Genomic DNA, 105,872 nt, shown 5'->3' with positions numbered 1-105,872 from the left:
ACCTCAAAATCATCTGTGAAACCCGTCAATATAAACATGGTGACTTTGGTCACATTTTCCATCTGAATGCTGTGTAAATTTAAATCTGATGGGAACCCTGACATCTCACTTTCTATTTTCAGGTACTAAAGGCAATATCTTGTGAAAATAGAGTCCACCCAATCATATTCTCATATTTGTTTCTTAGCAGGGTATAAAGATTTCCTTGGCAGTGATAAAATAGGCGGTGATAATGATATTGTACCCAAGTGGTTGCATTTCGCTGTTAAATAAATGGACAAAATGATTATATTCAGTCATTGAGTGCATTTATCAAGTGGAAATATTCTGTTGATTGAAATGGTTTATTGTCTAATTCATTTTCAGTTAAATTCTTTGCGGTCTTCTATTCATATCACATAATCGTAAAATTCACAATGATTAATAAACAGGCATATTTGAGTCTTAAAACATCACGATGGAAAGTACGCATCTGAATACTGGTTCTGGATTGGCTACGATGCACCTCAAACTCCTTGCTCTAATATTCCCAACTGTTAAAATGGGAGTAAGCATATTCTATCACATGTTTGGGATGAATTTAAGTTAGAAATTCTCTGGAAATTATTTATTTAACATGTTTCCAGATGACTAGCAAATGAGACAAGTTACACATCTGAACTTGTACAAGGCTGTCTTTCCCAGAAAAACTGTTTACATTATTTTTTCTTACAATTATCCTGTTCCATTGGTTTCAATTCCAGAGCATGGGTGAATAGAATAGCAGAACATTCTGGAGATAGATGGACCTTATTTTCAAACATAAACAGTGCAATGTCTTTTTTTTTTCTTTCAGTTTTTTTCTTCTCAAAATATACATCATTAATTTGTTCATTTTGACCTTTGTGGCTTATGATACTGCTATTTTTTTTTCAAATTTTATCTTTCAATTTATGTGATTATTACTACAAAATCCTTTGATATATATTCTTTAAAAATTTTAATGTTTATTTATATTTTGAGATAGGACAGAGGGAGAGCAGGGGAGGGGTAGAAAGAGAAGGAAACACAGAATCCGAGGTAGGCTCAGGCTCTCAGCTGGAGTCAGCACAGAGCTCGAAGCGAGGCTTGAACTCATGAACCATGAAATCATGACCTGAGCTGAAGTCAGACGCTTAACCAGCTGAGTCACGCAGGTGCCCCACCCTTGGATGTATTTTTAAGATATATTTCTATCAAAAAGAAATTCTGTCCATTTTTTGATGTTATAGCTGCTTATGGAGTTCCTAAAATAACTGTGAAATTAATGTCACCAGGCAGTAGATAATAAAATTGTTTCTGAACTTTTTGCATCACAAAATAATTTTTTTGTTTTCTTGATGGCATCATACTCTTTCTCATTAAGTGGAGAACGAATAAATGAAACTTAAAAAGAAGTTAAAGAGACACCTGTAATCTGGACTGAAATGTCGGTTATTGAAACACAATTAATTATTGGATTCATCATATTTAAGGGACAGATTTCAGCATGGTGACTTTTGCTTTTCCTTTGGCATGTTATAACCAAAAAGTGTTTAAGAGTAAAAAAAAAAATGCACAGTACATAAGGCCATGCTGGATTTACTCACTTACAAATGATTTATAGGCATGATGTGAAATATGCCACAGTTTTGTTATGTTGAGATATCCACACATCTGTAACGAATAAATAAGTTAAGGCTACTGTTAGAAAGAAAAGAAAAGCACGTGTCTTTATTTTCCCAGAAACGTTCTCAGACATTCTTGTGCTTCTGCAAGATATATTTCTGACATATATATTTCAGATATATTTCTGACATATAGAATAGATTCATTACGGTGAGTCTCTGAAACCCCAAAATGCTCATTTGATTCTTAGAAAAATTGAGAGTAAAAAATATATAATTAAGTTAAAATCTGACTTTTTTAATAAATTCAGATAACTTACATAATTCTCATATGTGTTTGGAGTAGCACAAAAAATACATTTCTATTTAAAAAATTCCTATTCTCTCTCTTTCTCTCCCAAACTGTTCTCCGCTTCTCTCTCTTCCCTCTCAAATCCGTGGAATACAAACAAAAATGTTTACTAAAAAGAGTCAGATACAAAATAGGAGTTAAGCAGGTAAGAATAAGTATAGTGAAAACAAAACACACAAGCAAATTTGAAAAATGTACCAATGGGTAGTATACTAAAAGTACCCATCACAAAATACATGTTGACTCATATACACAGAAGAAATGTCAACAACGTGACAATTCTAGCCTTTAATTAACTAATGTGCCTGAGATAAGATAATTGTGGGAGATTAAGAACATCACATATGGACTCTAAAACCACCTGGTGACGATGTGAACTTGGAAAAGTTACTTCTCCTCGTTAACCAAAGAATAACTAACATTGACCCAAATATTCAGGCATATCTTGTTCAACTACCTCTGTATGATGACTGCAGAGTGTTGATTGACCTGATGTGTTAAAATATCTTGAATCACCTTAAGGTGTTAATCATACGCAAAAGATGCATACAAATGAAATGTGACCTCCGAGTTTATTTAACTCCAACAAAATAAATAAGGATTATACAATCAATTTTTTTTAAATAAAAGCATTTTGGGGCACCTGGGTGACTCAGTCGGTTGGGCGTTCGACTTCAGCTCAGGTCATGATCCCCCAGTTCCTGAGTTCCAGCTCCAAGTCGGGCTCTGTGCTGTGAGCTCAGAGCCTGGAGTTTGCTTCAGATTCTGGGTCTCCTTTCTCTGCCCCTTCCTCTGTCACATTCAGTCTCTCTCTCTCTTAAAAATGAATAAACTTTAAATAAATAAATAAATAAATAAATAAATAAATAAAAGCATTTGCAGTTAATGGATCCCAAACAGAAGCAAAGCATTTCAATTTATGCATATATTTGTTACATGGTAATAATATCTTAAAATACCAAACTGCTTTTACAGCAGGTACTTCTATTAACTGAAATTTAGGAAAACTAGAACTGACTGTGTTGATGTCTCGCTATGTCACTTTGCTATGGGCCAGAGAGACAAAAATAGAGATCCTGAGTTTTTAACAAAGCACGATCCATCTGGAAGACTAAAATAAAATCAGTTTCTCTGCACTCGTGGTCAAACATAAAAAGTATACGCACGGGAACAAACACCCAGTTCAACAACAAGGAAAATTATGACGCTAGCTACTGTATATCATGACCTGGCTACTAAGAGTTAGGCATTTTGTGCACAGTATTTAATACAATCTACATAGCAACCCAGAAACTGAATAGTTCAGTGTCATTTTCTAGATGAAAAGACTGAAGCCTAACATATAACTCGACCAAGTTCATAATTTCTAAAAGATACAGGATTCAAGCCTCAATTTCTATGACTTCAGACTCTACACTATTTCTACTTGGCCATATTAAAAGTACATTATGAGATGCCATAATTCTGGAAATGTTACCATGTAGAATCAATGAGAGAGCATCTTTGCACATTGGAATTCTTTTTTTTTAAGCAAAACTATGAATAGACCATGAAAAAAAACTCCACTAAATTTGCTAGATCAGTGGGCTCAGTAGTAAAATAAAAGTTAAAATTTGTTTGCACCTGTCCATCGGAAAAAAAAAATACATTGTGATTTCAAAGTTGCATATATACATTAGCTGGTTAATAGTTAATGTTACCTCCATTTAATACTTTTCTTAAATTTTAAATATAGCCCCTCAATTCTATTGTCCCTATATTGACCATAATCCTTCATCAAGAACATTAAAGCAAATTTCTAATTTACAGCTCTATTGACCAAAATACGTGGGAAGCCCTGTCTATTTTTCCTGTTATATTCCCTGAAAGGCATGTGATCAATTGTCAATATAACTTTGAGTTAACTAATTGACTAGCATCTTCTCTCTTAAATACGAACATTGAAGCATATACTCTAGTTTCCAACTCAAAGGTCTAATTACTAAAATATTTCGTAAGTTATGAAAAACCTTTCCTCTTACCTGTAGAAATGAATTGCCATTAGGGTTCGCTGTGAATATAACGTGTTTAGGTTCCATCTCAAGGTTTAAGTTTGCCATGATGCCCCAAGAGGAAAATGCACTAAATCTTTTCTGGGACAGAGAAGTACGAAGATGATTTTTTTTTCATTGTAGACAAGTGAATAGTTCTGGATGATGAACTACATGGTGAAAATGATTACATACATGCACTTTGGCCTCTGGTTTGAAATGATCCCTCAGAGGAAAAGAAAGCTAATGAAATGGGAGATAGTCCCGGTTCTGATACTAAGTAGCTGTATGTCACTGGGTTGATGACTTAAATTCTCTAAAGTCCAATATCATCCTCCTGGAAATAAAACCCATTTGCTTCCCTCAAAATCCTATAAACATGGACATAATGAAGTGATACGAAAGCATAACCTATGGCAAACTTCATAATAATTTAATAAAGATTATTTTATTTTCAATAAATTTTAAAATGCTACTCTTCCAAGTGGTCTGAGAAATACATTCAAGCTCCTTGAGAGTTAAATAAGAAAGATAAGATGTGACTACATGAATAGGAATTATTGACAGGAGAGATGGCACAGAGTACAGAAAATGGTAATATTCTATGTAATAGAAAAATGGCAGAGATAAAGGTAAAAAAATTAGAGTTATAGGATTTTGTCTTGTATTTGAGATATTATATACTAATATAGAGTAGTGACTACATAGAGTACTCTTAGAAAAATTATGGAAAGGGGCACCTGCGTGGCTCAATCAGTTAAGTGTCTGGCTCTTGATTTTGGCTCAGGTCATGATTTCATGGTTCGTGGGTTTGAGCCCCACATCAGGTTCTGTGCTAACAGTACCTAGCCTACTTGGGATTCTCTTTCTCCCCACCGCCCCTCTCTCGCTCAAATAAATTAAAAAAAGAAAAAAGAAAAATTATGGAAACAATATGGATGCCTAGGTACCACACTCAGGGATTATAAGTTATTAGATAGGCAATATTGTTTATAAAAATGGAATTTAAAAAACGGATGATATTGGCAGGCAGCTCAACTGTGAAAAATTGATCTCTTCATTAAATGCAATCCTAAACTTATCTATAAATTTAATACAACTCCAATTTAAGCTAAACAAGTATTTTGGAAGGAATTGACATGCCAATTCTATAATATTTATCAAAAAAGAAAGAATTATGAAAATAAAAATAAAAATAATTGGGATATTCACACATGTAAAGTTAAATAATCTTAATGAACCATTGAAAAGATAGACAACTAGATAAATGGAACAGAATAGTGTTAAGAAATAGATTCGTCCATAATTGCTAAGAAAAATCTATGAAGGAGAGTAATTTTTTAATGGTGCTTAATTTGTAAAATAGCCTTATGCCACAAAAAAAGAAACGTTGACTCATTGTTTGCACCATATGTAAAACTTCTCAAAATGAATCTTACACCTTTAATATAAGTCCTATTACTATACATACCTAGAGAAAACTTGGGCATCTGTGTGATCATGGTTTAGTCACTGATTTTTAGATAAATCTCAAAACACGAGACATGAGAGGAAAAAAAAAGTGACAAATTGTATTTCATCACATTTAAAATCTTCTGCTCTGAAGAAGATATTGTTGAGGGAATAAATAAACGAACCGTAGACTTGCATAAAATATTTGCTGAACCCAATAAAGAATATATGAACAAACTCTAAAATCAAAACAAAACAAAAAAGAAAAACAACAAAAAAGTGGGCACAAATTTGAGCAAACGTTTCACCACGGAAGATACACAGATGGCAACTAAGACCATGAAAAAGGTTAACACCATTTGTGTGTTAAACTTTTTGGCTCAAATTCAAGAGCCAAACCCTTGATTTTGGCTCAGCTCAAGATCCCAGGGTTGTGGGATCGAGCCCCATGTCAGGATCTATGCTGAGCTTGGAGTCTACTTGGGTCTCTCTCTCTCTCTCTCTCTCTCTCTCTCTCTCTCTCTCTCTTCTCTCCCCATGCCTCACTTCCCTACTTGTGGGTACTCTCTCTATAATAATAATTTTGAAAGTATGAAAACAGCTAATAGAATGCACTTACCTTGTATTTTACTAAATTATTCTTGATTTATGATTTTTTTACTTCTAGTTAATTCCTTCTTCTCTTACTCATGTTTTCAAATCCTTTCAATGTTTTGCCTTCTCAATTGTAACATATTCATATACTTTATTATTTCAATAAAACTTTACTATTTTAAATTTTCTTTAACCTTATTCTAAGATACTGAATTATCGTATTAGCTTGCTTGCTCTAAAGCCTTGTTTTATTAGTGGATTTTGGTAACTTTGGAATATTGTTTACTTTTATTCCTTACAAGTTATGTGCCACAGTTGACCCTTGAACAACACAGGTTTGGACTGTGTGGGTCCACTTATACTTGGATTTCTTTTAATAAATACAGCACAGTGCCATAGAGGTATTTTCTCTTCCTTATGATTTTATTAGTAACATTTTTTCTTTCTTTAGTTCACTTTATTGTAAGGATACAACATATAACACATATAACATACGAAATATGTGTTAATGACTTCATGTTATTGATAAGACATCTGGTTAACAGTAGGCTCTTAATAGTTAAGTTTTCAAGCAGTCAAAATTACAGACTTTTGACTGGGAGGTGTGGCACCCCTAGTCATGTTGTTCCAGGGTCAACTCTATAATATTTCATTAATTATTTTATTGCCCTTTCCCCCATGTTTATATATGATGGGCATTTTGACTATCATAAAGAGGTACGTGTGTGTGTGTGTGTGTGTGTGTGTGTACGTGTGTGTGTGTATATGTGTGTGTGTGTGTGTGTGTGTGTGTATTTTTAGTGCCCTAAAATTTCTCTTTGCTCTGTCTTTTCATCTTCTCTCTCCAAACATCTGGCAACCACTCATCATTTTACTTTCTCCAGAGTTTTGCTTTTTCTACAACATCATATTGTTGGAATCATACTGGTTATGTAGCATTTCAGATTAGCTTTGCTCACTTATTAAAATATATTTGTTGCCTTCTTATCTTTTCATGACTTGATAGCTCTTTTCTTTCAGCACTGAATAATAATTTATTGTCTGCGTATAACACACTTTACGTATCCATTCATATATTGAAAGACATGTGGTTGCTTCTAGATGTAATTCTCGCAATTACAAATAAAGTTGCTACAAACATCTGTGTGCAAGCTTCTGAGTGAATGTTAAGTTCTCAGCTCCTTTGGATAAATACCAAAGAATGTGATTGCTGGATCAGAGAGTAAGAGTATGTATGGCTTTGTAATTCCTTCCTCCTTTATCTGTTATTGCTGGTCATTTATTTCCCTTATACATAAGTACTGGCTTTGTAATTCCTTCCTCCTTTATCTGTTATTGCTGGTCATTTATTTCCCTTATACATAACTACTGGCTTTGTAATTCCTTCCTCCTTTATCTGTTATTGCTGGTCATTTATTTCCCTTATACATAAGTACTGGCTTTGTAATTCCTTCCTCCTTTATCTGTTATTGCTGGTCATTTATTTCCCTTATATGTAAGTACACATAAGCATATATGTAGGTAAGATACATACATATGCATATATGATCGAGTACATTGTTCCTGTTCTATCATTTCACTACACTCACTTCTGGTTTGAATGTTTACTACGAAGTTGGATGTGATTCTTAATTGCATTCTTTTGTAGGTGAGGTGTTTTTTTTTTCTCTACCTTCTTTCAGAAGCTTTTGGGTTTTTAAAATTTGTTTTAGTTTTTAATTTTGTTTTATTTGTGATTTTCTGCAGTTTGAAAATGATATGCCAAGGTATAATTTCCATGGCATTTATCTTGCTTAGTGTCGTCTGAACTTTCTGGACCTGGATCTGCGGTCTAGTGTCTGGAATTAATTTGAGGAAATTGTCAGTCATTTTGTTTCAAATACTTCTTCCTTCCTTTTCCACAATCTTTGGATATTCTATTCTAGTTTTCTGGGTTTTTTTTGTTTGTTTGTTTGTTTGTTTTGTTTTGTTTTGTTTGGGTTCTTTTTAAGTGTTCGTTCTCTTTACTTTTCAGTTTCCAAAGTTTCTATTCAGGTATGCTCAAGTTCAGAGATTCTCTCTGCCATGTCTAATCCACCAGTCAGCCCATTAGAGGCATTCTTCACTTCAGAAGGTTTTGTCATTGTCCTTCCAACGTTTCTTTTTGTTTTCTTTCCTTAGGATTTCCATTTCTCTACTAACATTGCTCCTCTGTGCTTCCATGCTGTCTACTTGATCCATTAGAACGCTTAGCATATTACTCATTGCTGCTTTAAATGCCCCATCTGACATTTAATTCCAAAATCTCTGCCAAGTCTGGCTCGGGTACTCGTTTTGTGCCTTCAAAGTGCTCTATTTTGCCTTTTAGTTGAACTGTATTTTTTTTTTTTTTTTGGGTAGCCAGACATAATGTACTGAGTAAAAGGAACTGCTTTAAATAGACCTTTAGTAACAATGTAGTCAGGTGTGGGAGCTAGAGAAGTGTTCTTTAGTCTTAAGATTGGATCTCAGTCTTTTAGCGGGCCTGTGCCACACGATTGTAAACTTCACAACTGTTTCTTAATCATCTTCTTTCCCTTAGGTGTGTCTGGATGGCTAGAGTATCTGGAGTTGGGTATTTCCCTCCTCCCTCATTACTTAGGCTCTGATAATACCCCACCAGCCTAGGCACTGGTTAGCTAATTTCTCCTGAGGGCAGGCTTTCTTTTACTATATATATATGTGTGTGTGTGTGCGTGTGTGTGTGTGTGTGTGTGTGTTTGCGTGTGTGTATGCTTCCTGTAAAGGGAGACAGAAGGAACTATTTTGAAGGGTATATATATATATATATATATATATATACATATGTATATACGTATATATATATATGTATATACGTGTATATATATATATACATGTGTGTGTATATATATACGTATATACATATATACATATGTACATATACTTCAAAATAGTTCCTTCTGTCTCCCTTTACAGGAAGCACAGGATGTTTTCTTCAGTATTTACTGGTGGGAATATGGTCAAGCTTCTGAAGGTAAATTAAAGCAGAGGTGGGGGCACCCTCTAGATACTTCTGAAATCTTTAAGACTCAGAGTTGTTCACACTCCACCTTCAACAATTTGTCGGTTTTAGTTCAGGTTTTCTTATCTAGGTGCTGGTTCCCATGGTGTTTTCTGCTTCTGAGTTTCTGCTCAAGCAAGATTTGACTCCCTGTATTTGCCTGTTTCTGCAATCTTGGAGGCTGCTAATTGCTTTCTGTCCTCTTCTCTTTAAGGATCTGAGAAGCATATAGTGTGTTCAGTTTTTTTTTACTCATTGATAGGACAGAGTTGTGCCCTCCAAGCTCTTTACCTCTGGAGCTAGAAACCGAAGTTACCAATTTTGTTTTATTACTTGTTTCTTTTTTTCTCTTTCCCATAGTAAAGGATTTAATCAAATGTCTGGTAACATATGTTGCCTGTCCATCATTACATGTAGGTAACTAAAAGGAATTCTTTTTTTAAGTGTATTTATTTATTTTGAGAGACAGAGTGGGGGGGCAGAGAAAGAGAGAGCAAGAGAGAGAATCCCAGGCTGGCTCCACACTGTCAGCCCAGAGCCCCATGCAGGGTTTAAACTCACAAACTGTGAGATCATGACCTGAGTGGAGATCAAGAGTCAGATGCTTAACCCAGATGCCCTGAAAGTAATTCTTAATATCATGTTACATCACTTCATTCAAATTTGTTTCTGACATCATCATAGAAATACACTACACCACCTCTAAAATACTCCCAATCCCCCCTGCAACGTCCCACTTTACCTTCTTTGTTTCTATCCTTGGTGTTTATAGTCCTCGGCATTGTTTTTCTATTTCTTCCCAACTTAGTAAGCCCTCAAAACTATTTTTGAACAGGTAAATATATGAATGATCGTCAGGTCATTTTACCACCAAAGAGTTCATTTGTTCATCTTTAAAGGAAGAAATTGTTCACTAGATCTATTGTTTCCAGTCCAGTTGCTCATTGGGAACATCTGGAGAATTGATGAAAAATAAGATTCTTGATAAGCCTTCTTTGCCTATCAATGTTAAATGTCTGTATTTAGATTCTAGGCGTGTGTGTGTGTGTGTGTGTGTGTGTGTGTGTGTGTAGATACAGATATACAGATATTACCATGTCATCCAAATATGCTATAGATTAGTATTCAGGAATCACAATATCGCATGATTTCTGGAGTCTTACTGAGCTATAAGTGTCTCCGTCTTGCGTTCCACATGCTTATGGCATTTTGTATTTTTCTCATCTCTTGAATAATAACCATTTCAATGAGTTCAAATCTTTTCCTTTTCGCTTTACACATAGCACTTGATGATGTGAACGGAGTAGAACCATCATGAATGCAAGAACTCTGAATGACTGTAAGTCCATGCACTGTATCTTGCAAGAAATATAGTGTAATTTTACATTTTATAGTTTCCCATATAAACTAATTTGTCATGATATAAACAAGTGACGCTGCCGAGATGAGGAGACTGAACCTCAGAGAGGTTCTTTCCCTGAGGAATCAGAACTTTCCCTGGGAATTCCTGGGTGCACATGTGGGAACTGGAGCCATAAACCAGCTTAGTTCAGTGTGCGTGTCACAGAGACTTCAGACACTTGTAACACTCTTCAAAAGACCTCCTGCGGAACCTTAGAAGCGGGTCTCAGCAGACCTCTGTGCACAGGTAGGTTCCACCCAACGATTTACGAAGCGCTCATTCTGGGTGTGACGACCGAAGTACTTGGGGAGGTTTACCAATTCAAATCAGACTCAGGACTGAAATATCTGCTCTATTCTCTTCTCCTGAGGACTCAAATCTCTGCCCCCTGATGACCAAGTGGAAGGGACAGGGAAACGACTCAAACAATGGTCTCCAGAATCTCTATCGATAAATTGGACCGTGTGAGCATTTCTACAGAATAACCAATAGTCATTACGAGGAGTCTATTTCACCTTAGGGTAAAGAGTAATGCTTTCTGCCTTAGAGCTGGCAGAATTGAAGGCATGCCACACCACACAGGCAGCATGTGAAGTGTCTTTGAAAGGTAAGATTTCTTCCCTAGGAAATACCTACTAACTTGTTTAACATCAACAAAAATAAGTTACTCTCCTTTCTGATTTTCATATTGCCCAGGGTGACAAACCATTTGATGGAAAGATCCCCTGATGTCAACAGGCAGGTTTATGTTGCTGGTGGACCCTGATACCTCATATCGAGATGCAGTTTGTTCCCAACACAACTCAAGTTTAAATAAGTTTAAGACAAATTGTATAGCTAGAGACCAATACTGAAATCATTTCAGAAGCAATTAAACAACTTTCGCAGTATTATTTCTCGGCCAAACTGTAATATAAATGACTAGCATTAGGTACATATTTAAAGTTCCTTCACTGACGTGTTATTATTTGTTAGGCCTATAAAATACAGTAAAACCTTGGATTGTGCGTAGCTTGTCCTGTGAGTGTTCCGCAAGTCAAACAAACATTTCTAATAAATATACCTCGATAAACAATGTCTTGCAATATGAGTAGTATGTAATGCCAAACATCACATGATCACAACTGAGCCAAGGGTTCTTCTCTCTTCTCCCTCCCTCCCTCTTTCTTTCTCTCTCTCTCTCTCTCTCTCTTTCTCTCTCTCACTGTGGGATTGTGGGTGATCATCTCTCATGCTCGGAGGCTTGGTCTCAGGCCACAGTGTTTGGCAGAAATCAAGGAATTTTCAGAATGTTGGAAGGTGCCTACAACTGGCACTGGTGCATTTTTTTTTTGTCACTTTAACGTACCTATGGAAAGTCCTATGCTTTTCCATACAAGAGTAAGCTTAGGAATCCTTTGCTTCATTCTAGGCCATTGGATAAGTTCTTTGTGGAAACTGCATGAAAAGAAAAAGATTCCATTGAGTTAAGAGATAGAAGTGATTCCATTAGTGATAGTGAAAGTCATTCTACACAATAACCCTCCTCTCTCTTGTCTCCCTCACACCAGCCACGAAGGTTTACAAAGGTAAGTGCAGGTGAATTTGTTTATTTGTCTTTATAAGTTGTCTTTTGTTTATTATTTTGTATTACAGTATTGTAACCATTTTCATACGAATATTTTTGGGTTGTGGAACAAACCACCTGAGTTTCCATTACTTCTTACGGAGAAATTCGCTTTGATATACAAGTGCTTTGGATTACAAGCATGTTTTCAGAACGAATTGTGCTCTCAAGCCAAGGTTTTACTGTATTTCTTTTCAAAAACAAATTTGAAAAAATATGTGTAAAAAACTAATGTAACTAATCAGAAACAATTTTGTCAGAAACACTTCTGAAGAAACAGGAGAAAAATATTTTATTTCAGTGACATATCTCTAGAAACAAAAACCTAGCTTTGCCATTAATAATATTTCACTAGAAAAGGAAAATAATAGCTACTGATGCATGCAAATATATCTGTTTACAAGTTAATTGCATGAATTCATAGTAGACAACATATAATTAATGTTGTTAGTGGTTTCTCTTTTGCCTTTGTGAATATAAGTATACGTTTTTGAATATATTATTTCTCAAAGTGAAACATGCACTGAGCTGCAAACAAATAAATGTTTTGTATAAAGTGAATGTCGCCATTCAGTTTTCAACAATAAACTTGCCCGTGCATTTCTTTCCGGATGCGGTGGTGGGGGAAAATGATACGGGGTATCTAGTGCAACCCAATTGTTTGTATAAGCTCATCAGATATATATTTGATTTATGGAATACAGTATGTTTTTTAATTTTAAATTTTTTTAATTCTTTTGTTCAGTTAGAGACAGAGTGTGTGTGAGTGGGGGAGAAGGGCATAAGGAAAGAGAGAGAGAGAGAGGAGGACAGAGGTAGACAGAGAGAGAGAGAGAAAAAGAGAGAGAGGGAGAGAGAAATCTTAAGCAGGCTTCATACCAGGACCCTGGGATCATGACCTTAGCAGAAATCAAGAGTCAGATGCTCAAATGACTGAAACACTCAGGTGCACCTGGAATACAGTATCTTTCATTAGACAAACAACATCACAGATTTAAGAAAGAATAAGGTTGTGGGAGAACACATCCTGATTTGTTTGTTAAATAGATAGCTAGAAATCACATGTCCCAGTTGCTTGCATATGCACAATAATAATTCACTTCCTATTCCTATTTCAACTACGAATTCCTCAGTCAGGTAGAATGGATTACTAGGACACAAACAGGAAACCGCTATAGAAAATTGTTCAAAACATGCTAATAACAATAATTGCTGGCACCAATTATTTTGCATTTATTGTTATCAGTCTCTGTAGTAACCTGTGCTTGTGTATTATCTCATTACATTTACACAACGAAAGCATATAAATGCTTGATAAAAATCACAAACTAGTAATTGGTGGACTTACATCCAACCAACCACGTAACCAACAAACAAGCAAACAAGACACATAAAGCAAAACCGTAAAGCTATACAATTTGCCAATATCCTATATTGACTCCTTGAGTCTTAATTTCATTGAGCTTCAGCTGTCTCTTCAGACAAAGAAATAATTACATCCATCTTCTAGGACACTCTTGCAAAATAATGAGAGCATTATTTTGAAATGGCTAGCATAGTTCTGGGTCCAGAGCACATACACTACATACTGAATAATGTTAACAATCTTCTCCATATATTTCTCTGTACAAGTAACACAAAATGATCTAATTTGAGCAAAACGAAAGTAATATTTTTTAAAACATCAAAACAGATCTTAAATAATTGATTTGACTTAAATTTTATTTATTTTGAGAAACAAGAGCATGAACAGAGGAAGGACAGAGAGAGAGGGAGACTGAGAACTCCAAGCAGGTTCCACGTTGTCAGTGCAGAGCCTGATGAGGGGCTCGAATTCACAAACCATGAGATCCTGACTTGAGCCGAAACCGAGAGCTGGATGCTTTACCAACTGAGCCACCCAGGCAACCCAAGGCCTTAAACAATTTAAAGGATAGAGGTATAAGCTGGGAAAAGAAAGGACTGCCAGAGCACAATAATAGAGAACCATCAGAGCAGGTATGTCAGAAGGAGAGAAAGGACTAGTTTATTTGGCCAAAGAAATGTGATTTTTTTTTTTAAATTAAGTTTCAGAATGGCACTAAGAACGAAGACTACTGAGAGGTAGTCTGTCAGTGGACAGATGAAGCAGTGAGGTGTGGTAGAAACTGATAAGAGAAAAAACAGCATAGGCAAAATATTTCCTATGGAAATATTGAAATTCCCAAGGGTGATGACACGGAATGGGCTAAAGAGAAAAACCAGTGGCAGCTAATGAAAAACTAACTGAATGTTAGTGAAAGTCACTCTGGCTCATCAGCTTCTTATAGGTACCTATCTTTTATCACAGGAAATATACACAGAGCCTGTGTATATATGGAAATATATACAGGCATGAATACACACACACACACACACACACACACACATATATTCTTCCAATATTATAATCAATATATTTAATACAGTCATAAAACATTAATACATGTAATAATATAATTACATATATTCATCTAATAAGCTATATCTAACACTGAATAAAAAAATGAAAGCTTGGTAAAACAGTGTTAAGAAACTGAAATTGGTTTTCAGAGTGTTCATATTTTTCAATTTTGTGAAAGAATTGGAACAAAAAAATTAAGATCTGACACTTTTAAGTGTTTGTGACAAACACTTAACAAAAGAATCCGATTTAAATAAAACATCTTACTTTCTAGCATCTACCAGAAAAATCTATCTCATCATCTATTAATCTCCTTCCATTTTCTCCTTTAGAAGATGAAAACCACCAAATAAATGGCCCAAGGGAATCTCACCCCAGTGACTGAGTTCATTCTCACAGGAGTCTCAGACCTCCCAGAGCTCCAAATTCCACTCTTCTTTGTTTTCCTGGTGATCTATGGGTTCACTGTGGCAGGGAATCTGGGCATCATCACCCTGACCAGTGTTGACTCTCAGCTTCAAACCCCCATGTACTTCTTCCTCAGGCACTTGGCTATCATCAATCTTGGTGATTCTACTGTCATTGCCCCAAAAATGCTGGTTAACTTCTTGGCTTCAAAGAAGACCATATCCTACTATGGATGTGCAGCCCAACTGGGTGGGTTCTTAGTCTTTATTGTGGCTGAGATTTTCATGCTAGCTGTAATGGCCTACGACCGCTACGTGGCTATTTGCAACCCCCTGCTCTACGGGATGGTGGTATCTCCACAGACCTGTCTGCTGCTGGTATCCCTCACATACCTCTACAGTCTGACCACAGCACTGACCGTCACCTCCTGTGTGTTCTCTGTATCATACTGCTCTTCCAATGTAATCAATCATTTTTACTGTGATAATGTCCCTTTGTTGGCATTGTCCTGTTCTGATACCTACATTCCAGAAACAGCAGTATTTACCTTTTCAGGGACCAATTTGCTTTTCTCTATGATTATTGTTCTAATTTCCTATTTCAACATCGTCCTTGCCATTTTGAGGATACGTTCCTCAGAGGGTCGACAAAAAGCCTTTTCCACCTGTGCCTCTCACATGATGGCTGTCACTGTGTTCTACGGGACCCTTCTCTTCATGTATTTGCAACCAAGGAGCAACCACTCATTGGATACTGATAAAATGGCCTCTGTCTTCTACACCCTGGTGATACCCATGCTGAATCCCCTCATTTACAGCCTAAGGAACAAGGATGTGAAGGATGCATTGAAGAGTTTCCTAAATAAGCCATGTCAGTCTTTCAAATTCATGTAAATTTAAAATTACAGGTGTCTTCTTTTAAGGGTTTTTATTTGCTCCTGAAAAGCTAATCTCTACTAAGTGCAGAGACAATAAATAGTTAAAAATTCTATCAATATCAATGGTAAAATCTTAACCCTTTCGATTCCAACCTCAAATACGCAACTCTCCCTAATACAAAATGTATTAGTTGACCAAAGAAAGCACATTTATTTAAATAGTAAACAATAATTTCAAAATAAGCATATTTTAGAGCTCAACACAACCTGTTACTGGGTTTTTAGAATTTCTAATCAAGGAAGGGAAAGTCTGAGAGCTTGGAAGTTGATTAAGAGTCACGTTATCTTCCTCGCCAAATATATGTTTTCTTCAGCTGTTAAAAGTTTTATTTTTACTTGTTGCAGTATTTTGTTGTTCAATTTCTTAACCTTTAGAATCCATTTTTATCTTGCACTTAACATAAATTTAAATCACCTTTCAGGGAAAATAAAAACCAAACAAGAATGCTTAGATATACATGGAAATAAGACACGTGGGAAAACAGAAAAAGAAAACACAAAAGAGGATTCCACTTTTTCATTCTTCTCACATGGTGCATGTACACAAAGGAAAATGTTGATATTCATACCAGTGTGACATAAAATCAATATTTCCATGTCATAATCTCGTAACAAACACTCATGTAGAGTTCATTGTCTGTATTATTTAACCATAACAACAAACACCACATCTTTTAGCATATTTATTTAGTGTGCTTTGAAGTAAAGTGTTATTAGAACAAAAATAAAGCCAGTGTTCTCAAAGTGACACAAGTTCTCAAAGGCACCATGACCACACACACACACACACACACACACACACACACACACACAGTTAACAGTCATTATGTGTCATATCTCTGTCTGTACATGTAAAATGCTGCTAACTTACAATGGACTAAGGGAGACTGGTCAGGGCATGCAAGGGAATGCAAGGTCAGGCAATGTCTATGATTAAAGTAAATTCAGGAAATATTCAGGGAAGTCAGAAACAAGCCAAATACAGGAACCATGACACTCAGGTCCATGAGCTAATTTCTAACTTTAGTCATGAATAAAGAGCAAAGCTGAAAACATAAAGTCACCCTGTATGATGGATACTTCTGGTCTCATTTTACATAGCAGGGAACATCTTCACACTTCTGGGGGTTGCACATGGGCATTTTTGGTGGGTAGGTGGGAGCATATTCTTCTGCCTAAAACATCTATATCCATATTGGCATATTTTGGGAAGCTGGGCAATCTAAAACATTATGTCTGTCTCATTCACTATTACTCACAAAAGCTTACATACTATATACCCTTTCTGCATGCATTACCTACAAAATTTGTCCTAAACAAACTATACACAAAGCCTTCTTTGAAATAAGGAAATGACAAAGCATTTGGCTCAAAGGTTCCAAAGTGTATCTGCACATACACATGCACTCACATATCACTTGTACACATTTATCAGAAATGATGAATCAACATAATCAACCAACCAGGCAGGCACATCAGCCCAGCACCAAGCTTCTGTGGAATAAGATAGGGAAAATAATTTATATGTCAGCTTTGATCTCCAATTGATCAAACCTCATCCTGTGAGACGTTAAGTCACCTGTGCTTCCAGCTTCTCCCTACCTAACTGCTCTGCAGTTTCCATGGCACCGGTGTCCAGAGACAATAAGATCCCCCTAGTGGTGAGGGGGGAGAGAAGATGCAAGACAGTCATAAGACAAAGTCTGACCACCTATAAAGCTAGGACAAACTTCAAATGACATCACAAAGCCCCTCATTCTGCAGCTGCCACAGAGGCAGTAGACTGACCTGACTCCGTAGGAAGTGATGCTCAGGGCAGAGAGCATCTCAAGTGCATAAATCTTGGGTGGTCCACCCTGAATCTTCTCAAGACCATGAAAATAAGAAAAACCATCAAACTTTCCCAAATTCTGCAGAGCAAATGCCATTTCATAAATTCAAACCCAAAAACTTACTGAAGGACTATTTTCACAGCAGCTCATTATGCTTTGAATCACCATGATCATACACCTTAATATTTTACTTATGTCCCAAGACATATATCTAGTATTAAATATTGCCAACTATATCAATAATCTAATAGATAACAGAGATTGGTATGATTCTGAATTTTTTTCAATGCAAAAGTTATATTGAGGAATTGTAAGTCTTCCAATGGAGATTTTTTTTTAATCACTTAAGGTTTATATAAGTTTGGTTTGATCTATTAATGTCATCTGCCTGGAAGTCCAGAAGCATTCACCAGATGTAAACATGTCATAGGTCACATCTATCAACTCTCCTTCTCAAATGGCTATTTCCACAAGCCACCTCCATGGCAATGAAAAAATATTGTTAAGGAAATCATTCAAAAAAGAAGTGACTTCACTGTAAATATGGGTGGAGGGAGGCAAAAAAGAGATTTCTATGATAGCATCAGGTTTCTTTTGCTTAGAGAAACTTAGCTAAAGCCCAACAAAATAATTCTCCACTGCTTTTCTTATATCATCAGACTTAAACCTTATACTAGTTCCTTGTCTTACTCCATCTTTGTTCCGCCTTTCTTTTCTCTCTGTGTCTCAATAAAAGCTACAGATTTTTTTTTCTTCTTTCCTTCTGTGCAAGGCAGAAGTACTACTTATGAAGCTTGATATTCTTCCACAAATTATGCCCTGTGGCACTATCTAAGCTTCTGTCCAGGATTGGTTTTGACTCTTTCAATAGCTAAACAGCCATTTTTACGAACAATCATTATTTGGGTTGGAGAAATTTTATTGACAGAATAGCTTTGGTAAACTTTTACCTCAGTACACAAAATACAAGACTTTGAGTTACCTAAAATGTAAATATGAGTATATCTAGTTCTTAAAAAGCAAACGCAATGGAATATTACTTGGCCATAAAAAAGGATGAGGTTGTTCAATTTGTGCCAACACAGAGAGACCTATGTAATAGGTAGTAATAGGTAAGTACTGTAATAAGTTTGACAGAGAAAGGCAAACTCTATATGATTTCACTTACTTGTGGACTATCCAAACAAAACAAACGGACCAACAAACAGTTTCTTAAGTACAGAGAACAAACTGGTGGTTGACAGAAAGAAGGTATGTGAGGACATGAACAAAATACAGAGAGGGGATTAAGAGATACAAACTTCCCGTTATAAAATAAATAAGTCACAGATATGGAAGGTACTATATAGAGAATATATTCAATAATTTTGTAATAGTAATCAACGTTGATAATGGTGACTATCCTTATCATGGTGAGCACTGTGTAATGTATAGAATTATAGAATCAATATGTTAGACACCTGAAACTGATATAAAATTGCATGCTAATTCTATTTCAATTTAAGAAGCATCTGACTACAAAAGCAATTTTAGCTATAATTGTCAGAAGAGGTTACTAATGATTTTTTAAATATAAAGTGCCAAAAAAGTACTTTAAAATGGCTATTTCAAAGATCTAATAGTTTTTGTGAATGATAAAGGTTATGAATGTTTGCGCAATCACAAAAAGTGATCAAGACATGAACTCATGAGATTATATTACATTAATTTAAAACCTTTACGAAATATGTGGGTAAGATATTTTCATGTTAAGATATGGATGCCTAGAACATTGCATATTGATCACAGAATATATGACATTGGGGGAAAACTAATAGTTTCTTGATCTCTTTTGTAATAAATTTTCTCTCTGCTGGCTTTCTCTCTCACGATTTTTCGGCATTTTATCAGCATTGCATGGTCCACCAGAGGGAACTACAATCTCTGAAACAGAAAGGCACTGTAGGAAGCATTCAGGGCAAGTGCACAGTGGTGGAGAGATTGGCTGCAGACGGGGAGATGCTCTGTTACCACAGGTGAGTCAGGCTACAACTCGGCCACTTCTCCACTCCTAACTGCCAGGAGGCTGAGATCCCACCAGCCGGGTGCCCAGGAGGAAAAGCAAGATTTGGAGGTCATCCCCCAACCTCTGCCTCAAGATATGTGTCAGGGTTTTGTCACCTTGATAACTATTTTATTGGCATTATCACTGTTGTAGACATTCAAGTAGTAAGATTAATATTAAATTAAATTAAAATTTAATTTAATAAATTAAAATTAACACATATCTGTCTTTGTTATAATTTCTGAACTTCTTTGTTGGCATGGATTATACTTAGTGCATGTTTCTACTTCAAATCTAGACCAATATTTGGATTCCTTAAGGAAAATAATGTATTGGGGCGCCTGGGTGGTTCAGTTGGTTGAGCGGCCGACTTCAGCTCAGGTCATGATCTCTTGGTTCATGAGTGTGAGCCCTGCATCAGGCTCTGTGCTGACAGCTTGGAGCCTGAAGCCTGCTTCAGATTCTGTGTCTCCCTCTCTCTCTCTCTCTCTCTCTCTCTCTCTGCCCCTCCCCCACTTACGCTCTGTCTCTCTCTGTCTCTCAAAACTGAATAAACATTGAAAAATAATAATAAAAATAATGTATTACACCAAGAAAAACAATTTTGTCTCTAAAAAGTTACATCTGATTTTAATTATTTGTTGCAACTTTTACCATTTGTACAAGTCATACATATTCATAAATTAGATGTCCAGACTATGATGTGCTTGGATACTGATAGTGGAATATATATTAATGAAAGAAACCTTTAAGTAGAACTATCTTTATTTAAATAAATTAAATGTACCTATTTTTCCCAAGTCAGAGACACAGAAGATATATCACAGATATGTTCATTCATAGGTCAGTGGGGACCACACACACAAAGTTTTTAATTGTGGTGAGACATGTAAAAATCAAAAGTTGCGGGGCGTCTGGGTGGCGCAGTCGGTTAAGCGTCCGACTTCAGCCAGGTCACGATCTCGCGGTCCGTGAGTTCGAGCCCCGCGTCGGGCTCTGGGCTGATGGCTCAGAGCCTGGAGCCTGTTTCTGATTCTGTGTCTCCCTCTCTCTCTGCCCCTCGCCCATTCATGCTCTGTCTCTCTCTGTCCCAAAAATAAATAAAAACGTTGAAAAAAAAATTAAAAAAAAAATCAAAAGTTGGTAACTAACTACATGCCTATTACTATGGGAGCAAACCTACTGTAAATGAGGACAGAATCAGGTTATAGCAATTTTATTTAAATAGAAATCAACAAAATATTGGAATTCAGGTAATAAAATGAATATAATTCAAAAACAGGGGCGCCTGGGTGGCGCAGTCGGTTGAGCGTCCGACTTCAGCCAGGTCACGATCTCGCGGTCGGGGAGTTCGAGCCCCGCGTCAGGCTCTGGGCTGATGGCTCGGAGCCTGGAGCCTGTTTCCGATTCTGTGTCTCCCTCTCTCTCTGCCCCTCCCCCGTTCATGCTCTGTCTCTCTCTGTCCCAAAAATAAATAAACGTTGGAAAAAAAAATTAAAAAAAAAAACATATAATTGAGTGAGAACCTTAGATATCAATGAGCTATGTAATATGTTGTTCAATTTAAAGCATATGTCATATTTATTTTATAAAGCTATACTCCACTGTAAAGACATGTATTAGTTTTTGTAAAGGAGGACCTATGTGGAGAAGAGAAATACGAGTGGAGAGGGAAAATTAGTACTCAAGATATACATGGATGTGGAATTAGGGTGTCATTAACTCAATTTACTCCTTGAGGTTAGAAAAAGAAATAAATATAGGAGTTACACACATATTCATAACTTTTATTCCTTCTGAATCTTTTAAAACCCTATAGGCCATATTTAGATAATTTTGTCTTTATCCTCAGATATAAAATATGGAAGAAGTCTTTGCAGGAAATGCCGAAAATATGTACTTTGTAGGTGATTAAGACATATAAGAAATAATCTATTAAATCCAGATACCTGAGTAAATGCAATAAAAATAACAACTAATAAAAGCAGGTGAATTGTAGATGTAAACACACACACACACACACACACACACACACACACACACAAAACAAACAAACAAAAAACATTTCCTCAATAGAGAAATCAAAGTTACTCTAGATAATTGGCAAACACCAGTGACATCATTTCCTGTTCTCAGAGGCTTTGGGAATAACCAAGAAGTGCATTCAAGCTCCCAGGGGAATGTCGCGAAGGGAGGGGACACTCATAAATTCTTCTCACAGCAGTCAGGCTCATAATCGCATGGGGGAACAAGAAGCCAGTCCTCGCTTAGGGTAAGTAGATGTCACTGATTATAATGATTGCTAGATTAGCTGCAGGAATGATTTTTGATGGCTGTCTCCAATTTAAATGAAAGATATGAATATAGTCACCAATTCCAGACTCAGTAGATTCTATCAGGTATATTAATAACGTCTGTTCATAACCAGGTTTCTTTGGAGTAATGGTATATGTTTACCAGTATTATTATGTTCATTGAAGGTGATAAGGAACATCATTTTTATTTGTCATTATTCCTACATTTATGTTGAGATTCTAGACAATAAACATCCTGAAGGGGGAGTCAGCATTTTTTGCAAGCTCAGCTTAAAGTCACCCTATCTCCTTCCCTCCCTCTCTCTTTCCCTCCCTCCTCTCAGTGGGAGAGCAATGTTCTCCATTTAACCAACCCATTTATTTCATTTGAGGCTATTGGCAAAATGTTACAGAATATCGACTTGAGATTGGGTGCTTACATTTGCATAAGAGAACATCCTGGGACTCATGTCCATCCTCCTGGTCCTAGTACAGCTCTCGAGTTTCTGCTTTCATCTAATAAGAGTCAGGTGTGATGCTCAATTTCCTTGTTTCTTTTCAGGCAGTGCTTGGTTAGGGCTGGTGGGAGGAGGGCCACTTAATACTTACTCCATTGAATTTCAGAAGATTTTCCAGGGTTTGTAAAATCACAATAAAATGGATGTTGGGATGAAGAGGTTTGGCCAACTGTACGAACTACTGTGGATTAGTCCTTTCTTTGGGTATAATTTTTGAATTTTTTTTTCAACGTTTATTTATTTTTGGGACAGAGAGAGACAGCGCATAAACGGGGGAGGGGCAGAGAGAGAGGGAGACACAGAATCGGAAACAGGCTCCAGGCTCTGAGCCATCAGCCCAGAGCCCGACGCGGGGCTCCAACTCACGGACCGCGAGATCATGACCTGGCTGAAGTCGGACGCTTAACCGACTGTGCCACCCAGGCGCCCCTGGGTATAATTTTTGTAGCTTCAGGCATTAGACTTTGTCATTTGTTTGGTTGTCGCTAGTGAATGTTTGTTATTGCTTTGCTGTTGATATTTTGTTAATTTGAATAGATTTTTGGGTAAAGCAAATTTTGTGAAGTAGTTTTATCTCCCAAATTAAACTTGAATTTTTTATTTGTGGGCAACCAGAGGTTCTAGTTTTTAAGGTTATAAAAGGTTAACATTTTAAGGTTATAAAAGTTTAACATTTTCTTATAATGTTAAGTCCTTGACCTTGTAAGGATGAGCAAATATCCGATTTCTTCATCCTATATAGGGATAAACATTTTCCCTAGCTCCACTGAATAGTTCGATTTTGCATGCTTGTCCTAACATGCTACTTCAGTCATAAACTATAGTTCTATTCATTCATGGATCTTTTCCTGAAGTCCTTATTCTGTTCCACTGATGTATGCCATATTGTTTCAATAATTCCAGCTTTATAATTTTACCATTTGGTCTTTTCAAAATGTCTTGCTTATTCCATATAATTTGTATTTTCTTAATGCCTTTGAAATCATTTGCAAATTCTACAAATATCCTTAGATTTCAATTGCAAGGGCATCGATAAAATAGACTAATTTCAGCAGAACTGACATTTTGTCACTGCATTGTGCAATCTAGGAACATAGTATTTGTACTAATTTATTTAAGGCTTCTATAATGTTTCCATAAAACATTTTAATTTTTCTCCTTTTAAGAGTAGGTTCTGCCTAGTTTTTAAAAGATATCCTACAATTATGGAATTTTCTTTTTATTCTTAAGTTTTATAGCTTTTATCTATCCTAAATATTATTAATTCCTCATCTACTCATATGGTCATTTTGTTTTCTAATTCATTCTGATAATGTGGTGAATTCTAATTATAGATTTTCCAAAATTAAACCTTCCAGCCAAACATGGAATCAACACAGCTTGAACAAGTGTTTTATAATTCTTACACATTTTTAAAAGTGATACCAATAATATATTAGTATTGTTTAGGGTTTTATATCTATATAAGTGAAATTATAGGCCTGAATATATTGTGGTTTTTTAAATTATATTTTTATTTTTTAAATCAGGATTTTGTGCCTCCTACAATGAGTCACACTGTAGTCCTCATTTCTTATATATTGGAGAGTTTGAAATGATTTTTTTCCCCACAAACTTTGGAAGCACCTACCTTTAAAAACAATCTGAAGGAGAAAAGAGTTGGAAAAGTAGAGGTAGATAAAGTTCAATCCTTAAATTCAATGTGTTAGAACCAACCAGTTTATGTATTTTTATGGAAGATGAAATAAAGGGGTAAGAATTGTGTTCAAACTAAAATATAGTAAATATATTCCATTTCTGTCCATGCCAGGTCCTTTGGCTTTATCTGGATCAAATAATCATTTGTCCTGGTCCATGTACATTTAAACAGGTAAAATTTATGTACATGGAATAAATCATGCCACATCTCTTTCTCCTTGTTCCCTATCTCTTTGTCTTTCATTCATGTCCTTCATGCAATATTATTTTCCAGTCTCTAAGGCATTCGAAATAGCACTGCCTACTTTGGAGTGACATTTCTCTTTGTTGAATCACTATTTTATAGCAGTTTTCTGGATAATTGTAGGGGGTACATTAGCAAATACATTTTAATAATTTTTATTTGCTTTAATATGTGCTAGAAAACTGTAAATACAACATTAAGCCAACATCAGAGATATTAGTTCTTAGGTCAAAGCAAATGTGAGAATGACACTTAGTGTTTTTCTCATATTGAATAACTTCTAAATGCAGGTCTCACTTGGTATGCAACACAGCAAAAATCATAAACTGAAAAAAAAACACATACATGTGCTGAAATTTCACATGCACTGTTCTAGAGAAAATAAAAGTTACTTATGTATGTTACAGTGCACATGTTGGGGACTACTGCAAAATAGCTATCTTGTCTATCCTCAAAAAATCATCAACAATATTTAAAGCTCATAAAACCATAGTGAAATGATAATATGGTTTCAAAAATGAAATGAACGGTGGAATGGGAATGCCATTAGTATGCAGAGTTATAGTGAGAAAGTAAATCAAAGTCTATTCAATTAGTTAATCACGGTTTTCTCTGGAGGTTGAGACTAAGGTTGCAAGGGCAAGAAGTAGAGGGTATTCCTTTTATTATAATTCCTTCCAGTTTTTAAGCGAAAAACATTTCTAAAAAGGATATCAGGATTTCCACTCAAGATCAAACGTTTCTAATGATGCACTGTTGACAGAGTCATAAAGGGGTTGTATATATTTGATAGTTGTAGCTAGCATTTGGCACAAAAAAAAAATGGCTACTATATATCTTAGGTTATAACACTTTCTAAATTTGGTTCCAGCTTCAATGTTGGCGGTGAGTCTTGTTTCAAGTCACCTCATCTAAATTTTTTTTTAGTGTTTAATTAAGAGACAGAGACAGAGCATGAGTCGGGGAGGGGCAGACAGAGAGGGAGGCACAGAATCCAAAGCGGGCTCCGGGCTCTGAGCTGCCAGCACAGAGCCAGACATAGGGCTCAAAGCCACGAACTGTGAGATCATGACCTAAGTCGAAGTCAGACGCTGAAGTGACTAAGCCACTCAGGCGCCCCTTAAGTCACCTCATCTAAAAACTTGGATTTGTCTTACCCATAATGACTTTGGGTTCTAAAATGGGAACAGATGCTGTCTCCAGAATCTCAAGGACTCTTGTGATGTTTCTCCCACAGCATTCTTCCTTCATGGCCAGGATGAACCAACCAAATCAAACAGTGCTAACAGAATTCATCCTAATGGGAATTACAGACCGGCCTGAGCTGCAGGCTGCCGTCTTTGGACTCTTCCTCAGCATCTATGTGATCTCAGTGGTGGGCAACCTGGGCATGATCATCCTCACCAAGGTGGACTCCAGGCTACAAACACCCATGTACTTCTTCCTCAGACACCTGGCTGTCACTGATCTGGGTTATTCAACAACTGTAGGACCAAAAATGTTAGTCAATTTCATAGCTAATCAAAACACAATCCCCTATAACGGGTGTGCCACACAGCTGGCTTTCTTCATCTTGTTCATCATCAGTGAGCTTTTCATCCTGTCAGCAATGGCCTATGACCGCTATATGGCCATCTGTCATCCTCTGCTTTATATGGTTGTTATGTCACAAAAGGTGTGCTGGGTGCTGGTGGCTGTCCCCTATGTCTACAGTGCCTTTCTTTCTCTGATAATCACCATAAAGATTTTTATGTCATCCTTTTGTGACCATAATGTCATTAGACATTTTTATTGTGACAATCTTCCCTTATTAACTTTGTTGTGCTCAAGCACACGTGACATTGAGTTGATAATACTGATCTTTTCAGCATTTAATTTGGTGTCTTCTCTTCTGATAGTGCTTGTCTCCTACATCTTGATCCTGATGGCCATCCTCAGCATGAACTCTGCACAGGGCAGGCACAAGGCCTTCTCCACCTGTGGATCCCACCTGACAGTGGTCGTTGTATTATATGCAACTCTATTCTTCATGTACGTGCAACCCAAATCCAGTCATTCCTTTGATACTGATAAAATTGCCTCTGTATTTTATACTTTGATAATACCTATGCTGAATCCCATGATCTACAGTTTGAGGAACAAAGAGGTAAAAGGTGCCCTGTGTCGGATATGGAAAAACCTGCACAAACTGCCTATGTAGAGTTCACTGTGAAATACGTATATAATAAATTAGTTTATAGACTATTGTTGATTATATGCCATAGGCCTTAGAAAGGACTAATGTATAAAAGTCACGGAAAACTAGAATTGTTTTTCCCATTTGCAATGTAGAGATGTTTCAGTAATGATGATCCTTCTGATATCATTTTTGGTTTCAGTGGAGGTGACTGAAGTCCAGACTACTGTTCTCACATTCCTAAGTACTTATGTTACAATTGAAGACAACTTGTATTGTTTCTTGGGTTTGTTGTAATACATCTCCCCTTAGATATTATTATTTAAAAGGCTTTCTAATGTCTTTGCCTAAATGTTAAATAAATGCTAGTCCCCACCACAATGGCATATGGCATATAGAAGATGGCAACTATTGTTCCTGCTGGGGGAAATACACACAATAATGAATAATCAATTATATCTACCTTAATGACACTTGAACTCTATCCTCTTGTTGTGGGAAGCATCTCAGCTTTTATTAAGCGATATGTGTACCTGTATATGCTTGGGGAAAGCAGAAATAAAAGTGTATTTATTTTCGGGCGGCATAATTGTTTACATTAAAATTTCAAAACCTGTTCATGCTGAAACATTAGAAATAATAACTGAATTTTGCAAGGTTAGTGCACATTAAGTCAGCATTTTAAAGATCAGATTTGTTTTTTTGCTTTACAATAACAAAAAAAGGTAAAAGTAAAGTTTTAAACTATCAATTACACTAGAAATGAAAAGTCTATAATACTTAGGGAAAATTTAATGAGCAAGTTGCATCACATCTCTGCCACAAACTATAAAAAACATTACTGAATTATTAAAGAAGTCATAAATGTAGCATATACCATACCATTGCTGAGAAGAAATAAATGTTGCGTGGTGGTTAGTTCTCCCTAAATTATTCTATATATTTAATGTTGTAATGATCAAAACTGCAGCAGCATTTTTTAATAGTCAAGTAGATTTTAAAGATTACATGGAAATCCAAATATCTAGAATATTATAGAAGAAAGAATACAGAGGCATTCCAATAACAGATACCAATTTCCTTAATTAAGCAATATTATTTTAATGTATAAACATTAATAAACTAGATTAGTTTTAAATTATTATAGAAACTATTTTTTAATCTTCCTTTCTTCATTCTTTCATTCTTTTCCCTTCTTTATTTTAGATTTATGGAAGCTGATTATAAACTTAATTAAGAGAGGCAAAATGCCAAAAATACAAAGATAGTTTGAAGAAAGATTAAAGTTACAGGAGTTATACTACCAGATTTCATGACCTATTATAAAGCTATAGTAATTAAATTTCTTTTTTCCTAATTGGTATAGCCGCTGTGGAAATAGTGGCTCTAAAAACTTAAGAGGGTCCTCTAAAATTTAGAAATGAAAATGCCACATGATCCAAGAATGTCATTACTGGGTATTTACCCTAAGAATATAAAAGAATACAAAAACACTAATTCAGAAGGTTATATGCACGTCTATAGTCACTGCAGTAGTATTTACAGTAACCAAAATATGGAATCAGCCCAAGTAGCCACTGTTAGATGATAGAATAAAGAAGATGTGGAATTTATACACAATGGAATATTACTCAGCCTTAAAATGGATGAGATCTTGAGGCACCTGGGTGGCTCAGTTGTTTAAGCATCCGACTTTGGCTCAGGTCATGATCTCACGGTTCATGGGTTCGAGCCCCACGTTGTGCTCGATGGCACAAAGCCTGCTTGGGATTCTGGTTCATCTTCTCTCTGCCTCTCCCCCACTTGTGCTCTGTCTCTCTCTATCAAAAATAAATAAATGTAAAAAAAAAAAAAAAAAAAGGATGAGATCTTGCCATTTGTGCCAACATGGGTAGACACAGGAAGTATTATGGTAAGCGAAACAAGCCAGACCGAGAAATACAAATACCATATGATTCACTAATATACGGAATCTAAAAACAAACAATCAAATCGACAAACAAGCAAAGTTAGATGTAGACCTATCAATACGGAGAACAAATTTATGGTTGCCAGAGAGGAGGGGGATGGGGGATAGGCAAAAAGGCCGGGGTGGGGCGGGGGAGAGGAAGATACAGGCTTCCAATTATGGAATGAGTTAAGTTACAGGAATAAAAGGTACAGCATAGAAAATATAGTCAATGGTATTGACAGGTGGTAGCTACACTTGTGGCTAGCATAACATAATGGATAAACACGTTGATTCACTGTGTTTTACATCTGAGACTAACGTACATTGTTTGTCAATTACACTGCAATAAAAAAAAAAAAAAAAAAAAGGAAAGAGAACATTGTCCAGAAAACGGACCAAATGATTGATGGAATACAATAGTGACATCAGAAACAGATCTACAAATACACTGTTACCTAACTTATGATGGATGCATCACTATTTTCTCAAAGAGAAAGAAAGATCTTTTCCATAAATACTCTTAGGCAATTTGTATATTTATTTGGAGAGAAAAAAAGGATCTGGGCGCGTACCCAGTCCCTATACAGACTCAATTCTACTTGATTAAAGATCTCAATGTGAAATACAAACATCTAAAAGGAAAGAATAGTGAAACATCTTGGAGATATTGAAATATATAAAGCATTTTAAACAGACCTCATAAAACAATGGTTATCTAAGATTTAAAATGATTCATTGCACTGATTTAAGAAATTATGTTCATCACAATTAATAGTATGAGAAGGAAACTCTAACAGTGGGAAAAGATGCTTTTAAAAAAAATTTTTTTAGAGGGTGTGGAGGCGCAGAGAGAGAGAAAAGAGAAAATCCCTATCTGTCAGCACAGAGCCCAACACGAGGCTCAAACTCACAAACCATGAGGCCATGACCTGAGCCAATATCAAGAGTCAGACTCTTAACCAACTAAACCATCCAGATGCCCAAGGGAGTATTTTTTTTAACGTTTATTCACTTTTGAGAAATAGAGAGAGACAGAGAATGAGTGGGGGAGGGGCAGAGAGAGAGGGAGACACAAAATCCAAAGCAGTCTCCAGGCTCTGAACTGTCAGAGCCCCACCTGGGGCTTGAACCCATGGAGGGCGGGATCATGACCTGAGCTGAAGTCATATGCTCAACCAACTGAGCCACCCAGGCACCCCTAGATGCCTGAGGGAGAGGATACTTTTATCAGACCTACATAATCAGACAAATCGTGGACAAAGGATTTGTAAGCATAATATAAAGGTAACTGTTCCAAATCCATAAAGTAGACAAGAAATACAATATGAAGATGACAAAAGGTATTGGTGTGGACATCAAAGATGTGGGAGTAGCTGTTTTTAATTACCATTTTCAAGAAATTCTTCTCCATATCAGGGCAAAATGTTTTTATAAACTATAAATTATTAACCTTAAAAAATACATGACAGGGGTGCCTGGGTGGCTCAGTCTGTTGAGCGTCGGACTTCGGCTCAGGTCACGATCTCCCAGGGCGTGAGTTCGAGCCCCGCTGCAGGCTCTGTGCTGATAGCTCAGAGCCTGGAGCCTGCCTCAGATTCTGTGTCTTCCTCTCTCTCTCTCTTTCTCTCTCTCTCTCTCTCTCTCTTTCTCTCTCTCTCTCTCTCTGTCTCTCTGCCCCTCCCCCACACATGCTCTGTCTCTGTCTTAAAAATAAATAAAACGTTTTAAAAAATTTAAAAAAAAAAGGTAAAAAAATAGATAAAAATAATTCACAGTGTTAGCAGGCAGAAAAAGAATTATTCATGTGTGTGTGCACATGTGAGTGTGTGTGTTTAAGGGGACAGTTCATCGCAGACAGCAGACTGAAGGATTCTCCTGGGGTCCTGGTAATGTTCCAATTTTACTATCATCATAGCTGTTTGATCTGGATTCTGATTACACAGCTGTCTTGAATTTGCAAAAATGTATGATGCATGCATTTGTTAACAAGTATATTATGTTTAAATAAGTTAAAACACCACAAAAAAGGGGAAAACAAGTACTTGTAAATTTTTACTTTTACTTGTAAATTTTTTTAATGATGTAGTAAGCATCATTCAATCATCTTCATTCTGCCCCCAGAGATAAACTCATAAAAAGCCATTGTAGTAGAAGAAGATCATTAAAGGTTGCAAGAACAATGAAAACATCTTTCCTACAAATACAACGATTTGATTCCAGATCGCTGGGTTACAGTAGAAAGACTTTACCAGGAGACATTGTGGAAAGGTATCTAACATAACTTTATTTGCAGGGGAATATAAAGATGTCCTGTAGAATTAGGAGATATACCATGCCTTTGTTTGATATTTTCAAACGCTTGAGGCATAATTAGCTTGTATTCTTTGTCCTCAGGGAGAGACTCAAAGGAGTAAAGTCATCCATAAATCCTTACTGGGTTGTGCCATGAACAAATGGGAGCCCAGAGATTTTCCACCTCGCAGGTGAGCACACTAGCTGTCTCTGTGACTAACTCTGAGTCTAGTGACTCTTCAGGACCCCACCTCCCATTTACATTATTGTCCCCAAACCCCCAGCCGCTTCCATGATTTAACTATCTCTTTAACAGTTCTCTTTTGTTAACTGAAGTTTCTGGGCAAATACAAGGTTGTAAACATCTTTATTATAATTTTTGGTGAAAGCTAGACGTTTGCTAAGATGTAGCAAGGTTGTAATCATTGAATAGTGGGGGAAAAAAAAGCAATCTCTGAAAAGGGAATTGGTTAAGAAATTCACACCCAAGACCTTAAGATTTTCCTGTTTAGTTTCTTTCACTTGGACCCTTAGTAAAATGTCAAATATGATACTATTATGTGTAGTTAATTGGATATTTTCAGAATTTCTAACTCAAATCACACATTTCCATAGTGGTTTCCAATCCCTCTAAAGTAAAAGGATTGCCTCAATGTGTTTGTAACACTTGCAATTTCTCTGTTTCAAATACATCATGTGTTTCCCAAATTTATCAATGTCCTTTTCAAACCATCCCTTTTAGTTGGAAGTGAGGTGAAAGCAAACTATTAAAGCATTGATATCAGTACGTAATGCCTCCATCACCCCATAACATCTGATTAATAACAGGATTGCCCCTCTTCCTTACCTGTAAGCTTTGGAATAGTCTCTGAAATGCCATCAGATTATCCCTTAAATAACGAAAAGCACATCTCATGTAGATTGGAATTAAGATTAAAATATGTGCACATACAAATTTCAATAAAGAAGAATTCTTGCAAAATTTTAAAGCAGTAATATGTATTTTGATTACAATTACAGTGTATTTTCCACTTAATAGTTTTTTTTCTAAAACTCTATTCCCCCTTGAAAATTACTTTGATGTGTAAGTATATATATTTAAATCTATATTTTGCTGACCTTCCATGTTGAATATACTCATTGTCACCTAATTTAGTGTAAAAAGATGTATTTGGCAATAGGAGGGGGCATGGCTGGGGAATAATTTAATTCTCTCACCTCTATCCTTAGGGTAGTTTTATAGTGAAGGTCCAACGCTAATCTCATTGTGTTTTTTACATGTTTGAAGAAAAGTTGGGAGGGAAAAAAACAGATCTAAAAGGTAAGAACCAGGTTACCTTCAATAATCATACAAAGTAATGTAAATAGAACCATGTAAAATAAAGTTTAGTGTTTTACATAGAACTCTAAAGATAATTAGAAACACGTCATATCTTTTCTCATATATAAGGGGACTTGTATTTAGTAGCATGGATTTAAAAGAGAGCACACACTCTGATATTCTCATTTATTCCGTGAGATTTATGATGCTTTTATTTTTTTATTTTTTATTTTTTTTTAACTTTTTTTTCAACGTTTATTTATTTTTGGGACAGAGAGAGACAGAGCATGAACGGGGGAGGGGCAGAGAGAGAGGGAGACACAAAATCGGAAACAGGCTCCAGGCTCTGAGCCATCAGCCCAGAGCCTGACGCGGGGCTCGAACTCACGGACCGCGAGATCGTGACCTGGTTGAAGTCGGACGCTTAACCGACTGCACCACCCAGGCGCCCCTATGATGCTTTTAATATCCACCCGAAATATGTCCCTAACTGTATTGTCTCCTGAGAATGAATTTAGTGTTCCTGACCGCTAATCTGCTTTCTCTCTCTATGGATTCATCTCTTCTGGATATTTCATATAATGGAATTATATAATATAATACGCACAGATGTTTCCTTTTATACTTGGCTTCTTTTGCTTAGCACGTTTTAAAGGCTCATCCATGTTGTTGCATATAACAATACTTCTTTCCTTGTATGGCTTCCTAATTTCTTATTGTGTGGAGACCACAGAGATGCTATCCATGCATTGGTTGATGGACATTTGGGTTGTCCCCAAGTTTTGACTATCATGAACTGGTGTAACTCTTACGAATGCTGTCATCAACATTTACCTGCAAAGTTTTTGTATGAACTCTTGTGGTTGTCAGTACTTTGGGGGTACACATCTGGAAAGGAATTACTGGATCAGAATGGTAATTCTTAGCTTGATGTATGGAGTCACCGTCAAACTCCATCCATAGTGACTGTACTATTTTACCTTCCCATTAATACACAAGGATTCTTATCTCTACACCCTTGTCAACCTTTGTGATTTTTTTTCTTTTCTTATCTTTTCTTTTTTAAGCCACCTTAAGACAAGCGAAGTGGTATCTCCTTGTGGTGTGGATTTGCATTGCCCTCATGGCTAATGATGTTGAATATCTTTTCATATGCCGATGTCCATTCGCATATCTTCTGTAAGAAATGTCCTTCAACTTTTTTGCCTGTTTTTTTTTTTTTGTTTAATTTGGGTAATTTTTCATTTAGATATTGGACTGTAAGAGTCCTTTGTATATTTTATATACTAGACACTTACCAGATAGAAGATTGACAATTTTTTTCATTATATGAGTTAATTTTTCATTCCGTAATAATGTCCATTAATGCATACAACTTGTCTGTTTTTTACATTTTGATAAATCCAATTTAGGAGATTTTAACTTTGTTGTTTGTTATTTTGCTGTCGTATCTAAGAAAGCTATAAAGAGCTCAGTTAAGCTGAGAGAGGGAGAGAAAGAGAGGAAGGGAGAGAAAGAGAGAAATGAGCTGCCAGGTGCTGGAACAGACAATTACAGCCACAGGCCATAATGAAAGATTTAGGCCTTTAATCATTATTAAAATGGTCCTCTCAGTCATGTCATGAAAGTTAATGATTATTTTTGTATTTATTCCCAGTATAGGTTTCCCGAATGGCCTGCACAGACAAACACAATCTAACACTGTTGAAAGAATTCATTCTAATGGGAATCACAGGACTCCCTGAGCTGCAGTCTCCATTATTTGGACTACTCCTCACTGTTTATCTGGTCTCAGTCGTGGGTAATCTGGGTTTGATCATCCTCACCAAGATAGACTCTAGGCTACAAACACCCATGTACTTCTTCCTCAGGCACCTGGCTTTCACTGATCTTGGTTATTCAACAGCTGTGGGACCCAAAATGCTAGTAAATTATGCTGTAGATCAACATACAATCTCCTTTAATGGGTGTGCCACCCAACTCACTTTTTTCAATATTTTTATCATTAATGAAATTTTCATTCTGTCGGCAATGGCCTATGACCGCTATGTGGCCATCTGTAACCCTCTGCTCTACACAGCTGTTATGTCACAAAGATTATGTCAGGTGCTAGTGGTAATGCCTTATCTCTATAGTGTCTCTTTGTCTTTGTTGACCATCGTGAAAATTTTCCTTTCATCGTTTAGTGATTATAATGTCATCAGGCATTTCTACTGTGACAGTCTACCATTGATAGCTTTGCTCTGTTCAGGCACCGATGAAATTAGATTGATAATTCTGATCTTTTCTGCTTTTAATTTGGTGTCATCTCTTCTCACAGTCCTTGTGTCCTACATTCTAATCTCTGTTGCCATCTTCAGGATGAACTCTGCAGAAGGCAGGCACAAGGCTTTCTCCACCTGTGGATCCCATCTGGCAGTGATTGCCTTATTCTATGGCACTCTATTCTTTATGTATGTGCAGCCGAAATCTACTCATTCCTTTGATACTGATAATATGGCCGCCTTATTTTACACGTTGGTTATACCCATGTTGAATCCAATGATCTACAGCTTGAGGAACAAAGAGGTGAAAAATGCCCTACGAAGAACTTGGAGAAAGTGTGCAAACATAGACATACCTCAGATATATTGCGGGTTTGGTTCCAGTCCACCACAATGAAGCAAATTTCACAGTAAACCAAATTAAATGAATTTTTGGTTGTCCAATACATATAAAAGTTATGTTGACCCTGTATTATAGTCTGTTAAGTGTTTTTTAGCATTAAAGGTAATCATACAATGTGTATACTTATAAAAAAACACTGTATTGCTTGAAAATGCTGTCATCTGAGCCTTCAAAGTCATAATATTTTGCCTAGAGGGTCTTGCCTCCATCTTGATGACTGCTTACTGGTCAGGGTGGTGATTGCCAAAGGTTAGGGTGACTGTAGTATTTTCTGTTTTTTTTTTAATTAAAAAAATTTTAAATGTTTCTTTATTTTTATGAGAGAAACAGAGACAGAGCATGAGCGGGGAAGGAACAGAGAGAGAGAGAGAGGAGACACAGAATCCAAAACAGGCACAGAGCCTGATGCAGGGCTCAAACTCTGAATGGCGATATCATGACCTGAGCTGAGTCAGACACCCAACCAGCTGAGCCACCAGGCACCCCAACTGTGGTAATTTCCTAAAATAAGACAACAGTGAAGTGTGTTGCATTGATTGACTCTTCCTTTCATGAATAACTTCCCTGTAGCATGTGGTGCTGTTTGATAGTATTTAACCACAGTAGAACTTCTTTTCAAAATGGAATCAATCTTCTCAAACCCTGCTACTGCTCTATCGACCATGTGTATGTCATATTCTAAATCCATATTCTAAATCCACTGTTGCCAGTTCAACAACCTTACAGCATCTTCACCAGGAGTAGATTCCACTTGAAGAAATCACTTTCTTGGTTCATGCATAAGAAGCAATTCTTCATCCATTAAAGTTTTGTCATGAGATTTCAGCCATTCATTCACATCTTCAGGCTCCACTTCTGATTCTAGTTCTCTCACTATGTCTACCACATCTGCAATGAGTTCATCCACTGATGAAACAACTAACATTGTTTCAGCCTTGGACTATTGCTTGAATGGGTAGATTTCTGTGAAATTATGATTTGTGACTATATGTATGCTGAGGAAAGCATAAATAAAAGTATTATTGTTTGTAAGATTCATAATTGTATATATTAAAAATTCAAAAATATCTTCAAGCTGATACACTGAAAATAATGACTAAATTTTGCAAGGTTAGTACATATAAAGTTTCCAAATGAAAGATCAATTATTTTGCTACCCATTAGTAATAAACAGGTAAAAATAAAATTTTATTTTTTTGCCTTTTTTTAATTTATTTTTTTCAATATATGAAGTTCATTGTCAAATTGGTTTCCATACAACACCCAGTGCTCATCCCAAAATATGCCCTCCTCAATACCCATCACCCACCCTCCCCACCCTCTCATCCCCCATCAACCCTCAGTTTGTTCTCAGTTTTTAAGAGTCTCTTATGCTTTGGCTCTCTCCCACTCTAACCTCCTTTTTTTTTCCTTCCCTTTCCCCATGGGTTTCTGTTAAATTTCTCAGGATCCACCTAAGAGTGAAAACATATGGTATCTGCCTTTCTCTGTATGGCTTATTTCACTTAGCATAACACTCTCCAGTTCCATCCATGTTGCTACAAAGGGCCATATTTCATTCTTTCTCATTTCCATGTAGTACTCCATTGTGTATATAAACCACAATTTCTTTATCCATTCATCAGTTGATGGACACTTAGGCTCTTTCCATAATTTGGCTATTGTTGAGAGTGCTGCTTAAAAATAAAATTTTAAACTATCAATTACACCTGAAAAAATTTGTCTCATAGTTAGGAGAAAATCTAATAAACAATTTACATGATTTTGTGGTTAGAAATTACAAAAGCCTTGCTCAGTTATTAAAGAAAACATAGATGTAGGAGTACATCATGTCCATTGTTTGGAAGAAGTAAATGCTGTGATGAGGTCAGTTCTCCTTAAGATATCCTATAGATTTAACACAGTAACAGTACAATCCCAATAGTACTTTTAAATATTTCAGTTGATATCAAAATTTATATGGCAAGCCAAGAGATTTAAAATAGCCAGGCAATGTCCCACAAGATGAATCTAATGACAGGTACAACTTCCTTTAATAAAGCTAGATTATTTTTTAAATGTTTATTTACTTATTTTGAGAGAAAGAGATCACATGTGTGAATGGGAGAGAGGCAGAGAGAGAGAGGGAGAAAGAATCCCAAGCAGGCTCCCGGCTGTCAGTGCAGAGATGGACACAGGGCTTCTTCTCACCAGCAGAACCATGAGATTATGACCTGAGCTGAAATAAGGAGTCAGCTGTTTAACAGACTGAGCCACCCAGTCTGAGGCACCCAGTCTGAGGCACCCAGGTGCCCCAAAACCACATGTCTTGAACAAAAGGAAAATATCTTCACGACTCGGAATAAGCGAAGAAGGCCAGGGAGGTGAAGAATGAATGGATATAATATTAAATGAAAGACACCAGGCTCTCCCGAAATCACACTGGCTTATGAAAATATAAGTGAGATTGAGCTGTACTCACTTGGCACTTTATACAAGTGACCCATTCTGGTTTAGAATGTTTGATACAGTTGAGGAGTACTGCATGTAGGCAAGAATGCAAGGCTGATTTCACACACGAAAACCCATTACATAAATCACATAATTCAACATCCTTAACAGGTTTATGATGAAATTCAATGCTGATTTGTAATAAACTGCCTCGCTGAGCAGGATAGTAGAAACTGGTGTTATAAATAATATCTAAAGAAATCCTGCATGTGGGGGAATAAATCGATTGAACACAGAGGTATTGAAGGTAGTGAAAATACTTGTATGATATCATAATCATGGGTACATATTATTACATTTTAAAACCCTACAGAAAACTTGTAATATAATACTGAAACATTAAAGATTTTCCTCTGAACACTCCTAAGACAAGGAGATCCAGACTCACCGTTTATATTCAGTATATATTGGGCATTGTAGCTGGTTCACCACATTAGGAAATAAAAAATATAAAGATAGATGGGAAAGCACACACTACCATTAAAAAAAATTTTTTTGATATCTTAACTACATAGAAAAAACTATAAATAATTTATTAAAAATAGTACGTGTATTTATAAAATTTGCCGGATATGAAACAAATTACAAAAAATCAACTTTATTTCTATATCCCACCCATAATAATTAGAAAAAATTGAAAAAGAGATAATGTTTATGTATTTATTTATTTTGTATGACTTCCTTTATGTAAGGAAGCTAGAATTGTAAAATTCATAGAAGCATAAACAGTAGTTGCAACATGATGGAAGAAAAGAGAATGGGTATAGATGTTTCGTGGGTATAGAGTTTCAGTTTGGAATGATGAGAATGTTCTGGAGGTAGATAACCATGATGTTTGCAAAACAGTAGGTATGTATCTAATGACACAAATATATACTTACAAATTAAAAGCTAAAATCATTAAAATGGTACATTTTATGCTATATGTCTTTTATGACAATAAGAAGAAAGTTCAACAAAATGCTTCAATTGAGGGTTTTACTCTTTTCAAGTTCTATGAATTGGGAAACGCAGTTACTTCCCAAGTCCCTTCCCTTCAAGACCAGCGTACTTTCGGTAAGCTCAGAAATTTTATAAGTGCTAAGCTCCATTGGAAATACACATATAAGTGATTTTTAAAAAGAATTCATGCGGTGTGAGAAAAATATCTGTTATTGTTTTACGTATGGCTCAGATTAGAAGGCAAACTCTCCGTAGGAATGAGTAAAGGTTTTAAAGGCTGCCCCTTGTACATCATTGCAGACAGCAACAAATAACTATTGTGCAGATGCACAGACATGATACAAAGTAAAAGAGAAGCATGCTTTTGCATATTCCTGGATTTTTTTTTCAGCAGAAAAAATGAATAGAATTATTTAGAACTACTTACAGTTGATATAAAGACCTTGTACTTAGAAGCCTGATCTTGGAACAAATGCCAAATGAGAAAAATTGCTTGGCAGAGTGACAGTCACTCTTATACAAAATGTGTTCTGAGTACAAAGAAATATGTCATTGATCTGTGATTTTGCCAAATGTCTGTGTGATAATTTTCACAAAGAAAATATATTTGAATTATGCAGTTCTAGAAAGTAGTGGCCGAGTGTAGACTGAAACAAGTTGTCACAAAAGATGTTGAAGATGGTTGAGAAGTTTCACATTATGGAAATATATGAAAAGTATAAGTTTGGATAAGTAATTTAATGTTAAGAATAGTTCAATTCACAATGATGTGAAATAAGAGTGAATTCTTGACTTCCTTCTTGCTGATTTGGATGATTTTCTTTCTTTTTGCTATCTGATTGCTGAGGTTAGGACTTCCAACACTATGTTGAATAACAGTGGTGAGAACGGAAATCTCTTCCTGTTCCCAACCTTAAGGGGAGAGCTCTCAGTTTTTCCCCATTGAGGATGATATTAGCTGTGGGTCTTTCATATATGGCCTTTATGATCTTGAGGTATGTTCCTTCTACCTTTACTTTCTTGAGGATTTTTATCAAGAAAGAGTGCTATATTTTGTCACATGCTTTTTCTGCATCTATTGAGAGAATCATGTGGTTCTTATCTTTTCTTTTATTAATATAATGCATCATATTGATTAATTTGCAGATATTGGACCAGCCTTGCATCACAGGAAGAAATCCCACTTGATCTTCGTGAATAATTCTTTTAATGTATTGTTGGATCTGATTTGCTAGTATCTTATTGAGAAATTTTGCATCCATGTTCATTGAGGAAGTTGGTTTGTAGTTCCCCTTTTCGGTGGGATATTTGTCTGCTTTAGGGATCAAGGTAACGCTGGCCTCATGAAATGAGTTTGGAAGTTTTCCTTCCATTTCTATTTTTTGGAACAGCTTCAAAAGAATAGCTGTTAACTGTTGTTTAAATGTTTGGTAGAATTCCCCTGGAAAGCCATTCAACCCTGGACTCTTGATTTTTGATTACTGATTCAATTTCTTTACTGGTTATGGATCTGTTAAAATTTTCTTTTTTAAAAAAAATTTTAATGTTTATTTATTTTTGAGAGAGACAGAGCATGAGTTGGGGAGGGGCAGAGAGAGGGAGACACAGAATCCGAAGCAGGTTCCAGGCTCTTGAGCTGTCAGCACAGAGCCTGGCAAGGGCTCGAACTCACGGACCGTGGGATCATGACCTGAGCTGAAGCCGGATACTTAACCAACTGAGCTACCCAGGCCCCCCTGTTTAAATTTTCTATTTCTTCCTGTTTCAGTTTTGGTAGTGTATATGTTTCTGTGAATATGTCCATTTCTTCCCGATTGCCCAATTTGAGGGCATATAATTGCTCATAATATTCTCTTATTATTGTTTGCATTTAGTGGCATTGGTTGTGATCTCCTTTCATTCGTGATTTGATTTATTTTGATCCTTTGCTTTTCCTTTTTGATCAGTCTGGACAGAGGTTTTATCAATTCTGTTAATTCTTTCAAAGAACCAGCTTCTGCTTTCATTGATTGATGCTACTGTTTTTTGTGTTTTGTTTTATTGCAAACATTAACTCCTACTCTAAACTTTATTAATTTCCCTTCTTCTGCTACTTTTGGGCTTTATTTGCTGTTCTTTTTTCCAGCTCTTTCAGGTGTAAGTTTAGGTTATGTATTTGATAAATTTCTTCCTTCTTTATGAAGGCTGGTTTGCTATACACTTCCTTCTTCTGACCACCTTTGCTGCATCACAGAGGTTTTGGAATGCCGTGTTTTCATTTTCATTGGCTTCCATGTACTTTTCAACCTCCACTTTAATTTCTTGGTTAATCCATTCATTCTTTAGAAAGATGTGCTTTAATCCAAGCATTCATGGTCTTTCCAATTTTTTTCTTGTGGTTGATTTTGAGTTTCATAGTGTTGTGGTCTGAATATGCAAGGTATGATCTTGATATTTTTGTGCTTGTTGGGAGCTGAATTTTTGACCCAGTATTTGATGTATTCTGCAAATGTCCATGTGCATTTGAGAAGAATGTGTATTCTGCTGCTTTAGGCTGAAATGTTCTGAATATATCTGTTAAGTCCATCCGAACCAGTGTGTCATTCAAGGCCATTGCTTCCTTATTGATATTCTGCTTAGATAATCTCTCCATTGCTGTGAGTGGGTGGTTGAAATCTCCAACTACTATGGTATTATTATCAATGAGTTTCTTTATGTTTGTGATTAACTGACTTATATATTTGGATTCTACCACATTAGGGGCATAAATCTTTACAATTGTTAGATATTCTTTGTGGACAGACTTTAATTATGATATAATGTCCTTCTTCACCTCCTGTTACAGTCTTTATTTTAAAATCTAATTTGTCTAACATAAGTAAGGTTAGGCCAGCTTTCTTTTGGTGACCATTAGTATGATAGATGGTTCTCCACCCCCCTACTTTCAATCTGGAGGTGTGTTTAAGTCTAAAATGAGTGTCTTGTGATCAGTATATAGATGGGTCTTGTTTTCTTACCTATTCTGTTACCCTATGTCTTTTGATTGGAACATTTAGTCCATTTACATTTAGAGTGAGTACTGAAAGATATAAATTTAGTGCTATTGTGTTGCCTATAGAATTGGGTTTTCTGGTGAAGTTCTCTGGTTCTTTCCAGTCTTGGTTGCTTTTGGTCTTTTTTGTTTTGTTTTGTTTTTTCTCCACTCAAAGAATCCCCCTTAAAGTTTCTTGCAGAGCTGGTCTAGCGGTCGGTCGTGAACTCCTTTAATTTTGGTTTGTCTGGGAAACTCTTTATCTCTCCTTCTATTTGGAATGACAGACTTGCTGGATAAGGAATTCTTGGCTGCATGTTTTTCCAATTCAGCATGTTGAATATATCCTGCCACGCCTTTCCCACCTGGCAAGTTTCTGTGGATAGGTCTGCTGGGAGCCTAATATGTCTTCCCTGTTTGGTTAAGGACTTTTTTTTTTTCCCTTGATGCTTTTAACATCCTTTCCTGGTCTGTGTATTTTGTGATATGCCTTGGTGATGGTTGGTTTTTGTTAAATCTAATGGGAATTCTCTGGGCTTCTTGGATTTTGATGTCTGTGTCCTTCCCCATATTAGGAAAGCTATCCACTATGATTTGCTCACAAAAACCTTCTACCTCTTTTGTTCTTTCTTCATCTTCTGGGGCTCCCATATTGGGACTTTATTCCTTTGTAAGTCACAGAGTTCTTCTCTAAGTCTGATATTGTGATCTTTTGCCTTTGTTTCCCTTTTTTTTCTGCTTCATTGTTTTCCATATTTTTATCTTCTATATTGCTGATTGACTGCTCTATTTGGCCCATCCTTGCCATCATGGCATCCCTTTGAGACTGCATCTTGGTAATAGCATTTTTAATTTCTGCCTGACTAGGTTTGTTTCTTTTATCTCCATAGAAAGGGATTCTTTGGTGTCTTATACACTTTTTTAAGACCCAGTTAGTATTCTTATTACTGTGGCTTTAAATTCTAGTTCAGACATCTTACTTATATCTGTGTTGATTAAGTCCCTGGCTGTCATTTCTTCCTGTTCTTCCCTTTGTGGTGAATTCCTTCATTTTGTTATTCTGGAGGAAGAAAAAAACTGCCAAATTCTGTGGCTAAAGTTATACAGATTGTTGTGTTAATCCTCAGATCAACTTCCTAAGTTTTCTAAATGGATTGGTGATGATCTAGCTGTATTTCAGAGATGAGAAAAGCTCAGGGTTTCCATGCTGCTGTGCCATCTAACTCCATCAAGAGATATATTTTATAAAACCACTAACCTCCCCCATTTTATGAATAAATCTAATAAAAATTATCTAAAATTTCAGTAATATGTATAAAAATTTAACAAGGCATTTAATCAATGAAAATGAATACCAAATATGTCCATGGAATGGATTTACTACTGCTATAACGAGTCCAGTGTCTTTGGATTGATCTATAATTTCAGTATAATTCCAACATAAATTTTTTTCTTCTTCCTTCTTTCACTTCCTGCTTCCTTCTTTCCTTCTATAGAATTCTGCGTCAATACCATTTTTTAAACCATTCATTCTTTTACTTCACCCTTCCATCCTCATTCTATTCTGATATTTTTTAATTAGTAGTTTATTAGGGACAATTGTATCTATTTTGATTTCATTATATTTATGCTTGTGTGCTTTATGCTATTCTCATAGTATGTAGGAGTTTTTTGTAGCCTTACTATGAAGAAAAAATTAAAATAACATCTCAGAATCTATAAACTTATATCTCTATATACATCTATGTATTTATAAAGGTGTCTGTGTGCTTTCGCTTTGCCATTATTCTGTTTCTTCTTTAAAGTAGACATAAAGTACGTAAAGTAGACATAAAATGCATAAAGTATACATATGTCTTCTTTAAAGTAGAGGTTTCTTTTATCTAAAGGGAATATTTATAAAATTTTGTTATGTAAAATCAATTCCAGTGACCCCACTTTCTCCCAATTTTCTCAATCTCCTCATATTTTCCTAGATTCCTAAAATACAATATATGCCTAACCTGTTACAAACCACTTGGCGTATGTCAGTTATAATAAAAATGCAGCTGGGGTGGAAGAAATATTTTGGTTTCTGGTAAATACTTATTACATATTTTACAAAAGGTAGAAATAGGTTATCTTATCCTCTGCGCTGTGAGCACGAGCCTGAAGCAGGGTTTAAGCCAATGAACCATGAGATGATGACCTGAGCTGAAATAAAGGTCAGACACTAAACCAACTGAGCTACCCAGGACCCCTGATTTTCTGTTTTTAATTTGATTTTATTCCTTTTGATAGTTTTGGGATCTTACTTGTTGATCATGCTAGCCATAGTCAGGATGAGGGTAGGCACAAGGCTTTTTTTTTTTTTTTTTTTTCCAAACGCAGGTCCAAACTGAGAATGGACCCAGTGTTCTACGGGAGTCCGATATTTATGTATGTTCAACCTGAGTCTAGTCACTCCTTTGACACTGATAAAGTGGTGTACAAATTTTACACCACTGTTATCCCCCTGCTGAATCCCTCGATCCATAGCTTGAGGAAAAAGATGTAAAATATGCAGGACAAAGGATGTGGAAAAAACTATGCATACCTTTCCTTAATTTATTGTACTATGGGGTTCCTATGAATTAGATTATCAACATTAAACATCATTATGTATTCTCTCAGAAGGAAAAACAAGGATAAATGAGTCAACTTATATTTAGAGATTGACTTCTATGAACCAGCATACTTCTAAGTGAACTTGCAGAAAGAGACATTCAGTGTATAATACAAATTAATTGAAATACCTGCAAAATTCTAGTGTTTTGTTAATAAGTACATAAATATATAGTTAACCAGTAACAATGAATGGCAAAATTAAGATAAAATTTACCTGTGGCAAAGCAGATAACATGATATGATCAGGGCCAGGATTAATAGAAAAATGAAAATAAAAGGAGATTCAATTTTATAAGAAAAGTCATTTATGTGGTAAAAGTAAATAAAAAATTGACTAATGTGACTATGTAAAGTCAATTGTATTCCTATTTCATATTCATTATGAAACAAAAATATGTTTTAATTTAGAAAACACATAGTTACCTTGTTAATATTTTCAGAGCACTTAAAATTAGTAGAATCCCCAGAGTTAATTAATTTTGTGAAAGTTAGGCAATTTGCAAATATATACTAATGTGACTGCACTAAAATTAAAATGTTATAAAACAAAAGATGTCATAAAGAAATTGAAGTTATTATTTTATTGCATATAAAAGGCAAAATTTATTATCAATAATACATATAAATTAAATTACACATGTATGTACTGATCCCAGGATGAAGTAAACATAACCAATCCACTTATATAAATTTTAAAGCCACATACCTGTGATAATATTATAATTTATGTATCTAAAAATATAATAAGTTCCAGAGATTTCTTTTAAAACATTGTGCCCATGATCACCAGGACTGTGGTGTGCACTTAAATATTGGTCAAGAGTGTAGATCTTATATTAAGTTTTAAGATTTTGATCACAATAAAAAGTAAATTAAAAAATTTGGAAAGAGAGAAAGAGGTCGTATAGAGTTAAGAGCTGTTGCCTCCACATGGGGTGGAGAGAATGGAAAGGGAGACAATGGATTAGTACATATTCAAGGTATATGTAATTAAAGTATTACTTTAAAATAATGAATTATAGGGACGCCTGGTTGGCTCAGTCAGCTAAGCATCTGACTCTCTATTTTGGCTCAGGTCATGATCTCATGTTTGGTAGGTTTGAGCCCCTACGTGGGCTCTACACTGACAGCACAGAGCCTGCTTGATATTCTCTCTTTTTTTCTCTCTCTCTCTGCCCCTCCCCTGCCCATGTTCTCCTTCTCAAAATAAATAAATAAAATAAAATAAATTAAATTAAAATAAAATAAAATAATGAATCATATAAGAAAAATACTATCATTTAAGGTGAAGAATGGAACTATGGTGTCTATAATATAATTTCTTGTACATATATAAGTTTGTGTATGTATATGTATGTAGATGTGTGTATTTATGTTTCTTACAAGTACCTTGAAAGGAAATTTTATGATTCAGAATGGTCCTGTCTTAGAATTTTATCTGCTTGACCAAAGTATGTTTATATATTGTACTCACAACTTAGGAAATGGACAATACCTCTTGTGTAATAAATACTAAGTGTGATTGACAGATCAAACTATAATATAATGCATTAGTAACAATGCAACATGTAAAAGTAAACAATTTTTATATTTTACAACAATGTGGGAATGCTAAATAGATGGGGAGGTTGGCAGAGCTGATGAGGGAGTGAAAGCATCATTAACTGAGCAGGGTACAGACTCTCTGTGGTCACATGACAGACAATTGACAAATGTCATTAGAGAGGAAGCACACAGCCCTCTTGTGGGTACTTGGACTCTGTAAAGACCCTCAAAGGTTGAAATTCATTATCATGAATAACTTCAGATGTATAAAAATCTTTGTTGTTTCCTCTTTATGGTCCAGAATTTGTCTGTTACTTCAATAACTGTAGAGCCTAGAATATGCCAGGGTGAAGAAGGATCAGTGCGTCCTGCCCTAAAGTAGCGAATATTCTAGAGAATGATCTGCAATTTGCAACTGTTTCTTCACCAAAGTGAAAATCACATTAGAGTATGCCACTAAAACAAACAAACAAACAAAACAAACAAAAAACAAAAAAAACCCCAAACACCCTCATACTTTATTTCAGAATTCTAAGATGGATCTTATATTCACTCATTCACCTATTCATGATTCACTCCATCAGGGAGTAAGTCAGCAACACCTACTCTTTCCTGGGTATTATTTTAGAAGCTATTAATACAAAGGCAAATTATTTAGATATACCCTTTTCACTTAAAAGCTTACAGACTAGAAAATCCCACACAAACAGTAAAATAAAAATGTTACCAATATTTGACTACAGTATCTTACATGCATGAGGAGAGATCACAAGATTACATGAAAAATGAAGTTTCCATCAGTTATTTTTAATCAAAAACCAGCAGTAGGATCAGGTATATGATGGGGTGCCTTATAAAGTTCAATAAAACAATTGATATTCAGTCTTTGCAATGATGCACGTTTTGAATGCATGCTGTTTATCATCTGGTTTTATGGCAAATACATCAGGGTTGTTCCTGACACCAGAATGGAGGCTTTGCACTCTGTTCCATTCTGAACATTCACAGTAAAATGCAACACTAGGGCCAGAATCCTGTGCTTTCTAACTGTTGGATTTTCTCCACCCCACAGCCAACAGCCATACTTCCAACCAATATAGGGGACAATTCAAAACAAATAAACACACCAAGGGTGGAATCATTGCATGTGATTGTTAATCAGTATGATAACCCACCTGTGTTCCTAGGCTAACCCCACATTTTCACTCTGAGGGTGCAATTGTTGTGTGGAGCCTTGGGTACTTGCTCTTTCTTTCCCTGAAGAGTCACTTCACTTGGGAATTCCTGTGTTCAAGCGTGGGGACTGGAGCCATAAACGAGCTTATTTACTGTACGGGCCTTCAGGGACTTCAGACACTTGTAACACTCTTCAAAGCACCTCCTAGGGAACCTTAGAAGTGGGTCTCAGCAGATCTCTGCACACAGGTAGGTTCAGCCTAACAATTTACGTAGTGCTCACTCTGAATGTGAAGACCAAGTATCTTGGGAGCTTTACTGATTCCAATCAGACCCGGGACTGAAGTGATACCTGCTCTACTCTCTTTTCCTGAAGACTCTAATCTCTGCCTACTGATGGCCAAGTGGAAGGAACAGGGAAATGACTCAAACAATGGTATCCAGAATCTCTGTTGATAAATTGGACCGTGTGAGCATTTGTACAGAATAAACAGTAGTCATTATGAGGACTGTATTTCACCTTAGGTTACAGAGGAGTGCTTTCTGCCTTACAACTGGTAGAATTAATGTACTATAAGGAACTCTACACCACTTAGGAAACTTCTTAAGTGTCTTTGAAAGATAATTTTTTTCCCCTCTGAGAAAGACCTCCTACATTGCTTAGCATCAAGAAACACAAGTTTGTCCCCTTCATGATTTTCACATCTCCCAGGGTGACAAACCCCATGAAGGAAAGATTCCCTAATGTCAACAGGCATTACTGATGTTGTTACCGATGTTGTTACTGAGCCCTGAGAGCTCATAAGAAGACATGGTGTGTCCCTAACATGGTCCATGTTTAAATAATTTTAAGACAAATTTGTATAGTGAGAAAACAACGGAATATATTCCGAAATCACTTCAGTAGCTATTTAAAAACTAATACGGAATAATGTTTCTCAGCCCAATTTTACCATAAAGTGATGAACATCAAGTATATTTTGAAAGCTTTATTTTTTTCCCTGAGAATTTATTGTTTGGATAAAACTATAAAATATCTCTTTTCAGAAACATACTTGAAAAGAACTGTATGTAAAAATCAAAATAACTTTTATTGTGGCATGTACTTACCAAAATAAAAAGCAACCCTAGCTTTGCCATTAGTTAATATTTCAGTAGAAAATAAAATTAATAGGTAAAGGTATATGCAAATAAATCCTTTTCAAAAGCTGATTGCACAGGTTCATAGTACCCAATCTGTAATTCCTGTTGTTGATTTTTTTTTTACTTTTGTAAAATAAGGATATATTTATTGAGTATATTATATTTCAGACTGAAACATTAACTGAAATACTTTATTCAGAAAATGACTTTTTCTAAAGTGAGCCTTGCTACAATGATTTTTTAAATCATAAACTTACCTGTGAATTTCTTTTTGAATTCAATGGTAGGAGAAAAGAGATATGGGATATCTAGTGCAACAGAGTTGGATAAGCTCATCGGACATATATTTGATATATGATAAAATTAACACCACAGTATTAAAAGAGAATCCGTTTGTGGGAGAACACAACCTGATTTGTTTGTTAAATATATAGCTAGATTGCACATGTCCCAGTTGTTTGGATATGCAAGATTATAATTCATTTGCTATTCCTAATCCTATTTCAACTATGAACTCCCCAGTGAGGCTGAATGAGTTACTGGGATGCAAACATGAATCCACATCAGAAACTTGTTCAAAACAGGGATTCCTGGGTGGCTCAGTTGGTTGGACATCTAACTCTTGATTTTGACTCAGGTCATGATCTTAAGGTTCATGATTTCGAATTCTGCATCAGGCAGTTACTGATGGCATACAGCCTGCTTGGGATTCTCTCTCTCCCTCTCAGTGTCCCTCTCCCAATCGTGCTCTCTAAAAAAGAAAAAAAAAGAAAGAAGAAAGAAAGAAAGAAAGAAAGAAAGAAAGAAAGGGAAGGGAAGGAAAGGAAAAGAGAAGAGAAGAGAAGAGAAGAGAAGAGAAGAGAAGAGAAGAAAAGAAAAGAAAAGAAAAGAAAAAAGAAAAGAAAAAAAAGAAATAAAATTGTTCAAAACATGCTAATAACAATAAATGTGGTACCAATTACTTTTCATTCTTTGTTATCAGGCTCTGTACTATCTCATGTTTGTGTATTACCCCGTAGTTTCACACAACACAAGCATATAAACACTTGATAAAAATCACACAGCTAGTAATTGGTGGGCTAATATCCAACCAATGAAGTAACCAAAAAAGCAAATAAAACACGTAAAGCAAAACTCTAAAATCACAACATTAATCAACATTCTACACAGACTCTTTGCATGACTTAATCTCATTGAGCTTCAAGTATCTCATCAGACATAGAATTAATTACATCCATCTGGTAGGACACTCCTGCAGAATAATGAGATCATTATTTTGAAATGGGTAGCATAGCTCTGGGCTCAGAGCATACTACATATTGAATAATGTTAACACACCTCTCCACACATTTCTCTGTACAGGTAAAACAAAGTGATAAACGTTGAGCAAATAAAATCTATAAGTAATATTTTAAGACATCAAAACAGGTTTTAAAAAATTCAGAGGAAAGTGGTATAAGCTAGAAAAAAAGAAATGGCAGTCAGAACACAATATATTAGAGAAGCGTCTGAGCAGATAGTAGTCAGAGTGATAGAAAGGACTAGTTTATTTGGCAGAAGAAAGAAAATGTGATTAAGTTCAAAAATCAGTTTCTGAATGACACCAAGAAGGAACACTACTGAGGTGCAGTGTGTTGGTGAGTTGCAGCGTGGTGTGGTAGAAACTGATAAGGAAAATCCCAGCTGACTCAAAATTTTTCCCACAGAAATATTGACATTCCCAAGAATGATGATCAGGAATGGGCTGAAAAGAAAGCCAGTGGCAGCTAAGGAAAAAATAACTGAAAGTCACTGAAAGTGATCCTGGCTCATCAACTTTTTTTGTTTGTGTATTTATGTACTTTGAGACAGAGAGAAAGGGAGGGAGGTAGAGAGAGTGAGAGAATCCCAAACAGGCTCTGGGCTATCAGCGCAAAGCTCCATGCGGGACTCGATCTCACACACGGTAAGGTCATGACTTGAGCCGAAATCAGGAATTGGGCACTTAACCGACTGAGCCACCCAGATGCCTAACTTCTTCTATGTACCTATCTTTTATCATTGAAAACATACAAAAAAACATGTGTGTGCATGTTTAAATATTTATATGCATGCAATATGATAATTAATGTTTAAATATGCATATAAATATTCATACATATGATATAGTAGATTAATGTATACTTAGCTAAATTAAATTATATCCAACATGGAATGGGAAAAAATGAATAGCCTGGTACAACAGTTTTAACAATCTGAAATTGGTTACTGGAGAGTTTGTATTTCTGAATTTTGTTCAAACATTGCGAGAAATACAATTAAAATTTAACACTTTTGATTACTAACAAAAATGATCTAATTTAAATGAAATAGTTTACAATAAATTTTACCATCTATTAATCCACTTCCATTTTATCCATTAAAAGATGAAAGCCACCGAATACATGGCCTCAGGGAATCTCACCCCGGTGACTGATTTCATTCTCATGGGAGTCTCAGACCGCCCAGAGCTCCAGATTCCATTCTTCTTTGTTTTCCTGGTGATCTATGGGCTGACCGTGGCAGGGAACCTGGGCATCATCACCCTCACCAGTGTTGACTCTCAGCTTCAAACCCCCATGTACTTCTTCCTCAAGCACTTGGCTATCATCAATCTTGGCGATTCTACTGTCATTGCCCCGAAAATGCTGGTTAACTTCTTGGTTTCAATGAAGACCATATCCTACTATGGATGTGCAGCCCAGCTGGGTGGGTTCTTAGTCTTTATTGTGGCTGAGACTTTCATGCTAGCTGTAATGGCCTATGACCGCTACGTGGCTATTTGCTATCCCCTGCTCTACATGGTGATGGTATCTCCACAGATCTGTCTGCTGCTGGTATCCCTCACATACCTCTACAGTCTGACCACAGCACTGACTGTCACCTCCTGTGTGTTCTCTGTGTCATACTGCTCTTCTAACGTAATCAACCATTTTTACTGTGATAATGTCCCCTTGTTGGCATTGTCCTGTTCCAATACCCATATTCCAGAAACAGTAGTGTTTACCTCTGCAGGGACCAATTTGCTTTTCTCTATGATTATTGTTCTAATATCCTACTTCAACATCATCCTTGCCATTTTGAGGATACGTTCCTCAGAGGGTCGACAAAAAGCCTTTTCCACCTGTGCCTCCCACATGATGGCTGTCACTGTGTTCTACGGGACCCTTCTCTTCATGTATTTGCAACCAAGGAGCAACCACTCATTGGACACTGATAAAATGGCCTCTGTCTTCTACACCCTGGTGATACCAATGCTGAATCCCCTCATTTACAGCCTAAGGAACAAGGATGTGAAGGATGCATTGAAGAGATTCCTAAATAAACCATACCAGTCTTTCAAATTCATGTAAATAAGAATTACAATTGTCTCTATTTGAGGGTTTTCATTTTCTCCTGAAAAGCTAATGTCTGCTAAGTGCCAAGGAAGTAATAGTTTAAAACTCCATAAATTTCGATGGGAAAATCGTAACCAATATCTATTCCAACCTCAAATAACCAACTTTTCCTAATACAAATATGTATTAGTTACCAAAAAAAGTACACATATTTAAGTTGTAAACAGTGATTTCAACACATTTTATAGTGCAACATAAGTTGGCTACTGGGTTTTAATAATTTCTTTTCAAGAGAACTCAAAACTCTATGAGCTACAGACTCCATTATTTGGACCACTCCTCACTGTTTATGTGATCGCAGTAGTGAATAACATGGGTTTGATCATCCCCACCAAGATAGACTCTAGGCTATAAACACCCATGTACTTCTTCCTCAGACACCTGGCTTTCACTGATCTTGGTTATTCAACAGCTGTGGGACCCAAAATGCTGGTAAATTTTGCTGTAGATCAACATACAATCTCCTTTAATGGGTGTGCCACCCAACTCACTTTTTTCAGTATTTTTATCATTAGTGAAATTTTCATTCTGTCGGCAATGGCCTGTGACTGCTATGTGGCCATCTGTAACCCTCTGCTCTACACAGCTGTTATGTCACAAAAATTATGTCACGTGTCGGTGGCAATACCTTACCTCTATAGTGTCTCTTTGTCTTTGCTGACCATCATGAAAATGTTCCTTTCATCATTTGATGACTGTAATGTCATCAGGCATTTCCACTGGGACAGTCTACCATTGATAGCTTTGTTCTGCTCAGGCACCCATGAAAGTAGATTGATAATTCTGATCTTTTCTGCTTTTAATATGGTGTCATCTCTTCTCATAGTCCTTGTGTCCTACATTCTAATCTCTGTTGCCATCTTCAGGATGAACTCTGCAGAAGGCAGGCACAAGGCTTTCTCCACCTGTGGATCCCATCTGGCAGTGATTGCCTTATTCTGTGGCACTGTATTCTTTATGTATGTGCAGCCGAAATCTACTCATTCCTTTGATACTGATAATATGGCCTCCTTATTTTACACATTGGTTATACCCATGCTGAATCTGATGATCTACAGCTTGAGGAACATAAAGGTGAAAAATTCCCTACAAAGTACTTGGAGAAAGTGTGCAAACATAGACATACCTCAGATATATTGCGGGTTTGGTTCCAGTCCACCACAATGAAGCAAATTTCACAGTAAACCAAATTAAATGAAATTTTGGTTGTCCAATACGTGTAAAAGTTATGTTGACACTGTATTATAGTCTGTTAAGTGTTCTTTAGCATTAGAGGTAGTCATACAATGTGTATATTTTAATTAAAACAACACTATTGCTTAAAAATGCTGTCATCTGAGCATTCAGAGTAATAATATTTAGCTCACAGAGGGTCTTGCCTCCATCTTGATGGCTGCTTAGTGGTCAGGGTGGTGGTTTCCGAAGGTTAGGGTGACTGTGGTATTTTCTGTTTTTTTTTTTTTTATTAAAAAAATGTTAAATGTTTATTTATTTTTGAAAGAGAGAGAGACAGAGCACAAGCAGGGAGAGACAGAGAGAGAGGGAGACACAGAATCCAAAACAGGCTCCAGGCTCTGAGCTGTCAGCACAGAGCCTGACGCAGGGCTCGAACTCTGAACAGAAAGATCATGACCTGAGCTGAGGTTGGACGCCCAACCACCTAAGCTACCTAGGTACCCAACTGTGGTAATTTCTTAAAATAAATCAACGATGAAGTTTGTTGCATTTATTAACTCTTCCTTTCATGAATAATTTCTCTATAGCATGTGATGCTGTTTGATAGAACTTACCCACAGTGGAACTTTTTTTCAAAATGGAGTCAATCTTCTCGAACCCTGCTGCTGCTCTATCACCCATGTATATGTAATATTCTAAATCCATATTCTAAATCCACTGTTGTCAGTTCAACAACCTCACAACATCTTCACCAGGAGTAAATTCCATGTGAAGAAATCACTTTCTTGGTTCGTGCATAAGAAGCAATTCTTCATCCATTAAAGTTTTATCATGATATTTAAGCCATTCATTCACATATTTAGTCTCCACTTCTGATTCTAGTTCTCTTGCTGTTTCTACCACATCTGAAATTACTTCTTCCACTGAAGAATTGAGCTTCCAATTTGTTTAAAACATACACAGACCCATACACACACATATAATAAATATATGATGCTAAGTATAATCAAGTGAAGCAGAATAAAAGAAGGATGCCTGTGTTTTATTTAAAATTCACAGTAAGATATGCTAACAGTAAATGATGTATTATCCAATGTATACTATAACTAACATTCTGTAACCTGTACTATTGCTTGAAGGGATGGGCAGATTTCTATTAAAATATGATTAGTGAACATGTGCATGCTTAACAAAGTATAAATAAAAGCACTGTTATTTTTAAGTTGCGTAATTGTGTACAATACGAATTCAAAAGAACTTCAAGGTGAAACATTAAAAATAACAACTAAATTTTGCAAGGTTGGTATATATAAGGTCTCCATATAGGAGATCAATTTTTTTGCTAGAAACTAGCAAAAGACTTGTAAAAATGAAATTTTATACTATTAATTACACCTGAAAAGAAAATCTGTATCCAAGGAAAAATCTATAAACAATTTGCATGATTTGTTGTCAGAAACTACAAAGACATTACTGAGTTATTAAAGAAAGCATAGATGTCGGAGTATGTCATGTCCTTTGGTTGGAAGAAGTAAATGCTGTGATGAGATCAGTTCTCCCTAAATTATCCTATAGATGTAACACAGTAACAATCCAATCCCAGTTGGTATTTAAATATTTAAGTTAATATCAAAATGTATACGGAAATGCAAAAGCTTTAATAACCAGGGTAATACCCAAGAAGAAGAATTTAATGATGGGTATAAATTCCTTTAACAAAACTAGACTATTTTTTAATGTTTATATATTTGTTTTGAAAGAGAGAGATAGACAGTGAACCCATGTGCACGAGTTGGAGAGGGGCAGAGAGAGAGGATCCCAAGCAGGCTCCCTGCTGTTAGTGCAGAGGTGGACACAGGGCTTCTTCTCACCAGCAGAACCATGAGATTATGACCTGAGCTGAAATAAGGAGTCAGCTGTTTAACAGACTGAGCCACCCAGGTGCCCCAAAACCACAACGTTTCTTGAACAAAAGGAAAATATCTCCATGAGTTGGAATAAGCAAAGAAAGCCAGGGAGGTGAAAAATGAATGGACGTAATATCAGGTGAAAGACACTAGGCTCTCCCAAAATCACACTGGCATATGCAAATATAAATGAGATTGAACTGTACTCATTTGGCGCTTTATATAAGTGACCCATTTTGGTTTAGAATGCTTGATACAGTTGAGGAGTACTGCATGTAGGCAAGAATGCAAGGCTGATTTCACACGTGAAAGCCCGTTACCTAAATCCATAAATCAACATTCTTATTAGTTAAAAGAAAACAAATAGGTTTATGATAAAATTCAACAGCAACTTGTAATAAACTGACAAGCTGAGTAGAATAGAAAAAATCAGTGTTATAAATGATATCTATAAAAATCTTACATATGGGGGAATAAATAGATTGAACACAGAGGTATTGAAGTTAGCGAAAATACTTGTACAGTATTATAATCATGGACACATATTACTGCATTTAAAAACATACAGAAAACTTGTAAAATGGAAACATTGAACACTTACCTTCTGAAATTGACCCTAAGACTAAGAGGCCCGGACTCATCATATATATTAAACATGTATTGGACATTATAGCTGGTTCACCATAATAGGAAATAAAAAGTATAAAGATAGGAAACCACATACTGTCATTAAAAAAAAATTGGGGGTAAATGTTATGATTAACTACATAGAAAAAAATCTATAAATAATTTATTAAAAATAATAAGTGAATTTAGTAAATTTTCTGGATACAAAACAAATTTAGAAAAATCAACTTTATTTCTACATCCCACCCATAACAATTAGAAAATAAAATTGAAGGAGCGATAATGTTTATAAAACAAATGAAATAAATCCTTAATTTATTAAAATCTAATACAAATATATGAGTTGTCATTAATAATATGTATAAAAATTTAACTTGGAATAATCAATGAAAATTTAAACCAACTATGTCCATGGAATAGAAGACTTACTATTGTAACAATGTCCAATATCTTTAGATTGATCTATAGTTTCAATATAATTCCAACATACCTTATTTTCCTCCTCCTTCTTTCCCTTCCTGATTTCTTCCTTCTTCTGTAGAATTCTGCAATGATACATTTTTTTAAACCATTTATTCTTTTACTTTAGCCTGCCATCCTCATTTTATTCTGATGTTTTTAATCAGTAGTTTATTAGGGATATTTATATATTTTTTTATTTCATTATACTTATGCTTGTGCATGTTATAGGCTATTCTCATAGTATGTAGTTCTTTGTGGCCTTAATGTGAAGAAAAACTTAAAATATCATTACAGAATCTAAAACCTGTATCTATATATACATCTATCTATCTATAAGCTTGTCTGCGTCATTTACCTTGACAGTAGTCTGTTGAATAATATAGTAAGCATAAGACACTTTTTTTTCTTTAAAAAAATATTATCCCTTTATCCAAAGGGAATTTGTATAGAATTTTGTTATATAAAACCAATTCTAGTAACCTCACTTTCTCCCAGTTTGCTCAATCTCCTCGTATTTTTCCTAGATTCATACAATCAATATAAGTCTGATGTGTTACAAACAACTTGGTGTATGTCAGTTGTAACGAAAATGCACGTAGGGAGGAGTAAATGTTTTGGTTTTAGGTAAATTTTTATTACATATTGTATGTAAAGTAGAAACAACTTATCCAAAAGAACAGCACAGTGATGGTCCAATCTTAGTCATGGAGTTGGGACGTGGCAGGGTGAGGGGACTGGGGACAATTAGCTGGATAACATACTACTTGACTTGATAACAAACTATTCATCATCATAACCCTGAACAGAAGTTAAGCTGCACAAAAAGAATTTATATGTGCATATTTAGAGATAATCTGTTTCAGACAACTATCGCCTCTAAAAAAAAAAACACGCAAAAAACCCCACTATGTATATGATATTTGAAAGCTATTTCCAGGTACCATAAACCCATTGAACCAATTCTCATTTCATTTGTCTTTCCCAGCAGTCTTGCAAAAAAAAAAAAAAAATGATTTTGCTGATATGGAAACAGGGAGTAAGATAATTTATATCATTTGCTCAAAGTATTCCTTTGCGTATACCACCATTTTAAGTATAGCAGAGACCCCATCTACTTATGTATATTTCTTGGGATAATTCTCTAAATAAAGTCAAATAATCTCTACTATGATTTGTTAAAGTTTCCTACTTACATACTCTGTCATATGTCAGTCAAGTGTATTAATTGTTTCATCCTGTACCACGTGTAGGCGTAAGGGGTCTAACAGAACTATGCTTTACAACAGTGGTTTTAGATGTTTCCACAGATCATTGGCACTGAGGTTTTAAATTTTTTGTACATAACATATATTAATCATGTGAATGTAATTTGGTAAATGTAATTATGTAATCACCATTGTACAAACAACAAACAGAAAAATTTGATAACCACCTATACATCTATGGTTTTTACCATTTTTTAAAATGTTTAATGCCTTGGGGCGCCTGGGTGGCGCAGTCGGTTAAGCATCCGACTTCAGCCAGGTCACGATTTCGCGGTCCGTGAGTTCGAGCCCCGTGTCGGGCTCTGGGCTGATGGCTCAGAGCCTGGAGCCTGTTTCCGATTCTGTGTCTCCCTCTCTCTCTGCCCCTCCCCCGTTCATGCTCTGTCTCTCTCTGTCCCAAAAATAAATAAACGTTGAAAAAAAAATTAAAAAAATAAAATAAAATAAAATAAAATGTTTGATGCCTCTATCTATCTATCTATCTTTCTATCCACTTAATCATCTATCTACCTATCATCTATCCATCTATCTATCTGTCTATGCAGTTTTTCAGCCTTGGCCCCTTGAGTTGTTTAATTCTTTGTCAGGTAGGAGACAGCCCTAATACAGTAGGATTATTAGCAGCATCACTGGACGCTGCCCATAATATGCCAGTAGCATGCCTCCTCAAGTTATGACAACCAAAATTCCTCACAACAGTGTCAACTGTTCTTTGGAAGACAAATATCCCAGTGTAATACTGCTGAAACACTGATCTATCTCTATCTCTGGCCCAATCTTCCATTCTTCCTTACTTTCTTTCTCTCTCTCTCTCTCTCTCTCTCTCTCTCTGTGTGTCTCTTTATAACAATATAAATTATTATATATGTTTTGTTGTGGGTTGGGGGTTTATTTTAAAATATCCTGAATTTGAAATTTGGATTTATCTTATTTATATTAGTTTTCTATGCTACAACACTAACACACGGATGATATAACAAGGAAGCTGTTTATTATGCAGATTATCTATTCGGAATAGGTTTTCCGATAAACCTAGATTAAAAAAACATTGGGGTACCTGGGTGGCTCAGTCGGTTAAGCATCTGACTCTTGATTTTGGCTCAGGTCACGATCTCCCCGTCTGCGAGTTCGAGCCCCAGGTCGGGCTCTGTGCTGACAGCTCAGGGCCTGGAGCCTGCTTAGGATTCTGTGTCTCCCTCTCTCTCTGCATCTCCCCCACTCAAATTTTGTTTCTCTCTGTCTCTCAAAATTAATAATTAATAAAAACATTAAAAAAAAACACAAACAGTGCTGAACAAATTCATTCTCATGGGAATCACAAACCATCCTGAGCCGCAGCCTCCATTGTTTGGGCTCTTCCTCATCTACCCAGTCTCAGTGATGGGCAATCGGGTATGATCATCCTCACAACGATGGACTCTAGGCTGTAAACACTCATGTACTTCTTCCTCAAACACTTGGCTCTCATTGATCTGAGTTATTCAACAATTTTAGGACCAAAAGTGTTAATAAGTTTTATCATGGAAGCAAACACAATCTCTGATTATTTATGCACCACACTGGTAGCTTTCTACAGTATCCTCATTGTTAGTGAAATTTTCATTCTATTGGCTACGCCCTATGGTAGCTACATGGCCATGTGGCCATCTGTAACCCTCTGCCCTATCCAGTCCTCATGTCACAAAGGGTGTGTCAGGTCCTGGTGACCATCCCCTATCTCTACAGCACATTTGTTTCTCTTCTATTTACTATAAACATTTTTAGTTTATCCTTTTGCGACTATAGTATCATCAATCATTTCTACTGTGACAGTCCTTTCTTGTTATCTTTCCTCGCTCAAATAGGCATGATTGAGTTGATGATTTTGATTTTGTCAGTTCTTATTTATTTTTATTTTTTTAAATGTCTACTTAATTATTTTAAGAGAAAGAGCAAGCAAGGGAGGGGCGGAGAGAGGGAGAGAGAGAATCCCAAGCAGGCTCTGTGTGAACAACCTGATGCAGGGCTTGATCCCATGAACTGTGAGATCATGACGGCGAGATACCTTGGACCGTGAAATCAAGAGTTGATGCCTAAGCGACTGAGCCACCCCGGCACCTTGACTTTCTCCATTTTTAATTTGATTTTAGTCCTTTTGATAGTTCTCGCATCTTACCTGTTGAGTCTGCTACACATGGTCAGGACGGACTCAGCTGTGGGCAGGCACAAGACTTTTTGCACCTGTGGGTCCCACCTGACAGTGGGCACGGAGTCTTATGGGACTTTAATATTTATGTATGTGGAACCTAAGCCCAGTCATTCCTTTGACACTGATAAAGTGGCGCATATATTTTACACCTTCGTTATCCCCATGCTGAATCCCTTGATCTATAGCTTGAGGAACAAAGATGTAAACTATGCAGGACAAAGGATGTGGAAAAAAACTATGCATACCTTCCCTTAATTTATTGCACTGTGTGGTTCCTATGAATAAGATTATAAACATTAAACATTGTTATGTGTTCCTTCAGAGGGAAAAGCAAGGATAAATGAGTCAACGTATATTTAGAGATTGACCTCTATGTATAAGTCATACTTCTAAGTGCACTTGCAGGAAAAGACATTCAGTATACAATATAAATTAAATACCTTCGAAATTTCAGTGTTTTGTTAATAAGTACATAAGTATATAGTTAACCAATAACAAGCTACGTATGAATGACAAAGTGCAGATAAAATTTACCTGTGGCAAAGCAGATAATGTGATATGATCAGGGCCAAGATTAATAGAAAAATGAAGGGGTATAAAAGAAGACTCAATTTAATAAGAAAAGGCATTTTTGTGATAAAAGTAAATAAAATGACTGTGACTATGTAAAGTCAATTGTATTCCTATTTAATATTTATTATGAACAGCAAATATGTTTTAATTTAGGAAAACACATAGTTACATTGCTAATATTTTCAGAGCATTAAAAATTACTCCCCAGAATTAATTAATTTTGTTCAAGTTAGGCAATTTGCAAACACAACTAATGTGACACTACCAAATTTAAAATGGTATAAAAGATGTCATAAAGAAATTGAAAAGGTATTATTTTATTTCATGTAATAGACAAAATTTATTATCAATAATACATACAAATTAAATTACATGTGTATGTACCAATCACAATGAGGGAAACATCTTGAATTCACTTACGTAAATTGTAAAACCATATAGCTGGCGATACTATGTATAATTTATGTATTCAAAACTATAACAGAAAATACATTCTTTATTTTGCAAAAGACAATATGGATGAATCTTGAAGACATTATACTAAGTGAAATAAGCCAGTCACAGTACTGCATGAGGCCATCTATGTGAGGTATAGAAATAATTAATTACATAGAATCAGAGAGTGGAATGGTGGCCGTCAGGGACTGGAGGAAGGAAGAAATAGTTGATAAGCAACAGGTATCAAGTTTCAGTTATGCAAGATGATTAAGTTCTAGAGATTTGTTGTAAAACATTGCGCCTATGATCACCATGACTGTGTTGTGCACTTAAATATTGGTCAAGAGTGTAGAGCTCCTATGAAGTTTTAAGTTTTCTGATCACAATAAAATATAAATAAAAAGATTTGGAAAAAAGAGAAAAAGGTTGTGTATAGTTACTAACTTTGTCTATAGATGGGGCGGAGGGAATGTGAATGGGGATAATGGATTAGTGCATATTAGGCTTAGATGTAATTAAAGCATTACCTTAAAATAATGAATCATAGAAATGCATGCGTGGCTCAGGGTTAAGCGTCTCTGACTTTTGATTTTGGCTCAGGTCACGATTTCCTGGTTTGTGGGATTAAGCCTGGTGCCAGGCTCTGCGCTGACTGTAGGAGTCTGCCTGGGATTCTCTCTCTCCCTCTTTCTCTGCCCCTCTCCTGCTTATGCTCTCTCTCTCTCAAAATAAATAAACTTAATAAAATAAATAATGAATCGTGTATGAGAAAACTATTCTTTAAGGTGAGGGATAGAAGTATGGTGTCTGTACTATAATTTCCTGAACATATATAGGTATGTGTATGTATATGTAGATGTGTGCAATGTTTCTTATAAATATGTTGAAAAGTGAAATTGTGTGATTCAGAATGGTCCTGTCTTATCCTAGAACTTTATTTGCTTGACCAAAGTAAGTTTATATATGGTACTCACAACTTAGGAAAGGGAAAACACCTCCTATGCAACAAACATTTTAAATAAGAGATCAAAGCATCAATAACAAGGAAAAATGCAAAAGTAACCTTTTTTTTTTTTTTAAATTTTACAACATTGTGGGAATGCTAATTAGATGGGGGGGTGGCAGAGCTGATGAGGGAGTGAAAGTACGGTTAACTGAGCGGGATACAGACTCTCTGTGGTCACATGACAGACAATCGGCAATGTCATCAGAGAGGAAGCAACAACACAACCCTCTTGTGGGTACTTGGACTTTGGAAAGAACCTCAAGGGTTTAAATTCATTGTCATGAGTAACTTGAGATTTGTAAAAATCTTTATTTCCTCTCTATGGTCTGCAAGTTGTCTGTTACTTCAGTGGTTATGGAGCCTAGAATGGGCCAAGATGAAGAAGAAACAGTGTATCCTGACAGAAGTAGTGAATATTTTAGAGAATGATATGCAAGTTGTCACTGTTTCTTCACCAAAGTGAAAATCATATTAAAGATAGAGTATAAGCACTTAAAAATCCTTCCTATTTTATTTCAGAATTCTAAGATGGTTATTATATTCACTCATTCACTTTTTATCATTTATCAGTCAGTAGTCAGTAAAAATCTTTTGAACACCTACTCTTTCCTGGGCACTATTTTAGAAGCTATTAATACAAAGGCATTTAGATGTACTATTTTCATTTATAAAGCATACAGACTAGAAAGCCCCAAACAGGAAAGTAAAAATGTTATCAATATTTACTTATAACATTTTAAATGCTTGATAAGAGATCACAAGGTTTTCTGAAAAATTCAATTTCCATCGAATAATTTTAATAAAACACCAGCAACAGGATCAGGTATATGATGGGTGCTTTCTGAATTTCAATAGAACAATTCATATTTAGTCTTCTTAGAGTGATGCGCATTTCGAACGCATGCTGTATATCATCTGATTTTTATGGCAAATATATCAGGCTTGTTCCTCGCCCTCGAATGGAAGCTTTGCATTCAGTTTTGTCCCCAGTGTTCAGAGTAAAATGGAGCATTGGGGCCAGAATCCTGGGCTTTCCAACTGTTGGATTTGCTTCACCCCAGGACCAGCAGCCACACCGCCCAACCAATACAAGGGACGAATCAAAACAAACACACACACAAAAGGTGGACTCGATGCACGTGATGGTTACTCAGTATGATCACCTGCCTGTGTCCCTAGGCTAACCCCACATCTTCACTCTGGGGTGCAGTTGCTGCGTGGAGACTTGAGTAATTGGTCTTCTCGTCCCCGGGGAATCAGAACTTTACTTGGGAATTCCTGGGTGCACATGTGGGAACTGGAGCCGTAAACCAGCTTAGTTCAGTGTGTGGGTCTACAGGGACTTCAGACACTTGTAACACTGTTCAAAAGACCTCCTGCGGAACCTTAGAAGTGGGTCTCAGCAGACCTCTGTGCACAGGTAGGTTCAACCCAATGATTTACAAAGCGCTCATTCTGGGTGTGACGACCGAAGTACTTGGGGAGGTTTACCAATTCAAATCAGACTCAGGACTGAAATATCTGCTCTGTTCTCTTCTCCTGAGGACTCAAATCTCTGTCCCCTGATGGCCAAGTGGAAGGGACAGGGAAATGACTCAAACAAAGGTGTCCAGGCTCCCTACTGATAAATTCAAAAGTGTGAGCACTTCTACAGAATAACCAATAGACATTGCAAGGAGTCCATTTCAACTTAGGATGAGGAGGAATTCTTTCTGCCTCAGAGCTAGCAGAAGAGATGTTTTAGAAGGCATTTACGCCAGATAGGAAGCTTCCTAAGTGTCTTTGAAATATAAGATTTCTTCTCCAAGAAAGACCTACTAGATTGCCTAACATAAAACAAAACAAAAACAAACAAACAAACAAAAAACCTAGTTTTTCCTCTCCCTGTTTTCCACATTGCCCAGGGTGATACACCATATGATGGAAAGACGTGGACCCAACAGTCTGTACGTTGCTGGTGGAGGCTGAGAATTCAGCAGAAGATGCACTTTGCCCTTAACACAGCCCATGTATAAGTCACTTTCAGACAAATTGGGGAAGAATGGACTGTGCTCTTGAAATCATTTCAGAAGCTATTTAAAAACTAATATGCAATGTTATTTCTCAGCCACATTGTACCATCAAATGATTAACATTAAGTATATTTTCAAAGGTTTTTTTTTTTGTTTGTTTTTTTACTGAGAATTCAATATTTTGGTAGAGCTATAAAATATTTCTTTTCAGAAACACACTTGAGAAACACGGCATGTACAAGTCAAAATATCTTTTATTTTGAGATATACTTACCGAAATAAAAAAACAACTTGCCATTAGTAATACTTCATTAAAAATGAATTCAAAAGAGCTAAGAGTATATGCAAATATGTTATTTTCAAAAGATAATCACATGAATTCATTGTAACCAGTCCACAATTACTGTTGTTGGTGCTTTTTTGTTGTTGTTGTTAAATTAAGGATACACTTATTGAATATATGATAACCCAGAGTGAAACATGCACTGAGTTGTTTTTGTTCAGGAAACGCTTTGCCTGAAGTGAGTGTTGCCACAGTGATTTTCATCATAAACTTACCTGTGCATTTCTTTTCAGATGCAGTGGTAGGACAAAAGACGTGGGATGTTTAGTGCAACACAGTTGTATAAGCTCATCAAACATATATTTGATTTGTGGAATGAAGTATCTTTTTTTTGTTAAAGATCTTATTTTTATGTAATCTCTATACCCAGCATGAGGTAGAATTCACAACCCTGACATCAAGGGTCCCATGCTCTACTGACTGAGCAAGCCTGGTGTCCCTAAAGTCTCTTCGACTAAACAAACACACACCACACTTTTAATAGAGAAGCAAGTTGTGAGAGAACACAAGTTGTGAAACAACACAACTGATTTGTTTGTTAAATGTGTAGCTAGATATCACATGCCCCAGTTGCTTGGATATGCAAAATTGCAATTCACTTGCTACTCCTATTTCTTTTAAGTTTATTTTTATTTATTTGGAGAGAGAAATGGAGAGTCAGTGGGGGAGGGGCAGAGAGAGAGGGACACAGAATCTCAAGCAGTCTCCCTGCTGTCAGCACCAAGCCCAAGCGGGTCTCGAACTCACTAAACATGAGATCTTGACCTGAGCCAAAACCAAGAGTTGGTCGCTTAACCAACTGAGCCACTGAGGCATCCGTTGCTATTCCTATTTTAACTAAAAAACTCCTCAGTGAGGTAGAATGGATTACAGGGACACAAGCAGGAAATCACATTAGAAAATCATTCAAAATACGCTAATAACAATAACTGCTGGTACTATTTTTTTTTTTTTTTTGCCTTCATTGTTATCAGGCTCTGTACTAACTTGCATATGTGTATTACCTCATGACATTCACACAACACAGGTATGAATACTTGGCAAAAACCACACAGCTAGAAATTGGCGGACTAACATCCAACCAATCAACCAAACAAACACGTAAAACAAAACCACAAAACCAAAGCATTAATCAGTACTCAACACAGTCTCTTTGCGTGACTTAAGCTCATTGAGCCTCAACCGTCTCATTGGACATGGAAATAATTTCATCCATCTTCTAGGACACTCCTGCTGAATAACGAGATTATTATTTTGAAATGGCTAGCATAGCTCTGGGCCCATAGTACACTACATACTGAATAATGTTAGCATGCTTCTCCAATCATTTGTCTGTACAAGTAAAACAAAGTTATCCAACTTGAGCAAACCAAGCCTACAAATGATACTTTTTCCAAACATCAAAACAGGCTTTGAACGATGTAAAGGAAAGAGGTATGAGCTAGAAAACAAGAAAGGGCTTCCAGAAGACAATAATACAGAAGTGTCATTGCAGGTAGAGGTCGGGGTGATACAAAGGACTAGTTTATTTGGCAGAAGAAAGGAAATGTGATTAAACTTAAAAAATTCACTTTCTGAATGACACGAAGAAAGAACACTACTGAGGTGTAGTCTGTTGGTGGATAACTGAAGCAGTGTGGTTAGATAGAAACTGATAAGGAAAAACCAACACAGTCAAAATATTTCCTGCAGAAATATTGAAATCCCAAAGATGATGACACATTACGAGCTGAAGAGAAAGCCAGTGGCAGGTAAGGAAAAAAATAACTGCAAATCACTCTGGGTCATCAACTTCTTATAGGTAGTTATCTTTTGTCTTTGGAAACATACACATATACAGAGGCATATGCATGTATATGTAAATATATATTTATGCAATGTTGTAATTAATATTTTTAAATATGCCTATGAATATTAAGACATGTAATATAGTAGATTAATGTATATTCATCTAATATAAATTATATACGACACAGAACTGAAAAATTAATAGCTTGGTACAACAGTTCTAACAACTTGAAATTGGTCTTTAGAGAGTTTAAATATCTGAATTTTGTTAAAACATTAGGAGAAATAAAATTAAACTCTGACACCTTTCACTGTAAACAAAAAAGAAATTCAACTTAAATGAAACAGTTTACAATCCAGCATCTACCAGAAAACCTGATTTTACGATCTATTAATCTCTTTCCATTTTCCCCTTTAGAAGATGAAAGCCACTGAATACATGGCCCCAGAGAATCTCACCTCAGTGACTGAGTTCATTCTCATGGGAGTCTCAGACCGCCCAGAGCTCCAGATTCCACTCTTCTTTGTTTTCCTGGTGATCTATGGGCTGACCGTGGCAGGGAACCTGGGCATCATCACCCTCACCAGTGTTGACTCTCAGCTTCAAACCCCCATGTACTTCTTCCTCAGGCACTTGGCTATCATCAATCTTGGCGATTCTACTGTCATTGCCCCGAAAATGCTGGTTAACTTCTTGGCTTCAAAAAAGACCATATCCTACTATGGATGTGCAGCCCAACTGGGTGGGTTCTTAGTCTTTATTGTGGCTGAGATTTTCATGCTAGTTGTAATGGCCTATGACCGCTATGTGGCTATTTGCAATCCCTTGCTCTACATGGTTGTGGTATCTCCACAGATCTGTCTGCTGCTGGTATCCCTCACATACCTCTACAGTCTGACCACAGCACTGACTGTCACCTCCTGTGTGTTCTCTGTGTCATACTGCTCTAACGTAATCAACCATTTTTACTGTGATAATGTCCCCTTGTTGGCATTGTCCTGTTCCAATACCCATATTCCAGAAACAGTAGTGTTTACCTCTGCAGGGATCAATTTGCTTTTCTCTATGATTATTGTTCTAATATCCTACTTCAACATCATCCTTGCCATTTTGAGGATACGTTCCTCAGAGGGTCGACAAAAAGCCTTTTCCACCTGTGCCTCCCACATGATGGCTGTCACTGTGTTCTATGGGACCCTTCTCTTCATGTATTTGCAACCAAGGAGCAACCACTCATTGGATACTGATAAAATGGCCTCTGTCTTCTACACCCTGGTGATACCCATGCTGAATCCCCTCATTTACAGCCTAAGGAACAAGGATGTGAAGGATGCATTGAAGAGTTTCCTAAATAAGGCATGTCGGTCTTTCAAAGCCATGTAAATTTAAAATTACAGGTGTCTTCTTTTAAGGGTTTTATTTGCTCCTGAAAAGCTAATCTCTGCTAAGTGCAGAGGCAATAAATAGTTAAAAATCCCATGGCTTTCCATGAAACAATCTTAAGCTTTTCTATTCCCAACCTCAAATACTGAGCTTTCCCTAATACAAAGATGTGTTAGTTACCACAAAAAAGTACACGTATTTAAGTAGTAAACAGTGATTTCAATGTAAACACATTTTACAGTGTAACATAAGTTGGCTACTGGGTTTTTGTAATTTCTAATCAAAGAAGAGAAATTCTGGGAGCTGGAGAAGATGTGTGAGAACCATTTCTTAGAATATGGTAAAGAGTCGGGTCCTCTTCGTTGCTATATGTATGCTTTGTTCAACAATTAAAGTTTTATTTTTACTTTTTGCAGTATTTTTCTTTCCACTTTTGAAAATTTTTGCATCCATTTGTATCTTGCACTTATGTAAATTTATATCACAGGAAAAAAACCTTTAGGATAAAATAAAAACTAAACAAAAAAATGCTTAGATATACGTGGAAATAGGACATGTGGCAAAGCAAAAGAAAATGTATGAAAGGCGATTCCATTTTTTTTATCCCTCTCATTTGGTGCATGTACATGAAACAAAATGTTGGTGTTTATCTTGGTATGATACAAAATTAATAAATTTAAGTTTCTGCATATCATATTCTCTTAGCAAAAACTTGTGTAGAATTACTCATCAGTGTTACAAAATCATAACAACAGATAGCATTTCTTTGAGGATTATTGTTTAAAGTTTGGGGGTAAAATGTTAGTAGACCATCAAAAAAAAAAAAGAAGAAAAAAAATAAAAAGTCACTGCTGTTTTTTTTTTTTTTTTAATGTTTAAGGTTTATTTATTTTTGAGAGAGAGAGACAGAAAGACAGAGTGCGAGCTCGGGAGGGGCAGAAAGAGAGAGGGGGGAAACATAAAATCTGAAGCAGCATCCAGGCTCTGAGCTGTTAGCACAGAGCCCCATGAGGGGCTCAAACTCACAAACCCTGAGATCATGACCTGAGCTGAAGTCGGACACTTAACCAACTGAGCCATCCAGGCCCTCCCAAAAAATCATTGGCCTTAAGTGACACCAAGCCTCAAGGGCACCTTGGCCAATAAAAAAAAAAAAAATAATAATAATAATAAATAAATAAATAAATACACGTTAATAGTCATTCTGTGCCCTATCTCTGCCTTTGCATGCAAAATCTGCTAACAATGTCCTAAGGAAGCAGGGGCATGGGTTGTGAGGTAAGGCAATGCCTGGAAATAAAGTAGATTGATGACATTTTCCAAGAAGTCAGAAATAAGCCAAATACAGGAACTGTGACACTCAGTTTCATAGGCTAATTCCTTACTTTTATTTTAAGTAAGAATAGCTAGCTGAAAACAGAAAAGTCACACCAGTTGGTACATATTCCTAGTCTTTACAGACAAAATTGGCAAGAGCTTGATAGCATTAGGCTTTCAGACTTTAGGCTTTCTTCTTTGTAAATATATAAAACTATATAATATACAGAATTGATTTTGTGTTTTTCTGTGCATGTGTGTATATGCGTGTGTGTTTTCCTATGGCCGGATTTGCTGTACCAAGCTATGTACGCACAATGGAGCAGTACCTTTCCCAGCAGAAAGCCATTCTCTTTGAGTCTAGTTAAGTGAACAGAATTGGAACAGAAGGGCTAATCTCACACTTGCACTTCTACCAATCCTATGCATTTTATTGAGAAATCAAAGTCAAGAATGAAAACTGTAGCGTTTTCTACCCTTTGACTTGGTTTACATACATTTATTTTCTAAAAATAATTGTGCTGTCAGTGGTATTAGTTTCCCAGCGCTACAGTGACAAATCACCACTGACTCCCTGGCTTGAAACAATACATTCACACATACACAGGCACTCACATATCACTTGGACGCATTTATCAGGAATGGTGAGTCAACATAATCAACCAACCAGGCAGGCACATCAGCCCAGCACCAGTTTTTCACGGAGTAAGATCGGGAAAATAATTTATTTCAGCTTTGATCTCTAGTCGATCAAGGCTCACTCTGTGAGATGTTAAGTCACCTGTGCTTCCTGCCTCTCCCTACCTAACTGCTCTGGAGTGTCCATGGCCCCTGTGTCCAGAGACAATAAAATCCCCCTAGCCGTGAGGGGGGAGAGTAGATGCAAGACAGTCATAAGACAAGGTCTGACCACCTGTAAACTTAGGACAGACTTCAAATGACACCACAGGGCCCCACATTCTGCAGCTGCCGCAGAGGCAGTCAACTGACCTGACGCCATAGGTAGGGATGCTCTAAGCAGAGAGCATCTCAAGTGAGTAAATCTTGGGTGGCCCACCCTGAATCTTCTCAAGACCATGAAAATAAGAAAAACCATCAAACTCTCCCAAATTCAGCAGAGCAAGTGCCATTTCAGAGATTCAAACCCAAAAACTTCCTGAAGGACTATTTTCACAGCAGTTCATTTTCTTTTGAAGTACGCGGATCACACACTTTGATGTTTTACTTATGTCCCGAGACATATGTCTAGTGATAAATATTTTCTACTGTATCAAAAATCCAAGATGATTCTGATTTTTTTTTTTAATTCAAAAGTTAAATTGAGGAATTCTAAGTCTTCTCGTGGGGAATTCTTGTCACTTACATCCTAGATAATTTTGGTTTGAGCTGCTAATACCATCTCCCCGGAAGTGCATAAACCTTCATCAAATGTCTACATAAACGTACTTTTGTAAACAACAGCCATTATCCAGGTTGGGGAAATTCTGTTGACAAAACATCTTGGAACACAAACTTATCTCATCTCACAAAATGTACATGATTTGGGGTTACCTAAAATGTAAATATTATCAAAAACCTACTTCTTAAAAAATCGAGCCACATAACCAATGTGAGCTATAGTTGACAGAAGAGGTAAGTAATGATTTTAGAAAACACTAAAATTAATATTTTAAAGAACTGAAAGACTACTGAATGATAATTATTAGTTTTTATTTTTTATATATTTTTAATGCTTGTTTATTTTTGTGTGTGTGTGAGAGAGAGAGAGAGAGAGAGAGAGAGAGTGAGCAGGGGGAGGGGCAGAGAGAGAGAAACACAGAATCTGAAGCAGGATCCAGGCTCTGAGCTGTCAGCACAGAGCCCAAAGTGGGGCTCAAACTCACAAACCACAAGGTCATGACCTGAGCCAAAGCTGGACGCTTAACCAGCTGAGCTATCACCTAGGCACCCCGAATGATAATGATTATTAATGTCAACATCATTAATTTAAGACATGGACTCCGAAGATTAATATCAATTTAAAACCCTTATGAAATCTGTAAGTAAAAACTTCCATATTGGGAGAATTTCCAAGCACTTTTTTTTTTTTTTACTTATATGGATGCTTAAAATATTGCCTTTAGATCAATGAATAGTCAATATGAATGCAAACACTTCCTTAATAGCTGCGGCATCTTCTCTTATATTGTAATCACTTTTCTCTTTGTTGGCTTCCTCTCTCACAATTTCCAGGATTTTATCCTCATTTCATGCTCCACCAGAAGGAACTACAATCTCTGAGACAGAAAGGGCTGTGGGAAGCATTCAGGGCAAGTGCACAGTGGTGGAGAGATTGGCTGCAGACGGGGAGATGCTCTGTTACCACAGGTGAGTCAGGCTACAACTCGGCCACTTCTCCACTCCTAACTGCCAGGAGGCTGAGATCCCACCAGCCGGGTGCCCAGGAGGAAAAGCAAGATTTGGAGGTCATCCCCCAACCTCTGCCTCAAGATATGTGTCAGGGTTTTGTCACCTCAATAACTACATTATCGGCATTATCACTGTTGTAGACATTCAAATAGTAAGATTAAATTAAAATTAACTTGTCTCTCTCTTGGTGACCATTTCTGAATTTCTTTGTTGGTAAGGATTATATTTAGTGCACTTTTCTGTCTCAAATCTAGACTACTATTTGGATTTCTTTAAAAAAATAAGGTGTTAAATCAAGGAAAAATAGGTTTAGTTCTAGAAAGTTAAATCTGTTTTAATTGTTTGTTGCAATCTTCATCATTCATACTTCATACACGTGGCCCATATTGATAAGACGGAGGTCCACAGTCTGAAGTGTAATGTATGATGGCGGAATGTATACAGTAAAAGAAATCTTGAAAAAGATCCATCCTGGTTTAAATAAATTAAACGTGTTCATGTACTCCCCAAAACAGGGCCCAGGAAGAAAGTTCAGAATCGTTCATTCTTGGGTCAGTGGGGACCACACACACAGCGTTGTTGATTATGGTAATCCATGTAGAAGTCAAAGGTTGGTAACTAACTAAATGACTGTCACTATGGGAGCAAACTTCTGGTAAATGAGGGTAGAGACAGATTATAGCAATTTTATTCAATAGAAGCCAGCAAAACATCGGTGTGTATGTAGAAAATGAATGCAATTCAAAAACACACAGTTGAGTGAGAACCTTGAAGTATCAAAAGAAGTTTTATAACATTTTTGTACACTTTAAAACATATGCTATCTTCACTTTATAGAGCTGCATTTCTTTTCCAGAACATACATCAACTTTTGTAGAGGGGGTACCTGTGTAGGAAAGGAAACTGAAAGAAGGGATGTGGAATTAGGGTATCATTTATTCAATTTAGTCCCTTAGATTAAAAAATATATATATATAATAACTTTACACACATATTCATAATTTTTATTCCTTCTGAACTTTTAACACACTTTGGTCATGTGTAAATAGTTTCGCCTTTATCTTCAGGTATCAAACATGGAAGAAGTCTTTGTGGAAAATGCTGAAAGTTTATGTAATCTGTAGATGATTAAAACGTGTATCTAAGAAATAATCTACTTAAATCCAGATATTTGAGCGAACGCAATGAAAATAGCAACTGAATTAGGCGACTTCTCTATCTAAAGAAAAACCCATTTCTTCAAGAGGGAAATCAAAGTAACTCTGGATAATTAGCAAAGACAGTGGCATCATTTCTCGTTTTCAGATGCTTTGGGAATAACCAAGAATGGCATTCAAGCTCCCAGGGGATGTCTCAAAGGGAGGGGACACTCATAAATTCTTTTAACAGCAGTTAAATAAGTAATCACATGGGGGAGCAAGAAGTCAGTCCTCATTTAAGAGGAATAGGAGGCACTGATTATAATGATTATGAGATTAGCTGCAGTGATGATTTTTAATGACCGTCTCCGATAAAAATTACCCATAAGAGTCACCAATGCCAGACTCAGTACATTATATCGTGTGTACTCATAATCTTTTTTCATAACTAGGTTTTCCAGAGTAATAGTGTATTTTTACCACTATTATTATTTTCTTTGAACGTGGTAAGGAACCTCATTTATATGTGTCATTATTTCTACATGTATTTTGAGACTATAGATGATAAACATCATGAAGGGGGTGTCAGCATTTTTGCAAGCTCAGTTAGAACTCCCCTCTCTCCTACCTTCCCTCTCTCCCCCCCCCCCCTTTAAATGGGAGAGTGATGCTCTCAATTTGACCAACCCATTTATTTTAATTGAGGCTATTGGAAAATGTTATAGAATATTGAGTTGAGATGAGGCACTTACATTTGCATAAGAGGACATCCTGGGAATTCATGCCCATCCCCCTGGTGCTGGTACAGCTCTGGAGTTTCTGCTTCCATCTGATACGAGTCAGGTGTGATGCTCAATTTCCTTGTTTCTTTCCAGGCAGTGCTCGGGTAGGGCTGGTGGAAAGGAGGGTCACCTAAATATTCAGGTGATGGGATGAGGAGGTTTGCCAAACTGTACGAACTGCTATGAAATAGTCCTGTCTCTGGGTCCAATTTTTGCAGCTTAAGGCTTTAGACTTTGTCATCTGTCTGGTTGCCGCTAATGAGTGATTGTTATTGTTTTGTTGTATTTTGTTAATTTGCATAGACCTTTTAATAGAGCAGATTTTGTAAAGAAATTTTATCTGCCAAATTAAACTTGAATTTCCAGTCTATATTTTTGAAATTTCTTTTTAAGGACAAGCAGAGGTTCTAGTTTTTAAGGTCAGAAAATTTTAACATTTTCTTACCACGTTAAGTCCTTGACCAGTCTAGGGTTGATTCTTATAGGATGAACTAAACATCCAGTTTCATCATCTTCTGTAAAGATAATCATTTTCCCCAGATCTACAGAGTAGATCATTTATGCATGCTTGTCCTAACATCCTACTGCTATCGCACACTTTAGTTCTATGCACTCTTGGGTCTTTTTCTGAGATCCCTATTCTATCCCATTGTTGTAAGCCATATTGTCTCCATAACCCTGTTTTATAAGTTTTATTATCTGGTAGCACATGTCTTTTCAAAATGTCTTGATTATTCTTTATACTTTGCATTCTTAAAATATATTTTAAATCTGTGTCAAACAGTACAAATTCCCTTGGAGAGATTTTGGCTATAAAGGCATTGTTCAAATAAGATTAATTTGTACAGAATTGACATTTCTATAATGCTAAGTTGCCCAATCCAGGAATATAGTATTTATCCGATTTATGTATGATTTCTATACTGTTTCCTAAAGAAGTTTTAACTTTTCACCTTTTAAGGGTAGGTTCAGTCTAGTTTTTATAAGATATTCCATCATCATGGAATTTCCCTTTTCTTCTTAATTTTTGTTGCCTTTGTCCATTCTAAATGGTATTAATTCTTCATTTCTTCAAATGCTCAATTTGTTTCTAATTCACTCTGATAATGTGATGAATTCTAATTACAGTTTTCAAAATTAAACCATCCAGTCAAACATGGGATCAGTGCAGCTTGAACAACTGTCCTTTAATTCTTACACATTTTTAAAATTTATATCAATGACATGTATATATATACACATATATATATGAAATTATAATCCTGAATATAATTTTAAATGTTTATTTATTTATTTGTTTATTTTGAGAGAGAGAGACCATGAACAGAGAGAGACAGAGAGAGAGAGAGGAGAGAGAGAGTCCCAGGCAGCCTCCACGCTGTCATCACCACAGGGCTCGGGACTTGATCCCACAAACCTTGAGATCATGACTTGAGCTGAGATCAAGAGTCATAAGCTAAACTGATTGAGCCATTCAGGCATCCCATAAGCTTGAATATATTGTGGGTTCCTTTTATTATTATAACTTTATTATTTTTTAATTAAAATTTTTTATATCTTTCTTTTTTAAAATCACAATTTTGTGGGGCTCCTGGGTGGCTCAGTCAGTTAAGCGTTTGACTCCTGGGTTCAGCTCAGGTCATGTTCTCACGGTTTGTTGGTTCAAGCCCCTCAATAGGCTCTGCACTGATGGAGCACAGCTTTCTTGGGATTCTCTCTCTTTCCCTCTCTCTCTGCCCCTCCCCTACTTGTGCTCTTTATTCACTCTCTCAAAATAAATGGATGAACTTAAAAAAAAAATAACAAAACATAATTTTGTGTCCTAGGATGAATTGCAATAGGGTTCTCATTTTTGCACCTTGGAATTGTAAGAAATACGGATAAGGATTTTTTTTTCAATAGTTTGGAAACACCTGCCTTAAAAACAATCTGAAGGAGAAAGGAGTTGGAGAAGTAGAGGAAGATGAAGTGTAATCCTTAACTAAAAGGTGTTAACCAAAACCTTTTAGGTATTCTTGATGGAAGATGACATAAACGTGTAAGAATTGTGTTCAAATTAAAATATAGTAAATGTACTCCAATTCTATCAATACCATGTCCACTGGGCTTTATGTGGATCAAAACACCATTTGTCCTGGTCCATGTACATTGAAACAGGTCTCTAAGACATTTGAGATAGCAGCCCCTATTTTGAAGGGGCTTCTCCCTTTTGGATGCCTATTTATAGCAACTTACTGGATGATTTTAGGTCGTACATTAACAAATATGTTTTAATAATTTTTACTTGTTTTAATATGTGCTAGGAAATACAACTATACCATGAAATCCATCATTTCAGAGATGTTAATGCTAAAGTCAAAGCAAAAGTGGAAATGTTTGCTAATACTTCTTTTTTATATTGAATAACTTACAAATGCAGGCCTTACTTGGTGTGCAACATAGCAAAAATCAGAAACTTAAAAAACCACAGGCAAGTACTGAATATTCAGACACACTATTCTAGAGAAAATAACATTTATTTATATGCACTAGAGTGGGTATGGGGGGGCTTCTGCAAGTTAAATGATTATCATCATAAAAAATCATTAAACGATATTTAAAACTCATGAAGTAAAGTGGAATAAGCATACAATTTAAAAATCAAATGGGTAATGGAACAGGAATATCATTAAATACACAGAATTAAATCAAAGTCTACTAAATGAGTTAATCATGATTTTCCTTGAAAGTTGGGACTAAAGTTGCCAGGTCTGGAAGCAGAGAGCTGTTCCTTTTATTATAATTCCTTCTAAAGTATGATGTGTTTAACAAATTATAAGTATTTTAAGTAAAAAAAAAATAGATATTTATTGAAATAAAATTTAAATTAAAAAAAAATTGGATTTCAGGGTGCCCGGTGGCTCAGTTAGTTAAGCGTCTGACTCTTGGTTTCTGCTCCGGTCATGATCTCACAATTTGTGAGTTTGAGCCCTACATTGGGCTTCGCGCTGACAGTGTGGAGCTTGCTTGGGCTTATCTATCCCTCTTTCTCTGCTCGCCCCTGCCCGCTCTGTCTCTCTCTCTCTCAAAATAAATAAACATGAAAAAAACATTTAAAACTTGGATTTCTCTTAATCACAATGACTTTGCATACTAAATAAGTTAACAGATGTCATCTTCTGAATGCCAGTGACTCACGTGATGGTTCTTCCCACAGCAATTTTTCCTAATGGCCTGGATGAACCAACCAAATCAAACAGTGCTAACAGAATTCATCCTAATGGGAATCACAGACCGGCCGGGGCTGCAGGCTCCCTTCTTTGTACTCTTCCTCATCATCTATGTGATCTCACTGGTGGGCAACCTGGGCATGATCATCCTCACCAAGGTGGACTCCAGGCTACAAACACCCATGTACTTCTTCCTCAGACACCTGGCCTTCATCGATCTTGGTTATTCAACAGCTGTGGGGCCCAAAATGTTAGTCAATTTCATAGCTAATCAAAACACAATCCCCTATAACTGGTGTGCCACACAGCTGGCTTTCTTCATCTTGTTCATCATCAGCGAGCTTTTCATTTTGTCAGTAATGGCCTATGACCGCTATGTGGCCATCTGTCGTCCTCTGCTTTATACGGTTATTATGTCACAAAAGGTGTGCTGGGTGCTGGTGGCTGTCCCCTATGTCTACAGTGCCTTTCTTTCTCTGATAACCACCATAAAGATTTTTATGTCATCCTTTTGTGACCATAACATCATTAAACACTTTTACTGTGACAGTCTTCCCTTGTTAACTTTGCTGTGCTCTAGCACACGTGACATTGAGTTGATAATACTGATCTTTTCAGCATTTAATTTGGTGTCATCTCTTCTGATAGTGCTTGTCTCCTACATCCTGATCCTGATGGCCATCCTCAAGATGAATTCTGCACAGGGCAGGCACAAGGCCTTCTCCACCTGTGGATCCCACCTGACAGTGGTCGTTGTATTATATGCCACTCTCTTCTTTATGTACGTGCAACCCAAATCCAGTCATTCCTTTGATACTGATAAAATTGCGTCCGCATTTTACACGTTGATAATACCTATGTTGAATCCCATGATCTACAGCTTGAGGAACAAAGAGGTAAAAGGTGCCTTGCGTAGGATATGGAAAAATCTGCACAAACTGCCTAGGTAGATTATCGTGAGTATGCATTATTGCATATATAAAATAATAATAAATATATAATAAATTAGGCTATAGACTACTGTCTTTATATGCCATAGGCCTTAGAAAGGAGTATTGTGTAAAAGTCACGGGAAACTAGAAATGTGTTTCCTGTTTTCAACTTGTAGGTGTTCAAGTAGTGATCATCCTTCTGTTATCAACTATAATTTGTCCTTAAGTATTACCGTAAAACACTGAGGTCTGATTTCTATTCTCACACTGCCAAGTACTCATGTTTCAACTTAAGAGAAGTCTTTTTTAATACATCTGCCATTAGATAATTTTTAAAAAGCTTTCTTACGTCTTTTATTAAATATTTTGTGTGTGGCCTAGAGCCCACAACATTGGCATATTGACATATAAAAGATGGCCTGTATTGGTTTTTGTTGCTAGGCATATAGATATATCAATGACTAATCAACAATATCAGCCTTAATGACACTTTAACTCTATTTTCCTGTGGTGGGTGACATTTTAGATTTCTGTTACATAATGATATGTGAACACATATATGCATAGAGAAGCAGAAATAAAAGTTTGACTATTTTCGAGTGACATAATTGTGTATTTTAAAAATCTATTAGAAATAAGTGAATTTTACAAGATCATTGGATATAGGATCAGCATATTAAAGAACAATTACTTTGCTATCCACTAACAAAAAAACAGGTAAAATTGAAATTTGAAACTATTGACTACACTAGAAAAAAAAAATCTGTCTAACAATTCAGAAAATCCTAATGAATAATTTGCATAATTTCATTGCTAGATGCTCCGAAAAATGTTACAGAGTTATTAAAGGAGAGATAAATGTTAATATATACCACGTCCATTGGTTGGAAGATATAAATGTTTTGATGAAGGCAGTGCTATCTAAATTTTCCTATAGATTTAGAGTGGGAGAGAGCCAAAGCATAAGAGACTCTTAAAAACTGAGAACAAACTGAGGGTTGATGGGGGGCTGGGAAGGAGGGAAGGGTAGGTGATGGGCATTGAAGAGGGCATCTTTTGGGATGAGCACTGGGTGTTGCATGGAAACCAATTTGACAATAAATTTCATATATTAAATAAATAAATAAATAAATCAATAAATAATTTTCCTATAGATTTAACACAGCTACAATAAAAATTTCGCTGTAGTTTTTAATGCTTAAGTTGATATAAAAAATTACGTGGAAATATGAAGGATCTAGAATAGCCAGAGCAATATCTTAGAAGAAGGAAGAGGTCAAAGAACTTCTAATAACAGATATCAATTCCTTTACTGAAGCTAGATTCGTTTTTTAAATGTGTATTTAGTGCACTTGTTTACAGAGAGATCAATAAAATAAGGTCCAAAAATACTCACATGTAGAGTAGTGTGTTTTCAAACACTTGTTTTAAAACAAAAGCCCTGCTGCAAAGTAATGGGGGAAATTGGGCTTCTCAGTAGATTAACCTATTCAATTAGGTTCCTATGTAAAACATGAATTTTGGTCATTTATACACTGCATGTAAAAATTAATTGATTTGTGTTATGAATGTGAATATGAAAACTGAAACCGAAAAAGGTTCTTAAAGTAAAATAATATCTTCATGATGGGATCAGCAAAGATTCCTTAAGCAGGGTACAAAAAAATAATAACACTGATAAATATACTCTATTTAGAATGAAAATTTGTATTAATAAAAATATACCATAAAAAGTGGAAAAAATATCCACAGAGACCTCATTTGAAATATACACACCCTTTTGGGGTGCCTGGGTGGCTCAGTCGGTTAAGCATCTGACATGGCTCAGGTCATGATATCACGGTTCGTGAGTTCAAGCCCCACATCGGGCTCTGTGCTGACAGCTCAGAGCTTGGATAGAGCCTGCTTTGGATTCTGTGTCTCTCTCTCTCTCTGTTCCTCCCCCACTCATGTTCTGTCTCTCAAAAATAAATAAACATTAAAAACATCTTTAAAAAAATATACACACCCTTTCAAAGTAACTTGTAAAAGAAAACAAAACAAAACAAAAATTGCCTAATTCCTAGAATGAGGATGATCAACACAGTCAACCTATTGAGAGTGAATAAGACAGGTGGGTTGGCAGGTGCAAGAAACCTGAAGAAACATTTTACAAAAGAGGATATCAAAACAGCCAAAAATATATAAGTGCATTAAAAAAATTCTTCATTAGATAAATGTAAATAAGGAATATACTCTGTCACTAATTTCAGCTGTGATAGCTAAAATTCAAAAGTTTGTTTGAACAATATATGTGATATATCACTAAATTCTAATTCATGAAACCATTATTACACTAAATAATGTAATAAAATAAATAAATAAATAAAATTTTTAAAAAAGGAAAAAAATATTTCATTCTTTCCATTGCCAAGTAGTATTCCATTGTATATATAAACCACATCTTCTTTATCCATTCGTCAGTTGATGGACATTTAGCGTCTTTCCATAGTTTGGCTATTGTTGAAAGAGCTGCTATAAACATTGGGGTACATGTGACCTTATGCATCAGCACTCCTGTATCTTTTGTATCCTTTGGGTAGATTCCTAGCTAGGGGTACAAGTGCCCCTATGCATCAGTACTCCTGTATCCCTTGGGTAAATTCCTAGCAGTGCTACTGCTGGGTCATAGGGTAGTTCTATTTTTAATTTTTTGAGGAACCTCCACACCGTTTTCCAGAGTGGCTGTACCAGTTTGCATTCCCACCAACAGTGCAAGAGGGTTCCCGTTTCTCCACATCCTCGCCAGCATCTATAGTCTCCTGATTTGTTCATTTTAGCCACTCTGACCGGTGTGAGGTGATATCTCAATGTAGTTTTGATTTGTATTTCCCTGATGAGGAGTGATATGGAGCATCTTTTCATGTTTCTGTTGGACATCTGGATATCTTCTTTGGAAAAGTGTTGATTCATGTCTTCTGCCCATTTCTTCACTGGATTCTTTGTTTTGGGGTGTTGAGTTTGATAAGTTCTCTGTAGATTTTGGATACTAACCCTTTATCTGATACATTATTTGCAAATATCTTCTCCTTTTCTGTCAGTTGCCTTTTAGTTTTGCTGCTTGTTTCTTTCACTGTGCAGAAGCATTTCATCTTGATGAGATCTCAGTAGTTCATTTTGCATTTTGTTTTCCTTGTCTGCAGAGACAAGTCAAGTCAGAAGTTGCTGCAGCCCAGGTCAAAGAAGTTGTTACCTGTTTTCTCCTCTAGGATTTTGATGGTTTTCTGACTTATGTTGAGGTCTTTAATCCATTTTATTTTGGTGTATGATGCAAGAAAGTGGTCCATGGTCATTCTTCTGCATGCCTCTGTCCAGTTTTCCCAACACCATTTGCTGAAGAGACTGATTCAAAAAGGCACATGCATCCAATATTTACAGCTGCACTATCAACAATAGCCAAATTATAGAAAAAACCCAAATCCCCATGGACTGATAAATGAATAAAGAAGGTGTAGTGTGTGTGTGTGTGTGTGTATATATATGCATATATATATTATATATATATATATATATGAATATTACTCAGCAATGAAAAGGAATGAAATCTTGCTATTTGCAACAACATGGATAGAACTAGAGTGTATTATGTTAAGTGAAATAATGGTCAGTTAGAGAAAGACAAACATCACATAATGTCACTCATATGTGGAAGTTAAGAAACAAAACAGATGAATATAAGGGAAGGGAAGCAAAAATAGGATAAACACAGAGAGGGAGACAAACCATGAGAGACTCTTAAAAACAAAACAAACTGACGGTTGCTGAAGGGGTGTTGGGTAGGGGGTTGGGATAAATGGATGATGGGAGTTAAAGAGGGCACTTGCTGGGATGAGCACTGGGTGCTATATGGAAGTGATGAATCACTAAATTCTTTTCCTGAAATCATTATTACAATGTAAGTTAACTAATCTGGATTTAAATAATAAGAAAGAAGGAATGAAAGAAGGGAGGGAGGAAGGAAAAATAAGAACAAAAGAAAGAAAGAAAGAAAGAAAGAAAGAAAGAAAGAAAGAAAGAAAAAGGGCACTTAACTAAAAACAAAAAATAAATATGAATAAATACATACATACATAAAAATAAAGTTAATTTGCCACTCATTTATTTAGTAGCTCTTTCTAAAATCCCTTTACTCCCTCTCAAAAGTTACTTTGGTTTTTAAATATATGTATTTAAATGCATATATTATTTATCTATAATCATAGAATACCTTTATGGTCGTTCTTTTTAATGTTGAATGCTCTACTAGGCAGGGGGATGGGGCAGGGATGGGGTTAGTTTAATTCTCATTTCTATTCTTACAGCAGTTTTATAGTGAAGATTCAATGCTAAATCTCTGCCCATTGTATTGTTTTACATGTTTGTAGGGTCTTAAGCAGGAAAAAAAAATAACAATTTCAGTGGTCCAAAGTAGATTATTCCGATAAAAATAAAAATATAAATATAAATATAAATATAAATATAAATATAAATATAAATAATATAAATATAAATATAAATATAAATATAAATATAAATATAAATATACCACGGGGACAGAGAAGAGTTTAGTGCATTATATAGAAGTATAAAGACAACAAGAAAAATGTCTCATATCTGTCTTCACATATAGGAAGGCTGATATTTACTAGCATGGAGTCAGAAAAAAAGAACATTTTTTTAAAACTCTCATTTATGGGGCACCTGGGTGGCTCATTCAGTTAAGCTTCCGACTTCAGCTCAGGACATGATCTCATGGTTCATGGGTTCGAGCCTCGCAACGGGCTCTGTGCTGACAGCTCAGAGCCTGGAGCCTGCTCCGGATTCTGTTGTCTCCCCCATTCTCTGCCCCTCCCCTGTTCACACTGTGTGTGTGTCTCTCTCTCTCTCAAAAATAAATAAACATTGAAAAAAATATTTTCACCTGTTTAAAAAAAATAAAAATAAAACTCTCATTTATTCCAGGAGATGTAGAATGCTTTTTAATACCCACTAAAAATATGTCCCTAAAAGTATTGTGTCTTCAGAAGTAATTCAGTGTTCCTGAACAAACAATAACTAACCTGCTCTCTGTCTCCATGGATTTACCTATTCTGGATACTTCATGTAATGGAATTGTACAGTATCTACAATGTGTGACCTTTTATATTCTTTCACTTAGCATAATGTTTTAAAGGTTCATACATGTTCTAGCATATATTAATACTTCTTTCGTTGTATGGCTTACTAATATCCCATTGTATGGATATAGCACATCTGTTATCCATTCACCAGTTGATGGACCCGTTGATGGACATTTAAGATGTTTCTACTTTTTAACTATTGTGAATAAAGCTGCTCTGAGCATTTACCTACACTTTTTGGTATGAGCACCTGTGGTTTTCAAAACCTTGGGATATATATCTAGAAATAGATTTGCTGGGTTATAATGGTAATCCTCTGTTTCACTTATTGGATAACCATCAAATTGTACCATTTCACGTTGCCAAAAACAATACACAAAGGTCGTAATGTCTCCACACCTTTGTCAACTTTTGTATTTGTCTTTTTCTTTTTCAATAACCATTCTATAATATCTCATTGTGGTTTTTGTTTGCATTTCTTATGTGTTAAACATTTCTTCATGTGTTTATTGGCCATTTCTATATTTTCCGTGAGAAATGTGTCTTCAAGTCTTTAGCCTGTTTTCTAATTTGGATTATTTGTGTTTTTTTTTCTTGTTGAGTTGAAAAATCCTTTATATATTTTAGATAATAGAACCTTAGGAGATACGTGAATTAAAATTTCCTCCATCATGTGGGTCTTTTCATTCTTTGATAGTGTCCTTTGATGCACAAAAATTTGCTTTCTAACTTTTGATAAAGTCCATTTATCTGTTTTTACTTTTCTTGTTTGTGTCTTTGGTATTACATAATAAAAAGCTATAAAGAGCTCAGCTGAACTGAGAGAGAAAGAATTGAGCTGTTGGGTGTCAGAACAACCAATTAAGGCAACAGGCCATAATGAAAGATTTAGGCCTTTAATCACTTATTACAACAGTCATCTCAATCATATCATGAAAGTTAATGATTATTTTTATATTTATTCCCAGTATAGGTTTCCCGAATGGCCTGCATGGACAAACACAATCTAACACTGTTGAAAGAATTCATTCTAATGGGAATCACAGGACTCCCTGAGCTGCAGTCTCCATTATTTGGACTGTTTCTCACTGTTTACCTGGTCTCAGTCATGGGTAATCTGGGTTTGATCATCCTCACCAAGATAGACACTAGGCTACAAACACCCATGTACTTCTTCCTCAGACACCAGGATTTCACTGATCTTGATTATTCTACAGCTGCAGGACCCAAAATGTTGGTAAATTCTCCTGTAGCTCAACCTACCATCTTGTATAACTAAGGTGCTACCCAATTCACTTGCTTCAATATGTTTATTACTGGCAAAGTTTTATTTTGTTGGCAATGGCTTATGACTGCTAGGTAGCCATCTGTAACCCTCTGTTCTACATAGTTGTGATGTCACAAAGATTGTCAGTTGCTTGAGACCCTATCTGTACAGCACCATTTTGTCTTTGCTAACTATTATAAGGATTTTCCTTTCATAATTTGGCAGCTGTAATGTCATCAGGCATTTCTGCTATGATAGTCTCCATTGATAACTTTCTTCTGCTCAGGGGCCTATGAAATTAGATTGATAACTCCGATTTTTTCAACTTTTAAATTAGTGTCATCTCTTCTGATAGTCCTTGTGTCCTACATTCTGATCCTTGCTGCCATCCTCAGAATGAACTCTGAAGAAGGCAGGCACAAGGCTTTCTCCACCTGTGGATCCCATCTGACAGTGATAGTCATATATTACAGTACTCTATCTTTTATGTATGTGTGGCTCAAATCCAGCCATTCATTTGACACTGATAAAATAACTTCTTTATTTTACATTACAGTTTACTTATACCCATGCTGAATCCAATGATCCATGCTTGAGGAACAAAGAGGTAAAAAAAAAATGCTCTTAATAGGACCTGCAGGATATTTGCAACTGTGGTATTTAAAATTCATTGTAAGATACACGAACAATAAAGTATGTATTAACCAATGTAAACTATAACTCTGCGGGAGTCTTGTACTGTTGTTTCCAGAAGATGGGCAACAATCAGTATGTGATAAGCATAGAAATAAATAAAATTTTTCATTATTTTAAAATTTCAAGTGAGGGGGCGCCTGGGTGGCGCAGTCGATTGGGCGTCCGACTTCAGCCAGGTCACGATCTCGCGGTCCGGGAGTTCGAGCCCCGCGTCGGGCTCTGGGCTGATGGCTCGGAGCCTGGAGCCTGTTTCCCATTCTGTGTCTCCCTCTCTCTCTCTGCCCCTCCCCTGTTCATGCTCTGTCTCTCTCTGTCCCAAAAATAAATAAATGTTGAAAAAAAAAATTAAAAAAAAAAATAAAATAAAAAAATTTCAAGTGAGAACAATCCTCTAACAGATTGTTGATTTTTTAAATATTTTTTTAATTTTTATTTATTTATTTTTGAGACAGAGGGAGAGCAAGAAGGAGAGGGGCAGAGAGAGAGAAAGAGAGAGACATAGAATCCGAAGCAGGTTACGGGTTCTGAGCCATCAACACAGAGCCCAATGTAGGGCTCAAACCCACGAACTGTGAGATCATGACCTAAGCTGAAGTCAGACGCTCAACTGACTGATCTACCCAGGTGCCCCTCTGATTCTTGCTCATACTTCAGATATTAGCCTCAATTAGTTTCAATTCCAGATCAGGTGCCATTCCTACATATTCTTGCACATAGCTTATTTGCCTGTCTCTTCTACTAAACACTTATTTTTATAAATCAGAGACTCTATATATTCCTTTCACAACATTCAAAAAAATTTTTAAACATGAGAAAAAAAAGGTTAAGGGCACACCTTATATACACAATATATTATTACTTGTAACTCATTTAATCATTTTAAACAATACAATGGGACAGTGTTTAAAAATGAGTCTGTGTGTCATCCACCTAAGGACACCATTGTAGAACTGAAGGAATACTGGCAAGCTAGGGGTGTAGATAACATATGTTAATCAATTTCCCTATATGTTTGTTTTGGTAAAGGTACCTCAGAGGAATGAAATCAAAAGAAGGTTTCATACACATACGTACATATACACACATATATGAATATGTCATATTTTATATGTGTAAAATATTTTATATAACATACAAATACATATATAACTGTATACAATATATGATAATACAGCTTTGACAGAGAGAGAGAGGAGATTTTGAGAAATTAGCACATGTGATTGTTGGGATTGGCAAGGCAAAATCTGCGGAGTAACCCAGCATTGTAAGAGTTGATATTGCAGTCTTGAGTACAAAGAGGGGAAACGGAGGTAGATTTTCTATATTGCTGTCTGGAGCATAATTTCTTTGGGAGACCTCATTTTTTGTTCCTTAAGGCTTTCAACTGATTGGATGAGGTCCACCTACATTCTGGAGGGTACATGACTATATTCAAAGTCTATTAATTTAAATTTTAATCACATGTAAAAACTATCTTTACAATAACATCGAGACTAATATTTGACTAATCAACTGGGCACCACAGCTTAAGCCAAGTGGACACATAAAATTAACCATCAAAGTATGGGGGAAAAAGAGCTAATCAGGAGTAAAATGTATGAATGTAGTACACAAACTAACAAAAAAAAACTAAGTCACTGGTGAATACAAAGTATTCTACACAATTAATAAACATCCCCCCCTTGTATTCGGCAAAGCTTTCAAATGCTTCAGGGATGATCAAGAAATTCCTCGGCATATCCTCAGGGAGAGTCTCAGAGGGCGAAAAAGAATCCATAAAATGATCTCACATATTATGAAGCACATGGGGAAGTCAAGACAGAAGTTAGATCACAGGTAAACAGAATATTTCATGTAATGCTGTATTATACCAATATCCAAATAGTTTTGGTGACATTTGCAAGGTAACAGTTTTATTCCATTGTCAAAGCATAGCAAAACATTAGGATTCCTGCTTCGCTTCTGTGTTCCACTATTGATAGTGTGTGACAGAATAAGAATGTTCTTCTTTCTTTTCAGATTACTTGTTCAAGTATCTTCACAAAGGCTAATAAGCATTTTTGAAATGTCACTGCCATATTGCTTATGTAAATGTATGTTTCATGTAAATACTTGATCATACAAATAATACAGGTCAAAACTGAGCTACCATAAAGCCCAACTAAAGTGTCAGGAATAAAGAATAGGGAAACCTGGGTGACCCAGTTGGCTAAGCGTTGGACTCTTGGTGTCAGTTCTGGTCATGATCTCACAGTTTGTGAGTTCTAGCTTTGCATCTGTCTCTGTGCTGACAGTGTGCACCCTGCTTGCGATTCCCTCTCTCTCTACACCTCCCGTTTGCTCTCTCTCTTTCTCTCTCTCAAAAATAAATAAATATTTAAAAAATTGTTAAAAAATAAAGAATAAAATGTATGGCAGAATTATTAAACTCGAGGTGTTCAGGTGTTCACTTGATATCTAAATTATCAGTCATTAAGGACTAGATTCTTCTTATCCCCTTCTCAAAAACATTGTGATAGTTATTTAAACCAATTTATAAATGTGATTTTTTTCCTACTTTCTAATGAGCAATAAGAGAAACTCCACCTCATACTGAGGTGTTAAAACTAATATTTGGAGCCTAGGAGACTTTTAGTATCCAGTTTTTTGGTGATGGTAAATATACAGCATGTTCAGTTACCAGCGGAATCTGACAGAAAGCAAACATAGTTTTCTCAAAGAGTATAACTTCAAAAAACAAGGATCTGATCATCTAAACAGATAGTAAACTGTGAAAAAAAAATGTGCTTTGCTGAACTCAAGAGAGAAAGCCTAGATGTCAAGCTCAAGAGCAAAAGCCCTTCTCCCTTATCTCACAGGAAATCAGCACCAGCAATGTCATTTTTTTTCTTTCACCGTTCACCACTTCACCCAAACAACACTATATTGTTTCTCCTTCTGTTCACGCAACAGTTTTTCTTAAAGTAATTCAAATTCAGTATTTCTCACCGAAGAAGGTGTGTACTTGGTAACAAGCAGTTTATCAGAAGCTCACCATCTTATAAGCAATGTCTTATGTGCTGTAAGTGTGGATTTTCTATGAATGTGTTTATAATATAATATTACAATACTGCATACTTCTGTTGCTTTCTTAGACTCTTGACACTGTTATTTTACTTATATTCAGGATAAAACACAACCAGATGATATAACATGAAAGCTATTTACTGTGCTGATTATCTATTCAGGATAGATTTTCCAGTAAACCTGGATGGAAAAACACAACCTGACAGTGGTGAAAGAATTCATTCTCATGGGAATCACACACCGTTGTGAGCTGCAGGCTCCATTATTTGGGCTCTTCCTCATCATCTATGTGATCTCAGTGGTGGGCAACCTGGGCCTGATCATCCTCGCCAAGGTGGACTCCAGGCTACAAACACCCATGTACTTCTTCCTCAAACACCTGGCTCTCACTGATCTGGGTTATTCAACAACTGTGGGACCCAAAATGTTAGCAAGTTTTGTTGTGGAAGAAAACACAATTTCCTATCATTTGTGTGCCACACAGGGAGCATTCTACATTATGTTCATCGTTAGCGAGCTTTTCATTCTGTCGGCTATGTCCTATGACCGCTATGTGGCCATCTGTAATCCTCTGCTCTACCCAGTCATCATGTCACAAAGGGTGTGTCAGGTGCTGATGACAATCCTCTATCTCTACAGCACATTTATGGCTCTACTAGTCACCATAAGGATTTTTAGTTCATCCTTCTGTGGTTACAATGTCATCAGCCATTTCTACTGTGACTGTCTTCCCTTGTTATCCTTGCTCTGCTCAAACACGCATGAAATTGAATTGATGATTTTGGCCTTCTCAGTTTTTAATTTGATGTCCTCCCTTCTGATGGTTGTTGTGTCTTACCTGCTGATCCTACTAGCCATAGTCGGGATGAACTCAGCTGAGGGTAGGCTCAAAGCCTTTTCTACATGTGGGTCCCACCTGACAGTGGCCACAGTGTTTTATGGGACTATGATATTTATGTATGCACAACCTGAGTCCAGTCATTCCTTTGACACAGATAAAATGGCATCCATATTTTACACCCTTGTTATCCCCATGTTGAATCCCATGATCTATAGTCTGAGGAACAAAGACGTAAAATGTGCTTTCCATAGGATATGGAAAAAGTTATGAGGTACCTTTTCTTAAGTTTATCACATACTGCGTGGTTCCTATGAATTAGATTATCAACGTTAAACATTTCTTTTCCTTCCTTCAGAGGGAAAATCAAGGATAAATGAGTTCAAGATACGTATCTAGACATTGACTTCTATGTACCAGTCATACTCTGAAGTGTTCTAAATACACTGTGAATAAATAATACATATACATTCCATTCTTGAGGTAAAGACAAGAGTTATAAGCATCATAATTAGGTAATATGTTAGTACAATAGAATGGTTATGGGCCTATAATTCTAACACCAAGCAAGGAGTGTGGGAATGCTGTGTGGGAGTGAAGAAGAATACCTGGAACAGGAAGAGTTAAAATAACTCCTGTGTCATTCTCAACTATCAGAATAAACTTTCCAGTGTCTATGTATTGTGTATATAGGTGAGTTTCTCTGTAAGTATGTTCTTTCTATGTAGCCTACACAGGTTTCTATGGGGTGTCTAAAACACAGTTGATTATAGTTTTAGGCAGGTTCAGTGTATTGCCTTAACTTGAAGTCATCAGTCATCTGAATGTGCTCCAATCTCTCCATTCCATGAGGGGGGTCTATGTCCTGGTCTTTCCTCATGAGTGCCATTCCTTTCACTCAGGAGCCTCAGAAAGTCTATTGACTACACACACTTGGCATTTCAACAGTCCAGAAGATCAGCACAGCACCTAATTATAATTATCATTTGCAATCACACAAGTATAATGAAATATACCTAGAACTAAACCCAGGAAATATGTGCAGGATCTGAATGTTGAAAAAAAATGCTGGTTAAAGAAATCAAATAATATCTGAATAAATTTCAGGACACACTGAGTTCATAGATTAGAAAACTCAACCTACTAAATGTATCAATCCTTCCCAAACAGATCTATAGGTAATACAATACAAACAAAATCCCACCAAGGTATTTTATAGATATAGTTGTCTTTATACTAAAATGTGTTAAAAGATGAAGGATTTAACCTAGCTAAAATACATGTAAAAATGTAGAATAACATAGAAGAAAAGATTCCATTTCATGTTAAGTTTTGTCATATAACTATAACAATCAAAACTGTGTAGCTTTGGGGGAAGAAAAGACATGTAAAGAAAAGGAACAGAATACAGAACTCAAAAATAGACTTACAAAAAGTGCAACTAATTTTTCATGAAGGTACAAAATTTAATTCAGTAGAAAAAGGATAACATTTTAAAAATATTCATTTTAGAAGATGGTGGAGTAGTAGGAAGACCTTAGGCTTTTTTTGTCCCTTAAACACAACTAGATGACCATCAAATCTTTCTGAATATCCAAGAGATTGACCTGAGGACTGACAGAACAAATTGCACAGCTAGAGGAAAAAGGAGGCCATATCATGGGAGGTATGCGGTGCTGAGGCATGGTTTGGGGAAGAAACAGATCATAGGTGCTGCAGACCTATGCAGGTGCTCCCTGGTCCCAGCGAGTTGAGCAAGAGCTGAGAACACTATGTATACACACAAGTCATAGGCTGGGAAAAATGAGAGGGGCCGATTTCCATGAGTTTTTGTAACCAGAAGGGTTCAAAGACTGGAGATATAGAGGTCCAATGGGGAAAAACTGAGATTTCCCTCTAAGGTCAGGAAAAAGACAGGGATGTCCACTCTCACCACTAATATTTAACATAGTACTGAGAGTCTTAGCCTCAGCAATCAGACATCAAAAAAGAAATAAAAGACATCCAAATCAGTGAGGATGAAGTCAAACTTGTAAAGAAAAGGGAAGAAGCAGTATAATAAATTATATAAAAGATGCTTATAATGCTATGTATGTACAATTAAGAAGAAGGTATAATTTATGCACCTGACATGAAAGGGAAGATCCAAGATATGTCTTACATTTATTAATAAAAGAATATGTTAGGATAATATATCTGAAATATTTGGGAAAAGCAATGAGTCTATTCTATTCCTTATCAGGAATATATATAAATATATATATATATATATATATATATATAAACACATATGTATACACACACACACAAACAAGGGGAGAAAAGGGGCAGAGGGAGAGAGAGAATCCCAAGCAGGCTTTGCACTGTTAGCGCAGAGGCTGACATGGGGCTCGATGTCATGAACGGTGAGATCATGACCTGAGCTGAGATCGAGTCAGAGTCTTAACCTCCTGAGCCACCTAGGCTTTCCATATATATAACTTTTAAGGGAACAAACTCAGGGCTGTTCATTGAGGCTGGATACTGTAATGATGTTGTTAATGATAGCTGAGGGTTAGACACACATATATCAATAAAAAATAAGTGAAATTTGTTTAATTTGTATCATGGATTATAATACAGGAAGAATAAAAAAGTGTGATATCATATATGCATAGCATCTATAAAGTGACAAATGCAACAATGACATTTATAGAAATATAACACATATACATAGTTGTGCATATGTAAAATATTATATTTTTTCAAGAATAACTTGATAAATTAAGCATATATCAAGTACAAAAGAGCATGTTTCAAGGTGGGAAAGAAACATTGAAATGATTTGGACACAAGGAATAAATAAAATACGGCACTGTGAAATTAAAGAGAAAAACAAAATCAAAACAGAAGTGGTTACTGGTCAGTAACAGCAACTGACTATGCAATGAGAAGGATGGATACATAGCAAATGTCTGCCTTGGAAAGAAGGATAACTGAAAACAAAAATGAAAATCAAGGAAATAGCATGTCACAGTTGCTTAATGCAGGATACTTATCCATGTACAATTTTAAAATAATGTAATACAACAGAAGTTATCAATTATCTACCATGTCACCAATCTGAGGAGACCTCTGTGGAAATGGGGACTCCTGGTGAGCCAGCCTTGAATATATGACATTTTAATCAAGAGTCCTATGCAGTGAAATGAAAAGTTAAGTATTAGTGAAAAATAAGAGTGAAGTAATAAATAAATAAGTAAATAAATAGTTAGGTGATAGATGGATAAATAAATAGATAGATGATATATTTTAGGTAGATGATAGATAGAAGATAGATGATTGATAGATAGATAGATAGATAGATAGATGATAGTTACATAGACAAATAATGGATAGATAGATAATGGATGCATAGATAGATTAGATAGATGATAGATAGATAGATAGATAGATAGATGATAGATAGATAGATAAATGATAATTTTACTCAGTGGTGAGTATGAATTGTCCCTGCCTATTAATGGACAAGCTCCAGGAAGTTTTTAATGCCTTCATATGCTTTAGCCATCATAAACAAATTGCTCATCATCTCCTGAGGGAGAGTCTCAAAAGGTGAAGAGAACTCATAAATTGTTCTCAATATGCTATGGTAAGAAATACATATGAGAGTCAAGACAGAGGCTTCTCTGCAGGTAAAAATGACAGAAAACTGTGTGCCATCTCCTACTGCCAAATATCCACAACGTTTCAGTGATGTTTGGTAAGTTCCATTTTAACTCCTTGGCAAAGCCCTAACAAAATGTAACTATGTCTGATTTAGTTTGCTTTGTCTGATTTTGTTTGGGTATAATTATCTCAAATAATATAACTGTAAAAAAATAAATATCAGGCCCCTGGATGGTTCAGTTGGTTGGGCATCTAATGCTTGATTTCAGCTCAGGTCAAGATCCTGGGATCATGAGATCCAACCCCATATCATGCTGCCTGCGGAGCCCGTTTAGGATTCTGTCTGTCTCTCTCCTCTCTCCCCAGCTCACGCTCTCTCCTTCTGTCTAAAATAAAAATGATAAATAAATAAATAAATAAATAATAAATATTCAGCAGAGATCATAAACTATGAAAGAGCAATTTGATTCTTTTTTGAAAATGTTTATTTTGAGAGAGAGTGTGTGTATGTGAATGATGAGAGAGAGAGAGAGAGAGAGAGAGAGAGAGAGAGAATCCCAAGCAGGCTCCCTGCTCAGCACAGAACCCAACTCGGAGCTTGATCCTCCACCTGTAGGTCATGACCTGAGGTGATATCAAGAGTAGGGTACTTAACTGGCTGAGCCACACTGCTACTCCTATTTGATTCTTTTTATAGAATTCTAAAGCTGGTGAGAGGAAATGCTTTTAACTTCTGCCACATCATAGAAAAATTGGTACTTAAAAAGTGCTAATTATTTTTTTTTTTAGGCTTCCATGATTGTAAAGGAAACAAAACAAAGCAGAAAACAACTAACAAGCAAAACCCAAGATGTATACTGCATTTGGACTGCATTTACTGAATATATCTCTAATATGGTCATCTACTGATACCCATTATCATATTCCCATCAGAGAAAAAGATGTGTGAATCGGTGTAGTGGAGAGTGTTAAGAGGTCACAAAGGTATAAGGAAGACTCAGGTAAGTTAAGGGGAAATTACATATAATTACCTTTGTATTTTATGTTGTGAAATTGAATGTTTTTGTCTGCTTCTAGGTCACTCAGGGACTTCAGCCTTGCAATTTTATTGCAAACAATATAGTTTCCTTTTTTTTCTTCAAACAGGAGCACTGATGCCCACAATTTTTTTAACCAAACCTCATTCTCTTACCTTAACGTGCCATCTGCTTCCCACTCTGGCATAACTTCTTATCTGTGGGTGTTTAGGATATTTAGATACATTTTACGTGATTATATACCGGTGTATCTGCATCGTGTGCTCTATGATAGTTCGAAGGGTTTTCTGTGGACTTAATGTAGAGAAGGATTTCAACTCACATACAGGGATCCACGTATATCTCACCTTTAGTGTATTGTATTTTGTTTCTATGGTATTGTGTATCACAGTGACTTTCAACATTTTTTCTTTAGAGCATTCTACCCTTTAATTCAAAGGGATTTTTCATAAAACTTCTTTATGCGAACCTTCTGCCATGAATTTTTTTTTCTGCTCCCAATTACACCACGTTCCCTAACTTTCTTGCTTGGTAAAGTATATATGATTTATTACATACAAGTTAGTATATCTATATTTTAATGGGAATGCCATAAAGAAAATAGTTGTTTGGTTTTTAGACAGAGAGTGAGAGAGAGACAGCATGAGCTGGGGGTTGGAGGGGGAGAAAGAGGGAGAGAGAGAGACTCCAAACAGGCTCCACACTTAGTGGGGAGCTGGACATGGGGCTTCATTCCAAGACTCTGGGTTCGTGACCTGAACTGAGATCAAGAGTTGAACACTCAACTGACTGGGCTATCCTGGTGCCCCAGAGGAAGAATAATATTTTAAGCAAATTCATACCCAAATAACTTATATTAAGACACTACTAAAATTGATACAGAAATTAAAAGATAAGTAACCCAAGGAGTCACCACACAATTATTCAAATGTTGTCATGGAAGAGTGGTGAGGTATGTCTTGCTTAAACAGTTCCTCACCTCTTCCTACAATAGCCTTGACAAAGAACTTCAGTCCCAGGCCAGAGAATACACAGGTATATAAGTCAGGAAAGTAGAAACATTTCAGGTAAGTTGCTATCACTCTTAAAAACACCAGCTGGGGTACCTGGGTAGCTCAATCGATTAAGTGTCCAACTCTCAGCTTGGCTCATGTCATGATATCCTGGTTTTGAGAGTTCAAGCCCCATCTGGGGCTCTGTGCTGTGACTGCAGAGCTTCCTTGGGATTCTCTGTCTCCCTCTCTTTCTGCCCCTTCCCTTACATGCTGTGTCTCTCAAAATAAATAAAAATAAACTTAAATTTTTTTTTAAAAAACACAAGCAAACAAACAGAAACCCACAGTGTACTTGATATTTGAGAATTATTTCCAACTATTTCCATTGTCTACACAAAAGCTCTTCAAGGAAATGTCAATTTTATATATGAGAGTTTTATTGTCATATAGACTTTTATTCTCGTATATCTCCTGGCATGTTTCACCACATAAAAAATAATTCCCACTGTGATCTGTCATACTTTTCTTATTCATACGCTTGTCAAATATCTGTCAAGTGTGTTAACGTTCCAGCCAGTTTCATAATAATACCTTTCATAAAACCATGTTTTGAGTAGTGGGTTTTATGCATTTGGGAAATTTGTGGTTTAAAAATTTTATTATATAATTGACATACGTATTAGGCCGTATCATTGATGTATTTTATAAATGTCATCTTGTGATTGTATCCTATAAATAATAGAAATAATGATACTTTAAAGAATAGTAAAATAATCACCTATATCTTTGATCCCTAAATTTTTAACTTGGTTTTTATTTTTGCCTTAGTATTCATATCTATGTACTTCTATCTATCTATCCATCTATCTATTATCTATTATCTATCATCTATCATCTATCATCTATCATCTACCTATTTATCATTTCTCTTTCTCGTTCTCTCTCTCTCTCTCATCTATCTATTTAATTATATCATCAGAGTTTCTTAATTTTTTTACTGTTGTTATTCCTGGCTGAATATTGTTATGGCCTAGGTATTGGATATATTAAGATATTTAGCAGCTTAACTTGTGTCTAGCCATTAGAAGCTGGTAGAATCCTAACTCCCAGATGTGACAACCAAAATGTCTCTAGACAATGGAAAGTATTCATTGTGGAATAAAATGTGAATGGAATGAGAACCATTCATCTATTTCCATTTCCCTTTCTTTCTCTAAGTATGCATAGTAGTCTTTGTGACAGATGAGTTTATTTTCAAATATCCTAAATTGGATAGTTTGGATGTATCTTATTTATACTAATTTGGCATACTAAAACCTCTCCAAGGAGATAATACATGAAATCTATTGACTCTTATGATATATCTATCCAGAATAGATTTTCTACTAAACCTACATGGAAAAACATAATCTAACAGGGCTGAAAGAATTCATTCTCATGGGAATCACAGACCGTCCTGAGCTGCAGGCTCCATTATTTGGGCTCTTCCTCATCATCTATGTGATCTCAGTGGTGGGCAACCTGGGCATGATCATCCTCACCAAGATGGACTCCAGGCTACAAACACCCATGTACTTCTTCCTCAAACACCTGGCTCTCACTGATCTGGGTTATTCAACAACTGTAGGACCCAAAATGCTAGTCAATTTTGTTGTGGATCAAAATACAATCTCCTATTATTTTTGTGCTATACAGCTCGCTTTCTTTCTTGTGTTCATCATTAGTGAACTTTTCATTCTGTCAGCGATGTCTTATGACCGCTATGTGGCCATCTGTAACCCTCTGCTCTACCCAGTCATCATGTCACAAAGTGTGTGTCAGGTGCTAGTGGCAATCCCCTATCTCTACAGCGCATTTGTGTCTCTTCTAGTCACCATGAAGATTTTTAGTTCATCCTTCTGTGGCTACAATGTCATTAGTCATTTCTACTGTGACAGTCTCCCCTTGATATCTTTGCTTTGCTCAAATACACATGAAATTGAACTGATTATTCTGATCTTAGCAGGCTTTAATTTGATTTTTTCCCTTTTGATAGTTATTGTGTCTTACCTCCTGATCCTTACAGCCATCGTCAAGATGAACTCAGCTGAGGGTAGGCACAAGGCCTTCTCCACCTGCGGGTCCCACCTGACAGTGGCCACCGTGTTCTATGGGACTCTGATATTTATGTATGTGCAACCCGAGTCCAGTCATTCCTTTGACACTGATAAAGTGGCTTCCATATTTTACACCCTTGTTATCCCCATGTTAAATCCCTTGATCTATAGCTTGAGGAACAAAGATGTAAAATGTGCAGTACAAACAATGTGGAAAAAGCTATGTAATCTTTTTTCTTGAAGTTTAGATACAATATTATCCCCGTAAGTTAGGATATGGGCTTCAAACTTTGTTCTGTATGTCACTAGAAGGAATCATAGGAAGCACAAATGTGTTCAACATACATTTGGAAGTTGTGTTCTAAGTGCCAATCACACTTCTATGTGTTGTAAATACGTTAGCATACAAATAGAAAAAATAGTTGCCTTCCTTGAGAGAGAGAGATGCATTATAAATATAATAATTAGGTACAATTTATAGTATAGTGGAATTTGTCAAGATACCATATACCATAGGATATGGTATTCCATGCAGGTAAGATAGTGGGTATGCCATGCAGGAGTGAGGAAGAAGAGAAGACACAAAAAGAGAGTTCAAATGATTCTTGTGTTGTTCTCAACCAATAGAATGAATCTCCCAGTGTGTGTGTTTGTGTTTGTGCTTATGTGTTTGTGTGAGCACATTCTTCTCCTTTAGCCTTTATACTCTTCTTATGGCATGTGTTGAAATCAAACTTCAAAGCTTCAAGGAGGCTCAAAGTAGCACTATGATTGGAAGTCATCAGTCATGTGAATTCGCTCAAACGCCCCAGTACCACGTGGGGGATTTCGAGGTCCTGCTCTTCTCATCAGTTGCAGTTGTTTCTATAGATAAGCCCTAGAAAGTCTATTGACTCAACATACTTAGATATGTAGTAACTCACAACATCAGTGCCGCATGTCATCTGTCTTAATCAGTCCATTTCTCTATACCAGTAGATATACAAATTAAGATCAATTTTCTTGATTATAGTTAAAAACACTCCATTATATACTTTAAAGATGCTAAGAGAGTAAATCTTAAATATTATCCATGCAAAAAACAAATGGTACTCATGTGACATGCTGGAGACTTCAGCCAATGTTAAATTTTAGTCATATTTCAGTACATAAGTGTATCAAATCAACACACTGTACATCTTAAACTTACACAATGTTATATGTCCTTTATACCTCAATAAAGCTGGAGAAAAAGATAAATTTCTTGAGGTCTCCCATAGAAGCTTCCAATTTTTTTATTTTATGGTTTATTGGGGTCTTGATCTCTAAGTGCTGTGTTTGTCTAATGAGGTTGTTATACTTTCTTATCTCTGAAAAATAAAAATACTTATGGCTTAAAATTCATTTTCTAATTGGTTTTGTGTCTTTGCATAAGAAGTCTATTCTAGGGGCGCCTGGGTGGCGCAGTCGGTTAAGCGTCCGACTTCAGCCAGGTCACGATCTCGCGGTCCGGGAGTTCGAGCCCCGCATCGGGCTCTGGGCTGATGGCTCAGAGCCTGGAGCCTGTTTCCGATCCTGTGTCTCCCTCTCTCTCTGCCCCTCCCCCGTTCATGCTCTGTCTCTCTCTGTCCCAAAAATAAATAAACGTTGAAAAAAAAAATTAAAAAAAAAAAAAAAAGAAGTCTATTCTATCTTGAATTAGGTTTGTTGCCTTTTTCATGGGATAACTTTCTTTGGTATTGGTTCTTATAAGCTTGTAATATAGTTTTATTGGGATCCATTGTTTCACTGCATTGATTTGATGATCCCTAGCTAAGAAGCACAAAGAGATAATCCCATAATTTGGCCTATACTATATTTCTAGTGAAAGTTTAGTAAGGTATGAAACAACTTATATAGTATAGGTTACATCTTCTGGAAAACTTCCTCCTAACCATTCTGAATTTCCACCTTTTTGTTTACTTCTAGCATTTTTATCACTCATGGAAATTTACTTACATCACAGAGAGATTGGGTTGTTTTCTCTGTCCTCCATCATGGAATAAAATGTTCTATATAGTCAGTCAAATTTGAATCAAAATAACTCTTTGGAACAAAAAACTCCACTATATGTATATCTTTATCTGAGGATACACTATAGAATTTATGTCATTATTTTTTTAACTTATTAAGAAGAAATATGCACTGATCATGAATTTTGGAATATAAATACATGGAAATATTTTGTTTCCTAGAGGCAAAAACTCATTATTGGTGGCTGCCAAGATTATGAAAATGCTTACACTGATATTTTTGGTTATATATTTCCCCATATTATCCTTAGTAAATGATTATAACTTTTGAAATAGAAGAAGGTAAAAGTCTCCAATACCTGAATTTGAAAACTATAAGCTAACTCTACATAACCCGCTATCCCACATCTAAAACAAATCTTGTACCTTTCATATTCCCTCAAATGATAAACCAGAAACAGAACAAAATACATTGAGATTTACAAATTTTAATAATATATTTTATTTTAGAAATTTGTCTATATTTTACTATTAAGTACACCTATAAATTATTTCAGGAAGTTTAATATTTTCCATAAAATGGAAAAATTAAAAAAATCAATGCTTGGTACATAACTGAAATTTGCATATGATATTATGAAGAATGTTACAGATTTACATATTAATCAAAGATGATTCAGAAAGATTGACAAAATTTAGAATATAAAAGGTACAAAAAATTTAGAGACACTATTGGTGTCTTTAAAAAATCTGTTTTAGGTTAGGATATTAAGAATAGGTGTGTTATATATTTTCATATTTATGGACCCTAAGAAATACTGTATTAAAAAATTCAGGATGAAAGGAATCTCAATATGGAAATATTTATGAAAAATAACTGCCACCAGTCCAAAATCAAGCCCAGGAGTCGACTGGGAAACTCTACTAAATGTTAGGTAAAACAAATAACTAATTACCATACATTTTCTTCTAGAAAACTGAAGTGGAAGTCAATTTTCTTTGAGGAGTGCTTTCCCTTAATATTAAAAGCAAAAAACATCATAAGGAAAGAAAACAACAGAACAATATAAGTTATGATTGCTTACGCAGTGGTTCCAAGAGCTCCAGCAAATGGAATCTAGCAGTAGGTAAAAACAATCATGCGCAGAATTAGGCTTACCCCAGAAATGTACAGATGATTTGACAGTCAAAAATAAAATCACCATATTAAAAATGAGAAGAGGAAAAAAAAAGTTGGCATCTCAATAAATGCAGCAAAACATTTTAAAGTTTCAATATCCATTAAAAATACAAACTTTGACCATACTAGTATTAAATGGGGTTTTAACGTCTGTTAAAAATAAAAACTTTGGCCATGCTAGTGTTAAATGGGACTTCTTAAAACTGATAAGGAGCACTGATGAAAAACCTACATAAACCTACATATACATAAACCAGTATATCCCATATTAAAAGAATGAAATACATTTCCATAAGAACACAAACAAGACAAGGAGGACTCTTCTTTCTGATTCTGTTCAACATTGTGTCGGACTCCATGTTCAACACAACATGGCAAGGAAAAAGTAAATACATAATAGAAAGTCTACAGATAAGAAAGAAGGAAGCAAAACTGTCTTTGTTGATTAGCAAATGACAGGATTGTGCAGGTAGAAATCTAATGGAGCCTACAGAAAAAAAGTAATGGAACTGAAAAGTGAATTTATTGTGGTTTCAAAAAAGAGGATCAGTATGCAAAATAATGGTTAATTTCTATAGACTACCCAGGAAAAAGTAGAAATGGAATTTCAAATACCTACTACGAACATATCAAAACTATAAAATACTTAAATATAAACATGAAAAAAATATTTGTACACATAATTAAGAATCATCCGTGAGCCGGGGCGCCTGGGTGGCGCAGTGGGTTAAGCGTCCGACTTCAGCCAGGTCACGATCTCGCGGTCCGTGAGTTCGAGCCCCGCGTCAGGCTCTGGGCTGATGGCTCGGAGCCTGGAGCCTGTTTCCGATTCTGTGTCTCCCTCTCTCTCTGCCCCTCCCCCGTTCATGCTCTGTCTCTCTCTGTCCCCCAAAAAATCAATAAACGTTGAAAAAAAAATTAAAAAAAAAAAGAATCATCCTTATAAGACACTAAAGAATATGTAAGTAAGTGAGAGAGAAGCTATGTTTATTTTCTGGAATATTCAATGTTGTTGAAAAAATTTCTCAAATGTATCTATAGATTCAAGGCAACTCCAACAAAAACCCAAGCAGGCATTATTTTCTGGTAAGCACTGGGAAGCTGAAACTAAAATACAGAAAGAAATGCAAAGACCTAGAATAGCTGAATTAACTTAAAGAAAGAAACAGAGTTGTAATATAAACATTATGAAAAACACTAACTGATTGCAAGCCTCATTCCAAAGCTACAGTTGTCAAAAGGGTTTGGCACTGGTATAAAAATTGATGATTAGATCAATGAAACAAAACTGATAGACCAGAAAAGGACCCATGCATATGTGAACAACAAATTTTCCACAAGGTCAAAGAAAAAGGCCATTTGTTGAAGAAAGAACAGATCTTTCAACAAATGATAATGGACTAGGGGCGCCTGGGTGGCGCAGTCGGTTAAGCATACGACTTCAGCCAGGTCACGATCTCGCGGTCCGGGAGTTCGAGCCCCGCGTCAGGCTCTGGGCTGATGGCTCAGAGCCTGGAGCCTGTTTCCGATTCTGTGTCTCCCTCTCTCTCTGCCCCTCCCCCGTTCATGCTCTGTCTCTCTCTGTCCCAAAAATAAATAAACGTTGAAAAAAAAAAATCAAATGATAATGGACTAATTTTATATATACATATATATACATGTGTATACCTGTATATGTACATATCTACTATATATAGAGAGATATATAAAATATATTTTATATATATATATAATATATGTATATATATACATCATATATATACATGCATATATATAAAAACTATATATACACAAAATATTGAATGTTGACCCATAATTCATATAAAGATTCACCTAATATGGATCTCAGATATAAATATAATACCTAAAATCTAAAAATTTCGGGAGAAAACATAGTAGAAAATATTCATGATTTTGGGTTGGGTGAAGACTTCTTAGATACAACACCCAAAGTAAAACCAACAAAATAGAATTTTGATACATTGTACAACATGAAAATGAAATCTACTTTTCAAAAGATACTCTTAAGAGGGTGTTTATGTTCTGGAAGATAAGAGTTTCAAGTAACGTATTTTGTAAAAGACTCATTCCACAACATACACAGAGATCTCAAAACCCAATGGTAATAATAATAGACCTCCTGAATGGGCAAAACATTTGGAAAATACTTCACCAAATAGCACCTGGGTGGCTCAGTCGGTTAAGCATCGGCTCAGGTCGTGATCTTGCAGTTTGTGACTTCGAGCCATGCAACAGGCTATGTGCTGACAGCTCAGAGACTGGAGCCTACTTCAGATTCTGTCTCCCTCTCTCTCTGCCCCTCCCCCTCTCAGTCTCTTCTCTCTCTCTCTCAAAAATAAATAAACATCAACAAAAAATTTAAAACCTCAATAAGATAACAGTCTAGATCTATTAGAATACCAAGATGTTGGTGAGTATACAGAAAACTAGAGTCTTTCATGCATTTTTGATGGAAAAGTAAAATAGTATCAATATTTGAAAATAGTTTGTTATAAGCATCAGTGTCTTAAAACTTAAACATAAATTTAACACATTATTGAGACTTTCCACTCTCACGCTTTTTCTACAGGAGAAATGGCAACACATCTTATAAGACTTGTATCCAAATGTCCATAGCAACTGGAAGATTCAGAACATGTCACTTCCAAATGTGTTGCTTTGGCGTAGTGATTACTTTGAGCTAAAGATGCAGAAAACACAGGTAGTGCAAGACGGGCACTCTGAACTTCCTTTTTCCCTCTGAAAGCAGAAAATGAAATTCCCATGTCAACGATGACCACCTGATACCAGAAGGAAAACCATTCTCATCACCAGAGACGGAGGCTCGAAACCAGAAGAAACCTGTGCAGAGCCTGATAAAATAATTTCTACCTATTTTTAGTCCCCCTAAATATTTTCATCTTCTACAATAGCCACTATTTTTTCCGTTTATTTTATTATCTTTTTAATTTTTGGTATTTATTTACTTTTGAGAGGGCAAGACACACAGAGAGAGACATGAGTAGGGAGAGGCAGAGAGAGGTGGAGACACAGAATCCGAAGCAGGCTCCAGGCTCTGAGCTGTCAGCAAAGAGCCTGATGCGGGGCTCGAACTCACAGGGCGTGAGATCGTGACCTGAGCTGAAGTCAGACACTCAGCCAACTGAGCCAACCAGACTCCTTGCCACTATGTTTCTTAATGTTTATTTATTTTGAGAGAGAGAGAGAGAGAGAGAGAGAGAGAGAGAGAGAAGATCCCAGGCAGACTCCGCACTGTCAGTGTGCATGCCGGGCTCATGCCGGGCTCAAATCCACAAACCATTGATCATGAAACCAAGAGTCAGACCAACTGAGCCACCCAGGTACCTGCCCCTACAAATGCCACTCTTTGTTCAACTTAGTAGATAAATACTTGATCCTGCCAGTTCGCTGGGTTTTCATACTTCTTGTGAAGACTCCCACATAACAAAATCTGCATGCTTGTGTCCTATTATCTCTTGTGTCAGTTAGATCTCAGGCTAAGGTGGAAACGTTAAGGTGGTAAACGAGAAATTTTTCTTCCCCTTTAGTTTTTAAGTTTTATTTGTAATGGCCTCAAACCAGAAACAAGCCAAATGTCCATGAGAATGGACTGTAGGATATCCAAGCAAGTGAATGCCACCCTCCGTGAAGAGAAGGAGGGAAAGAAACCACAAGAGACTCTTAAAAATAGAGAACAAACTAAGAATTGATGGCGGGGGGAGGGGGGAGGCTGGAGATGGGCTAGATGAGGGATGGGAATTAAGGAGAGCACTTGTTGTGATGAGTACTGGGTATTGTGTGTAAGAGATGAATCACTGAATTTGACTCCTGAAACCAATATTGCACTGTATGCTACCTAACATTTAAATTTTTTTAGCGGCGCCTGGGTGGCTCAGTCGGTTAAGTGGCCGACTTCGGCTCAGGTCATGATCTCGCGGTCCGTGAGTTTGAGCCCCGCGTCGGGCTCTGTGCTGACCGCTCAGAGCCTGGAGCCTGTTTCAGATTCTGTGTCTCCCTCTCTCTCTGACCCTCCCCTGTTCATGCTCTGTCTCTCTGTGTCTCAAAAAAATAAATAAACGTTAAAAAAAAAAAAAAGCAACTTCCAAAAAAAAAAATAAAATTTTTTTAAAAAGTAATAAATTATTGGTACATCCAAAAATGTGGATGATCTCAGAATACTTCTGCTGAGTAAAAGATGGCAAAACAAAAAGGCTAAATAATTTACAATTACGTTTACAAAAAAAATCTAAAAATGCAAAATCACCTATATTTACATAAAGCAGATCAAACAATTCCCAGAAAGTGCAAGAAAAACACATAGAATATTTACAACTTGGAAATCAAAACAACAAAAAAAAAAATGAAATGATCCTTACATGCAAATGATATGTTATCTAATGAAAAAAATCTCCACGAATCTGAAAAACAAAAGTTTAAAACAATTGTGAGTTCAGTAAGGTAACATGATATATGATTAATGAACAAATATTATATATAATATTATATATAATATTATATGATATATTATATAATACTATATATTATATACAATAAGTATTATAATTTACATATATTCCAAATAAAAAATAAAACATTCAAAATTCATCACGTATACTGAAATATGTAATTAGAAACAGCAAATCATGTACAAGATCTATATGCAGAAAAGTACAAAGTAGTAATTAAAGAAATCAAAAAAAGATCTGAATAAATTAGAAGGCACATTGAGTTCAGAGATTAGAAGACTCAATACAGTAAAAATATCAATTCTTTACAAACCAATCTATAGATTAAATGTAAACTTAGCAAGATTTTTGTAGTAGCAACTTATACTGAAATGTACATGACAGTTCAAGGACCTAGCGGAGATGAAACACATTTTAAAACGGAGCATAAGGAGGGTCTTCTGCATGGCTTAGTCAGTTAAGAAACTAACTCTTGATTTTGGCTCAGGTCATGATCTCATGGTTTGTGAGATAGAGCCCTGCGATGAGCTTTGCCCTGGCAGCATGGAGCCTGCTTAGGATTCTCTCTCCCTCCTTCTCCCCCCTCTCGCTTTTTCTGAAAATAAGTAACATTTAAAAAATAACAATAAAATAAAATAAAATGCAGCATAATGAGAAAGAAAACAATCCACTCCATGTGGAGATTTACTACGCAGCCACAATAATCAAGTCTGTGTGACTTTGGTGGAGATACCACCACATAAATGAATCTCACATAAATGGACAGAACTAGACCTCTATTCTGTAAACTAAACAGTTCAACTAAAATTTTATAAAGATGCAAAAGTTCAGCTAAAATTTTATAAAGATACAAAGGTTGTTCAAAAGAAGTGAATAGCCTTAAAAAAAATAGTGGTGCTGTATTTGGGAATACAGAGGCAAAAAATAAACAAATAATGTTAACTTAAACCTTATACAAAAATTTAACAACAAAATGAATAGCAAGTTAAATGGAAAATGGCAAACTATAAAACATTTAGATAAAAATGTAGGGGAAAACCTGTATTAGGGACCTCAGGCCAGTGAAGAGCTTATAGACATGACTTCAAAAGCATAAACTATAAAGACAGTAAAGCCTTGGTTTGCAAGCATAATTCTTTCTGGAAACATGCTTGTATTCCAAAGCACTTGTATATCAAAGTGAATTTCCCCATAAGAAATAATGGAAACTCAGATGACTCATTCCAGAACCCAAAAATATTCATATAAAAATGATTACCATACTGTAACATAATACAAAATAATAAAATACAAAATGTAAAGAAAAGTAAACAAATTAACCTCTACTTACTTTTGAAAACCTTTGTGGCTGGTGTGAGGGAGACAAGGGAGGGGAAGGTTATTGTGCAGGATGACATTTCCTATCACTGATGGAATCCCTGCTGTCTATTGGCTCAATGGAATCTTTTTCTTTTTGTGCAACTTTAACAATGAACCTATGCAATGACACTTGCTTTTGCCTCCTTTTGAGGATTTCACGGAAATATGGCATTGCCCTGTCATTAAACACATCCATCGCTTGCACTGCTACAGCCTCATTCAGGTGGTGCTTTTCTACAAAATTTTGAAGCCTTTCCCACATTTTACAAGTCTCCCTAATCTCATTAGAAGCAAGGGATTCCTCCGCCTTTTTCTCCTCCTCCTCTGCAGACGAGATCTCCTCTGTAACTTCTTCTGGTTGCTCCCAGTGCAGATCCATCAGTTCGTCGGTGGTCAGCTCCTGGCCATGTTCCTCCACCAGCTCCTGAATATCGTCCTCATTCACCTCCAGTCCCCTGGTCTTCTCCAAGGACACAATTTCACTGACAACAGGTGGCTCTTATCCATGAGCAAGACCTCTCTAAGACATGTCCATGAACACAATCAGGCCAGTTTTCTCCAAGTAGAACTGAGGGTTCTTGGTGGCCCCATCCCAGGCTTTTTCAATGATCTTGAGGCAGTTCGCAATGTGGAAATGATTTTTCCAAAACTCTCAGAGGGCGAGGTTTGTTCCTTGGGTCGCCTCAAAGCACTGCTGAAATAGTGCTTTGGTATAAAGCTTTTTAAAGTTCAAAATGACCTGCTGATCCATGGGCTGGAGGACTGGAGTGGGGTTGGGAGGAAGGAACTTGACATTAATGAATCAAATTCCTCCAGTAAGACATCATCCAAGTCTGGAGAATGAGCAGGAGCATTATCCATAACCAGCAAGGCTTTGAGCAGTAGATTCATTTCTAAAAGGTATTTCTTCCCTGAAGGACTGAAGACCTCATTGATCCACTCAGCAAACAAGATGGCAATGACCCAAGCCTTGCTGTTGGACCTCCACATCACGTTTAACTGGCTCTTCTGCACCTTGCATTTCTTGAAGCTTCATGGATTCTCAGAATGATACATGAGTGGGGGGTTGACTTTGAAATCCCTGCTTGCCTTAGCACAGAACAAGAGGGTGAGATGGTCTTCCATGGGCTTGTGACCAGGCACTGTATTTTCTTCTTCTGTAAGGTCTGTCCTCTTTGGCATCTTTTTCCAAAAAAGCCCCATCTCATTGCAGTTAAAAACTTGCCCAGGCAGGTAACACTCAGAAACTATGAACTTGTGGAATTCAGTAGCAAACACCTCAGCTGCCTTAGCATCTGAACTGACAGCCTGTCCATGCTTCACAACAATATGGATGCCACCTCTCTAAAATTACCAAACCATCCCCTGCTTGCCTTGAAGTCTTCTTTGTTTTCTGTTGATGTGCGTGGCAGTTTACTCATGAGGTTGGTGCACAAGGCCTTTGCCTTCCTGCAGATAAAGTTCTCAGTCATAGTATCACTTGCCAGTTGCTTCTAGTTCATCCAAACCAGGAGCGACTTTTCTACATCTTCCAGAACACATCAACATTGCTTTAATATTCTCAAGACTCCTTTTGTGGCATCTAGCCCCCTTGTTTCTTCTTTCTTCTTTAATATTGTGCAAGTGGTCAACATAGACTTCTTATAAAATCTTGTAATTTCGGCCACTCACATACCTCATTTGTACTTCTCCATGATTTTCTTCTTAACTTCCACCTTGATCTTCTCCTTCTTCTCACCACCTTTATTTTCAACTTTTTCTGCATGGGGACTATTGTATACTCTTGCACTATTATTGACTACAGTATTAATAAACTCTTGTCATATACTGTATCTAATATAACT

General features: G+C 36.2%; 9 protein-coding genes and 3 pseudogenes across 10 annotated transcripts in view; 11 read left to right on the top strand and 1 right to left on the bottom strand.

Moving 5' to 3' along the window:
* Positions 1–152, bottom strand: part of LOC121043817 (olfactory receptor 5T2-like) — a 16,170-nt gene extending 16,018 nt beyond the window's left edge. The window contains exon 1 of the mRNA XM_040495818.1: positions 3–152. Within this exon, the coding sequence (XP_040351752.1) occupies positions 3–104 (102 nt within the window). The 5' untranslated portion in view covers positions 105–152. The remainder of the gene's footprint in view (positions 1–2) is intronic.
* A 14,724-nt stretch (positions 153–14,876) lies between these two features.
* On the top strand, positions 14,877–15,824 carry LOC121043816 (olfactory receptor 8J2). Its single transcript, XM_040495816.1, has one exon. It carries the CDS (start codon positions 14,877–14,879, stop codon positions 15,822–15,824), a length of 948 nt encoding a protein of 315 aa, XP_040351750.1.
* A 9,932-nt stretch (positions 15,825–25,756) lies between these two features.
* Positions 25,757–26,698, top strand: LOC121043815 (olfactory receptor 8K3-like). The gene has a single exon (XM_040495815.1). It carries the CDS (start codon positions 25,757–25,759, stop codon positions 26,696–26,698), a length of 942 nt encoding a protein of 313 aa, XP_040351749.1.
* Positions 26,699–33,909: 7,211 nt separating this feature from the next.
* Positions 33,910–34,899, top strand: LOC121043934 (olfactory receptor 8K3-like). Its single transcript, XM_040495910.1, has one exon. It carries the CDS (start codon positions 33,910–33,912, stop codon positions 34,897–34,899), a length of 990 nt encoding a protein of 329 aa, XP_040351844.1.
* Positions 34,900–50,280: 15,381 nt separating this feature from the next.
* On the top strand, positions 50,281–51,228 carry LOC121043814 (olfactory receptor 8J2-like). Its single transcript, XM_040495814.1, has one exon. The coding sequence runs from the start codon at positions 50,281–50,283 to the stop codon at positions 51,226–51,228; it is 948 nt and encodes a 315-aa protein (XP_040351748.1).
* A 54-nt stretch (positions 51,229–51,282) lies between these two features.
* Positions 51,283–52,440, top strand: LOC121043933 (olfactory receptor 8K3-like; annotated as a pseudogene).
* Positions 52,441–53,945: 1,505 nt separating this feature from the next.
* On the top strand, positions 53,946–59,153 carry LOC121043932 (olfactory receptor 8K3-like; annotated as a pseudogene).
* Positions 59,154–62,835: 3,682 nt separating this feature from the next.
* LOC121043813 (olfactory receptor 8J2-like) lies at positions 62,836–66,442 on the top strand. 2 transcript variants are annotated; one of them, XM_040495813.1, is made up of 2 exons: positions 62,836–62,845; positions 65,508–66,442. In XM_040495813.1, exons 1-2 carry the CDS (start codon positions 62,836–62,838, stop codon positions 66,440–66,442), a joined length of 945 nt encoding a protein of 314 aa, XP_040351747.1. The 2 variants fall into 2 exon arrangements, with proteins under 2 accessions (XP_040351747.1, XP_040351746.1); XM_040495812.1 differs by lacking the exon at positions 62,836–62,845 and having other exon boundaries at positions 65,498–66,442.
* An 8,855-nt stretch (positions 66,443–75,297) lies between these two features.
* Positions 75,298–76,248, top strand: LOC121043931 (olfactory receptor 8K3-like). Its single transcript, XM_040495908.1, has one exon. The coding sequence runs from the start codon at positions 75,298–75,300 to the stop codon at positions 76,246–76,248; it is 951 nt and encodes a 316-aa protein (XP_040351842.1).
* A 6,102-nt stretch (positions 76,249–82,350) lies between these two features.
* Positions 82,351–83,231, top strand: LOC121043812 (olfactory receptor 8K3-like; annotated as a pseudogene).
* A 3,350-nt stretch (positions 83,232–86,581) lies between these two features.
* LOC121043811 (olfactory receptor 8K3-like) lies at positions 86,582–87,508 on the top strand. The gene has a single exon (XM_040495811.1). It carries the CDS (start codon positions 86,582–86,584, stop codon positions 87,506–87,508), a length of 927 nt encoding a protein of 308 aa, XP_040351745.1.
* A 6,802-nt stretch (positions 87,509–94,310) lies between these two features.
* Positions 94,311–95,252, top strand: LOC121043810 (olfactory receptor 8K3-like). The gene has a single exon (XM_040495809.1). It carries the CDS (start codon positions 94,311–94,313, stop codon positions 95,250–95,252), a length of 942 nt encoding a protein of 313 aa, XP_040351743.1.
* The last annotated feature ends 10,620 nt before the right edge of the window (positions 95,253–105,872 follow it).

The sequence above is a fragment of the Herpailurus yagouaroundi genome, unplaced genomic scaffold (assembly GCF_014898765.1).
Source record: "Herpailurus yagouaroundi ecotype Mexico unplaced genomic scaffold, PumYag 187, whole genome shotgun sequence".
NCBI lineage: Eukaryota > Metazoa > Chordata > Mammalia > Carnivora > Felidae > Herpailurus > Herpailurus yagouaroundi.
Note: the sequence above shows the minus strand (reverse complement) of the source record. Positions and strands in the feature narration are given on the sequence as shown.

Bases quoted from the DNA above. Each gene is read 5' to 3' on its own strand.
- LOC121043816 (XM_040495816.1), top strand. From the start codon at position 14,877: ATGGCCCAAGGGAATCTCACCCCAGTGACTGAGTTCATTCTCACAGGA.
- LOC121043815 (XM_040495815.1), top strand. From the start codon at position 25,757: ATGAACCAACCAAATCAAACAGTGCTAACAGAATTCATCCTAATGGGA.
- LOC121043934 (XM_040495910.1), top strand. From the start codon at position 33,910: ATGGCCTGCACAGACAAACACAATCTAACACTGTTGAAAGAATTCATT.
- LOC121043814 (XM_040495814.1), top strand. From the start codon at position 50,281: ATGGCCTCAGGGAATCTCACCCCGGTGACTGATTTCATTCTCATGGGA.
- LOC121043931 (XM_040495908.1), top strand. From the start codon at position 75,298: ATGGCCTGGATGAACCAACCAAATCAAACAGTGCTAACAGAATTCATC.
- LOC121043811 (XM_040495811.1), top strand. From the start codon at position 86,582: ATGGAAAAACACAACCTGACAGTGGTGAAAGAATTCATTCTCATGGGA.
- LOC121043810 (XM_040495809.1), top strand. From the start codon at position 94,311: ATGGAAAAACATAATCTAACAGGGCTGAAAGAATTCATTCTCATGGGA.